This window comes from Lampetra fluviatilis, chromosome 5 (assembly GCF_964198595.1).
Source record: "Lampetra fluviatilis chromosome 5, kcLamFluv1.1, whole genome shotgun sequence".
NCBI classification, from domain to species: domain Eukaryota; kingdom Metazoa; phylum Chordata; class Hyperoartia; order Petromyzontiformes; family Petromyzontidae; genus Lampetra; species Lampetra fluviatilis.
Window position 1 is genome coordinate 5,016,927 of NC_136279.1, and position 121,896 is coordinate 5,138,822.

Genomic DNA, 121,896 nt, shown 5'->3' on the forward strand with positions numbered 1-121,896 from the left:
AAAAAAACAAGAATATGAATCCTTGCAGTCACGAAAGTTTTAAATCGAAACTGATATGGGCCTATCGATTTTCATGGAAAAATAACGGATAATAATACACTGTGACATGACAGCAAATGCATGTTAACAGCTACGAAATGTCGCCATCATTGTCAGCACATGCCTGGAATTTTCTCCAGGTAGTCTCCAGAGCATTGTGGTATTGTTGCAAATTCTCAGAAGTGTTAACAGTTTTTTTTAAAAGCCCCCTGTATATTGTGTTTTACCACCAGGGCTGTAAAGTCTCACCGGCAGCTGATCCTGTCACGTGTTTACAGGAGAAGAGGGGCAGCCCTTTTTTACCAAAGAGGGGCATCTCGCGTGGACCATGGCTCTCTTCCCGTGACATCGCTGATCTCGCCCAAGAAGCATAAACCATCACGCGAACTCACTCCGGTCATCCTTGCCGCAGCAGCAGCTGCAGCTGCTTTTGGCTCAGCCATCGAACAAAGGCGGTCACCGTATCACGCGCTTTCAGATGCGCTTCTGCGGCCGCCTGGAACGCTCCTCCTTCCGATTTTAGGAAGCCACTGGAGCTATGCACTTTTGAAACTGATTTATTCACAACAGCTTATTGTGTTTCATTTGTTGTCCTTCCCCGGCACGTCCGATGGCCGCGGTTAGCTATGTACGGTGCGAAAGAAGTTCAAAATGCATTGTTTATATAAAGATACCTATTGTCTGCCTATCTGTTGTGTTACTTATTTTATCCACAACGAGGCTGGTATGTGGTGTGTGTTGTATAATTTTGCGTTTTTACGAACACATACAAAAATGATTTTACAGTAAGAGGCCAGAGGCAATGCGTTATGCAGTAAAGAGCCCTAATGTGTGTACATTGGACAGTACGAAGTCACAGCAATACATGTGAACTTTTACAGGAATGGTCATGATAATGTCCAACTCGTAAATCTCAGTCACACTTTTACGGGAAAAAAAATGGATCGCTGTATGTCACAGAGAGTTGTAGGGCGAAACCCCATTTCCTCCGCAGAGAGATGTCTCAAATACTTCAGTGTAAGGATCCCATCCACAGTTCACAGCATCCCATGGCCTACACGGCCTTCTGGGAGCGCAATAGTTTTGGGCTTTTCGCAACATTCGTTCAAGCCGAAGCTAAACTCCGGACCGGTTTTCGACGGACGGAAAGCGCATCTTCTGTTTGGGCTGTAACGGGGAGCTTTGCCTTGTACGCGCGTGTATGTGTATGGGGAGCGGTGGCGCAGTGGTTAAGGCGCTGCGCTGCTAACCCGGCGAACCCGAGTTAAATTCCCGGCTCGCGGCCAACTACAATGACGACTATCTAAACCGGACCTGGGCCACCCCTAGGTCGACTCAGCCTCAAATGAGTACCTGGTGCGGTGTGTAAACATCGCCACTGGGGAGACAAAGGCCGTCGGGCGTGGTGTTGGCCATCCACCCCCTCGTGTGCGGTGCCGGCCTTCAAAGGTGCTTCTCGCTAACAGCACGTGCCCCAAAATGATGTAAAGGTTATACGGGGGGGTCTTTGTCTTGTACGTGAACTGTCTGCCTTCGTGGTATGTGCTTTCTTTAACATGCGGAGGGGTCTCCTGCTCTTCACTACTTTCCTCTCGGGAGGGATGAGCTCAGAGAGTCTCTCTGTTAACCATTGCGGAGTGTTTACCCTCACTGCCAATGCGATCAGTGGTCGGGTCATATAAAATATCTTAAGTGACACTTTCCCTTCACTTCGATTCCGGTGTAAAATCAGTGTGAATGAAGGGGTAATTTTACGCAACTTACCACGTGGCTAAATTTCAGCTGCATTGGTTTGTCCGGGTCAGCGGCCTGAAAAAAAAACTAAACCAGATCCGGCATACAACATCCAGTATACCTGTGGCTATGGCTATGGCTGGTCGTCACGTGCCACCTACACCAAACTAGCAGACAGCAGCAAAGTATTCAGTGACAAATTGAACCCCGCATGGGATCAGACAAGACTCGTTATTCGCTGGCATTGCCCGCATTGCCAAGGATGTCTGTATTAGAATCAGAATCTTCATTTACACTTGGAGGAATCCGATGAGCTTAGTTTCAGATATACCAATACAGGGCGGATCAGAAAGTAACACCAACAAACAATACGAATACACGATAGGAGTGCATAGTGTAGGAAAGGTGAGAAAATCACATTTAAAAAAATAAAATGTTTATTTCACCAGGTAAAGCCCACTGAGATATTAGCTTCTTTATCAGGGACGCATCTCTGGCCGATACTCAAGGCTGGTGCTGTTATGGCAGCCAAATGAGAGAAGATGCTTGAGAGGGTGGCCACCGTGGAGATGGAGCGACGAGATGGGTTCACGTGCAGGAGTGAGATTGTATTGTGGCAATCCTGTGAGGGGTGGTGACGGCACGGAAATGGTTTCATCCAGCAGTGGCTGCTGCTACTGATGATGAAGATGTACGCACGGTTGCGTGTATCCATGTCACTGTGTATGAGTGATGTTGCCGTCACACCGAGCCCGTTCGCTTGGCCCCCGAGGGTCGTGAGAACTTGGCAGCAGTGCAGAGGGACGCGTTAATGATTGCCGCATTCCAGGAGATGTCCAGACTGTGACACTTTGGAGGCTTGCGATTCATTCCGCCTGCATGCGGCTTATTAAAGTCGGCGGAGAGACCGAGAGAGGCACGGGGAGATCTGGAGACACGAGGAGACAGGAGAACGGCAAGCGAGAGACGCAAATGCGCCGTTAGATACAGCCCATTGTGCTGGAAAGCAGGAATACATTGCAATGGGATGGCAGACGTGAGTGCGAAGAGGAAGGGAGGGGCGCAAGGCTTGCGGGAGAACATGTTGCATGGTTTGTTATCGTAGCGTTCTGACCTGCCCCGACTGAACATCTGTGGAACAAAGAGCTCTATAACTCATCGGATTCCTCCCGTGTAAATATTCTGATTCGAATTACTGAAACACAATCGTGTTACGGCACGGGGTGCGAAAGCATTAGGTCCCTTAGTGAGACTTCTGAAAAGCTGAGAAAAGGACACACAGGGGGACGGGCTGTACGTGAAGACAGAGACAAGGCCGTGGAGGGAAGGGCTTGAAAACAGAGACAGGGCAGAGGCGTAGCTATCGAGTGTGCAGGCAGTGGAACTGCACCGGGAAACCCGTGGACCGGAGGAGCTCTCAGGTGGCCGTGCTACGAAGTGAGTGGTGGTGGGGGGGCATATGGACCGGGAGAGGCCTCATTCCCTTGCTTGCTCCAGGGCCGATGCCACCCACCTATGCTGGGCCACTGAGACGAACAGCGCCAGACGGAACAAAGAGGTGGGGGGGTTGCTGAGTGTGAGGGGGGGCTGGAGGCAGGAAGGAGGTCGCTGTGGAGAAGATCGGAGAGGGTTTAGGGAAGTTGTTATGGCCTTTGGAGGAAATGTTCCAGCCCGGGCCGCGGCGTCTGATCCACAGGTTCGCATCCTGAGCCGGGTCCACCGTACTGTGCTGAGCAGGGAGTCTTCTTTGCGGGTAAGGGACCTCTCCTTATCACACTTATCATCATCATCGTCGTCGTTCTCATCATCGGCCGTGGTCAATCCACTGCTCATGTTCACTGCTGGCATTCTCATCGTGGCTCACACTCATTGTCTTCTGAAGCCAGCCAGCAGCTGAAATTAGACATCAATTTATCGTTGTTGCTCAAGTCAAAACGTAAGCCAACCGTGCTAATCGGAGGTGCGAGGCTGTGTTTGTATCACCTGATGACGGTTGTTTGTGTCGCGATTGAAACGTCGTGATCTGTTAATTTTTTTTCTCCGTGACTTTACTGAAAGAACCAAAGAGTATGGATTCCTGCAGTCACGAAAGCTTCAAATCAAGATAGTACTAATTATTTTTGCTTTAATCAACCTTGTTCATCCCTTCACGTGTGTCCCGCTTTGTTTCTACCGCAGCCTCTCCCGAGCTACATGACCTTCGCGCAGAAGGCCACCCTGTGGGGTCAGGGTCCTTTCGCTACCACGGTGAGTGACGTACAGCGTGGAGCCCTCGCTTTCCAAAGTCTCGCGTCTGTGTTCCATAAAGTGTCTGTGAAACTCTTCGTAATGAAGGTTGTTTTTTGTTTATCTTTTTTTATTGGGGGGGGGAGGAGTTATATCACGTAAATATAAATGCGTCGTTAGTCCACAACCACCCTGCAACTTCGGGCTGGCGCAGCCTTGACGCAGCGCTGTGTCACTTCATCATTATCACCACCACCACCACCACCATCAGCAGCAGCAGCTACTGCTGGATGAAGGCCTCACCTCAAACCGTCGCCTCCCTTCACGGTCTTGCGATGGCGTAAATTAATCTCTTATCTGTTTATTCGCCGGTCTCATTGCCCCAACTCCACGGAGAGGGCTTGCCCCTAATTGCACATTTCACAATCTTGAGGCGTTCCAATAGCTCGAGGATCAGAGCGCTGAGATCCCGAGTTCGAATCCAGGTTTTAGCCGCCTGTCAGATAAACTAGAAATGTTTATTGTACCAGGTAAGGCCCACTGAGCTATAGGGAGGGCTCTTTTCCCAGAAGCGACCCTGGCCACACATGATGGCTGAACGAAGTGGCGTTATACCAGCAGCCAAATATTCTAAAGCTCCAACTCTGAGAATGAGCGTTAGGGTCGCGCGACAGATTTCGCCCTGCAGCTGGGACGGGTGGTGAAGTGCTGCCCCCTCGTGTAGTGTGCATCAGAAGTCACTTGAAATTATCTCAAAGGTAGTTCTGAGATATCCGCTTCTGCGGGCTAATTATTTCACCCGGGGTACGGTGGGCGGGGGGTTAATAGGGCGGGCGTTGGGCTTGACATGGACCGAGATCAATCGGGATGAGAAGAGGTTGATTTAAAAGCCAACTCCACAGCCAAGTCAAGACTGACACGCAGCAGCATGCGTTACTGAAGCGAAGCGCTGCAGGGGGCGCTACGTGACAATAATGTGCTGTAGTTTTATTTACAAAAAATGCAGTCAACTGCAGCGAATGAAACATAAATTAACCGCGAGTGGATGATTGAAGAGGCTTAAGCGACGGTGGCTTGTCAAGTTGGCCACAAGATAGATGAGAGAAAATAAAAAAAATCATTTAGAATCGGTTCGCTAAACAAAATAAAATACAAGTTCTGCAGGAGACACGTCGGGAAGACAGCCGAGAGAGTGAGCGTTTGTTGAAGGTGGAGTGGCAATTAATAAACAAATTAAATAAAGTTTGCCGAGAAAATTGCAGGTGCGGAGTGTTTTTTGGGTAATTGAAGTTGCATACCAATGTGCCCAGAGAGGCAATATTTCAACAATGGGAACATTGTGTGTTATGACACGAATGTGGAACACGTGGTTCAGAGAACAGACACAATCCGGACACGTAACATTGCCAATTAAACTGCAAACTAAATATTGTTTATTTTACCAGGTAAAGCCCACTGAGCTATATAGATATATTTTTAAAAACGGCCTGTTCACAAATGATAGTCCAACGAAATGGCTTATCATATGCACATTTATAGCAGCTAAATAATCTAAACGCGTGTTCATTCTAAATGTGGAGTGGAAAATCGGAGGACCTGGAGAAAAATCCACGCGACCACAGAGAGAGAGAAAGACACGCAGGCTCCAAATATACAGCAGGCGTCAGGGTCGGGCTCGAACCCACGACCTGCTGTATACCTGGCGAAGTAGTTAACATCTCGCCACCGTGGCGCCTCTTACTTAAGCAAAGTAAGTGGGGCATGGGCGCTGGCAGGACACGTCGCTAGAACAAGGGCCTCGTGGCTGATGGCCGAGACTGGCGACTGAATGGCAGCCAATGGAGGGAACGCACCCGAGGGGACGACCGTGACCGAGATGCAGCGATAAGATTGGCGCACGTGTCAGAGCGAGATGTCCCTGTGACATCATCGTAAGAGCGTGAAGGGATGGATGATGACACTTTACGATGATGATGATGATGATAATGATGGATGAAAAGTGTCAATAATTTAAACCTTGGAACCCACTTGCAAAGCGAGATGTTCCTTCCATCTCGAGGGTTTTTTCCAGGTTAACATTTAATGACCCGTACAAAAGTCTAGAAAAATCTCTCCACCGGTGCGACCACCTTACCTACCCGTTCGGATTTCCCGCAATGCAACAGTGCACGTTTGTCAGCCTCGAATGCGAGTGGTGAACAACAACAACAAAACCAGTCACAGGGAATTGCTGCCCCCCGTTGAATGTCTCTGATTGATGTCTCTCTCTCTCTCTCTGTGTCGGGGCCACGCTCTTTGGCTTGATAAAAGCGAGCCATATTTTACGCGGCAATCGAGGCGCTGGCTGGCTGCTGGCTCGCTCGACAGTGACGCGTTGCCCGCGTTTCCGAGCCAGCGCACCTGTGCTTTATGGCCCAGGTGTGTGCTCAGGTGTCACGGACGTGTGCGGGGAGTGGCACGTGCGGCGACGCTGCCAAAACCCGGGCCCCGCTCCGAATTCGATTCCGGCCCACGGCCACCAACACCAGTGACGAATATCTAAACCGGCCTCTCCTAGGTAGACTCAGCCTAAAATTTGTATAACTGGTGCGATGTGTGAACATCGTCACTTGGGAGACAAAGGCGGCCGGGCGTAGTGCTGCCCCCCCCCCCTCACTACCCCCCCCCACCTCATGTGCCGTTCAAGCCTTCATAGATTGCTCGCGAACAGCACTTTCTCCTAAAGTCCGTAAAGGATATACGGGGAATTACGGGGGGGGGGGGGGGTTTCGTCTTTGCGCTTGCGTACGTATTCCGCAAACTTACGGACAACTACGGCAGCTGACCTTTGCACCCATTGTTGCCGGAGCGATTCCACGAATGCCCGGGAACTTCAGATGCTGCGGACCCATCGGGATGCTTCGCTGACTGGGGCAGCACCGTGCGCGCGGTGCTTGCTGCCTGGCTTTGGGGCCACATTTTGCGTCGTGGAAGCCACATACGTTCGAGGAAAACAAGTAAACCCGTAAAAACAAAGTTTTTCACTATAAATCCTTTATATGCGTGGCATCGGGGCGGCTAGAGTCATCTCGTCCTCTGGCTTGAGATGGCTGCCACCTATGGGTCAGATGATTGTCTGGCAGCATTAAACAATTGGTAATTAAATATGTAAAAAAAAATCCCTAAGCAGTGTAAAATTTTGGGATTTTTTTTTCACGAAAATGCATTGTCACGCACAACGAGTCTGTGTGCAAAATGTCAGCTCGATTGGATAACGGGAAATGGGTTAAAAAACGACCGAAAGATTTGCACGGTCCTAAGCAAGCAAGCGAACTTAATATAAATGATTTAAAAACATGCACATCTTATGACTTCCACTTGGTGTCTCTCTTTGAGAGTGTTTAATTAGCAGTACGGTAACCCACGGGTAGCATGCGTATCTGCGAATAGGAATATTTTTAGATCTGTTTTTTTTGTCTCTTCGGAAGCGATCGAAAAACAGTGCACAAGCTGAACAAAAACTAAACTATTTTTTATTTTACCAGGTAAGGCCCACTGAGCTATATCGCTCTTTTTCAGAAGCGACCTGGCCACAAATAATAACTCAACGAAGTTGGCTTATCATATTTAAATGTATAGCAGCCAAAAATGCTATCAACGCATTTTTATTCTAAATGTGGAGGGAAAACCCGGAGCACGGGGAAAATCATCCACGTGACCACGGGGATAACATGCAAACTCCAAATATACAGGGGTCAAGGATCGAAACCACGACCTATTGTATACCAGGCGAGGTAGTTAACAGCTCGCCACCATGGTGCCAAATTCAAACATGAGACCCTGCTGGATATGGTTGTGGTATCATCATCATCATCACCAGCCATGATCTATCAACTGCTGTATGAAGGTTCCCCCCGAGCAGTAGTGTACGAGTTACACATGTACCTGCGTGTGTGTGTGTGTGCCTCTCTGTGTGCTGGGTGTTAGTGGGGAGCGGTCGTGTAGCGGTTAGCGCGCTGCGCTACGAACCTGGCGACCCGGGTTCGATTCCTGTCAACACCAGTGACGATTATTTGAACCGGTCCTGGGCCTCCCCTAAGTCGACTCAGCCTCAAGTGTGCTGTGCTGGCCTTTATAGGTGCTCGCTAACAGCACTTGCCCCTACAGTCTGTTAAGGCTATACGGGGGATCTTTGTCTTTTGTTGTTGCTGCAGCCTGCAGGTCGCTCAGCAGAGAGAGACGAGCCATGTCCACGCTACTTGGCTCACATGCTCCTGACCCCCAAGGCTCCCCCCTGCAGGTCGCACCGAGCACCCCACCGCCCCCGGTGTAGCGCCCCCAATCAGCCCCCGCGCGCTTCGAGGGGACCACCACGGACACGGGACCCCGGGTGCCCGGCTCCCTTCTGCAAGTGGCCCCCGCCCTGCGGTGAGTGACAGTGCAAGCATCTGGGAACCCTCGCCCGGTTACACGGTTGTGGTATCATCATCGTCATCGTCGTCATCAGCCGTGATCTATCTACTGCCGCACGAAGGCTCCCCTCTATCCGTCACAACCTCTCACGGCCTCGCGATGCAGCAACCCATCTCGGTTTTGCACGCAGCATAGGGAAGGCCTTCATCCAGCAGTGGATTGACAAAGGGATCTTCATTTTTGGAAATGATCATTCTCGGGTCGTGGTGTCTCGATGTTGGTGGGGGGAAGGGGGGTTATTCTTTTTTGCTATATATCTGCTTTTTTATCTCTCTCTCAATTCAACTTGCAGCATGGGCATCATGCCGTTCCGCACATTTTCGGCAATGTTTTTAAAATGCAGCGAGCGGTGCACCACCACGTGCCAGAGAGAACATCCCTCGGAAGACGACGTCACAGGGACTGCCTTCTGAGGTCACTTCAGTCGACCTCTTTGTCTAGAAGAGGGCATCCATTGTCAACGCCCTGTTCCTTGCGCGTCGGTCAAAAACTAAATGTTTAATTCTCAGAGCAGGAGTTTACTCAAATGAAGTGATACACCGTACGTAGTATGGTTGGCTACATACGGTGCAAAAGAAGTTCAACATAGATACAAATCAAATTTTATGTGATGGGTTTTTTTTGTGGCCAGTCATTGGTGACTGGCCGGCGACCCCCAATGTAATCACAGGGCGGCTGCCTGGATTCGAACCCAGGATTCTCAGCAGTGCCAGATCAGAGCTCAGACTCCTAACCCATCCGGCGAACTCTACGTTGGTGTTATTAAGGAAATGTTTTTTTTTACGATTTATTTACTGTTTTATGAGTTGACAAAGTGCCTTTATTGTTACAACTTGCAAGCCTACAAGCTTGTGTGGCGTTGCTTTAAAGGCTGTTAATTTTACAGGAGCCAGTGCGGAGAGATTTCTACTGAACATACTTTCCATCGGCAAATGGGAAAGTCATTCATTTGTATGTGTGTATGTGTGTATGTTGAACTTCTTTCGCACCGCACGTCGCTAACCGTACTAAACTAAGGTGCGGGGAAGGACAACAAACTACAGACAAAACAATTATTCACGTGAACAAATGTTCATGATTGTCATTTTTAAAATATGGAATTACCTTGACTTAAAGCTTTCGTGACTGCAGGAATTCATACTCTTTGGGTCTTTCGGTAAAGTCACGTAGATATAAAAATTATAAAATTATAAAAAAGTCACGACGTTTTGATCTGAAGACGATTGCTTGTGTTGTGATCGAAACGTCGTGATTTTGTTATTTTATTACTTTTCTATCTACGTGACTGATATTGCCTGATACGATGTGTAGGTTAGAAACTTCGACGAAGACACTAGAATGAAGGATGCATCGTGCGCAAAGAGCCGTGGAGAAGTGCACGCTTGCAATTACACCGAGGACGCGAAAGGGGAACACGTGGATCACGTAACGTGCATAAATGAGACGTAATTTTGATTGTTAAGAAAAGGAAGTGGACTTGAGCAGGACGTGTCGCGCGAAACGATGGCGGAAACTGGCAGAGATTACGACAAAATATCGGCCAAAGGAGAGAACACATCTCAGAATCTGAATTTTAAATAGTTATTTATACTGGCTGTCCTGTGTGGAGATGGAGCGACGAAATCAGTTCATGCGCTTGTACTCGGTGGTATTTTACATCTCGCGATTTGAAGATGGTGGCAGAATTGTATTAATGAATATCACCTGACCACGTGTAACAATACGAACGTAAATGCAACGTATGATGATTACATATTTTATATTTTAATTTAACGTGTCCTGCTCTCCCCCTTCATGAAGTTCACTGTTGCATCGTACATCCTGCCAAAAGCAATGGTGCAATACAAAACTATTATCATGTTTACGACCTCATGAATAGCATTCCTTCCAACTTTATGTGCAATTTGCCCACTAAAATATCATTTTAATGATTTCGTTGCCTAGAAAACACTGCGAATGTAAAAAAAAACACCTCAAAACTAAACTCTACATCGGATTGGTCGCCCCTATACAGTAGTTGTAGCTGTCGTTTAATAGGACCCCCCCGCCCCACCTCGCACCAAAACACCCCCCCCCCCCCACCACGATCTACCCAGCATGGCGAATTGATGCCAGTTGCAGTGTGAATGGATGCCATAGCCTCACTGAGTACCAGTTGCAGTGTGAATGGATGCCATGGCCTCACTGAGTACCAGTGGCAGTGTGAATGGATGCCATGGCCTCACTGAATGCCAGTTTCAGTGTTAATGGACGCCATGGCCTCAATGAGTACCAGTGGCAGTGTTAATGGACGCCATGGCCTCACTGAGTACCAGAGGAAGTGTTAATGGACGCCATGGCCTCACTGAGTACCAGAGGAAGTGTTAATGGACGCCATGGCCTCAATGAGTACCAGTGGCTGGGTTAATGGATGCCATAGCCTCACTGAGTACCAGAGGAAGTGTTAATGGACGCCATGGCCTCACTGAGTACCAGAGGAAGTGTTAATGGACGCCATGGCCTCACTGAGTACCAGAGGAAGTGTTAATGGACGCCATGGCCTCACTGAGTACCAGAGGAAGTGTTAATGGACGCCATGGCCTCACTGAGTACCAGAGGAAGTGTTAATGGACGCCATGGCCTCAATGAGTACCAGTGGCTGGGTTAATGGATGCCATGGCCTCACTAAGTGCCAGTGGCAGTGTTAATGGATGCCATGGCCTCACTGAGTACCAGAGGAAGTGTTAATGGATGCCATGGCCTCACTAAGTGCCAGTTGCAGTGTTAATGGATGCCATAGCCTCACTGAGTACCAGTGGCAGTGTTAATTGAGAACACCAGGGGTGCGCAACATGTCCAGTCCTCTGGGACCGCAGTGTCTTCTGACTCAATTACCAACCTAGCTCTGAATGACTTACTTTTACAAACAATTTGACATTAATTAGAATCCACTTTCATTGCTTTCAACTGCTAAGCAGATTATGATTTCAAGTTGTCTACCAAACCTCCACGCTCTGTTAATATGAAGAAGGGCCGTTGAATAATGCAGCATCTTTAGGCTAAGTGCAATTGACTAATGTGTTATGAAGCCTTCAAGATTGTAGTTCTCGAAGACTGGAATTCTCCCCCCCCACCCCCCACCCCACTGGACTTATACAAACTTCTAAATCCAGAAGCATAAACTCTCGTATGTGAATACAGCCTGGCTGGGTGCCTGAGGTGGGTTATGGTGACCCCTGCATCTTGCTGCTAAAACATAACTTTACATAACCCAAGGGTCAAGGCCCAGGCAGGGGCTGTGATACAACGGGCCTCTTAAAAAACAAACGGCCTCTTTCCTCCCCGTGTCGCTCTGTTTGCCTGTGCGCTTTACGCCCTTTATTATGTTTGGAGACGGTGGCAAACCTCAGCCGTGCAGAACTTGTGCACGGTGATGTTATACACAGTAGTGCGATGCCGAGTTCGGATTTTGTTCCCATTCCTCTTCGTGTTATCCATTCGTTTAAACACCAAACCTGTTCTTTTTCTTTTTACATTTAAACAATTTCTCCGCCTATCGGTTGGGGGCTCAGTCGTGCTCACAGTTCACGGTGCCGCGCTAGAGGGATGCCACCTTCCGCGGCACAACAAAAACAAACTGGGGCATCACAGGAATAATAAGAATATCTCACGATACTGGGGGAGAAGAAGGAGCAAGGAGGGAGGGTCTTGCGTGGTGTCTCGCAAACTGACAAAAATCGGGGCTTTTCGTGTTCCAGAAAATCTTCATATTTCCCAGGACAGCCCACCTCGATAAGAGGACGATCCTTGGAAGACAACGAATGGCAGTTGGCAACCCTCGCTGACGTCGTACTTCTGACCCAAAAGACAAAGATGCCCCATATAGCCTCAACAGATTGTTGGGGCAAGTGCTGTTGTTATTGAGCGAGCACTTATGAAGGCCGTCACGGCACACGAGGGGGATGAGATGGGTGGCCAGCACCATGCCAGGTTGCTTTAGTCTTCTTCATGGTGACGATTACGCACCGCATTCAGGTTCTCATTTGAGGCTGAGTCGACCTAGGGGAGGCCCAAAAGCAGTTCAGATAATCGTCATTGTAGTTGGCCGTGTGCGGGAATCGAATTATGGATGCCGGGTTCGCCGGGCAGCGTGCTTACCACTGCGCCACCGCTTCCCAGATCGCATGCACACACCCACACACGACTTGTAGAACATCACTATTATACCATCATCGCCAGCCACCAGTTATCCACCACTGGATGAAGGCCTCTCGAAGCCGTTGCCACCATCCCACAGGGTCTTGCAATGCAGCAATCCATCAAACCCCTGCACACGAGCTGACTGTATCGCTGCATCTCTGCGGCAGACCTATTCTCGGACGCATTCCCTCCTTGTAGAATAATATTACATTCATTATTTCTTTGAGTCAATATATATTTTTTGTAAAAAATTCCAGACTGTGCTGCCTTTAAACGTAAAACATTAGTCCACGATTGCTCTGTATGTTTATAACTAATGACCCTCCTATAGCTAAACCTGAGCAAATTAAACACGGCATGAATTACTTGTATTCATAAGAGAATTTCTTTGCTGTGCATAGGCCATAAAGTACGGGTGCACCAGAGTTGCACTGAGGTTCTGACTTCAATGAGGGTCTGGGGTTTGAACCCAGGATCTCAGCGGTCCCAATTCAGTACCCTGAACACAGACACAGTGTTACCTGGTCGTTTGTTGCGGTTTTTTTGATGTTAGTTGTTTATATATCGCCGACCAGCGCAGGTGTTGAATGAGCCCAGGTGAAAGCTGTATAGTTTTGTGATCGTGTGTGTGTGTGCGCGTGCTTCGGAGATTCTCGTTTTGTCACAGCTCGTAGCGGGGTAAAGATAACGCGAAACAGACTTTTCTTGTTGCCCTCAAACGTCACCAAAAGCCACACTCGCACCTCCTCATCATCGACGCAAAACGCCCCTAGTCCCCACTGGCGTCAGCCGAGCCTGAGCCAGCGTGAGGCCCTCCAGGTACGGGTGCTTTTCCACCGGCTGTTTAGGGTGCCGAGCCAGAACCAAACCGTGACACCTCCGTCTGGCCTCACGACAACATCGGAGTCTGGCTCAAGGCTCGGGTTCTGCAGTGAGAATGACAAAAAACAACAACAACCTGGCCCCGGTGTGGCTCAGGTTTGAAGTGGAAAAAAGAGCAAAAGCGCGGAATGCTTTCGTTTGATTTTCATCGTCAAATTTGGTCAACATTTTACTACGACGATCACGGTGGATAGCGCTGGCACAGAAGTTCGCCGCGCTGTGCTTTGAACCCAGCGACCTGAGTTCAAATTCCTGGCCACAGCTCACATCAGTGGTGACTCATATATACGTGTATAGATATATGCATTTCAAAGGAGGAGATCTAGGCAGTAAAGAGAGGGTGAAATATTTCAAGAACAAATGTTATCTCTCATGAGCAATGGTAGATAAAGAGCAGTGGAGGGCTAAAGTAAGAGAGAACGCAGAGCGAAGAGGAGCAAATATTGTTACTGCGGAGAGATAACGGAGACAGATTGTCGCGCACGGAAAGGTAAAGAAAGACCGATAACGAGAGATAAGGAAGCCACTGTTAATGACAGATAAGAAAATAGTCGGGAGAAATTTTCCATTTACCACCCAAAATTGTAACCCGATTGTGTCATCAGCATCACGCCATGAGAGATGCCCATTTGGAGATCTGGCAGAACGGTGCGACCTGACGTTGTTAGAGAGCAGCAACACTAAAACGTGGATAAAGTAGAATGCAGGAGAGACAAAATAGGCGAATGTGTTTCTCGTGAGCAAGGGAGTGAGAGGTTGTAAATGAACGGGGACCTGGCAATGCCCTCCTAAACAAAGGTAACTGTCTCCGCAGCGACCCTGCCGAATGGGAACCTGTGGCCACGGCTCTGGGGCAAGCAGCGCGTCTCCCACCCTCCTGCTCCCTGCCCACCGCAGGCCGAGGGGCCTGGGAGGCGAGCGGAACAAAAGAAAGGGTGCAAGGCGGAGAAGAAGACGCCTGAGGCAACGGGGAGCTGGACATCTCGAGGAGATAGGAAGCGGGCTGAACCTCTCCTGGATGTCCCGGAGGCCACGGGCAGAGCCGGGGTGGGTGCAGGGGACAGCTGCGGTGGGGCACAGCGGGAGGAAGACCATCGGGATGACCCCGTGGGTATATGGGGCATGGTGGCAGAGGAGGAGGAGGAGGAAGAGGGGGAGAAAGAGGTTGGTGCTGGAATGGAGCAGATAATGGAGACGCGTAGCCTTACATCTGAAAGGGAGTCGCTTCTGGAATCTGGTGAGCCATGCCCCGGCACAAGTGTGCACGACCTCACTTCTAATTCACGTGCGCGCACCTCGCACGCACGCGAGTATTATCGATACCGCGTGTCCCATGCAGCACCACGCCCGCATGCACCGAGGTCAACTTTCTACGGAGGTCAATCTTTCTACGGAGGTCAATCTTGCTTCTTTGCTAAGCTCCTCCCTCCCCCAGCTGGCCTGGAATGACCCCCTTCCCCCCCAGCCATCCGTGCAGTCGACTTCCTACCCCCGTTCAAGTCTGTAACCTCAAGAACCTTCCTCTCCTCTTCTCGGTCTCTCCTCATCTTCTTTGTTGCCACGAACGCGCTCGACAATTCCGCAACAGCGTCTCGTTGTGGCAGTTGCAGCTCCATGCTCCAGCAATCCGCACTGTACACTTGAGGTTGGTCCAGATGTCTTGTGATCCCCCCCCCCCCCGTTTAATTCTCTACAACTTACAAAAATGTGTAAGTAAGCTTTATTTAACACGCAAAAAATAATGTGCAAAGGTGAAAAAAATAATGTGCAAAGGTGAAAAAAATAATGCTAGGGGTCAATTAATTGGGGGTCACAAGACATCTGGAGCATGCTGTATTTTGTATAATATTGTGAGCTGTATACAGGGCCGGTGCTAAGGGGGTGCTGGGGTGGGCCCTGCACCACCAAATATCCCCTTTGGGCCACCCGAGGTCACTCTCCTTAGCGGTTCGTCACTGTTCTTGTGGCCCCCCACGAAACAGATCTACTGAGCCCCCCCCCGCCCCCCTATCTGGCCTGAGTTGGAGCCAGCCCTGGCTGGCTCCAACTTCAATTAAATGTCTTCCCAAAATATTTTCACGCATTTTTATGAAGATAAACAAAAAAGTGCGTCTCTCATCCGTCTCTGACATTTCTTATCAATCGTCCGTTCCTTAATCTTTCTGCATCACTTAATATATACGGTTGGATGTTATCACGGCGTTCATACATACGAGTTAAAGCATATTAGACCGGACTCCAGCTACAAGGTGCAGACATTTGCGTATCCTGTTCACTCCCCACGGACACCAAGGGCCATCGAAGCGTGACAACCGTAATTCGGATGCAGTTTCTTGCACAGCCAAACAACAGCCGCCACGGGTTTTAAGCAAATGTGTTTCGCTCAGGACTCCGAGTTGATGAACAGTCCTCATTGTTGAAGCCAAGCTGTGTTTCGACAATTGTCTCAGTTCCTCGAGGTTATTGTTTGGGGTTGGCAAGGTTTTTGTTTACCCAGAAATGTTCGAATGTCAGAGCCGCCTCGAGAAGGTAAATCGTGTCTCGTGGGAGAGGCGCTGTAGCCCAAGCCTGTGGCGTCGCGGTTAGCGCACCGCGCTACCAACCCCTTCACCCGAGCTCGATTCCCGCTCACGGCCAACACCAAGTGACGATTATCTGAACCGGTTATGGGCCTTCCCCTAAGTCGACTCAGCCTCAAATGAGTTCCTGGTGCGATGCGTAAACGTCGCCACTAGGGAGATAAAGGCGGCCGGGCGTGGTGCTGGCACAGCCACCCCCGCGTGTGCCGTGCCGTTTTTCATGAATTAGGTGTTACTCGCTCAGAGCACTTGCCCCAACAGTCTGTTCATAGACTATACGTGGGAGGGGGATCTTTGTCTTTGTAGCCGAGGCATAGACCACAAGGTGGCAGAGTTTGACACGTGGCCGAGGAACGTTGGTGCCACTCCCTGGCTCAGGTCACACGGTACGCACTGGCGATGCCAGTGGGGGGGTGGGGTGGCACGTGCCCCATAATTTCGATCGGATCATTGGGGTTTATTAGTAATACATCGGCATTTTGCCACCCCCACTGCCACGGCATGGGCCCCGGTTCAAGGAATTTAACGGGGAGTGGTGTCTTGTCCGCCTTCCCTACCTCTCGGAGTAGAAGGCGGATATAGGCACACACCTTGGCATCTAGGCGAGAGGGCCAGCATAGTGTTAGGGGTAGGCCCCGCCCGTGGTCTAATCCAACGTGAACACACGGAGCTTGCTGCATACAGCAAAGTTTAATCATGAGAACGTGAGATGGAAAATAGTTCGAGAGTAATAGCTACGCCGCTGCCCTCACCCCCTCTGCCCAGCATTGCTCCCCCATATTCCCAAACCCCGAATGCCCACGCCATCGTCTGCCACCACTTGCGTCCCCCCCCCCCCAACTGCGATTCCTCGCCGCCCTCCGCAGATGATGACCTCTCGGGACGCGTGACGCCGCTGAGTGGGCTCTGCTCCTCGCTGGAGTCGAGCCCCGGCGCGGGGAGCTTCTCCGGCCGCTCCTCTCTCTCCTCTGGCGTCCCCAGCGCGCGCGACAAGTGCCGGAGGTTCCTCGACGACTTCCCTGACGAGGTGGTGGTGGTGAACCGGTGTGACGTTCAGGTGCAAGGCGCTCAAGATGTATCGGCGCTGACCAGGTGAGTCGTCGCTGGCGGGGGCGGGGTGGGTGAATGTTCTTTATTGCGCCTACGAGCAACTCCACAGGGACGTCGCGCGCCCGGGCGGACGTGCGGATCGTAGAAGCTGAGCAGAGTCGAGAGCGCGGTTTGGTGTTTTGGATGGGCCACTCGCCGTGCACGGGAGACTGCAGGTGAGCTGTGGGCGTTGAGGCAGAAGGAGAGGGCCCATGCGGCATTGCTTCACATTCAGCATCCCGCACTGACCCGTGCGGTGAGGTATGGTCAAAATAATCCTCTATAATACAGGTTTTTTTGGGTTAGATCGCGTGAATATATAATGTGTCGTAAAACCCGCCACCACCCGACACAGCCAGCTAGTAAGGGTTGACACGTAAACAGAACGTGGCCAATTCCTCATTAGTACAGCACAATTTGAGTACGACGTTTCGCCAGTAATTGCAACTAGCTTCATCAGGCGACAGCCAGATTTGTGGAGAAGTCCTCCTGTTTCGTTCCTTATATAGAGGCGTAGATGTGGTGACCACGCTTGTGCGCTCTTCTTGCGCGAAGTGGGGGGGGGGATTAAAGACCCTCACGGCCACGCAAGGTGTGGGGGAGGCCCTCACTCATCCAGCAGTGGATTGACAATAACGGACTTCATCACGCTTACACATTACACGTTGCATTTGGCTGATTAGGATGGGGCAGTAGCGCGATGGTAAGTGTACAGCAGTACTGTGAAATGAACCCGACGGCCTGAGTTTGGTTCCCAGCGACGGCCAATGCCAGTGGTGAGTCAAATCTGGACGTCTGTGATATTGGGCATCTGTGATATTGGACATCTGCAATACTGACATCTGTGATACTGACATCTGTGATACTGACATCTGTGATACTGACATCTGTGATACTGACATCTGTGATATTGGACATCTGCAATACTGACATCTGTGATACTGACATCTGTGATACTGACATCTGTGATACTGACATCTGTGATACTGACATCTGTGATATTGGACATCTGCAATACTGACATCTGCGATACTGACATCTGTGATACTGACATCTGTGATACTGACATCTGTGATACTGACATCTGTGATACTGACATCTGTGATACTGACATCTGTGATACTGACATCTGTGATACTGACATCTGTGATATTGGACATCTGCAATACTGACATCTGTGATACTGACATCTGTGATACTGACATCTGTGATACTGACATCTGTGATAGTGGACATCTGTGATACTGGGCATCTGTGAAAAAGAGTTTCGTATCTAATCGGATTTATCCAGGATGAATACAGATTCTTATTCTTAAATCTCAACCGGTCCTCCGCCCTTCACCAGCCCACACTGCACGGGCGCCTTATCTGCCATTCTACCACTCATCGCATCCAGTCCACCCATACTGCCAGGCGCTGTCCCATTCACCACTCCACCGACATGATGGAGCAGTCAGCCTGGCACGAGCACCTGTTGGAGCATCACCGTCCCTTGGGAGTGATTAGCGGCTGTTATATGTTGTTGACACTTATGTGTGTGTGTGTGGATGCGCCATGTGTGTGTTTATATCAGCAGGAGCAGCTCAAACGGGATTGAGTGCGGATGTGGCACCTTGAGCCGGCGGAGATCTGGTGAAGCCAATCTGGGTGGTAGGGGAGCAGTGGCGTAGCGGTTAGCGCGCTGCGCTATGCACCCGGTGACCCAAATTTGATTCCCGGTCACGGCCAACACCAGTGACGATTACCTGAACCGGTTCTGGGCCTCCCCTAGGTCGACTCAGCCTCAAATGAGCACCTGGTGCGGTGTGTAAACATCGCCACTAGGGAGACAAAGGCGTGCGGGCGTGGTGCTGGCCACCCACCCCCTCGTGTGCCGTGCCGGCCTTCGTAGGTGCTCGCTAACAGCACTTGCCCCTACATTCTGTTATGGCTACACCGGAGATCATTGCATTTGCCTTTGTGTCTGCATCAGCAGGAGCAGCTCCAACTGGATTGAGTGCGGATCTGGCCCTTTGAGCCGGCGGAGATCTGGTGAAGCCGATGCGGTTGGATGCCCCTACCCTGTCTTACCACCCATCTCCCCGCGTGTCGGTGGGTCGACGGCCGCGCGCTTTCGAGACTGGTCGTCCAGTGCTCGAGGATGCACAGTCCCAGCTGCCGTGCTTGACCTTGACCTTGGCATTGCGGTGGGGGGGGGGGTGTGGCCTTGGTCCAGGAACTCGGCTCGTGTGTAAACCCCCATTACTGTTATAGCCACAGCCGGGAATTGAACTCGTCCGTAATGGAGTTTTATTTATTTAATTAGGGTTACCCGACACAGCCGATTAGTAAGGTTTGTCACATAAACGGAACGTGCCAATTACTTTCTAATTGCTAATGGGTTACTAATTGGCATGTGCTGTTTACGTGACAAAACTTGCTAATTGGCTCTGTTGAGTGTTGCCGGGTTTAACGACACATTTATATTCACGCGATCTTACACACAAAAAGCAACAACTCTATTATGGATAATATTGGTCGCGAAAGAGCTCGGCTCGCCAGGTCTAAAACGCAGTGCGATCACCACCACTGCGCCACCACGCTGGGCATGTGTTTTCGCGTCGCTGCGTGTCTCGGACAGGCTCAGCGTTTGCGTGTGTCAGCGACACGGTGGGGGACGAAGCAGCGGAGCGAGCATGCAAGGAGGAAGGCGACTCTGAGACTCCTCCTGATCCCGCAGCCCTGAGCCAGGAAGCAGGTAACACATGTTCACCCGGACGTTGACCGAAAACGTCAATATCTGCAACACGAATTCCAAAGGAAATGAGCGCGAACGTTTCCATTCTCTTGCACAGCAGTGGAGCCCTTCATGTTGGACAACAACCGAAAGAAGTGGATGTCACGGAGAATTCTCTTAGATCCTTTCAATTGACCTCTGGTCCGCAGAGCAGGGGGCAGCGCTACCCACTCACCCCACTCCCCCGTCGGCAAAGCGCTCCCCCTGGGCACATGCAAAGTCACACCTCTGCCTTGTTTCAGGAGACACCGCGGGCGAACTCCCAGCTGATTGCCAGGGGTCACCGGAGAAAACGAAACGCGCAGAGGGGCCACGAGCGGGAGAAACCGCAAACCCCGGGCAGGAGGGGTGGGGCATCCTCCTCGACCTGCTCCCGTCGGGGGACACGATGGACTTCTGGTTGGCGAGAGCCGACGAGTCCTGGGGCGAGACGCGGGAGCGGGAAGACGACGACGACGACGACGATGGGGAGGTGGTGATGGAAGAAGAGGAAGGGGAGAGGATGCCCGCTCGCAACGAGCGACACGACGAGGAGGGTGAGGCCCGGTTTGCGAACGACGTCCGTGACGCGAGTTGGGTGAGCGCACGCCCCCATATCCATCTCGTAGACAATCAGAATCTCAACGTAGACTGGGGAAATCCGATGAGCTGTGAAGCTCTTTTTCACAGATGTTCGGCGGGGAGGGGGGGAGTCAGTAAGTCACAGATAGGGCAAGAGGAGTTTGGCTGTTGGGTTCAACGCGGTGATGTCTGGGTCTCTGCTAGTCGCTCCCCCAATGTTTCACACGGCAATGTTGTTGTCCAATATCGACAACAACAGTGGTGAAGATAAAGGCTCAGCCCGGCAATTTCTTACTCGCGCTACTGCCGGCGGAAGGGCCTCCTCTAGACTGGACTCCCGATGATGATTTTAGCCTGGCTGTGGTGGATATGCACGCCTCTAATCCAGCACCACGTGGAGGTTAGGGTTGGTGGATCACGCAAATGTGGCAGAACTTCCTTCCTGTGGACATCGAGGTGTCACGCCCTGGGTTGCCAGAAGGCAGTTGAGCAAAAATGTGAACCCCACCTGTTCCGTCTGCATGGGATCAAGTGTTTCCCCCTCGCACACGTGGGGTTTTCTCGAGGGGCCCCGGTTTCCTTCCACGTGTAAACACTCATTAATTGGCCGATAACACCTTAATTCACAGAGGACTGCAGAGCCTGGGCAATTGTTGGCACGGGCTCATCACGTCGCTGCCTTGCCGCTGGCTCCTCCTGCTTCTTAAGCGTTCTCTCTCTCCTCTCCGAGAGTGAGCGGATACTGTGCTGCGAGTTACAGGTTGAAATTATTGTTTTTGTTAGTCTTATATTTTGCCCTACCTTTCCACACTGGCCAGACGTCTTGCAAGAGGTTAGAAGGTCACCCACGATTTACCCCACCACACGCGACCTTACACAGCTGGCTGGACCACACTGGCGGCCTCTGGATCGCAAGTCCAGCGAGCTGCCTGTTGCAGCCACGGCATCCGGAGTGAAAGGTGGCAGGCAGCCTTCACATGGCGCCAAGACGGAATTGCCATCCGCGCGGCGACCGAACATCCGATCGTCGATCTCCCCGTCCGCAGAGAAAGAGCGCGGTCTGAACTTACCCTGAAACGGGCGGTTTTTTGCTTCCGCAGCGAATGCACGTGATGGCGTGAAAACAACAACAACCACTCCTGACATGTGCCACTCATCACCACCGGCAACTCTCGTGCGGGCAAGTTTGTGCTCCTCATTATCCCTCGGGTCACCTTGGTGTCGCAGTCACGTGGTCAACACCCGCACGGTCATTTAGCCTCACCGAGCCCCATGACACTCACGTGATTGTTGTGCCTATTGAAAGGGCGGTAATTTGTCGGCTGAGTTTTAAAATGTGGCTTATGACGCCCGCACACAACGGCCTACCTACCTACTCTTGCGAATGACGTTGCGGGGTCTTAAACCTCCACCGTGCAGCAGGCAGCACGTAGAACAGTTAATACGCCTGCAGTATGAAACAAATCTGCGGTATTAACCAGGACGGTCGTTGGAGTCGAACCGTGAACCTCTGCAGCGAGCGGTGTGCCACGCCTTTGCTGGGCCACACCAATGACCCCACATCACGGCGTGGCCCCTGCATGCATTGTGTTGCGTCGTGCTGTGTTGTGCTGTGGTGTGCTGTGTTGTGCTGTGCTGTGTTGTGCTGTGGTGTGCTGTGTTGTTCTGCATCGTGTTGTGCTGTGCTGCGTCGTGCTGCGTCGTGCTGTGTTGTGCTGCGTCGTGCTGTGTTGTGCTGTGGTGTGCTGTGTTGTGCTGCGTCGCGCTGTGTTGTGCTGCGTTGTGTTGTGTTGTACTGCATCGTGCTGTATTGTGCTGTGCTGCGTCGTGCTGTGTTGTTCTGCATCGTGCTGTGGTGTGCTGTGGTGTGCTGTGTTGTGCTGCGGTGTGCTGCGTTGTGTTGTGTTGTGTTGTTCTGCATCGTGCTGTATTGTGCTGTGGTGTGCTGTGTTGTGCTGTGGTGTGCTGTGTTGTGTTGTGTTGTGTTGTGTTGTTCTGCATCGTGCTGTGTTGTGCTGTGGTGTGCTGTGTTGTGCTGTGGTGTGCTGTGTTGTGCTGCGTTGTGTTGTGTTGTTCTGCATCGTGCTGTGTTGTTCTGCATCGTGCTGTGTTGTGCTGTGGTGTGCTGTGTTGTGCTGTGGTGTGCTGTGTTGTTCTGCATCGTGCTGTGTTGTTCTGCATCGTGCTGTGTTGTGCTGTATTGTGCCGCGTTGTGCCGCGTTGTGCTGCGTCGTCCAGGCTGCATCCTCTGACGAGCGTGGAGACGTCCAGGCCTGCGACGTCCCCTGCCACTCCACGCGTCGCCCCTGCCGTGCCGCGACGTTCCGCTCGCACGGCACAGGTGCCCCTTGCGTGCGCGTAGCGGCTCTGTTCCGTCACATTCTGCCAGCGAGCACTCGACAGTTCACGTGACCCCACAGTGCACCGAGCGTGGCACAAGCGCTGCGGTCACGTCGCCGTCACTCGGCGGCGAACGTTGTCGTCATTGTGTAGCGAGCAGCGACGGTGGCGTCGTCGTAGTCGTCGTAGCGGCAGTTAGCGGACAAAAGCGATCGGATCCTGCTGACCCTGGTGCCTTGTCAGCGTGCGTCCGTGTGCGACTACTTACGAACGAGTTAGGTTCCAGATGTCTGTTCGTAAAGTCGATTTGTTCGTAGGTCGAACTTTACTCCTGTCGATTCCAAACACGTTGTACGGCGTGTACGCTAAACACGGGGAATGGCTTTAGAAGTCGTATAATCTCCTGTAGACGTAGGTGCCACTGGTTCTTCACGTTCTGCGGATGTAGATGCCACCACCGCCGTCTATTGCTCCGGCGGTTGAACTTACGACTCTCGGTCCGAACAGGCGATTAGATGTTCGTAAGTCGAATGTTCGTAAGTAGAGGAGTCCCTGAGTGTAGCAGCTGAACGCTGGATTGTGAATCGCAGTCCAGGTCCTCGGCGACCCACGCTCGCATTGTTGCACGATGCCAAACAAATTGTTAACGTTGGTATTGGTAGGTGTTGTACTGGATCTCCTTTAGGTGAACTCAGCCTAAAATGGCAACACGATGAGGAACCTTCTCACCCTGTTTTGCTTCCGTGCCTCAACGTCCGGTTCTCGTACCGTCCCCGCGTTGTCTCCCCGTCGCGTCACGTCGCCCTGAATGCCTTCATCCAGCAGCGGATCGATCCTGACTGATGATGATGCCGCCCCAACATTCCAGGTGAAGTGACGTCCAACGCGTCGTTAGTTCCCGCCGCTGAAGCCTCCGCCAGTGGCGAGGGACTCTCTCCCGGTGAGTTTCAGCACCTCGGCGAGCGCTCAGGTGATGTCGATCTGATTCTGCGGGTCTCCATGCGAGTCTGTGGGTCTCGATGCGAGTCTGCGGGTCTCTGTGCGAGTCTGCGGGTCTCCATGCGAGTCTGTGGGTCTCGATGCGAGTCTGCGGGTCTCTGTGCGAGTCTGCGGGTCTCCGTGCGAGTCTGCGGGTCTCTGTGCGAGTCTGCGGGTCTCCGTGCGAGTCTGCGGGTCTCTATACGAGTCTGCGGGTCTCTGTGCGAGTCTGCGGGTCTCCGTACGAGTCTGCGGGTCTCTATACGAGTCTGCGGGTCTCTGTGCGAGTCTGCGGGTCTCCGTGCGAGTCTGCGGGTCTCTGTGCGAGTCTGCGGGTCTCCGTGCGAGTCTGCGGGTCTCCGTGCGAGTCTGCGGGTCTCCGTGCGAGTCTGCGGGTCTCCGTGCGAGTCTGCGGGTCTCTATGCGAGTCTGCGGGTCTCTGTGCGAGTCTGCCGGTCTCTGTGCGAGTCTGCGGGTCTCTGTGCGAGTCTGCGGGTCTCCGTGCGAGTCTGCGGGTCTCTATGCGAGTCTGCGGGTCTCTGTGCGAGTCTGCGGGTCTCCGTGCGAGTCTGCGGGTCTCTATGCGAGTCTGCGGGTCTCTGTGCGAGTCTGCGGGTCTCTGTGCGAGTCTGCGGGTCTCCGTGCGAGTCTGCGGGTCTCCATGCGAGTCTGCGGGTCTCCGTGCGAGTCTGCGGGTCTCTGTGCGAGTCTGCGGGTCTCCGTGCGAGTCTGTGGGTCTCGCATCCAGGTCACCCAAAATCCTTTGTCACGTGAACGAAATCTGGTGGAGCCCAACACTGGTGCGGCATCCTCCCCATCCCACACTGCCTTTGGGACCCGTTGATCAGTGAATCCAGTTGCGTTCTCAACCCGGAAGGCGCGAACCGCCACGAAACAACAACAACAACAACATCCACTCTTAAATCTCAAAAATGTCAACGTTAAATCTCTCTTACCCTTCCACCACCACCCCACACCTTCCCCCTTCCACGCCTCAGGTGGGGAGAAGGTCTGCGCCCGGGAAGCGGTGCCCGAGGAGCGAGAGTGGCACGGGAGCGGGGAGAGGGCCGGGGTCGTGATGGAGGAAGGCCCCGAGCGGGGACGCGAGGAGTCGAGGGAGGCCCGGGAGCGACGGTTGGAGCGGGCCGAGGGCGTCGCGCGGGCCCAGGCCCTGCTGCAGCGACTGCGCGACGCCGAGCGGCCGGCGGTGGCCTCGATCCGTGGTGGCGGCGGGAGCCCCAACGTCTCCAACTTCGATGACTGTGCGACGACTTTTGATTGATTTGCCTCACTTCCCGTGGTCGCGTGGATTTTTCTCGAGGGTCCTCGGGGGGTTTTTCCCCGCCCTCCACGCTTAGAATCAACATCACGCCTTTAGAGTATTTGGCTGCTATGACTACCATCAACCATGATCTGTCCATTGCTAGATGAAGGCCTCCAAACCGCATTATTTAGGTTATTTGGCTGTATTAAATTTCCCACGTGATAGGCAACACCGTTGTGCTATCGTTTGTGGCCAGGTCGCTTCTGAAGAAGAGCTACTATAGCTCTGTGGGCATTACCTAGTAAAATACTAAAAACAGTTTTATTTTTAGTTTATGTTTTGGACTTTTCAGTGAAATATGCTGGCGGAGTAGAAAGCGGATATGGGCACACACCTTGGCATCTAGGCGAGAGGGCCGGCATAGTGTTAGGGTAGGCCCCGTGGTCTATCCAACGTGAACACACGGAGCTTGCTGCAGACAGCAAGGTTTTCTAATGGGAACGTGAGATGGAAAATTCAAGTTGACTGTTGTTTTGAGAAACTGGCAGCGTGAGTTACTGCTGCTGACCAAAGGACCAATTACCCTGGAGGACTTGTTTTAATTCTAGATTTGAAGCTTTCGTGACTGCAAGGATTCTTATTCTTAGGTTTTTTCGGTAAAGTCACGTAGGTAAAAATTTTTAAATTAATAAAAGTAAAATAAAATAAAAAATAAAATAAAAATCACGACGTTTCGGAGGCAACACAAGCTTCCGTCTTCAGGTGGAACCGTCACAGCACGCTTGCTGTATCAAGTAAATGAGAGATATATACGGGGTAGTATCTCTTATTTTACTTTTATTAATTTAAATTAAAAAAATTTTACCTACGTGACTTGTTTTAATGTTTATTCTGTACGTGGGCTGGCTGGCTGGGCGGCTCAAAACTCATAAGGCAACTGTCTCCTGGTGTTCTCAATTTCAGTCGATTTTCTGGCCAAGTACTGCATCTTCAACCAGCAGGCCCTGGGAGAATACCAGCGTGCGTTTTCTGCCGTGAGTACATGGACACGCGCACGCGTGCGCACTACGGTTGTGACGATGGATTGATTCATCGACGATTAAAATTGCTTTTCGCACTCGCAATACACGAAGGTGTACGAATCATTTAGAGGGCTTATTTTTGTATATATATGAAATTGATTCAATCCCTATCACAATTCTAAACATTCAGGATCAAACCGAGGGCCCTACATCAATACCAATGTTTGGGGTCACGATGGGGGATGGGGGGGGCGATCGGCCCTATTGCCCCGCCCCTCGGCTCCTCCAGTAGATTCACGATTCCATTCAAGTCAATTGTTTAACATCGTTAGTGGAGCGGCCTCTAGTGGTTGGCGAGGTCATCCGCCGTTCGTTGAGGTGAAATGTGCAACATTACGCGAGGGTCTACGGCGGCCCTCTTCTGTCGTGTGGTACCGCTGGTGTCGGTGCAGAGCAACGTATTTTACAACTTCACATTTCACGTTGTTCAAGCCAGACAACCGCGTCGGGAGCAGTAGCGGAGTGGTATCGCTGTGGTGTCTCCTTCGTATTTGTGGATCGGGCATTGCGTCATTCCGGATTACCACAATTCGCACGCTGGAGAGTTTTAACATCTTCCATTTGTGCATCAGGTATCCGCATCTGCTGCCATGGTTTGTGTGGATGCGGCTTAGGGTGGATCTATGGCAGCTATGAAGCCATTCCACAGCCTCTGTGGATGCTTGGTGGATCTCGGTGATATTGCCCGTGAATCGGCGGTGCGTCGGGGCGGTGTTGGCTTCTACGATCGATCGTCTGGCTGTGGTGGCCGCAGTCACATTCACATGCGGACCCACGACGTACAACAAGCATGAATAGACCAAATGTTAACTCTCACATGCGTGCAAATCCACACGAGGATTACAAAGCTCGGAGGTTCAATGAGGATCGATCGATGAATCGGTGCGTCGTTGCACCGCTCATGCTGCACGCGCACGTGTGTGCGTGTGTGCGTGTGTGGTAGTGTGTGCGTGTGTGGTAGTGTGTGCGTGTGTGGTAGTGTGTGCGTGTGTGCATGTGTGGTAGTGTGTGCGTGTGTGGTAGTGTGTGCGTGTGTGGTAGTGTGTGCGTGTGTGCATGTGTGGTAGTGTGTGCGTGTGTGGTAGTGTGTGCGTGTGTGGTAGTGTGTGCGTGTGTGCATGTGTGGTAGTGTGTGCGTGTGTGGTAGTGTGTGCGTGTGTGGTAGTGTGTGCGTGTGTGCATGTGTGGTAGTGTGTGCGTGTGTGGTAGTGTGTGCGTGTGTGGTAGTGTAGCGGTTAAGCTCACTCCGCTACGAAACCGGCCACCTGAGTTCGATTTCCACTCACGAACAACATTATTGGCGATTGTCTGAACCGGTTCTGGACCTCCCCTAGGTCGACTCGGCCTCAAATGAATACCTGATGCGGTGTGCAGTAAACATCGCCACTGGCAAGACAAAGGCGGCCGGGCATTGAGCTGGCCACTCGCTCCCCTCGTGCGCCATGCCGGCCTTCATAGGTGCCCGCTCGCTAACAGCGCTTGCCCCAACAGTGGGTTAAGGCTACACGGGGGGACCTTTGCCTTTGTGCGTGCAGGTGGATGAGAACGAGGACGGGTACCTGTCGGGAGCCGAGGTGTGCGTCGCCCTCAAGGCGGTGCTGCCCCCCGGCTCGCTGTCCGACGCCGAGGAGATGTACGTCTACCGTGTACGTCTCCCGCCGCGTGCGCGCGCGCTCACGTGCATGTACGCGCACGTCACACCAGCCGGTGGCCCAGCTGTCGAGTGCGTAAACATGTTCGCGTGCACGGCAGTATTTATATTCGCCTCGTTGGGCCCCTGCGTTGAACGCGCCCCCCACTGTTGGATGCAGCATCTTGAAAGTGAGGGCCACCAGGTTTCAAGTGTAAGTCGTTTGCAGCCCAATGTCAATCCGATACCGGACGAAGACCTCGCCAATAACGGCTGTGAGGAGTCGTTTCGCCACACTTCACCGCGCTTGCCAGCGCTCGCTAGTGGATGGGTCCAGACGTTCTCGCGCCCCTCTGCGCACCGATGCGCGGTGTGTCGCCGCAGGTTTTGGAGATCGTGGATTACCGCGTCGCCGACGGGCTCACCGACTTCCGCCTGTTCGCCGTCATCGCCAGCCTCGCTCGCCGCATAGCTGCCCTCGAGTGAGTGGGTGACGAGTGGGTGACGAGTGGGTGACGAGTGGGTGACGAGTGGGTGACGAGTGGGTGACGAGTGGGTGACGAGTGGGTGACGAGTGGGTGACGAGTGGCTCCGCTTACACGGACTCGCTCGCGCACACCTCTGTATTGGTTCTTGAAGTGATTCCAGTCGTGTTTTGTTTGCGACGCGTTATGAGATGATGAAGTGTCCATTCGGAAATCTCCTGGAGCAGCGAGTCCCACGTGTAAGAGGGTAGGTGCCTCCCTGAAACATATTTACCGGTCACACCTCTTTAAGATTTTTTTTTGCCCTTCCCCAAAATGTACGACTCGTGGAAGGGATTTGTCGCGGGGTTTGTCCAGGAAAATCTGTCAAGTGGATGTTTTTGTTTATCCTTCACACATTGAGGTGCCCAATTTCTCATGTACTATGCAATGATTGCATGACAGTCAACACGATATTTTTTCAATTGTCAAGGTAGGAATTCGGCCAAATCAAGTGCAAAATCAAACGTAATATTACGTTTTTTTTTTAATACAGCCATTGGTGACAGCTAAAACCGTGGCCCAGAATCAAACTCAGATTGTCAGGTGTGTAGCGCCGTGTGCTAACCACTGCATTGCTGCTCCGCACATACACATACAATGATTGCCCGTGTCGCCTTAAACAGATTGTTGGGGCAAGTGCTGTTAGCGAGCACCTATGAAGGCCGGCACGGCACACGAGGGGGGTGGGTGGCCAGCACTACGCCCGGCCGATTTTCTCTCCCTAGTTGAAATGTTTACACACCGCTCCAGGTACTCATTTGAGGCTGAGTCGACCGAGGTCCAGGACCGGTTCAGATGATCGTCACCGGTGTTGGCCGTGAGCCGGGAAACCGAACTCGTGTCGCCGGGTTCGTAGCGCGGCGTAGCGCTAACCGCTGCACCACCGCTCCCCGCCGCACAAGACAATACCCTCACACACAACCCCGCCCGCTTCTGACGCTCATGCTCTGATCATTATTTGTGTCAATATTAGTGATGAACGCCACCCACCACCCCCCCTTACGCCCGCCGTTATCCACACAAACGCGCAGGTGTCCGCCCACACCCCACCCGAGTTGTAAAACAGGTGAGAGGCGCGTGGCCGCGCACCTGTGCTTGCCGATCAGCACGCGCCTCCAGCTCTCGCATCGCACCTGCGCCGTAAGCGCTGTGGCAGGGCGGGCTGTAACTCACGAGAGAGAGAGAGAGAGGGACACACACACAGTGGTTTCAGTGTTTCTCGAGAGAGAGAGGAGAGAGAAAAAAAAACCCGCACACACCTCCAGGGTCGTGAGGTGGGCCTCCGGTGAGCTCGCCTGGGCTCGCGGTTGTTTGAGACTTTCGCTGGTTGACATCCCGTTCATGAATCAATCTAAGCTCTCCGGCTCGTTACTGTGATTCGGTAAGTAAATTTGAGAAAATTCCCGTTGGAGTGTTCGGGACTGCGTCGACCGATCGCAATGCGCACGTCGAGTGGCGGTTGTCTGGGCCACGTTCACCGTCGCGCCGCGTGTCGCTGAATAAGGGAAGGGATAGACACTGGAGCATAGATGCACACAGGACAATCATTTACTTTTCTGCCGTCTGTTAACATCGTACACTCGCAGCAGCTTCTCACACTTTTTTGTTTAATGAAGAATGGCCTACCCATCAAAGCACTATGCAGGTCAAAAACCTGCTTGGGTTCATAATAGCGCTGTTTTGGGTTAGATCGCGTCATTATAAAGGTGTCGTTAAAACCGCCACCACCCGACACAGCCAATTAGTCAGATTTGCCACGTAAACAGAACTTACCAATTAGTAACTAATTAGCAATTAGTAAGTAATTGCCATGTTATCTTTATGAGTACAGGACATCGGTGTGTTGGAAAGGAATTTTCAATTTCACGAGAATTCTAAATGTTGCGGGCACACCTCTGTTCAGGTTCCCAGATCGGATGAGACCACGTGCACCGTGGAGATTTGTTCACGTGACCAAATTAATTAGAGCACAAAGAAGGTCGGAATTGTAACGCTCCAGTGCCAGGGACCGGCAACCAAAATACCAAGAAGAGCCATTTGTTTGGAATTCTGTTGTAAAAAAAACAACAATCCTCAATATTGTTCATAATCAACGATTTTTGGGTTTAGATCGCGTTATTTATAAATGTGTCGTAACCCTCCACCACCCGACACGGCCAATCAGTAAAAAAGTGTCACGTTGACAAAAGACAAATAGTTCACTGCTTTAGCCCACCGGTGTGTTGAGGTTTACTGATTGGCCGTGTCGGGTGGTGGAGGGTTACGACACATTTATAAATAACGCGATCTAAACCCGAAAATCGTTGATTATGAACAATATTGGTCGCGAAAGCCTACGTGTTAAACTAACTCTCAATATATTAAGAGGCGCAATGCACTGTGTGGTGAATACGAGACCCCTGGTCCAGTGAGTTGATGAGTGGCTCGTGGCCAGACATGTTCTCCTGGGAGGCTGTATCGATTTCTGGGCAGACGGAGCTCGCTGCTTAACCTAAAGCCACACATCACGCCAGCGGAATCAATACCCGTCAACCCCTTATCAGTGCCCTACCTTATTACAGACCAATTCAGACCGTATTGGTCACCTCGTGCCCTTATGAATATCAACGTTCATCCTACAAAGCCCCATCTCAAGGGAGAAACACAAACAAATAGGCAAAAAATTATGTTTGACAAAACACAATAGCTGTTTTGTGTATTCATTTAGAAAATGTGTGTCAATGATGCGACGAATCATGCTACTGTCTGTGGTCGTGCATGTTGATGCTGCTGCTTGCTTGAAATGTGGATGCACAAATTCGTGTTGTAATTCCGGATCAAATTTGGCCGCTCCTATGTGGATCGCTGCTCTCCAGAGTAAACAAAAGAAGATGTCCCGTGACTATTTTTTTATTTGGCCGTATGATTATTATTTTTTTGCCCGTATTGAAACGGCTGTACGCCGTATGGACCTCAATTTCCCTCTACGAGAATACGGGGTCAATCGTATGGGTTGACTTGCATGGGAATCCCTCAATGATGCCACAGGAGAGACTTTGTTATTTGTTACGTTGTGTTTATATAACGCCGCTCAGAAATCGCAAGATCTCGTTGGTTTCTGGGCAGCGCCGTGCCGCGGTCAGAGAGCTAGACTCAACAATTGCGAGTTTTGTTGAGTTTATTTTGGGTTTACTCAGCTTATCAGCCCCCCCCCCCCGCCGCCGTGGGACTGATAAGATGAATAACGCTTTTTGTGCAGTCGACGGTGGCGATGACCACACCGGGAGACGGCTACCACTGGGACCTTCCAACGGAGATGGACGCTGTTCAATTTGCTTCTTTGAGCAGTGGAGACGCTTTGAAGAACGGGCGCAGACTGCGTGAGTGGTCGTGGTTGAGCGGTGAAGGCGATGGACTAGAAATCCGAGTGGGGAGGGTCTCCCCGTGCAAGTTCGAATCCTGCCGACTATGCAAGAGTCTTTTCTTTTAACAATCATTCATTTATACTCTGTAAACATTGGGGGTGAGAGCCGTATACACCAGGAGTCGGTGCACTGTGCTCTGAACCCATTGACTTGAGGTTGATTCCCGGCCATGGCTTGCATGAGTGGAGAGGCATATCTGAATTGGCTCTTGATCGACTTTTCACAACTTACACCACCCAGCAGAGTGAAGTATGGTCAAAACAACCCCCATGGGTGACATGGTGTGCGGAGGCATTCATCAAGCATTGCAATGACGACACGCTGTAAGTTCCGTTTTATAAAACCTGCAACATCACGGCCATCAATGAATTTAATGCCCCCTCGGTTTAGGTCTTGTAGCTCCTGTTTCTAAACTAGTGATGCTCTAAGCTGCATCACCTGGGTAGTCGTGGCCGAGCGGTTAAGGCGATGGACTTGAAATCCATTGGGGTCTCCCCGCGCAGGTTCGAATCCTGCCGACTACGCAAGAAACAATTATTTTAACAATCATCATTTTCCTTTGTGAACAATGAGAGCCGTATGCTCCTAGAGATTGGTGCACTGTGCCATGAACCCATTGACTTGAGGTTGATTCCCGGCCATGCCTTTCATGAGTGGCGAGGCATATCTGAATTGGTTCTTGCTCTACTTTTCACGACTCGCACTGCACAGCAGAGTGAAGGATGGTCTAAACAACCTCCATGGGTACACATTGTGTTCATCAAGCAGTGGATTGACAACACGCTGTAAGTTCTGTTTTCTAAAACCTGTAACGTCACGGCCATCAATGAGAGTCATGTCCCCTCGGTTTAGGTCTTGCAGCTCCTCTTTCTAAACGAGTGTGATGCTCTTACGTTACACAGCGTTTTGTATTCATGGTATTTAGAAAGATAAGTGAATGTGTTTTGTCACCAGGGGTTGGGGGGGCTGGTGATCCTGCTGAAATGTTTGCATCAGCTGAGTGATCCGCGGGCCAATAAAGTTCGCGACACACCGCACCATGATGATGTCGCCACAGTAGCAACGGTGGCGTTGTTTGTATATCTGCCAGTCATCTCAGCCAGTCAACCCACGGCACCTGCTGGGTTGCGTCCCGTGACCTCCTTGCCTGCGGGCGTTCGACACTTCACGTGGCTTTAAAGTGAATGGCGGCTGTTGTTGTTGTTTGTGTGTTGTCTGTGCGCAGTGACTTTATGCGAAATCTCATCAACCACATGGACTGCAAGGCCCTGGAGATGCGCATGAGTAAAGCCAGGGTGAGTGAGCCACCATCCTTCGCAATCGATGGGGGATGCCAATAAACACATCCCACACTCAAGCGAAGCTTTTAACAAATAATGCTAACCTCAGAAAGTGATGATTTGGTTTTTAAAAGGTTCCCCCAGTGGCAGCTGTCCCTGTGTGGCACAAAGTGTCTGTCACACCACCTCGCCCGCAGAAGGGCACCAGTCTGCCAGTAGGGGGAGGCTATGAATGCCGCGTATCATCAAAATGTTAGTAGTTTAGCAGACAAGTGAAACAAGGAGACACGCGTTTGCCAACGTTATTCACAGCCACATTAGAAGATGTTTTCCCATATTGAATTGGAGAAACCAAAGGTTACAACTCCACCGCAGCTTCAGGATTCAGGCTACAAAGAAAGGGGGGAGGGGGGGGGCGGGCGCCCAAGAACTTCTTTCGCACCGTACGCAACCAACCGTGCTAATCGGGGGTGAGCGCGGGGGTGAGGACAACCAAACCAAACCTCCCACGTTACGCCACTGACGGCGACGCCACGGGTAAGGAGGGTTTCATCTATCTGCTGCCTCTCTACCTCCCCGTGGTCGCGTGGACTTTGCTGCTCCGGGTCCTCCTCCTCCTCCTCCAGGTTTTATTCCCCCCCCACCACCCCCTCCACAATCAGAATCAACGTCACCGTTGCGTTTATTTGGTATTCGGCCGCTGCTATAAATTCCCACGCGGCGATGGGAAGCCGACCTCGTTGAAGCTGTCATTTGTGGTGGCCAGGTCGCTTCTGGAAACAACAAAACCGAGCTGTATTAGTGGCTCAGTTTCGGGCCCCTTATCTGGTCAAATAAAAAAAATGTGGCCAGTTTCGTTGACGAATTTGCACGTTCTGTTAACGTGACAACCCTTACTAGTTGGCTGTTGAGTCGGGTGGTGGCGGGTTCTAACGACACATTTATATATTTACGCGATCTAACCCAAAAAAACCGCCTCTATTATGGGTATTCTTTGGGTCTTTCGGTAAAGTCACGTAGAACAAAACAATTAACAAAAAACTACGTTTGATGACCGTCATCCTGATGATCGTCATCCGGATGACGATCATCAGGATGACGATTGCTTGTGTTGCGATCGAAACGTGACTTTACCGAAAGACCCAAAAGAATATGGATTCCTGCGGTCACGAAAGCTCTAAGTCTATTGTGGCTGTCTAATAATTGTTTTCTACCCTTTTATCTGGCAACAAAACTGACACCTTTTTTGTTGCCAAATAAAAGGGTAAAAAAAACAATTATCATATTTCTTACTGGCAAATAAGGTTCCAATGGTGTGGCTGTCTAGTTTCGTTTCGTTGTCGAAGATCACTACGACGACGAAGACGACAACGACCACGATTCGCTGCGCACGCTCGCCGCTATCCCGTGCGTCACGCAGGCCCTGTTCGAGTGCAACGTGGAGACGCACACGCGGCGCATCCAGCCGGCCCAACTCGCGCTGGAGCTCCGCGCGGGCGGCGTGAGCCCGCGGCACGAGCGCGCCGTGCGAGGCTACGGCGGCGGCGGCGGTCACCAGGATCGGTCGCTCGACCTCCTCGACTTCCTCTCCTTCCTGCCGCTCTTCGTGCGCATCCACGGCAGCGTGCTCGCTCGCCCGCTCGCCTCGCCGTGAACAGCCGGCGGTGGTGGCGTGGGCGCCGCCTCTACACCCACCCCCCTCCTCCTCCTCTACACCCACCCACCCCCCACCCCCCCCCTCCTCCTCCTCTACACCCACCCACCCCCCACCCCCTCTACACCCACCCACCCCCCACCCCCTCCTCCTCCTCAACACCCACCCACCCCCCACCCCCTCCTCCTCCTCAACACCCACCCACCCCCCACCCCCTCCTCCTCCTCTACACCCACCCACCCCCCACCCCCTCCTCCTCCTGGGGCCCCAACCTCGGAGCTGAACCGTTTTGGGGAAAATCTCAAAACTCTTCGGTAAAGTCACGTAGGTATAAAATACATGTACCCACGTGACTTTACCAAAAGAAGCAAAGAGTATGGATTCCTGCAGTCACGAAAGCTTCAAATCAAGAAAAATCTGTAATTGCGATTTTTCTGACAGATATTGCCAATGCGATTTGATTTGCGATGACATTTTTTTAAAGTCAAGCTTCAGTTCAATATTCACTGTGTAATAGATTTACAACACGTGATGGAGCATTACCACCTGATGGCATCAAAATATGAACTGCTCTATATATTCTAATCTAATGCAAGGGTGAGAACTTAAAATATATGAATTGCTTACAACATGTATTTTTTCAAACGTTTTAATTGAAATAGAACAATCAAACATAGAACAATTGTTATGTTAAATAAATAAAGTTATAATAATACTTTTTTTTTAACAATTCCAATAAGAAAGTAATAGGACTTTTCAAATCGCAGCTTTTGCGATTTGCTAATCGCATTATTTTAAATTGCGATATTGATTTAAAATCGATTAATCGTTCAGCCCTACCCCAACCTACGGACGTCTCCAGGGGTCTAACAGAGTTGGTCGAGGAGCGGCGGCAGCGGCGGCAATTTCGGAGCGGCCGCGTCATTAAACGAGACCCCCCAAACCACCCCTCCGCCACCCACCGTGTTGGTTTTACAGCAACGACAAACGCGAGTTTTAAAATTTACGTCCATCCGCCCGTGGTCAGAGGCAGGGTCAAGGCTCTCTCTCTCTCTGCTCCAGGGATACTCAGCAGAAGAAGGAAATGACACCACTCCCACCGCCCACCGCCCCCACCACACCCCCACACCCCCTTCTTGGACTTACAAAGACAAAGATCACACATTGAAGCCTGTAACAGACCGTTGGGATACGTGCTGTTAACGAGCACCTATGAAGGCCGGTACAGCACACGAGATTGGTGGCCAGCACCATGCCCGGCCGCCTTTGTCTCCCTAGTGACGATGTTTACACATCGCACCAGGTACTCATTTGAGGCTGAGTGGACCTAGGGGAGGCCCAGGACCGGTACAGAATAGTCACCGGTGTTAGCCGTGAGATGCCCTTTCTGGGAGTGCGAGACGTAGCCGGATTTTTTTAGAAGGTAAACCATCGAAAACACAAATTAAGTACGGGCACGTCAGTAACAACTACTTTGTTGTCATCAAACCCGATGTATTTGTTAACATTACACGTGTTTTTACGATTGAGAACCAAATGGATTCAAGTCTGCAGTAAAAAGGTGAAGAACCGCTGGTCGAGTCTGTGTCCTGCTCAGTGTTGGGTTAGAGAGGCCGATTGAAAGGGCGTTATGTGATGCCATCTTCCGTGGCTGTGCTGTCATGTTTAAAAAGTCCCGGGCTAACGTGAGAGGTCAAACTAAAACGATATCTGAGAAGTTTCTGGCATTCCCCGTTATAACCCGCATTGACCAGCGTAATGAAGAATGGTGAAACTAATCCCGTGACTTGAAACGGAGTGACAACGCCTTCATCCAGCAGCGGAGTGATAAAGGCCCGCGAATGATTGTAGACATGCAGACGGTGTGACCATATTGTATCTCCCTGGAAAACTATTTTACGAATTATTGTGAATTCTCAGGATGAGGGCGCTCATCCAGCAGTGGATCGCCAAAAGAGGGCCGCACAATGTACATGTGCGCATCAGAGAGGTGGCAAAACGCATTATCTGGAAACGGCTACCCCCCCCCCCACATCGCTACAGATAAGATGCACTCCACTGCAGATTTATTGACGGTGCACTCCGTCTTATCCGTCGATGTTTAATCTGGAACCTCTCCTAAACAGCAGGTGCTGGTCATTTTATGGCTCTTGTGAATTGTGAGGACCCGAACGAGATCCGGGTCGACATTGTGCCACCGCTGTAATCTAAACCCTAGCGGGTGGCTTTTAGCAAACGAGGGAAGTTGAATTGTGGGGGAGAGTGGGGTGGGGGTGGGGGGCATTGTTGCCCAATTATCGCCTGTCGTCCGGCGCGTGGATTTATTTGCCATTCAAAGCGACAGTGGCTGTGGCTTGGGCGAACAGGTGCGAAGCGGGTGGGTGGGGGATGACGGGGTGGAGGCAGGTGCGGTGGCGCGTGGCGGTCACACTGGCGTTTTTGTATTTCCCCTCCGGCTGAGAGGCGGTGGTGTAACGGTACCCCCAAGTGTAAACACGCGACAGCTTTAAGGGCACACGCGCGCCTGCGTAGACACAATAAACACCCCAGCCTATCAGATAAGCCCGATAGCCAATGAATTGATTGGTCTGTAAAGGTATCTCTTGTAATACATTGTATTGTGGCGGTGTTTCAACAAATAAGAGATGTTTAATCCTCAACCCTCCGGGGTATTGCCGGTTTCAGTAAAAACAAAATAAATTGGTTCAGAGCACGGAGCGCCGAGCTGGCAAACGCGGAGAGCCTGGGTTTGAATCCAGGCAGGCAAGCTGCCTGTGATTGAACTGGGCTCTCAATGTGAAGCAGGTTTGGGAGGGTGCAGGGCTATCTGAGAGATCCAAATGGATTGTTGGCTGGGCACCAAAAGCACAATTAATATAAGATTGGCAGAAAAGACAAAATATATATTTTAAAATAATAAAACATCGAAATAAGTGGTCACAACAATGTTTAGTAATTGGGGCATTGCCCTGGTGCTGAGTTGATATTGTTGATCAACTCAGTGATAAACAATATCAACTGATATTGTTCATCAACTAAGTAATAGAAATGCCTGCTTGGGCATCTTGATTCAGGCATTCTTCGGAGGAGCTGTCCAGCCTGCTGAATCAAGGCCGAGAACAGGGGTGGGTGGGTGGGTATGAGACCTTTCTACGGCCCGCGATATCGTTTCATAGGGCCTGTGATTTCATTTGACACGGCCCAACCCTTGCTCTTGAAGGATGGATATTCGGAACACAAGTTAAGCGAGAAAAAGTAAAGTGCTGATTGACAACGTGAGGATTGGAGGCCTAGATGATGGAGTGAAGCGTTAAGGCGCAAGCGTGGATAGGATGGTCTCATATCATGGGACCTTTTTGCCAGTGTCTATTCGGTTTTTGAACATCTCAACACTTGTTTTATTGCCAGAAAGGGTAAGACTCGTATTCTTTTTTTTCATAGGATGGAGGATATTTCAGATAACGAGGTACTCTCGCTTAGGCAGAGAACGCGACCAAGAGAATGAACTGTTTGGTTGTAATAAATGGCAATGTTTGTTCTATGAGTCAATGACAGTACGTTATAGGGGCCTGGGTGGTGTAACCTCCCTATGTGAGGCTCGCATTAGGAAGGTTGTGAGTTCAATCCCTTGTCGCCGGTTGACTCGGCCTCTCATTTCTCCGGGGCACAATGAAACGAGTACAATTGTGTGGGGAAGTCGACATTATTTGTCCTCTTGAGAGAATTGCCCCAGTCATGGGAATGAGGAATGTCCACCACTGGCTGCAGGCTGGAAACGTTTGGCCAGTGGGGAGAAATGTGGCCAACAGACCCTCAAGTTTGGGGCCCTTCTCCCAGGTGTGGCGTGGACCATAAATGGTGATTAAAGACCAAATGTACAGAGCCTGGGACTGAACACAACCCGTGCCCATTTCTGACCGGAAAACAAAACAGAGGTTGGTCGTGTGAATCAAGAACAAATGTGGGGGGTGATTTATCTCCCCCAAAAATAGTGTTATTTCTGCATTAAACTTGCGATAAACCCTAAACTGAAACGATTTGTATTTTGATAATAGGTTTTTCCACTGTTTTAACATCTTAACAGGTGTTAAGATGTTAAAACACCAAACTGAAAACCTTTACAAGGAATGATGTCTGCATTAACCACAATGCTTGTGGTCAGAATGCAAACAAAAAACATACTCTGATAATATATGCATTGTCCTTGAAATTGATTGGTCCACACCAGAGACACATTTCTTTTGAGCCTCATATTAAACCAGAGGACGCCAAAAGGCGTACATCTTAACACCTGTTTTGCCAGAAAAAAGGGGAAAACCCTATTATATTTTGGTACTGGCAAAGGAGGTCCTATGATTTTTTTTATTTCACCAGGTAAGGCCCACTGACCTATATTAGTTTTATCAGAAGCGACCTGGCTATCACAAATGATAGCTCAACGAAGTGGCTTTTTATCGTGTGGACATTTACAGCAGCCAAAGACTCTAAACGCGTGACGTTGATTCTAAATGCGGAGGGGAAAACCGGAGTACCCGCAGAAGAAATCCATGCGAGCACGGGGAGAGAGCGAACATGCAAACTCCAAATAATACACAACAGGCATCGTTAGGGTCGGGCTCGAACCCAAGACCTCCTGTATACCAGGCGATGTTGTTAACATCTCCCCACCGCGTATTGACGCGGACAGGAGCACGTGGCAAGGCGTGATGATCGTCAGTGGTCGAAATTGGGACAAGACTACAACCACCACGACTGTCACTTTCTCCTCCTTCAGTCGCCCCCTCCCCCACACACACCGACAACGTTGCCCGCACAGATATTCGGGTCACCTCAAAGCCTGCCGATTCTTTACAATATCAGCGCACCTGTGCACACCTGGGTCGTGAGTTGGAGAGGAGGAGATTGGGTGTGGAGGGGTTAGATAGCTGGGGGGGGGGGGAGCTTGGTGATTTGAGTGGATGCCTGGTGATGGTGGGGAGTGTGTGTATGGGGTATAGGGGGTGGCTTGTGGTCCGTGCTGAATCGTGCGATAGTGTGAGTGCACCTGTGTTTACCTGCACGGGGCGGGCGGTCTACTCCCTCGGGCAGGTGTGCTATGAGCTGAGCAAATAAAGGGTGTGTGGATTTGGAGGGGGGGAGGGAATTGCATGAATCTGTGTTTGTTTGTGTCCGTGTATATGTTCGTTTCGTTGTATTTAATTTACAGCCCCTGCACGCCCTCGTCGGTCATGGAGGTTGTTTGGCCATACTTCACCACGCTGGTCACTGTGGCTTTGCGGCCAGGATTGGTCTTACGTGTAACTTGCCGCTGATGTTATCCGTGGCCGGAATTGAGCTCATGATACCCATAGCACTAACATGGCAACCTAAATGTGACACTCCGGTATACGTTGACTACGTATGTATGTTGAACTTTGTTTGCACCATACGTAGCGCCCCGTGCTAACCGGAGGCGTGGTTGTCTACTGGACATCTGTGAAGACTACTGGACATCTGTGAAAAAAGAGCTTTATAGTTCATCGGATTCCTCCAGTGTAAATTAGTGTTCTGATTATGATATTCGCATACATTGAAAACGATTTATTCTAAAGCTCGCAATTCGGTATCGTGACCCTTAAGAGTCCAAATTAATTTGTGCATCCATGCATCGTTGCGCCCCCAGTTGATTGTAGATAATACGAATCCTGTCCTGATGCCTCCCCAGATTACAGCGCCCCACTTAGAGCCCGCAGGCTGCTTGCTGTCTGTCGTCGATGAGGATTGATACATCTCACTGATTTTACTTTGCTGTTTTGCAACAATTAAAGGCGTTTTCAGGCAAAATTAGATCATAATAATCATACAATGACTTCGCTTTTCCACCCAGGGAAAGCCTTGTTGAGTCTCACAACTCCTTTTCGGAAGGGCGCTGCCGAGGTTTCGCAGTAGGGGGCGATGTTGCTACGGATGTATGGTTGTATGTCGAACTTCTTTCGCACCGTACGTAGCCAACCGTGCAAATCGGAGGTGCGGGGGAAGGCCGACAAACTAAACACAAAAAGCGGTCCTAAACAAATGAGTTTTCAATCTTGATGATTTGAAAGTGCATAGCTCCAGTGGCTTCCTAATATAGGAAGGAAGAACGTTCCAGACGGCCGCAGAAGCGCATCTGAAAGGGCCGCGATGCGGTGACCGTCTTTGCTCGATGGGCAGCAGCCAAAATCCGCTGCTGTGAGGATAACTGGAGTTCGCGTGATGATGTATGCTCCTTGACAAGATCAGCGAGGTGATTGTGGTTTATTCCACTTGAAGAAATGTGTGGGTCATATTAACTCTTGCGAATGATGTCAGAGGATTGTTAACGTCCACTGTAAAACAGAAGGCACGTGCTTTTTTCCGGTTAATACAACCGCAGTATTAATTAGGGTGGCCGATGGTTAGAACCGTGAACCAGTTGCAACAAGCGACGAAGGCGCTGCCAATTAGGCCTCGTCACCACTATGAAACTATAAACTAAAACTATTATTTTTATTTTACCGGTAAGGGCCACTGAGCTATACACAGCTCTTTTTCAGAAGCGGCCTGGCCACAAATGATAGCTCAACGAAGTGGCTTATCATCAACGTGGACATTTATTTATACTCTAAACGCATGTCGATTCTAAACGTGGAGGGGAAGATCCGGACGAGCTGGAGAAACATCCACACGACCAAGGGGAGAGAGACCATGAAAACTCCAAATATTCAGGCGTCGGGATCGGGATCGGGATCGAACCCACGACCTCCTGTATACAAGGCGAGGTAGTAAACATCTCATAGCCACCGTGGCACCCACGGCGAGTGCTCCACTCGGCTGTGAGCCGTGAGCGAGGCTGAACGTAGAAATGAATAGGACGGATCAACGTGTGACAGCGACCTTATCATTCCACGAAGATGTCGTAAACGTTTTATTATTGATTTGTTTGTTACATCTTTATCTTATAAACTCGCGAAATAAAGCTACTTGCAACAATTCCTGAACAAGGGGTCATATATACGAGGGTCATGGAGAAGGTGAAACCTGCACTCTCAGTTAGAATTCTGAACGTGAATTGAAGTGAACGAAACTCGCCCAATATCCTCTCCCCCCCCCTCGAAACGCGTTCACATTTGTCACGTGGGGTGCTGTGATGTCTTCATGGCAGAGCCATGGAGTTGGGTTTTTTTTAGAGCACACGCGCGCACAGCCATTTCAGGACATCTGCCTGTGTTCAGTTCATTGTCCTTTCCCAGACATCTGATAAGCGCGGCTGGCCACGTGCGGTGCGACATGAGTTCAATATGCAACACGCATACAACTCGTCCATTTGTTTCGCTCTTTGCATCGCTCCAACACGCGAGAGGCACGCGGACCACCCAAACTGCTTCGATATCCTCCCGTACATTTCAGCTTCCTTGGGCATTTTTCTTCTCCGGAGACCTCGTCAAACGACGCTGATGCTGTCTCACAGCGCAGGGCACAATTAATTATGCCCCCCATAAATTGTGAATACCCAGGCTGCGTTGCGCCGCTGTGTGTACGTTGAACTTCTTTCACACCGTACGTAGCCAACCGTGCTAAAAATAAAAGGCGGTCGGGCGTGGTGCGGGCCTCGTGTACCGTTCCGGCCTTCATAGGTGCACGCTAACAGCACTTGCCCCTACAGCATGTTAAGGCTATACGGGGAATCTTTGTCTTTGTTGTGTTGAACTTCTTTCGCACCGTACGTAGCCCACCGCGCAGAGTTGCCGGATTGTGCCACTGCCACCCCACAAAGTTGCAGCAGAGGTCTGCCATTGTTTTGACAAATTAAACGAGAATCATGCAAAGTGCAAGGAACCATCGAAGGGTTCCTCATGCGAGAGCAATTTCATAACGGTCGTGAAATAATGGGCACATGCGGGCGTTATATCGGCGAATGCATATACTGCAACACAAGTCTGGCAGTGTCATTTTAATACCATCGTTATTAACATCAACACAGCTGTTACCAACAGAGTTATTCATCTTCCTCCTACATCACATGCAAGTGAATACAAATAGTGGGTTGTCCAGGACACATATATATACACAACTGTTAACCAAGTTAGAGTCCAATTGGTGATATATTTAAAAGTTGCAATGTTTTTTTGTACATTACCAGTCACGAATATTGAAAAAACTAAAATTAACACCAGGGCACATTGGTCTATACTCGTTGGTTCTTTCGGTAAAGTCACGTAGGTGAAAATAATAAAATAAAATAAAAAAAGTGAAAACAACTAAATTAAATCACGACGTTTCGGGCGCAACACAAGCGTCCGTCATCGGGTGGGGACAACCACAGCCCGTGTAGCCTTTCACCTACGTGACTTTACCGAAAGAACCAAAGAGTATGGATCCTTGCAGTCACGAAAACTTCACGTTGGGTCTACTCTCGACTCGAATGACGCCAGAAGGACCGTTAGAAGATATTTAAACGAGGAAGCCGCGGATGGCTCGCGAGTTCAGAGCACTGAGTCGGCATCGGTTCGAATCCGGGGATTTTCACGTCCGTAGTCTCAGCCCAAGCCACCAACGGCTCGCACACAGAAAGAGAAAAAGAAAACTCCCGATGTAAAATCCACTCCGTGAAGCGGGACCAATGATCATCAGAACCTCGAATGCATGAAATAAATAACCCTGCTTTCGTTCCATATGTGCACATAAATATATATATATTTTTTTAACCATATCTGTTTGTCTTCTCATGGGAAATGCATTTCCCATGAATATGCTAAATTCCTCTTGATATGCACATTCTTTTGTTAAGGCGCTCTTCTTCCACCTCCAACCCAGCTTATATATAAGCTCCTAGCTTGGCAGTGTCTCATTCTTCACCTGAAAACGGCTGCTTGCGTTGTAGCCGAAACGTCGTGAGAATGATTTTATTGTGTTTTATTTTTATTCTTTTATTATTTCCCTTCTACGTGACTTTACCGAAAGAACCAAGAAGATGAATCCCTGCAGTCACGAAAGCTTTAAATGGAAACATATCTGTTTGCTGACTTAAACAAAAAAACCTCACGATAGCCAGCGTATATTTATGCAAGCAAACTCTCGACTGGTTTCCACATTTTTGGTCTCATCAGCAGTCAGACTCGCTAAACAAATCGTGGTTATCCAAGGCTTTATTTATTTTTGTCCAAGGAATTCAGTTTTTGTTCATTGTTCACCTCGGCTCTTTCCCATTACAAACAAGCACAATCATTTTAAAGTCACTTAGACAACATTGTAGAAATGTGGCCATTTGGCTCGCTGATGAGTTCAAAGTGTATTGCATTCCACAGTTACCCGTGACAACACATTTGATCTTTGACGGATACCAACAGCAACGATGATAACTCCTTTCAGAGAGGACATATTTCGTAAAATAAAGTCATTATTCACAAATTCACATGAACATTAGGCAGTTAAAACGGCGTGTTTCTGTTAATATTCCTAAGGCAGTGGTGGAAATTCCACATTCTACTGACGGGGACCAGTTCATCAATGCAACACGAATCGAACACGATGTGCCTTTCGTGCTGCGTGCTAAACCATTGCGTAATCATCATCATCATCATCGGATGCATTTATCAATGCAAAGCCACGCACGTCGTGCAGCCTAGATAACTGGAGGAGATGTAATTCAATTTAAAACTGCATTTTACGATAACTGATGACTGAGAACACACGCAAGTCAGGTGCGTCGTAGCGACTGCCAAGTGAAGAAAGTGAGGCTTGGGCAGCACGCGTCGCTGGCAGGGATGGGGGACCCGTGGTCGAGACTAACGACGGAGTGGCAGTCAATGGAGGAGAAACACCGCCCCGATGGAACGCCCTCCGTGCAGTTGTAGCGATGTACGGCGGCCAGATGAGTTACTGCATCGCGAGAAGGCGATCGATGGCGGTGACCCCGAGGGGAGTGGGGTGTGGGGGGGGGGTGGTTCGTCATCATCCCTCGCAGCAAGAGGACGGTGACCGGCGGTAGAGATCCGACGCCTTGGCGCCTCGTTACGCACGGAAGCGCAAGGTCAGAGACAACGGAGGAACCTCGCGCCACGGAACCCGTGCCCTCAGTACGAGTAGGAAGACGACGCCGACGATATTGAAAGTCCGAACGTGCGCTGGCTTCCCCAAGTGTCCATGGCGAGGGGGGGCGCAGGAACTGCCCCGTGCCCGACGGAACGGGGCTCTGCGGGGGCCCAGCCCAGACCCGGCTCCTGGGAGGTTTGAAGAAAGGAGCCTCCCCCGCTCTCCGCGTGGCCCGCTCCCGTCCAGAACTCGTGGCCCGTCCAAGCTGGAGAGGCTTCGTGCGGCTGCTCGTGCGTGTCGAACAACGGATGGCACTTCGCGTCCAAGCCAAACCAGCTGGCCAGATGGCAGGGCTCGGCTGCTCTACTACCAGCGCAGCCCGTCGTGGAGGAGGTGATGGTGGATGGGGAGGAGGAGGCGGCGGCGGCGGTGGTGGTGCTGATGTTGACGGGGCTGGCGGTGACCTCTGGAAAATAACGGGGCGACTCGGAGAGCATCAGCAGACGCTGGAGAGCGCGGATGTATTCGGCGGCGGCTCGGAGTGTCTCCACCTTGCTGAGCCGAGTCGGCCCCGATGACCCGGCGCCTTCGCCCGACGACCCCGGCGAGAGCGGCCCCCCGGGGCAGGGGTCTTGCTGCGGGGTCCAACTGGGGCCCAGGGCCGCGGGGACGCGGTCTCGCAGCGCGGCGAAGCCTCTGTTCACCAGCGCCACGCGGTTGCGTTCTCGCGCGTTGCGGCGCGCCGTGCCGGGTCTCCTGCTGCTGCTGCTGCTGATGCCGCCCGTGGCTCCAGCCGAGGTCCCCTTCCCTGGTCGCTCTCGCGCCGGGAGCAGTAGCCGGGCCCCCGCACCGCGACGTTGGGTCCCCACTTTTTGACGAAACGCAAGGCGCCTCTCGCAGCTTCGCAAAAGGCCACAACCGTCGTCATCGTCGCCATCGCCGCCACCGTCGCCACGATCATCGTCACCATCATCATCATCTTCTGCGGCGCCGGTGTCTTCTCGGGTCGCGGGCGGAGGTCGACGGCGAGTAGCGGCGGTGCAGCGAGGGACTTGCGGGCTGGTTTGGGGGGCCTCCCACGGATGGGGGCGCGTGCCGGGTGCAGCCCCCCCAGGCGACATCGCCGTCCCGCGAGAGTTGTCGTGCGCGCTTGGCGCGCTGGTCTGTAGCATCATCATCATCGTCGTCGTCTTAGTCGTCGTGGTCGCTTGCGCGCGCGTGCCCGCGTGCTTCTCTCTTGACGGTGGAAGTCGCGTCCGGGCTATTTGGTAGCAAAGTCGCGAGGTAGACGCTGTCCGGGACTATTCTTCCTCGCTGCAAGCGCACGGGTTTGACTCCCAGCAGCGACGGCAGACGCGGCCTTTTGAGAGGTGGGGACGCGCGGTCGAGGGGGTAGTAGAGACTCGTGGTGGGTGGGGGGTGCGGAGAGGAATTACCTGCAGGGTCAAGGGTTCTGCGGTTGTAAATAAACTTCAGGCAGCGGGTGTCGATATTTGAGTGCGCAGGCGGTGCAACTGCGTGGCCCATGCCAACCGTGGCTGAGCCACGGTTATCTTCCCCAGCCAGGCAGCGATGTACAACATCTTTATTATTTCAGAATCGGAATCTTTATTGTCCTGAAGAAATCCGATGGGCTATGAAGCTAATTTCTTTGTTTCAAAGATGTCCGGTACAACGCACGTCCCATCACACTCAGTGGCGTAGCTTTCGAGTGCGCAGGCGGTGCAACTGCGTCGGAGCTTACGGGGTGCTGGTCGAGGTGGCCCATGCCAGCGTGGTGAAGTATGGTCCAGCAACCTCCAGGACCAACACGGTGTGTTCAAGACTTCATCTCGCAGTGGATTGACAATACAATTTGATACATTTCATTGCATGAATCGTCTGTGTGAATTAAAGCTTCAACTTTCTTTAACGCTATTAAAAGTAATAACCGTAAAAAAATATTACGCATTCATATTTAATTGGTTAAAAGTATACACTGTGCATACCGCACCTCCGATTAGCACGGTTGGCTACGTACGGTGCGAAAGAAGTTCAACATGCTTGCAATATTAAACTAAAAGGACTTCTTCTGATGTCACTCGCCACTGACATTAGCGACGGTCGGGACTTGAGCTCAGAGAGGGTCCGGGGTTCGCACGTTAGCGCGCAAACCACTGCGCCACCGCTCCACCGCAGGGGTTGAAAAACAACCAGCCCACACATTTTTCCCAAATGCAAACACATAACAGATTTATAGGCTGTTGGGCAACTTTCTGCAGGATGTATGTTGGGGTCAAGATTGCCACACGAGGTGCGCTGTGGAGGCCTTTGTCTCGCCGGTGTTGCGGTGCACTGACTGCCAATCACCGGAGAATCTGGAGGAAATCCATGTAGAGCATGCAAACTCCACTCACTCTCAGTCCCACTCTGTAGAACAGGGAGAGATCATACAAACTCCACTCACACTCTGTAGAACAGGGAGAGAACATGCAAACTCCACTCACTCTCACACTATGGAGGACAGGGAGAGAACATACAAACTCTACTCACTCACACTCTGTAGAACAGGGAGAGAACATGCAAACTCTACTCACTCACACTCTGTAGAACACAGGGAGAGAACATACAAACTCCACTCACTCACACTGTAGAACACAGGGAGAGAACATTCAAACTCCACTCACTCACACTCTGTAGAACAGGGAGAGAACATTCAAACTCCACTCACTCACACTCTGTAGAACAGGGAGAGAACATTCAAACTCCACTCACTCACACTCTGTAGAACACAGGGAGAGAACATTCAAACTCCACTCACTCACACTGTAGAACAGGGAGAGAACATTCAAACTCCACTCACTCACACTGTAGAACAGGGAGAAAACATTCAAACTCCACTCACTCACACTGTAGAACAGGGAGAGAACATTCAAACTCCACTCACTCACACTGTAGAACAGGGAGAGAACATGCAAACTCCACTCACTCACACTGTAGAACAGGGAGAGAACATGCAAACTCCACTCACTCACACTGTAGAACAGGGAGAGAACATACAAACTCCACTCACTCACACTGTAGAACAGGGAGAGAACATGCAAACTCCACTCACTCACACTGTAGAACAGGGAGAGAACATTCAAACTCCACTCACTCACACTCTGTAGAACACAGGGAGAGAACATGCAAACTCCACTCTCACACTCTGTAGAACAGGGAGAGAACATTCAAACTCCACTCACTCACACTGTAGAACACAGGGAGAGAACATGCAAACTCCACTCTCACACTCTGTAGAACAGGGAGAGAACATTCAAACTCCACTCACTCACACTGTAGAACAGGGAGAGAACATACAAACTCCACTCACTCACACTCTGTAGAACAGGGAGAGAACATACAAACTCCACTCACTCACACTCTGTAGAACAGGGAGAGAACATGCAAACTCCACTCTCACACTCTGTAGAACAGGGAGAGAACATTCAAACTCCACTCACTCTCACACTCTGTAGAACAGGGAGAGAACATACAAACTCCACTCACTCACACTCTGTAGAACAGGGAGAGAACATACAAACTCCACTCACTCACACTCTGTAGAACAGGGAGAGAACATTCAAACTCCACTCACTCTCACACTCTGTAGAACAGGGAGAGAACATACAAACTCCACTCACTCTCACACTCTGTAGAACAGGGAGAGAACATGCAAACTCCACTCTCACACTCTGTAGAACAGGGAGAGAACATGCAAACTCCACTCACTCACACTGTAGAACAGGGAGAGAACATACAAACTCCACTCACTCACACTCTGTAGAACAGGGAGAGAACATGCAAACTCCACTCTCACACTCTGTAGAACAGGGAGAGAACATTCAAACTCCACTCACTCTCACACTCTGTAGAACAGGGAGAGAACATACAAACTCCACTCACTCACACTCTGTAGAACAGGGAGAGAACATGCAAACTCCACTCACTCACACTGTAGAACAGGGAGAGAACATACAAACTCCACTCACTCACACTCTGTAGAACAGGGAGAGAACATGCAAACTCCACTCTCACACTCTGTAGAACAGGGAGAGAACATTCAAACTCCACTCACTCTCACACTCTGTAGAACAGGGAGAGAACATACAAACTCCACTCACTCACACTCTGTAGAACAGGGAGAGAACATTCAAACTCCACTCACTCACACTCTCACACTCTGTAGAACAGGGAGAGAACATATCAACTCCACCCAGATAGGCGTCCGAGTCAGGAATTGAACCATTGGCAGAGTTTGACTTCAATATTTGGATGGGCAGGCGTTCGCTTTGTCCCTCACATTAAGAATCACGGGTGCATATAATTTCATATTTTTTTTTCCTTAATTGTAGACTCCTGAAAATAAATTAATACAGGCGTCCAGTTTGGAGGAGCGTTGCTTCCCCTCCCTCGTGCCCCCCTCCCCTAAATTCCGCCCATGACATTGAACCGATGGCCCCTCTTGCTGAAAGGCCGCACGGTTTCCACTGCGCCACGCTAATTGGGTGGAGCTCAGCTCGGAGTGATTTTGCTCAGGAGGAGGCGGCACGGACCCAGTGGCCGGATTAAGCGCGTGCGGGGCCTGTACAATATGGTATAAAGGGGCCCTAAATAAAAAAAACACGTAAATATTAAAGCACAAAATTTTCACTTGCATAGTGAAATAATTGTATTTCTTTTCATTTGCTACACAGCCAGATATTACGACAAATCGCTAACCTTAAACACCCAGTCGTTCATAAACGTTGAAGGCAGTATAGTACTATAGTAATAGAGCAAGTGCAGAATCACTGAACCTGAATTGATAGCTTACACGCATTTAGCGCGGGGCCCTTGAGAGTGCGGGGCCCGTAGCACGTGTAGCTACTTTTGCTACGAGGATCATCCGGCACTGCACGGATCGCTCCACACGGCTGTGGAAAGCGGCCCCGAGCCGTACTGCTGAGGACGCCTTCACAGGTGGTGGTTCGTGAGCCCCGCGCCGGACATTTCACTTTGTCGGCACCAGGCGAGCGTGGGGGGGAGGGTAGCGGTATCGTTCCCCCACTCGCTCTGCGTGAGGCCAATAACGGCGAATTACGTGATAGCCATTTGCAATGAGCGGGCTAATCAATACGTTCACTCGTATGAGCCGTACAATAAATACATTTGCACCTCAACTGCGAAATATGGACGGCACCACCCGGTGGGCTCGATCGGCGCGCTCATTCATTCATTTCCAGCATTCCGCAGGAAACTTTTTGCTTTTGCGGGTCCTAACTTTCTGGCAACGGCACACCGATGTAACTAATACGAACGGTGACCGGTTAACCGATTGCCGTTTGGCCAGCTTGCTTTTTTTTTAATAGGGCACCTATACGTTCAATCTTGATTTGAAGCTTTCGTGACTGCAGGAATCCATACTCTTTGGTTCTTTCGGTCGCAACACAAGCATCCGTCATCAGGTGGGAAGCATGATGACGGACGCTTGTGTTGCGCCCGAAACGTCGTGATTTATTTTATTTTATACCTACGTGACTTTACCGAAAGAACCAAAGAGTATACACCTATACGTTATGCTGTATACATATGACATTAAATGTCCTGCATCACCTTTGATCTACCACTAGATCGAGCACAACGCTTGGACGCTATCGCGTCTAATAACAATCATCCATGGGCCAGAGCAGGGCAGGAATCAGTGCCCTACCAAAGATGGAAAAAACAAAACTTGATCAGGAACCGATTTATATCCACGGCCAATCAGGGTCAATTACTCGATAACCACGCTCATGTTCAAGTGATTGTCACTAAAAGGCCACTGGCGTTGGCCACGTAAAGACATTGGAACCGGTAAAGTTACTCCACCTCAGGCGCTACCAACAAGTGGATTGTCAGGTCAAGGCTCAATGCCAACAGAAAGAGTGTGGGAAGAGCTCACCTTCGTTATCTTAATCGAGCCTTGTGCTAATCAGGAAAACGCATCTCCGATTAGCACGGTTGGATACGTACGGTGCGAAAGAAGTTCAACATACATATATACACACAATGTGGTTGAGAAACGTTGACTACCACGATACTCCAAATGCCGCGCGCGAGTTTGAGTTCACTGAGCTCCCAGTGCCCTCTTGTGGGCGACTCGTCAAGACACTCCCGATCGGTTTGACGGTGGAAAAGAATAAAAAATGCCGTGCACACGGGGGAGGCTTTATCTGTAACGACGGAAGCGGTGGTATCGTGGTTAGTGCACTGCGCTATTAACGTTAAGTTCGATTCCCGGCCACGGCTATCATCGGTGCCAGGTGATATCTAAACCAGGCCCGGGTCCACCTTGCACCATCCCAGTGGGTACACACACACACACATCTATATAAAATGGCAACATTTCACAGCTGAGATTTCATGGAGACAGTGGCAACATACCAAGCGTAAGGAGGAGTCAAACAAGGAGATACATACTCTGAACAAAGTCACTCGTGGCAACTTTATACTACGTAACATATCTTACACATGGCGAATCACGAGAACGTGGAGTCGAGCGAATGATATTAATGTATGGAAAGAAAAAGATGATCGAGAAGAGAGAAGATACGTGCACAGCCAGGACGAGGGGACAGGAAAGGGGAAATTATTCCGGGACGGAAATCCCTAAAGCACTCATTCATTGTAATGATTTACTCTTTTTACCAAGCAAGGCCCACTGAGCTACATAGCTCTTTCGCAAAAGCGACCTGCTCACAACTAAAAGCTAAAATTAAGAGGCTCATCGTGTGGAAATGTTTAGTCGCCAAACACTCTAAACGCATGATTCTAAATGTGGAGGTAAACGTCGGAGGACCAGAAGAAACAATCCACGTGACCACGGGGAGAACATGCAAACTCCAAGTATACAGCAGGCGTCAGGGTGAGGATGGAACCCACAACAACCTGTATACCAGGCGAGGTAGTTAACATCTCGCCACCGTGGAGCCCCAGACAAAGAGGGCACGGCTCAAGATGAGCAGCAGAAACGAGGAGGAGCGCCGGGCAGGAAGGGGAGGAGGGGGGGAAGGAATAACCGGGCCAAGATGCTGGGGAATGAGAGGTGATGCTGAGAGGGGGTGGGGGAGGGGGAGGAAAGAGCGAGGTTGAGAGAGAAGGAAGGAGCGAGCAGAAATGAGCTGCGCGGAGCAGCTTCCGTTTTCGCAGTGGGCGGGGAGAGGGGAGGGACTCACAGTGGGGGGTGGCCACGTGTGAGTCACGTGACTTACGGGAGGCTGAGCCGATTTAGAGATTTACTCTTAAAGATAGATTCTCGAAACTGGATTGGAGAAACAGAGGCATGAATACAGACGGTGGTAGTGTTAACCAGCTCAGATTTTCTGATTACGTAAATATGTTTAAAATTACGGATATACATTCACCTGGATACTGTAATCTTTTGAGATGGAACTTATTTTTTGCAAGGGGGGGGGGGGGGTCCAGATATATTAAGCTCATGAAAATAAACTACAGGACAATGCGAGAAGGTCTGATGAAGACTGCAGCGTTGGACTTCAGATAAATACGAGAACAAAGCGACACATCTGCCCAAGCGAAGAGAGTTGTTATTGGGGGGACGCAACAGCAAAGAACGCAACAGAAACATCGGACAATTATTGAGACGCTCACATGGATCAATTGTGAATTCAGAACCTTGTACTCGCACACACGTTTACAGACTAAGGTATAGAGCGTACTTGTACTGCATCAGCAGATCTTGCTGTGTGCCTGCGTTTAGTTTTTTTTGTGAATTCCCTCAAGTGACCTCCTGTAGCTGGCAGTCTGTGAGTAACGGCCACGAATTTCGGCTGAAACTGAGGAAAATAAATCACGGCCGATTGCATCAAAGGCGACGCATCTCGCGGGCAAGAGCAGCAGCAGCAGCAGCACGCTCTGTCAGTCGGACCTGACAATTTTCTGGAGCGGAAATGCTTTTAAAGAATTAATTAATTAATAAACCCCACGATCACCACGCTGCAATTAACGGGCAAATGTCGACGCCACGTGGCTGGCGCGTGCTCTTAGTGCCAGCTGCTCACGCGCGCGCGTGCACAGACGGAATTTCAGCATTGACGACATATGCCGATGAGCCCCCGACAAAGGAAAGCGAAAACCGGTCCAGAGTTTGCGTTTTTATGAAGCTGACGATGCTGGTTTAACACACGTCCAATAAATGCATAGGCTAAACTCGAATTTATTTTCTATGCGGAGGTACAGCAACGGATTATTTAATCGCACCGTCTCCACGGTGCAGGAGCGAGATGGATTGTCAATCCGCAAAGACCGTGAGAAATTGCTACGGCTTAGGGAGGACTTCAGCCAGCAGTGGATAGACCATGGCCGACGATGCTCAACCGAAGATGATTTTGTTTAATCATCGCTGATGCGTAATGCAATGGGGAGGTGGTGGATTGAAAACCGTGAAGTACCCAGTTTAAATCGCTGGGTGGACAGAGAGGCAAGGACAATGTAGGAAACTTGCCCCATTATTCCAAACTGCCGCGCCTGGAGGTCTAACGGACGGGCGAGCTGCGGATGGCAAATCCAGTAGTGCTGACCATCGGGTCACGATACATGGGGCCCAATGGAAGTCAACCGAGACATGGCCACGCCACGTCAACCCAATACGTGCACACACAGAGATGCCAATGAAAGTGCTCGCACTCTCGCGGTGACTCGTCCACTGTGAGTGTGCCAGATCTCGTCTAACCTCGTAAGCTTAGCAGGGTATTTTTATTGGCAGCCTGCTCAGCGCTTAGATGGGTGTCCACTCGAGCTTGACGGGTGTTGTAGGTGTGCCGCCTAGGCAAAGTGTGGACAGGAGTATGGTAGTGATGAGTGTCATCATCATCAGCAGCAGCAGCAGCAGCTATTTTCTATCCACTGCTGAATGGAGGCATCAGCAAGCAGTCGACATCACTCGCGTTCCAGCGATCATCTCACCGCTGCACGCGAGCTGAACTCACGAAGCGCCGCTCCCTCGTGTAGCGCCACGTGCATTGTTTTTATTCTCCGCCGGGTTCTTCGTTTTTTCTAATCACACGAAGCCAAACACTCATTGATACATTCGGCCCAGCATCCCGATATAAGCAGGACCCCTCCTGACAAAGAGGGTTGAGACTCAGCGAAGCTTTCCTGGAAAATGTATCGGCCGAAGACGTGAGGATTGACCAATAACACACCAGGTATTTTATCTTGCGTGCAAGTCGACCTCCAAAGAGCGCGTAGAGCATCAGCGTCTTCAATACACCGATTGAGCCATTGATGCTGGCGAGCTGTGGAGTGTGCAGGCGGTTCAACTGCACCGGGACCCACAGGCAGGCCGAATGGGGCTAGGACATCGGTCTATGAAGGAGGGGGACAGGTGACGGATGGAATCTTGACACGGGGCCCAATTTCAATCCTTGCCCCAGGGCCCATACCAACCATGCTCCGCCATTAACTTCAGGTATAAGGGGCACGCACATGGCACATGGAGCCAATTGTCATCATCGGTGACGATGGTCACCTGACCGGCACCTGAGGTTCAAAACAAGTTCATTTTCTTGCGCGTGACCAGGTGTACCTGGGCCGCTGGGATCGCTAACCGCTCGCCCACTAACAAGCACACACAAACAAACACACAAACGCACCCCGCGTGCGAGGCCATACAGACGATGTTGGTCAAAGTGTTGTTAGCGAGGGCCTATTAAGGCCGGTGTGGTACGCGAGGAGGTGATGTGAACACTAACAACACCATCCCGGGACTCCTCCGTCTCCCACCGCGGCTGATGTGCACGCACGGCACACACGCGCATGCACTGCACCCACACCTGTCCATCCCTGCTCATGGCATAGACAACACTTTAACGCTCTACCAACTTCCATTTGCCAAGCGCTTGCTAATGGCAATCAAGCAATTAGGCTAAAAGCAGTGGACACCACTCGCGTTTGGCTTCGAGTTGAGAATGTTCCGTGGCACGCGGCGAGCGCGTGCGGCTAACGGCTGATCCGTGATCGTAATTCTGACAACGACTGCAAAAAAACATTTTTTTGAGCGAAAAAAAAAAGTTGGGTGGACGCTCCGAACGGGGTATATAAGCAGGTGCGAAGATCTCCATCAGCCGCACAACTTTGTCAGTCGACCAGGACAGAAGTTTCACCTCCCAACAGCTTCCGTCAGCACCCACCGGCCTCTCCGTCTCTACGCAGGTAAGGTGACAGGTAGCCCCACCGCGTGGTCGCTCGGCCACACTCGCTCTGGTGCAAGCCTCACCTGGGTCGTGTGCCCCATGGCAGTGTCTTTGTCTCGAACGCCCTCAAATCCTCTCCGATCTTGAGCTCTCTTCTTCGTTTCGCTCTCGTCGCAACGTTCTTCAAGTCACCGAGCAGCATTTGCCGAATCCGTATCGTTTTCACTTTCTTGTATTGTTCGTAAGTGGGGGTTTATCTCCTCCTCGTCTGCTCTAGAACTCTCTCATTACTCGTTTTCTCCAACTTCATGTCTCCATCGGACGCCACAATCCATAACTCTGACACAGGTCTTGTCTCCCATTCCGGGAGTGCAACCTTCTGCACTTTACACTCGGCTCTTCTTAAACCATCTGTTGAAACTCTCTGCCGCGGTAGCGAGGGGCATCACGGTGTCGAGGAGATGTTAACTACCTCGCCTGGTGTACAGGAGGTCGTGGGTTCGATGCCGACCCTGACTATGCCTGCTGTATAGGTGTATGGGTGTTTGGGTCTCTGTAGGTCCATAGGTCTCTCTGGATTTATAGGTCTGTATGAGATGTTAACTACCTCGCCTAGTATACAGGAGGTCGTGGGTTGGATCCCGAGCCTGCTGTATATTTGGAGTTTGCACGTTCTCCCCGTGGCCACATGGATTTTTCTATGGGTCTTCCGGCTAATCCCTCCATATTAATGCGACTGCAATAAATTTCCACGCGACAATCCACTTCGCTGAGCTATCATATGTGGTCAGGTCGCTTCTGAAAAAAAAGAGCTATGAAGCTCAGTGGGTCTTACCTGGTAAAATAAAAAAGTGTATAGTTTCATTCGTCTTTGTCAGCAGCATCCTTCCGAAATGCCGCTATTACTTCCCCCATGGCGATCCTGGCTCCAATCTCCGTCGAGTTGCCGCGATCTGTTTCTTCAATCCACTGCTAGATGAGGGCCCTTCTCCCCCCTTCCCCCCGCTTGGCGGGGCAGCCAAGTGGAGAGCCCAGGACCGGTTCGGAGACGCCACTCGCCGCACTGCGCGTCGGTGTTTTCCGACCGCGTCAAACGTTCTCCGGGCTCGTCGTGCCCGCCGCGTTCGTCAAACCCTCCCTTGGGGAAACGTGGTGCCGGTGCGAAAAGACCTGCAATTGTGACGTCATATACAATTCTTATTACGGCCTGTAGCATATGTTATAAAGGGGCGCTAAAAAAATAAAAAAAAACACAAATACTAAAACACAGATTTTTAACTTGCATAGTAAAGTAATTGTATTTTTTCATTTGCAATAGAGCCAGATAATACGACAAATCGCTCACCTTAAATACCCAGTCGTTCATACAAGTTGAAGGCGGTATAGTACTATAGTAATAGAGCAAGTGCAGAATCACTGAACCGGAATATGATAGCTTGAAAGCATTTAGCGCGGGGCCCGTAGCTTCTACACATGTAGCTACTACACATGTAGCTACTACACATGCAGCTACTACACATGCAGCTACTACACATGCAGCTACTACACATGCAGCTACTACACATGCAGCTACTGCACATGCAGCTACTACACATGTAGCTTCTACACATGTAGCTACTACACATGCAGCTACTACACATGTAGCTACTACACATGCAGCTACTACACATGCAGCTACTACACATGCAGCTACTACACATGCAGCTACTACACATGCAGCTACTACACATGTAGCTTCTACACATGTAGCTACTACACATGTAGCTACTACACATGCAGCTACTACACATGCAGCTACTACACATGCAGCTACTACACATGCAGCTACTACACATGCAGCTACTACACATGTAGCAGCTACATATGTGGCTGATGTCTGAAGGGGTCTTGGGCCACCTTTTTATTTGTTTCACCAACACGTACTGACCATCGCCCCTCCCGCCCCCCACGACCAACTCGGCGTGGGGGAGGTCTTCATGCAGCAGTGGGAATGGTCAAAAGAAAAGGCTGACGTGCGAATGGCTCTGCATCTTATCCCTCGGTGGAAACCCGCTCAACGCGACAGCGTGACAAACGACGTCGTGATGCTTTTATCGATTTATTCGTTTGCGATGTTGCCCTGCACGGATCTGTTCCGACGATGCTCTTGGCGAAAGTGTAAATGTCTCGCGTTAAGGAACGGCCCGCAGAAACAGCTACCACAGAGCTACCTCCGAGATCCCCTTCCCAAGTGCGCCGCTCTTTCGCACAGGAGGCGATACCGCGATCCAAAGGACGTGAAGAACCGAATCGACGTTGGGTGACGATCGGACTCGGAACCATCGACGCACTTGCACTCTGCGCGCTCGTGATGACCGAACGCTTGTGGGTTTTCCCGTTCAGGAATCATCTTGCGCCGGACAAACCCCGGTTTAAGTCACGGGCGGCGGCTGAATCCCGCGTTCGGAATCAGAAGCTGTATCTACACTGGAGGAATCCGAAGAGCGATAAAGCTCTTTACCACACAATGCCAAATGTATCTCTGCGATACCGGCTCCCAGCCACCCACATGGGCGACCTCTCTAACGCCGCAATATCCCCCCACGCCTGTCCTCTGCAGCCTCTCCACCCCCAACCACCACCCACGATGTCACCACGTTCTCCGAGGGCGCCGTCGGCCATGCTCTCTCTGCTGCTGCTGCTGCCCGCGCTGCTCCTGCTGCTGCTCTCGCTGATGAGTCCGGTGCCCGCCCACGCGTCGGCGCTGACAGGCGCCGGCGGTACCCATCTGTGCGGATCGCACCTCGTGGAGGCGCTCTACGTGGTGTGCGGCGACCGCGGCTTCTTCTACACGCCCAGCAAGACGCGCAGGGAGCTGCCTGACGGTGCGCGACCCCCCCCCTCCCCGAGTGCCTCTGCGCCGATTGTGTGTGTGTGCGTGTCTACCTGTGTGTGTCTACCTGTGTGTGTCTACCTGTGTGTGTGTGTCTACCTGTGTGTGTCTACCTGTGTGTGTGTCTACCTGTGTGTGTCTACCTGTGTGTGTCTACCTGTGTGTGTGTGTCTACCTGTGTGTGTCTACCTGTGTGTGTGTCTACCTGTGTGTGTCTACCTGTGTGTGTGTGTCTACCTGTGTGTGTCTACCTGTGTGTGTCTACCTGTGTGTGTGTGTGTCTACCTGTGTGTGTCTACCTGTGTGTGTGTCTACCTGTGTGTGCCTACCTGTGTGTGTGTGTCTACCTGTGTGTGTCTACCTGTGTGTGTCTACCTGTGTGTGTGTCTACCTGTGTGTGTCTACCTGTGTGTGTGTGTCTACCTGTGTGTGTCTACCTGTGTGTGTCTACCTGTGTGTGTGTGTCTACCTGTGTGTGTCTACCTGTGTGTGTCTACCTGTGTACCTGTGTGTGTACCTGTGTGTGTCTACCTGTGTGTGTCGACCTGTGTGTGTGTCTACCTGTGTGTGTCTACCTGTGCGTCTGTGTACCTGTGTGTGTGTCTACCTGTGTGTGTCTACCTGTGTGTGCTTCATCAGGCAACAGCTGTTGTGGCTTTGCTCTCTCGGCACGTTCTGTTAACGTTACAAAACTTAACAAATTGGCCGTGTTTGGTGGTGGCGGGTTTAACAACACTTTTATACATTTACGCGATCTCACCCCTAAACAACAAAAAAACCCTCTATTATGGATGATACTTGGGTCTCGAAAGCCTTACCACGTGTTAAACCGACCAACGTGTTGCCTTTATTTTTTTTACCTTGCACCCAGTGCCGAATTAAGCGAGTGCGGGGCCTGTAGCATATGTTATAAAGAGCCCCTAAATAAATAAAACACACAAATATTAAAACACTAATTTTTCACTTGCATGGTAAAGTAGTTGTATTTTTTCATTTGCTATACAGCCAGATAATACGACAAATCGCTAACCTTAATACACCCAATTGTCCGTAAAAGTTAAAGGCGGTATAGTACTATAGTAATAGAGCAAGTGCAGAATCACTTATCCGGAATTGATAGTTCTAGATTTGAAGCTTTCGTGATTGCAAGGATTCATATTCTTAGGTTTTTTTCGGGAAAGTCACGTAGGTAAAAAATTAAAATTGATAAAAGTAAAATAAAAATAAAATTAAAATCACGGAATTGATAGCTTGAAAGCATTTAGCGCGGGGCCCTTGAAAGTGCGGGGCCCGTAGCAGATATAGCTACTACATATGTTGCTAATTTTCAGAGGTGGGACAAAGTCATTGTTATGCAAGTCCAAGTCGAGTCGCAAGTCATCAAATTCATGACTCGAGTCTGACTCGAGTCCAAGTCACATGACTCGAGTCCACATCTCATAGGTGGGACAAAGTCATTGTTATGCAAGTCCAAGTCGAGTCGCAAGTCATCAAATTCATGACTCGAGTCTGACTCGAGTCCAAGTCACATGACTCGAGTCCACACCTCTGGTAATTTTGATAGCAGGATAATCAGGTAATGCGTGCTGACCCCACCCACCCAACCCCCTCGTTCGCTCGCAGTCATCCGGACCGAGACCGACGCCGGCGAGCAGCAGGGGGGGGTGGTGTCGGAGGGCGAGGGCGAGCTGTGGGGAGGAGTCGCTGCTCCGGGCGCCCGAGGAGAGAGCCCGAGAACGCGACGCGGCATCGTGGAGCAGTGCTGCCACCGCAAGTGCTCCATCTACGACATGGAGAACTACTGCAACTGACCGAGAACGCCGAACGCCCGGCCACAAATCCACACCCCTAACCTCCCCCCCCCTAACCTCCCCCCCTAACTTCTTAGTACCTAACACCCCCCCACCAACCTCCTTACTACCCCAAAAGCTGTGATCACCCAATAAAAGAAGATGGTTAATTGATTTCGCTCGGCTTGTTGTCACGTGTGTGTGTATGTGTGGGGAGCGGTGGTGTAGCAGTTAGCGCACAGCGCTATGAACCCGGCGACCCGGGTTCGATTCCCGCTCACGGCCAACACCCAGTGACGATTATCAGAACCGGTCCTGGGCCTCCCCTAGGTCGACTCAGCCTCAAATGAATACCTGGTGCGATGTGTAAACATCACCACTGGGAGACAAAGGCGGTCGGGCGTGGTGCTGGCCAACCACCCCCTCGTGTACCGTTCCGGCCTTCATAGGTGCTCGCTAACAGCACTTGCCCCTTCAGTCTGTTAAGTCTATACGGGAGGGTATTTGTCTTTGCGTTTGTTTACGTTTGCTGAGTACAGCTCTAAAGACCCAAATCGCGAATCGAATTGAAGTTTGGGAATAGATGACAATGTATACGTTTCTGAAATTGGGGGGAAGGTTGTGAGATCTTGGTGGGGGCGGGGAATTCCGGAGTGCGAGGGAAGAAGCAGAAAGAGAAGCGAGGTAACCGGGTGGGTGTGAGGGTGGCTGAGTGCGTGAATGAGTGGGCAAGTGAGTGGCTGATTGGGTTATTGGATGGGTGAGCGGGTGGATGTGAGGGTGGCTGAGTGCGTGAGTGAGTGGGCAGATGAGTGGATGAGTGGATGGGTGAGCGGGTGGGTGTGAGAGTGGCTGAGTGGGCAAGTGAGTGGCTGATTGGGTTAGTGGATGGGTGAGCGGGTGGGTGGATGGGTGAGCGGGTGGGTGGATGGGTGAGCGGGTGGGTGGATGGGTGAGCGGGTGGGTGGATGGGTGAGCGGGTGGGTGGATGGGTGAGCGGGTGGGTGGATGGGTGAGCGGGTGGGTGGATGGGTGAGCGGGTGGGTGAGCGGGTGGGTGAGCGGGTGAGCGGGTGGGTGGATGGGTGGGTGGATGGGTGAGTGGGTGTGAATGTTTTTGTGATCTGCAGTATGGTGGTTGAACAGTCAGTCTGTGAGATCGAGTTCTCAAGCTGGGAGAAGGAATAATTTGAGTAAAGTGTTCACGGGAACTGCAAACTATGGTAGCAGCCATAGGAAAGTGACAGTGTTTGCGCTTTATCATGAATCGACCTCTGGCTGCCTTACAGGTTGCATGAGTTAGTGTAAAAAATGCCGAGTTTCTGGGAGGCTCAACTCGGTCACACGTGTCAGTTGGAAGCAGCTCCCATTTGAGAGTTCAGCCCGCCTTTATCCATGAGCAGCTCTTCCTCCCTTACGTTGGTAAATCAAATTGTAATATGGCAATCCACTATTGCACGAGGGCCATCCGATGAAAGGGGATCGTGAGGTTAGCGGACCCCACCTCACCACGCTCATCGATCCGGTTGCTCAAGGTAGAGAGAGGGCTCAGGATTCAGGAGACTCACGATTCCACTCACGGCTGATGGAAAACCTCACTGAGTTCCAATATGTATTTCCTTCTTTGCAAGAGGGTCCTGCATTGGAACGTTGGACCAAATAGTCGCGTGATCAAAACGTCTCATCAGATGGCGCATGGACGGATGAGGGCCGACTGTGTGGCGGCCAAAAGGTGGATGAAACGCCAGAGAGTACGTCCACCGTGGAGATGGAGCGATGAAATCAACTCGTAGGCAGCAGCTAGGAGAGATCGTCGCCTCGCGTGACAGTGTGGCGACGGCTCGGGGAGGGATTCATCCAGCGGTAGACAGATCATGGCTGACGTTGATGATGATGACGATGATGATCCCATTCACAGTTTTGCTAAACAACAACAATCACTCCCGAAGTCTGTGTGGCCTAATGAGATGAGTTAACAACAAAAACAACAAGATAATGCCTCTTCCCTTTGTTACGTCGAGGCACAGAGCGTGGAATTGAGTCCGCCTGCTCATTTATTTACATTCCTTGGGGTGGCAGGGTGGGGAGGCCTTCATGGAGCAGTGGATAGATCATGGCTGCCGATGATGACGACGATGATGACAACGTGAACACAACGCGGTGACAGCCGCAGCCGCTGCAGGTCGACTGCGCCCCGCGCCACGCCCTCCACCACCCAGCATTGCGATCACTACCCAGGGGCTCGGCCAATCAGACGGCGTGCAGACCCCCACCCCCACCACCCCCCATCCCTTTAATTACACGCGGGTGACCCGGCCTCTCACCTGTGCTCAGACGTCAGGTGAGCTGAGGCGTCAGGTGTGCGCGTGCGGTCGGCTCGTCAGGATCGGGGGTTGTAGATAGCCGGCAAGGGCTAGCGGGCTGTGTATAAGAAGTTAGAGGTTATCTGTAGAGTACACGACTAGTGTGTGTGTGTAATGATACTCTAGTACAGGTGTGTGTGTGTGTTCAAGACTAGAGGAGTGTGTGCAAAGAGCAAGGTGTGTACAGAGCTAGAGTGTGTGTGCGTGTGTGTAGGGCGAGCAGTCTATTGGTGTGTGTGTGAGTACGCTTCTTCCAAGTCTGTAAACGGTTGTTAGCTCAGTACCTACACACACGCGCGCGATCTTACCTACAGCAGACGCGTGTAGACTGGACTCCAGGTGTGCGTTCGGGACTCCAGGTGTGGTGTTGTTGAGGAACCCAGGTGTCCGCCTGTAAAGCGACGACTGAAGCAGCTGCAGAAATGGCCCTGAGTGACGCGGACGTGCAGAAGCAGGTAAGCGCAGCACGTCGCGACAAACACACACACAAGAACAGCGGCTCAGGTGCGGCCGGGTGGTATAGAGTTCATAGTTCTATTGCCCTTACCTGCAGCGTCATCATTCTCATCATCGGCAGCCGTATCCCGCTAAGCACCGATGTCATGACTAAGCTACACACGAGATGATTTCATGTCGTCACCTTTCACCCCGGTGGACGTAAAGTCATCCCGGGTGCGTTCCGTCCTTTGGCTGATAGCTAGTCCGTCCTTATTCTCGACCGTCGGACATCATGTATGGGTGGCCACGTATGCACGTTGAACTTCTTTCGCACCGCACGTAGCCAACCGCGCTAGTCGGAGGTGCGTGAAGAATGACAACGAACTAAACACAGAAAATCAGCTCTAATGAAATGCGGTTTCACTCGAGGTGGTTTAAAGTGCCATAGCCCCGCGGCGGATTCCTAAAATCGGAAGGAAGAACATTCCAGACGGCCGCAGAAGCGCGTCTGAAAGCGCCGAGCGATGCCGGTGACCGCCGCCTTTGCTCGATGGCATAGCAGCCGAAAGCCGCCGCTGCGAGGGTAACCGGAGTTGTCGTGATGGTTTATACTCCTTGACGAGATCGGCGAGGTGATTGTGGATCATTTGTGGCGAGCTCTTCGTTGTGCAATGAGCCGTGACGTGACCTGCCCAAGCCCACTGACTTTGCTTAACAGTTTGGATGATGTCCCCAGCCTGCACGATGTCTTCTAGTTCACGGGTCGATGTGAGGAAGCCATTGGGAGCTGTGCACTTTGAAATCTAAATTGATAACGAATTTCTCTTAGAACTGCTTTTTTTGCTGTCCTTCCCCCGCACCTCCGATTGACACGGTCGCTTACGTACGGCGCGAACGAAGTTCAACATCCATTGACCTCCCCGCGATTCATCCTTAGCCTGCGCTCCCCACCCTCACCGGCCCCGCAGCGACCGAGCGAATGGCCCAAATCAGCCCAAGCGTGGCGAGGAGGCCCTCGTCCAGCAGTGGAGTGGCAAAAAAACGGGGGTCCGTCGCATGTGCAACGCGTGGTGACTTCTCTCTATCGCGTAGCCGAGGGGGGGGGGGGGGGGCGCTGTTGTCTTTGTCGCGGACTGGCCCCAGCCGGTGCCATCAGACGGCAGCCAGCAAAGTCAGAGAGGAGGAGAGGAGACGCGCTGACTCCGCGCGGTGTTGACACAACACGGCGGCGTTGTGCCAGCACCCAGCCAAGCAACGTTACCGCAGCGATAGTCATCATCGGGTGAATTACGTTGAAGGTTTCAGACCTTTGAAAATTGCTTGCCACGCTGAGACTGCTGGAGGAAGGGCCCCCTGCACCTGATGAAGCTGTTAGAGGGCCAATGTCGAGGATCTTGTCGGCCTGTGCTGCTTTCACGCTGGCCAAGACGTCTTGGAAGAGGGGTTGGAGTTACCCACGCCTTTACCCCACCAGCGCACGTGACCTCGCGATAAGAAAACTGCGGTGCACTGCCCATTAATACTGCTGGGTGGATAAGAGGCGTTTTGAGTGATTTCAAATAAACTGCCCCATTACTTCGGACGCCGCGTGCCGGGAGATCGAACCGACGACCTGCGTGCAATTGAATAATTCGTGAAACGTCGCGTGTTTAGGAGTCATCAACCACGAGGTGTCATGGGCGTCGGTAAGGCACGTTTAGGATTCAGTGACAATGCCAATGACTCAACGCCAAAGTTGATGCCACCAAACCGAGAGTCTTTTGGGCCAGTGTCAGGTTAGTGCGAGACGGCTGCCAATAATGAGAATGATGACGATGCAGGTAACGGGAGTCGAACTATGAACTCTGCACCACCCGGCCCCACGTGATGCGCTGTTCTTTCTTTGTGTGCTCGACTGAAAGGCCCCCACGGGTGCCACTGGCGGCCCCCGGTGGCCTCTAGTGCCCCCCCCCCCAACAAATACACACCACGTGACAACACTCACTCCCAGCGTGCAGCCAAACCCCTCCAACGGTGTCAAATGTAAAGTAGGCAGGCCCCCCTCCCCCTCTCTCTGAAGATGAGTGAAGAACAACTGCCCTGGGCTCGCGAGGGCAATGCTGGGGCTGTCGAGGTGCTGCTCACGAGCTCAGCGACCTCCTTGTTCAGGCCAACGCGCAAGTGGACGCGTTGTTAGAGGCCAGCGGACCGCTCTCTCCATGCCATTTTTTAAAATTGAAATTCAACAAGAGCCCGGTGCAGAGCATAACCCGTAGCAAAGGGAGGGAGGGGGGAGCCACAAAATCTCCACCTGACAAGAATCCTCGCTAGCTCAGTGCTCCTGGGTTTAGAGGAGGGGGGGGGGGGGGTAAACGGTGGGGGCTTACTGCCCTCCCACACAGGTGGGAGGACTGAGCGGAAGCATGGATTTTTTTTTGTATATGGGGAAGGAAAGATGAGGGGAGGAAGGAGGGCAAAAGTAAGGGGAATAGAAGGGACGGGGATGGTGGGAGGAGTGGGGGGGGGGCTCTCCAGGCCATTTAACAAATGCTCACTGCCAGAGTTGTTTTTGTTTGAGAGGACGTTACATGGCAGGCCCCCAGGTGTTTTGCGTGCAGTGGCGAGGACCCAATGATCGGAGGTCATGGGACGGTGCTCTGGAGTGATTAAGGTGCAATGATAGGTCAGGTGACGTTGCTGTCGAGTGGTGAAGGCCCAGTGACAGGAGGTCATGTGGCAGTGCTGTCGAGTGGTGAAGGCCCAGTGAAAGGTCATGTGGCAGTGCTGTCGAGTGGTGAAGGCCCAGTGAAAGGTCATGTGGCAGTGCTGTCGAGTGGTGAAGGCCCACTGGTAGTAGGTCACGGGGCAGCTGTTTCGAGTAGAGGTGATTTCTTTCTGAGGAGGAGGAGGATGCGAGACAGATCCAGGTGTTTCGAGCAGAAAGATCGAAGGCTCGACGTGAGGTCATGGGACTGAAGTGACGAAGGCTCTCAATGAAGGGGGAGGTCAACGGTAGAACGGTGGTCTCGACGGAGACGTCACGGGAACCGGGATTGGGCTGATCCATTCGGCGTCCGTCAGATTGTCTCTGCAAAAGCCGTCGAGTGTTTTGGCGTTCGCTGTTTACACGACAACTACCGCGGCGATAGCATCACCCGGCCTCTCTCAGGGCTCAATAGACCCCACCCTTGTCCCTCCCGTGCCCCCCCAACCCCCCCTCTATCTACACCATCGCTTGTAACATTACACGTCGCTTTACGATGCATGTATGTACGTACGTGTACGTTGAACTTCTTTCGCACCGCACGTAGCCAACAGTGCTAATCGGAGGTGCGGGGGAAGGACAACGAACTAAATACAAAATAAATCAGACTTAAAGCTTTCGTGGCTGCAGGAATTCATATTCTTGGGGTCTTTCGGTAAAGTCACGTAGATAGGTTAAAAGAAAGTGACAAAAACTACGACGTTTCGATCGCAATACCAGCGGTCGTCATCAGGAAAGGGGGGGGGGGGGCATAGCTCCGGTGGCTTCTTAAAATCTGATGGAAGAGCGTTCCAGACGGCCGCAGGAGCCACATCTGAAAGCGCGGCGCGATGGTTATAGCCACAAGCCGCTGCCGTTGCAAGGAGGAACGCAGGTCGCGCGGTGGTTTATGCTCCTGGACACATGTGATGACACGTGGACTTGTGCAGCTCTTTTCGTCGATGCACCGCAGGATGACAGAGCCTCCCCACACCGAGCAGATCGTGGGAGTTGTTTGACCATACTTCACCCACATTGATCAGTGCAGGCTGGTGAAGGGCCCCTCCCGCCAGGACCAGCTGTGACATCTCTCATCAACGATGTCAGATTCATGGCCGGGCTATTTGATTATTACCCGACTTATAATTGTTTTTTTACCCTTCTATCTGGCAACAAAACTGACACATTTTTTTTGTGTCAGTTTTGTTGCCAGATAGAAGGGTTAAAAAACAATTATCATATTTTTTACTGGCAAATGAGGTTCCAATGGTATTACCCGACTGTTTATCCGTTCCATCAACTAATCGGATCATACGAAGATAGCGGATGATTATAAAACTGTCACCTCTCTTCCCACGTGTACCCCTGCACGGGAGGCAATGGGTGGGGCTTAGTGACGCCATCAGCACCATCGGCCACAGCACGCTAGGGGTGGCTTTTATAGGGGGTTTCCCGCCTTCCAGAGATCCAAAAAATATTATTATAAAAAAAAAAGTATTCCATTACAAATGTAAGCCGATTCATTGACTAATCGTCCCAGCACCCGTTACGCGTGGCCGGGGTTTGAAGCAGGCCACCGGGTTCAGAGCGTGGTGGCGCCACCACTCCACCGCGGATGCCGACGAGCGGAGTGCCATCGTCATTGTGGTGTTTTATTGCTCTGCTCGCAGATAAAGCAGATGATGGCATTCATCGAACAAGAGGCGAATGAGAAGGCCGAGGAAGTCGAGGCCAAGGTAAGGGGTACAGCACTGACCGCTGTCCCAGCACAACCATTTACTCATCATCATCATCAGCTGTGATCAATCCACTACTGGATGACGGCTTCCCCAAGCCACTGCCACCTCTCACGATCCGGCGACGCAACAATCGACCCAGCACCCGCACACGAACCAATCTCATCGCTCCATCTCCTCGGTGGAGATCCTCTCGGATGCATCTGTTCCTTGGCTGCCACTCTGATATTATTTTTGACCTTCGTCCATCATATCCCTTCTAGCGACGTGCGCTGCCTAACGCCCACTGCTCTAAAACCTCTCTTAACACATTCCTGCGGAGGGAGCTGGTAGGAACGTTGGGGTGCTCGGTCAATGGCCAGGGTCAACGGTGGCGTGGTGTATTCCGCAAATATGCCCGACTGTAAGGGCGGGCACAAGCCGGCGTGAGTAGGTTAAACGTTGAGTTTTATAAGGGCACCACGGGGTGACCAGCCCCTCCCCACCAGCCCCACCCAACCCCACCGTCCCCACCCAGCCCCTCTCCACCCAACCCCTCCCCACCCAGCCCCTCCTCACCCATGAGGTGGCGAGATGTTAACTACCTCGCCTGGTATACAGGAGGCTGTGGGTTCGTGGGTTCAATCTTCGACCCTAACGCCTGTATATTTGGAGTTTGCGTGTCTCTCTCCCCGTGGTTACGTGTTTTTTTTTCCTCTGGGTCCTCTGGGTTTTCCTTCTACATTTAGAAACATACGTATCGAATATTTGGCTGCTCTAAATTTTCCACGCGATAAGCCACTTCGTTGAGCTATCATTTGTGGCCAAGTCGCTTCTCAAAAAAAGAGATTTGTAGCTCAATGGGCCTTACCTGGTAAAATAACAAAAAAATGATTTAATAGTTTAGACTGCGTGGGCTGAGGTGTGCACAACGCGATCCGGTGAATAGCGAGGGAACGATGTCAAGTCAGCCCCAACCACCACCCACCCACCGCCTATGATGTAACAGCGGTCTCTGAAGCATACCATCTCTTTATTACGTGTTGTTTACCCAGCAACTATTGCACATTCAAACTACCACCAATCACTTTTCTAATATCCACTACCAGCCACCCGCCTTTGGGACGTTTGCAAAGTTCAAAGGTCACTCCTGCAGGGCCAATCAAATAATGGACTGGTCCCTGTCATGGGAACGCGGAATTACCATCACTAGCTCAACATTTTTCGATTTAAAGCTTTCGTGACTGCAGAGATTCATATTCTTGGTTCTTTCGGTAAAGTCACGTAGAAGGGAAATCATAAAATAATAAAAAAATGTTTTTAAATAAAGCAATACAATTTTTATTGTGACATTTTTTTTATTTTACTATTTCCCTTCTACGTAGCTCAGCATTGACAATTAGGACAATGTACCCAACGCGTATTTCAGCATGGAGATGGACTCTTGCCACTCCGCCTAAAGACAAACCAAACTAAACTTGTTTTCATTCTACCAGATAAAGCCCACTCAGTTGTACAGCTCTTTTTCAGAAGCGACCTTGCCACAAATTGTTGCTCAACGAAAGTGGCTTATCGCGTGCAAATTTATAGCAGCCAAATACTCTAAACGCGTGATGTGGATTCTAAATGCGGAGCGGAAAAAAACCGACAGGTCTTGTGCTCGCAAACTAATCAAGGCCCATTTGAACTGCCGCGCTGGGAAATCGAATTGGCCACGTCCGTGTTGCACGACCACCACCCCACTGTGTGAGCATCCTCGAAGGAATGAGTGCAAATGAATGCATGTAATATTACTCGTGCAAATGAATTAATGTAATATTACTCGTGCAAATGAATTAGTGTGATATTACTCGTGCCAATGAATACATTTAATATTACGCGTGCAAATGAATGAATGTAATATTACTCGTGCAAATGCAGGCCGAAGAGGAATTTAATATCGAGAAGGGAAGACTCCTTCAGACGCAGCGCCTCAAGATCATAGACCACTTTGAGAAGAAGGAAAAGCAGATCGATATGCAGAAGAAGATGTAAGTGGCTTTACCCGTGTCTGTCCGATGTCTCTCTCTCCGTTCGTCAGTGTGCAAGCTTCTGCTTGTGCCGAGGTTGAATGAACATTGACAAACGGAGTCCGATTGAAGCCAGAGCAACGTGTCTGGAAAGTTGTAGGACAATGGCATTTGTTGGTGAGCCCTTAGAACGTCGAAAAATATCAATGCTCACCAGGATGCACGGCGTTAGCCAACTTACAAACACTACAGCAAATATATTTATGACCCCCTTACAGCAACACTGTTGAGTTAATCAGTTGATTAACTGTGGTTTGTTGTTGTTCGTAGTTAATAGTATTTCCCCTCGGGTGTCATTCTTGAATGCAGAGGTATTAGGAATGAGACAAACTCGTAGCATTCGGGCAAATCCACAATTGTGCCATTATTTTAAATCCAGACACAAATCTGGTCAGTTCTTAATCTACCCTTCATACACTATACAGTATATTAAATACTTACAGCATTTGAACAAAGATGGTAACTGCATCGTGCGCTTTCAGTTGTGCTTCTGAGGCCGTCTGGAACGCTCTTCCGATATTAAGAAGCCACTGGAGCTATGCAATTTAAATTCTAGATTGAAAACTAATTTCATTAGAAACTGCTTTTCGTGTTTAGTTTGTTGTCCTTCCCGCGCACCTCCGATTAGCACGGTTGGCTACGTACGCTGCAAAAAAAGTTAAACATCCGTCCATAATACAAATGTGAAGATTCTATTCTTGGAGTAGACAATTGAGCGAAGTCCCATGGGCGAGTGCGAACCACAACTGCAACGGAACGACCGGCAGGCTTAACAGATTATGATCGTTAACACCCATCCATATCTCAGCGGTGTGCGACGGCGATGTGTTTTTTTTAATGGAAATGCGGCAACATTCGATTCACAAACGCCACCACCGCGGCATTGGTGCCTAACGAGACTGAAAGGACATTGGCACATGCGGTGGGGGGCTGTGAATGTGTCTTCGTGCTTTGCAACTTGGCTCTTCCGTGTGCTTTTTGCGTGTGCACGTGTGTGTGCACGATAACGTGTTTCACATTTATTGTGTCTATGTGTGTGTGTGCACGCGCGCGGGGAAACATTACCCCCGTGCGCGCGTTTCCACACCAGCCCAAGCTGTCCCTGGTGCCATTCTTGATGGCCGACGCCTGGAGCAGGCGATTTACCGAGCCGAGCTCACAGACCCTCGCTGCAGATCACGGGCAACTTAAAGAAGGAACATTTTGTGAAACGACGGCGCCTCACGCTGCCAGTTCTCTCGCCCCATTTCAGCCGGGGCTCTTTGATGCCACGTTGTTAAATAATTACAGTAGCCGTTGCGTTTGCAATAACCGTTGTGGGATGTGTATAACCAATGACGTACCGCATAAAGTATTAGCATGATGATGATGATAATAATAATTGATGTGGTTATAGTGATGACCGTTGTGGCTTGTGCATGCGTGCCACGTGTACCACTCACAGTCAGGTGTCAAACCTGATGAACCATGCCAGGCTGAAGGTGCTCAAGGCTCGTGAAGACCTCATCCAGGTGAACTCATCTAGTGACCTGAAGCCACCCACCGTACCCACACCTAAACCTGCCAGCGGTGGCATCATCACACACACAAGACACCGATGTATCAGGACCTCCCCTGACAACGAGTCTTGAGACTGAGTGAGGCTTTCCTGGCTCAATAATTGTTAGGAGAAAACGGGTAAAGGTGCAGCCCTGCAATTGATTGCTCACGCCACTGAGGGGCCTCCACTAGACGGAGCTCTAGGGAGCCATCTTGAAAGAGACGAGAGTACCCATACTTTACCCCACAACACACGCGACCTACCGATCGAGTGTGGTGCGCCCATTTATACTGCTGGGTGGACAGAGGCAAGGGGATTTAAGACACCTGATCTTTTTATATTGAACTGCTGCGCAGGAAGATCAAATCGAACCGTCGCCCTCTGGATTGCAAGCTCAGTGTGCTAACGAAACTAAAGCGAAACTATTTTATTTACCAGATAAAGCTCACGGGAGCTATATCGCTCTTTATTTTCAGAAGCGACCCGGCTATCACAAATGACAGCTCAACGAAGTTGCTTATCACGTGGACATTTAGAGCAGCCAATGTGGAGGCAAAAACAGGAAGACCCGGAGAAAAATCCACGCGAACACCACGATACCGCAGCAGCAGCAGCAGTAGCAGCAATACTTGCTACCATTATATTATTAGTCTGCATTTCGTTGCCACTATCCTGTCACATCTCAGTAAAAAATGTAACGTTGGGCCAATGTTGGCACGTGGTTGGCCGGACGTTCCATGTTGACCGGGATGCGCCCGATCCCCTGTGCGACGCGCCGCGTGTCCTCGCCCAGGACCTGCTCGCAGATGCGAGGAAGCGACTCGCGATGGAAGCCCGGGAGCCAGCCCGGTACCGGTCGCTCATCGAGGGCCTTCTCATGCAGGTGCTCGCCCAGGCTGGGAGTTCCGTGAAAAAACTAAAAGAGGATTTTTTGCGCCTCTGGATGTGGCGTCTGGCTCGCGTTTCTCAGAAGCGGTTCAGTGAAACAAACGTCTCTCGTGCAGCCGTAATGAAGACAGCACGGGGTCGCATTTGCTCTCTAAAAGATTTCCGAATGGATTCTTCTCTGAGCGACTAAGACGTCAAAAGCACAACATGTGATGCAATTGGGAAAACGTCGTTTTTAAATAAATAAATAAGTTCTGAAATAAGTATGCAAAATGATGGTTACTCTTTGGTTCTTTCGGTAAAGTCACGTAGGTAGAAAAATAAGACAAAAAATAAAATATCACGAAGTTTCGATCGCAACACAAGCGGTCGTCCTTAGGCGGAAAAAAATATCCAGCACTGCTAGATTATTTTTTCCGTGATATATTTTTTTAGATGATATATATTTTTTTCTACCCACGTGACTTTACCGAAAGATTCCTGCAGTCACGAAAGCTTCAAATCAAGATTAAAATGATGGTTCCCTGGCTCGAGCTAAGGGCAGGCATGGTCGAACCGCGGTTTCACGAAACGCGTGCGGCTCCCGGCCGGTCCACGTGTGGCCTCAAGAGACGCGACTAATTTGTGACTTTTCACGACAACTTAATTTGAAACGGGAACAAACACACAAAAAAATCTGTGGAAGCGCGAGCGACCTGGGGCGGCACTCGCTTGTGTCAGGCCCGACACGAGTACTCCCCGGGGTGCTCCCGCAGATTTCTAAATTCGCAAACTCCACAGCCAAATTAGAATCAATCACAATAAGCAAAGCCCATTGAGCTAAGCTCTTTTTGTTCAAGGGCGAGCACAAGGGCTTGCGTGACCACCCGTGTGACCTGCTCAGCACCTCTCGGCCGTATACCAAAGGTTGTGGCGTGCGGCTCGCAGGGTCAGGACGCTTTTGGTCTCGGCCACACCTTTGCTCCTCGTGTTGTTGACCACACGTGCTTATTACATGACTCCTCACCGCTTCCCATCCTCGGCCACCCCAGGGATTGTTCCAGCTGCTGGAGCCACAGGTGGTGATTCGGTGCCGGCAGCAGGACGTGACACTGGTGAAGGTGGGCGTCTTGCGCACACACACACACACACGTGCGTGTGTGCGTGTTGGCTTTTCCTCGCCTGCCCACCGGCACCACAATAACACAAAGATCCCCCCGTGTAGCCCTTTTAACAGGCTGCTGGGGCAAGTGCCGTTAGCGAGCACCGATGACGGCTGGCACGGCACACGAGCGGGTGGTGCGATGTCTAAACTTGCCCTCGGGACCTCCTCGAGATTGACTCAGCCTTAAACGGGTGTCTCGGTGCGGGGCGTCAAAAATCAGCACTTGGGAGACAAAAGGCGGTAAAAGGGAGCGTGGTTCTGGCCACCCACCCGTCCCTCTCCTCCTCGGGTGCCGCGCCAGGATTCATAGCTGCTCGCAAACAGCACTTGCATCCACAACCGACGGTCGTGTGTTTATTTTCGGTTCTTCCTCTCTGTGCGCGCGGGGCGCGTGCGCGTGCAGGAAGCCATGGAGAAGGGGAAGGTGGAGTACAAGGCGAGCGTCAAGCGGGACATTCACATCCGCATCGATGAGAACGACTGCCTGCCCCCTGACGTGTAACGCTGCCCACACTCAACCTGCCACACTCGCACACACCCTGCCCCCATCTCAGTACGAGAAGGAACACCAGAGACTGCTATTTTGTGAAACTATTTTTTATTTTACCAGATAAGGCGCACTGAGCTATATATCTCTTTCAGAAGTAACCTAATAGCTCAACAAAGTGGCTTATCGTCACGCGGAAATGTATAGCAGCGAAATACTCATAAGCGCATGTCGTTTCTAAATGTGAAGGGGAAAACCCGGAGGACTCGGAGAAAACTCCACGCCACCAGGGGGAGAGAGAGAGACACGCAAACTCCAAATATACAGCAGGCATCAAGGGTTGGGATCAAACCCATTACCTCTTGCATACCAGACGAGGGCGATAACATCTCACCACTGTAGCAGTATAAGGCCATGAACCACCAATCGAGAGATGTGCCAGGTGGGGCTCGTGGTTCGCGTGCTCGGCTAAGCACCACGTGACCCGAGTTCAATGCCCCGGCCGCAACTAACACCAGTGGTAAGTTGTTCAGAATCTATCCTGGCCCTCTCCTAGGTTGCCTCAGCCTTATAGCAGGGCAATGCCATAGCCATGGAGTCTACATTGGGAGGGGGACCAAATATTCCAGGGGTCTGGGGGTCCCCCCCCCCAGAAAAAAAATCTAAATTTTAAAACTAATTTCCTGCCTAAAAGACATGGGATGGACTTTTTATTTATTTTTTACAATAATGTTTAATAGTGTATTGAATTACATTGCTGTGTTTTTACTTTTTTACCATTTCTTGTTTCATTGTATGTAATGGCAGAAATTAGGGATTAATAAAGTACAACCATGACCACAATCATATTAACATAAATCTATGCATTGATTTATATGAAGACAAGTCCAGATATTGTGGCCAAGGTTTAGCAAATTGTTGTTTTTATTTGCATAGCATCGCAATTTTTATTTTTAAAAATATTTTTTATAGCACTATATTGGGGGGACATTTTGAGCATATTTGAATATTATAATTACGGCCTTGTAGCAGGGAGCACAGCGGGGTAAGACGAGGGGGGGCGGCGTCGTTGGGCGAAGTGCCGGCCACATCGCTGCCCTCGTGTGCCGTGACGGCCTCAATAGGTGCTCGCTAACGGAACCTGCTTCAACAGTAGGTCCGTGTGCTGTGTTCTGCGTGCGCGCAGGGCGGGTGGGCTGGAGATGTACAGCGGGGACGGCAGGATCAAGGTGGAGAACACCCTGGAGAAACGACTGGAGCTCATCGCGGAGCAGGTGCGATCCGCTACGTGCAGCCCCTTTGTCAGTCAGCCCACTGGCGGACGTGAGCCTCCTCGCCACGTGTGGGTCGTGGGGGTTATTTGACCAAACTTTAGCGCTCTGGTACCAGAGCGTGCTGGCGAAGGCGGGCAGCGTAGGCGTGGCAGCACGATGGCTGTTGCTGCGCTGTTGCCATCCATGTAACCCCGCAGCAGCCTAAAGTAAACCTTCTAGAATCTTGATTTGAAGCTGTCGTGACTGCAGGAATCCATACTCTTTGGTTCTTTCGGTCAAGTCACGTCGGTAGAAAAATAACAGATCACGACGTTTCGATCGCAACACAAGCAATCGTCGTCAGGTGGGACAGCCACAGCAAGAAAAAAAACTGCTGAAGTAGGCAGCCAACGCGCTTGCTGAAGTCGGCAGCAGTTTTTCTTGCTGTGGTTCTCCCACCTGATGACGATTGCTTGTGTTGCGATCGAAACGTCGTGATTTATTATTTTTCTACCTACGTGACTTTACCGAAAGAACCCAAGGGTAACCTTCTCTACTTAAGTTATCGTCCATCCAAACTCTGCCCAGGCTGCATCTTCAGAGATACAGGATCGGGCGCAACCTGGCCGAGTTGGTCATTGTTGGGAGTGCTGGCACCCAAATCTACGTAACCGCCTGAGCACGCATTCAAAGCGTTAGGATTGAGATTCGGCGAGGAATTTCTCGATACATAAACCATTAAAAGCCGAATCGATCACCTATCGGCGACGATGTCTATGTTAATTAACCAAACTGGTTTATAATTCGCATGGCTCCAGGAGTGAAGGTCGAGTGACGGTGACACAATAACACCCGGCCACGGGTTAGTCTCGTATCAACATGGGCCACCGAGACCAACAAGCAAAGTTGAAAAGCCACGAGACATGAGCGTGCCGCGTTTTCACCATCAACCTTTCAATTCACCGTGAACCCAACGCGCTTGCGTTGTTAATTGAGATTTAAATGCCGACATCAGTACAAAAAGCCAGTTTTTTTACTGATAATTGGTGACACCTTTAAAAGAGACTCGCCACCAAATTATGTTTTGCTGTTAAACAATTTGAATTTTAGCAGGTAAGGTCCACTGAGTTATATAGCTGTTTTTCAGAAGCGACCTGGCCACGAACGATAGCTCAACGAAGTGGCTTATCATGTGGAAATGGAAAACAGCCAAACACCCTGAAGAGCATGTCGATTCTAAAATGTGGAAGGAAAAACCAGAGGACCCAGAAAAAGAGACGCAAACTCCAAACAAACAGGTGTCAGGGTCGAACCCACAACCTCATGTAGACCAGGCGAGGTAGTTAACATCTCGCGGCCGTGGCGCCGTTGCCATGCCAATTACACTCCCAGCCCGATGGCCTGCGAGATGGCTGTAGAGAAAACGTATTCCTGACCTACGCAGGAGATTCCTCCAATTGGATGTATTCGAGTCCCTCCGAGTAAACAGCGTGTGGAAAGAAACCGAATTGTAATTACGTCAATGTTTGCACGCCGCGCAGTTTCCGTTCACTCGGGAAGGAGGTGCCAGATTGCCCCCCACCCCCCCAAGCTCTGCGGTTCCCGATATACGAAGGTGTTATTCGCCAATTAATGGGTGCTTAATGTGGGAGGAAACCGGAGCACCTGGAAAGATGGTTGTAAGTTCAAATTCTGATTTGGGGGGGTGGGGGGGGTGAGTGTTGACTCAACACATTCCTCCAGGGTCGATAAAATTGATAACATTTTATGGGGTAGGTCTGCAGTGGCTGTCTGATGGGTCAGATTCACGCCTGTCATAGGAAGGTGGAACTTACACCACTGGCTTAAGGCTGTAAATAGATTAGCACCACCTCGATGGTCATTTGAGTAATGGTTTTCACTTGCGAGAAGACAACTTAATGGTGCTTACATTATCACTCTTGTTCTCTCTCTTCCCATTTACTTGATCCACCTGGAACTGTCCCTGCAGCTGCTCCCAGACGTGCGTGTCATGCTCTTCAAAGTTAACCCCAATCGACGCTTCCTCGACTGAACACAGCTCGGCACATGGCACGATATCACCCACAAACCACACACCAAGCACACATCAATACACGATGCATGTATCATCCTCTCCACACAACATACACAACGTGCATTGCATCACACCATCACCGCACAATACACACACCATCTCTATAACATACATACATCCCACATCATGCATGCATCATCTCAACACACATACATCACATCATACATATCCCTTCATTATATACACACCACCTTCCACACCCATCACACGGTCATCCAGGCATAACACACACACCATGACCACCATGTCGTCAACACAACACACCTATTACACAACATACATTGCAATCGACTATAGCTTGTGAACACGTTTGTTGTTACATTATTCAATAAACATTTCAATGTCTGAACCAATGTTTAGGGTTTGCAAATCAAATCTGTTTTTCCGGAACTTTTAACTTTGTCAATTAAAATTTTGATTGAAAGCTTTCGTGACTGCAGGGATTCATATTCTTGGTTCTTTTTACTGAAAGAACCAATAATATTTGTCAATTTAATTAACCACCTTCCTATGCATTGTAAATGTTGGGTATCAAAAGACCATGCACGACTGGTGGTTAAGTCACCGTTACCGTCAAGCATAAATAAACCCTATTGAAGTTGGGGTTCTGATTAAAGTCACAAAACTAATTTACACAATTCGTATTGAGAGCTGCAGCTGTCAGAAAATTAACACTGTAGGAGTGCAAGCATCTGGTTTTAACCGAAACTGGGAACTGCAAAACATTTCTAAATTCTGGACCATGGCTAGTTTGAGATCGACAACACCTGCATTAATTCCAAGACACACGAGCCAATATTCTTTACCAAGCTTTTAGAAATGCAACTTGTATCCACCTTGCACGGTCAAGAAAAATCAGAAGACACGTACCATAGAAAGTCACTGTTAAAAACGTAATTTACGGATGTTTTATTTTTAAATGAATCTTTGCAATTGATCACAAATTGATTAAATCCATCATATTTAAACATACGAGCCCATTGAGATTTAGCATCTCTATTGAAAGAGAGTTGTTACATTATAAGGAAAAAAACATTGCTGTAATTGATTTGCGTATGCACTTTTTCATAGTTTTATTTGGACTAAGACATTGCACAATGATTTACCCTTTCTATTGAAATACAATGGTCGATTCTTACCTATTATATTCCAATTGTGCTTTTGACATTTACGCACAGAGCGAAGGATCCGACATTTCCAGTTCCACCATCTCATGCATCTGGCCACATTTCACTCGGCAACATTCCAGAAGCCAGCATTAACATCAAGGGTGGTGCCAATATTTGCCAAGTACGGAGTTCCCCGATTTCAAAGAACAGGGGGAGCAGGTGGCATGGGTGCGACGGCCCCTTCTTTCTCAGCGATGTTTAGTCAAACAGATACTGCAATTCGGAGGAAGAAGATGCTGTAGCCAAGAGGATGGGACAATTAGGCAGGCTCACGTGACACACAGAAGGGAAAAATGCTTATTACTGTTTAGCAGTTTAATAAATATGTTCAGGTTAATGAAGGCACGTGGATAGAGTACGTGAACATGTTTTTAACATTAAGAAAACCGAAATCGGTACCATAACCATAGGCCGAATCTCTATCCTTCACATGGTTACAAGAAGATCGCTGTCACAATCCTCCAACTACAACATCTTCTAACGGAGCGACACATTTTGAATTTTTTTCAAAAGTGGATTGAATAAAAGAAATTCGACAACAGATAAAAGTGCAGGTAAAGTTTGATTGAATGGCAAAATAAGTCAATTGGTTCCTGCACACCTGTCCCATAATCACCCATAAGTTCAGTGAGTGGCGGGGGTAAATTATTTCCCCCCCCCCACCCAAGTTAGTCAGGATGTGGTCAACAGCCCCACTGCCTCCTGCGTGCCACCGTCCGTGTGCCACCGTCCATGTCAAAGACTTTGGCCTGAGATGGACGAAGGTCCCATTTTCACACAGCCAAGACACAGTGTACTTCCTTCATCTGCACGATAAACGAGGCGTTCGCTCTGTGCCTAAAGCTGCCAAACGATGAGCCCTGGCATCTTGGCATGTTGGTCAAATTAAGTCCTGCCACCAAATTTCGATTGTTTTTTACTCGTTCTTTTTTTTTCTGCTGCAGTCATTCTGTGCTGCAGCCGAAACCATCGAGCTTACTACACACGCGCAAGAACTCAACCTCACTTTGGGTTGGGGGAGCCTGGGATTCAAACGCAGGATACCTCAGTGGTTGGTCCTAAGTGCTCCGACATCAGCGTCTCACGAGGCACAACCCTGAGCCACTTCTCGTGTTGATGTTTTACAAGTGTAGGAGGCAGAATGAGGTTTTGCAGTCAAATCTCAGAACTGAATCAATTCTGGAACAAAGTATTTTAATGTTTACACGCTCGGTGAAGGCAATGGGGGGAGGGAGGGGGGTCTGCTCTTAACTTTATCAACGTGGCCATTGATGAGCTACTAATGCCCTCTGCACAATGAGTGCCCAATGAAGGGCGGAATGAAATGCAAAACGCAATGGATTCCATGGATTGAATATCATTTGAGTCCAATCAAGGGGCATTATTATTGTCATCAATTGGCTGCTTATGCCTGTTAAGGGATACCTATGCAAACATTTAATCATTGAGGGACTTGAAAACTACGTGTCAGATTACCAGAAGTTATTCAGGAGAGACTCATGGCCTCATCTGATCCAATGGGAATTGGGAGGCTTCCAGTGTTAACATACGCACGGATCATGGCGAGCGACGTTTAGCAATGGGTTCACATTGCGCGAACCACCCACAAAACCTGCAGCTTTTACACAATTTGGCAAACTTGTGGAATAAAACACGATGCACTTCTCACGCCAGCCAATTCGATATCGTTCAGCGTTATATATAATAATTACGTGCGCAAGGCTGCATTGTCCAGATTGTATGATATATATATAAGAATGTATTCTTATTTCATATTCACAGGACAATGTGTCCTTTGTATTGTTACAAAAAGATTTTGCTTCGATCAACGCAAGATGTGCACCGTCGTTCAGCTGGAAATAAACATCAACCCACCACGATCCGAATTAAAAAGTGGCCCCAAGGTTTCAGAATTCGAGTGTTTAAAATTCAAATTATGAAGGTGGGGCTCATGTCAATTTGAGACTGCAGTGCTGTAAATGTTTTCAATGGTTTAAAACCCCACGTCACCATGCGCTAAGGCGACAAAGCAAACACACTTTTGAGGTCACGCTTGCCGGCCGCAGTTCTAGTTTTGCAGTTGAGATTTCCATTTCCACAGCGTATTACACGTGCTAAACACAATAACAATGTTTCCCGTAAAGAAGATGTTAAAATACCATGTGACATCATTTGCAAGGGTAGACCACGTGTCCATGTTAGAGCCCAGAGCTCAACAATTGAAATTACATTAAAATTACAAAAATTAAGTTTACAAATGAGAAAAGATATACTCTTATCAATGGGCTTTCGCCTTGTTTTAAGGGTAAATGGTTTTAAAATGTTGGTCCCAAGTGGTTTTTAGGCAGAGATATTAATATTTCCATGCCAGACATACAAAGCTCATATGTTATATATATTTCATAGAGATGTGCATATCTCACACTACACTTTTCATTCGTAAAAATAACCACACTTGTGAACAATTAAAAGACTTGGGCAAAGACGGTGGAACCCAACCACATACCCTTGTAAATGAAATCACAGGCTCCTAAACCTTTGCCGTGCTGTGGGTGGAAATCCCATCAAATGGCTGCAGGAATCATGACCATGCGCGTACTATCCAGCCACTCTGAACACAATCGATCTCACACAGAGACGTAGGTGGGGGATGGATGTTCGTAGACACGTTGTAAAACACCACAACAGGGAGAACTGGCCATCCTTGAGGATTCTAATCCACCGATACGCAGTTGCTCACCCAGTGTGTACACGTTGTGACGGGCACGTGAACCACAAACCCAACTTTTCCCACAGCAAGACCCCCAGTGCTAAGAGGTCATACCCACACACTACTTCAGTGTCGCAAAATCAATGGCTTTAGCTATATTGGGTACAGATGGCGCAAGCCTGAAACACTCTTAAATCTACAGCAATGCCTAGGTTCGATACGAATGCCTTGTTAAACTGGGCTCCACAAGCTGATGTATTTGCAGGTTGAGCAGAATCAGAATATTTATTTATACTGTCGGAATCCAATGAGCTTATAAAACTATTTTTTGTAGACGTCCAGCAGAGCATCAGAACCGGCCACTATGTTGTCCGATGAAAACTTGAACGGTGGCACACCACCGCAGTGTACGCTACTCGATGGGATATCTTGCCATCCAGAGAAAGTAATGCCCAGCCCAAAGCCATGGAAGAAGCGTGTCACGACTACATGGGGAAGATGTGGGGGGGGGGGGGGGTTGCCACAAGGTTGTTTGAAATTTTCTAAAAATGGAAAAAAAAAATATTTATGAAAATTACATTTTGTAAAATTAGACCCAAAAATCGCCCCAATGGTTCCGATTTTGTCGACACCTTTGAAAACGTTTGTGCATCATATGATGTATCAATGATGTGATTGGCTTAAGATTACAGCCACACCAACCAGCACGGTGAAGCATGATCAAATCAGCCCCATGACTGAGACACCGCATGGGCAGGCTTTCATCCAGGAGTGGATTGACAAAGGGCTGAAAATTACATTTTCCGGGAGCGGTCATCTGTATACCACGAGCAACCTGCAATGTTTTCATAGGTGAACAACAAAGTGGGCACCCAATACTGCTCATTGAAATCTCGATGCTACCAAACAGCTACAATGCAGCCTTGTGTAACTAGGCATTCTTATATCTTCAGAACGTTAGGCTACATGCGTCCCCCGTAAGCATATCCCTTGCCAAACACACTGCTGGGTTTTTTCGTCCGAAAAACTTGGAATTTCTAATTCGGGGTATTTTATTTTCTCAATAAACCACACACATGCAATCCAGATCTCATTTGTGGAGAGGTCGCAGGCTCACGAATGCCTGCTTGTGGCCAGATAATAAGATTTCTCACAATCTTAAAATTTAATTCAGTTCCAATTTAATTTTAAAAATACATCTCTTACACGGGCTGTTTTTCACTGATGTGTTTTGTAGACCACCGTCTGGTCTGCCATGGCTGCTGTATGTTCTGTAACTCCCGGCTTTTACATCCATGTTATGTAGTAAGAAAGTGAGCTTTTGGACACTGTGAACAAATATTCTTAACGCCTTTAAACTGTAATGCACATACTTTCCTCTCGAAGCCTAGCACTGCGCTTTAACCTGGGTTCACACTTCAGCCATTAGTTGACCAATGAGGTTGCATGCAACCGAATCATGTAGACGTCTATGCAATCCAGTCGTGAGCACTTGTGCAATTGGTTCCTGACAGCAGAGACTGCTTTCAAGCAGTCTGAAGCTGTGTATTTCATCGTACGCTGCACATTTGGAACTTCTTGATGTTACAATCCTGTAAAAATGTCCTTTTTGCTCAATCGCTTTGCTCAGATGTGGACAAAACGTTTGCAGGCGATAGAGTCGTGCAATTTCAACATCGATTTGTTCGCACAACCTATGGCTTGAGGTGTGCACTCCTTTTTTAGACTGCCTCTTGGGGTTGGGTTGGGGTAGATGGGCTGGAGATGTCTGTATAACCTCCCAGCAAGTATCTCAAGACACCAGGCCTTCACAAAACACAGAAGCCAGACAGAGATGGGGAACACCGGCCAGCCTGCCACGGTAAATCACACATCAGATGTAAACCAAACAAAGAAATGTAATCGTAAAATCTCAAGTGGCACTGATAAACCAGTCTCAACTACTGAATTCAGGTAGACAGCAAACATCTTAATAGCTGGCTAGCCAAATCATGAGCCAGCGAGATTATCAACCGGCCAATCAGACAGCAAGCAGGTGGTTAGCTAACCAACCAGTCAGCCAAACAATCCAGACAAGCTTCCAACTGCCAAACCAACCAGCGATCCAACGAGTGAACGAGCCAAAGCCAGCACATGCAGCCAGCCGGGGAACAATCCAACCTGCCAAGTTCAAGAGGCAATCCATCCATCCCAAGCCCGAGCGCGAACGACAACTCCGTAAGGTTGCTCCGTCATCTTCTGCTGCCGACCACAAACACTTTAATATAAGCCACTCAAGCCAAGTGTGCACAGGCACCACTAATCGTACACATACAGGCACACCTCCTTAACGACTTCGCATGACTGTACCTTTCCAAACGAGCACAAACACAACTCTCTCAACGACCCAGCTTGGAGCATACTTTCTGAATGCATTATCCAAAAAAACCCACTTATTCTGATGCTATCCTGAACACCCCCTTCCCCCCGTCCCATTGACGCAAATCCATTGAAGCTAGCCACCCGGACAGATGTCTATGTGAACACAGCTATCGAAAAAAACCTCTCCACCTGAACCACTAGTTTGCTATGCCACTCCTCCACGAAATCACATTTTGCTACGAGCCTATTCTCAACACGGCTACTTTTGAACGCACCTTCATGTGAACAGATCGTGCTGTGACTATCTCTCCTCGTTAAAACATCTCCCCATAACACTAGTGTCAGCACACCTAGCTATGAGCACACCACCTTTATGAGAACAAACCTATGAATACCATCTATGCGAACACACCTCTCAATACTAGCCTGAGCACACCTAACTATGGACACACCATCATGTCAATATATCATCAAGACACCTCCGTATGAACACCCGTTCAACCAGACTCCCCACGACGATGTCAACAGTTGCTGCGTTCTGAAATAATAGTGCCCACCGTCCATCCAAGGCTTGCCCTACTAGCTCAATACAGGCCAACGTGAACGTTTATCACGCAACAATACTGCTCACATCGTGTCCCCCGCATTACCCCCCCCCCCCCCACGATGGGAAAGGCTTCATGGGATAAATCCCACGAGATTTCTGGAAGCCGCCTACTTCCACCGAGTCCCGAGACAGCCTCATCCTTGGTTTCCAACCGCAACACTACCCACAACCCTACTCCACCAACACCACGAATGGGCATTTCATCCTGATTATTGTCGAAAAAGATTAACCGTGTTCATGAACACACGCGCGCGCACGCACACACTCACACGGCAGGTCAAAATAATCGTATCCTTATGCTCAAAATGGCTAAAAGAGATGCTCATCTCGAGTGGGAGACCTGAGCTAGAAGTGTCAATTACACATTAATATGGTAGGGGACAAGTTTTTTTTTTCCTAATATATATGTACGAGATGGGCACAAAATTCTGCTGGTCAGAGTAAAGTGTGGTGCCGATGTATAGCGCCAATCCCTGTTATCACAAGTGTATAAAATCTGCAGATATCCGCCCAGCGGATTTTTTTTTCTTAACCAATAAAAATTTGCATGATTGTTGTTGTTGTTGAAAATGAATGCACGCGACTCCACGTTGACGTGCATGGGGGAGGGGGGAGTGTGTAACACCCCATCCGGGTGTGTACATAGATAGTCGGGGGGGGGGCATGCCTGTGTCACAATGTGCATGCGGCTGCAGTGTCGACCTGAATGTACCCTGAATGTGCAGAAAGGGTGGGGTGGGGGGAGGAATATCTGCCAACATATGTGTTGGTCTCGGGTGTAATGCACGTCAAGGTCTGCGGGTACGTGTCTTGCACACGTCAGCATGCGTGCAATTCTAATGAAACACCGGTGTATGCCTTTGTTTTTTTAAAGAACAACCCGCTGTGTTTCAGTAGATAATGAGCGTACACAATATTTAGCATGTAAATAAAATGTGAAACCTAAAGATTATAACACCGGCAAACAGAAATTCGGTATTCCGCATTCTGATCACGTCAAGATTTATGGTTTTGCAAAGTTTGCAATTCCATGCCCATCCCCTACATAAACATGCACATATACAAAAGTAGGTAACCACACACACTTATGTATACACACAAATATAGAAATGGTATGTATATATATACCAACATATGTAGAGAATATGCCGCATATATATACGGGTATATACTGCTGTAGAAAAGGGACAAATCCAATTTTGAATTGGGAGACGATAAAAACCACAGCGCCCAGTGCACGTGTTTCAATATACAGGGACTCCTCGATTTAAGAACGAGTTAGGTTCCAGAGGTCTGTTCGTAAGTCGATTTGTTCGTAAGTCCAACTTTACTCCTGTCGATTCCAAACATGTTGTACGGCGTGTACACTATACACGGGGCATGGCTTTAAAAGTTGTATAATCTCCTCTAGACGTAAATGCCACTGGTTCTTCATGTTCTGCAGATGCCACCACCGCCATCTATTGCGCAGCGGTTAAACTTACGACTCTCAGTCCGAACAGGCAACTGGACATACGGACAGGTTTGTCCGTATCTCTGAAAGCTCATAAGTCAAATGTTCGTAAGTAGAGGAGTCCCTGCATCGAACTAAAGTATCATCACAAGGAGGCAGCGTAAAAGGAACAGGAAATGCCCACGTTGCCCAAGATTTTGAGAACGTAACACATTGCTCTCCAAGTCTGTTATTGTTAGCAATTCATAATGTGGCCAAAAACCTCAAGGGAATTACATGGTCAAGATGAAATAAAATCCTCGAAACATGGGAATCCTGCAAGATGTTGCAGATTTCCTGGGTACGATCCAAACACACACATGTCTCTCGTACAAATTTAACCCTCACCTCTCGTGACCCGTGGATAAGCTCGGCTGTACAGGGCCAAATGCGAAAGAGCAACGGGAGGATTCATCCCCTTTCTAACATTTTCGAAAAAATGATACAGTATACATAGCACGCGCGCACACACACACACGCATTAATACATTACATGTATATGCATATACTCCCGACATCTAACATCATGAATAATAAAATATACGTAATGTAAAATGGCATTAACTTCACGTTGTATTATTCTCGCTAATGCAGCATTATCTTAAAATCATGCCTAATATCCCAAGAAATATATTCTATATGTGCACACTACAAACTGTACATTACAATGAGCAGAGCTGAGCCTGGGAGACGAGTGGCGTGGCCAACACAGGGACTTTCACACGAAGCAAGGAGAAAACGCGCGTGTGTGAGTGAGTCTCAGTGCACAAGGGGGGGGGGGGGTTTCCACCTTTTTGGTTGACCAAAGCCAGAACCCACAAGGTGCAAGCTGCGCAAACACAGGTCCAGCTGCGTAGCACGGTTGACGACGTACGGCGAGAAAGAAGTTCTCACACACATGTACGAGGCACTGCGGCCAGCAATGCAATTTGGTTAGAGACGCATTATCAGACCCATCATGCCGGTGCCGCATCAAATCTGCAAGGGTCGAGATTGTGAACTGGCCAGATTCAAAACCAGAGAGATGGAAACTATTGTGCACCGATCACTCAAACCTGTAAGAGTTTTGAAAAAATTATTTTCAATTCCAGTTTTTTATATAAAACTTTTCTTTCTAAACACCGGGGCAAACAATGACATCTACCTTCACCTTTCTGAACAACGGATACAGTAGTAAGCATGAAACGATTCACACTTGGCCCCCTCTCTCTCTCCATACCACTTCAATTGTATGACTTGTGGAGGCATCATCAAAAAGGTCTTGGCTTCACAAAAGAAAATTCATTATCTTGTACTGTCCATGTCTTTTGTACTGTCGTTTGTATCATTTCATTTGTACCGCGTCTACATTGTCTCCATTGCAGTTTGTATATTAATACTACAAACAAGAAAGAACAATCGAGACCTTGCCAAAGCACTAAAGCAGACCGCCCGTCTCCGTGGTTCCATCGTTACGGTTTGTACGGTACTATTAATCTCATTTACAAAATCTGAACTGTCTGTTGTCATTTTAAACTTGTGGCTTATTTGTTCTATTAGCTATAAATGAAACTTGGATGAACTGCGGGCTACGAATCGAACGTAAAAAATATCCCAAAATGCACAAGTCAATGCACGTATCGCAAACTTAAGAATTCGAATCGACGAATCTATGAAATGTTACATCCATTCCAGGAGCCTACTTCCCCAATTGTGCCACCCCCTCACCGCAAAACAATTTTCCTTTATCCTCACATATCTCTTCCCCTGACAGCAGGCCAGACAGAACCCCAGACAGACGGCCATAGAGAGAACCCGAGCAAGACAATGGGCATAAAAGGACACTCCCCCTATACACCAAGTGAAAGAGGACGACACACAATCCTGGCACAAACACTACGTCTAACACACGACCCTCCCAGATGCCAGGCGAAACAATGCAGCCCTCCGAGACACCAGGTCTAAAGGGAATCTTCTCGAAACACAAGGCCAGACGAGCAGTCACAGTACACGAGGCCACACATTGACCCCCATCTCACTGGACATCAGGCCAACTCAGGTCCTATGGAACACCAGGCCAGACATCATGCACGTTTACAAGGACACACACGGCCACAATGGGTTTTCCTCGAGCCACTTAGAAAGGGGACTTCTAAGACACCAAAGACAGAGCAGCCTGTCCTAGACATGCACACTGCAGGAACTGTGGTTGGCAGGCTGGCAAGTAGAATCGCAGAGCAGCAGCAGCACTCCATCCATTAGACACAGGACACAGTGTTACAGCAAGACAAATAACTATTTATATATAATATATAGTGTGTGTGTATATATAAGGCACTGGGACTGAACATTAACTCCACCTCTTGAGTGAGAAGGTGAGAGTGAGGAGGAGAAAAGGGAACGAGTAGGGAGGGGGTTGGAGAGACGCGAGTGCAATGGGGGGTTGGGGGGGGGTTGCGTGGAGAGGGGGGGTGGGCAATTTTCCCCACCGCCCCTGCATTCAACAGTTGCCCCCGGTCAAAACATTTGCAAGGACCCCCCCCCGCCCACCCCAAAACCCCCCACAACTCCATTCTCCCCTCACCACTATAAGTGCGCTTTTGCATTCCGCGCAAGTGAGCTAAAACGAGCTAACACGGGTTTACACAACTGCGTACACAAAACCAACGCATTACGACCATACCCAAGCTATGATTCTGCAACACCAGTATATATACTAGGTCATGTTTTTTCTTCCAAAAATCAAAAAACAGCACGCACGCACACACACGCGGACGCATATAATAACGTCAATAATGATAAACCAAACGGCACTATTTTTGTGTAAGAGTGTACGCGCACTCGTACACACACTTCAAGCATAATAAACATGATCGGATCGCCTACAAAAAAATGCACGGCACACCACCACCAAAAACACACCGGTAAAACCTAGAGCCGACACAGTGACACCGAGTAATACACGATTAGCACACCACACCGGGTGACGACAAACACATACACACGCGAGGGCTTCATAAAAACCAGCCCCGTGTAAAACTTAATTACAATTAAGATTTAGTTAATTAGTAAAACGATCACGTGAAGACAATAGTAAAAGTTTTAAAAAACGTAACAAATAAAATACAGGCCACAATCGCTGGCCTCCGCAGCTCCCACACGCATAGTAACTAGCCCACAGCACAACTGGACATGTTAACACAGAACGGTCGGCTCCAGCCATGATTAAGCATAACCTCTGCAACCTCTAACACCTAAGCAAAAACTTCGGACTCCTAAATGCTATACGAATACATTTCAGCCTCTTTAATTATTGACGTCTACACCTTAAGGCCTATAAAGCAGCTCTAAGTTTTTGTTAAATCTTTACTGTATAGCCACCCGTACTGAAAACTTTAAATGTATAACGTCCAAACTTAACACCGGTCCTGTAACCCCAAGCTTACCTGACTATGCTCACAGCCGACACAAACAGAACTGGCCTTCGTTATTTTATGCAACACGCGCGTAAAGTACAGGGGAGGGGGGTCGGCCAGGGGATCGATGACTCTCTTAAAATTCTCTACCCGGGTCGGGTGTCACATGTACAACTCGGTTTCATATAGCGTCGAAATACAAAAAAGGGGGTCGCAATCCGTACGCTGCACCCAATTGCGCGCGGGCGCGCATCGCGGGAAGGCACCGCTGGCCGAGTGAAATCAGCTCACGCGCCATTCCGATCGGCGACGCCCACCATGCCTTACCACACTTTAGTCTATTGCCTGTCACGTAGTCTCGATGCATGTAACAAATGCCTATTGCTCTCTTACCACCACATGGGTCGCTTAATACGTACATACATACAAACACGCACGCACTCACTCACACACGCAGACAAACACTTACAGCAGTTAAGTTGTTCTTCCAGACACACACTGCGTGCAATAGAGAACAAAACGGCACGTAACGTCTAACATGATAGAACGTGTACTTTGAGTATTGAGAAGGGTATGGTTGGACCAACCCCCCAAACACTTAATCAACGGAGAGTTTTGTTGAACATTTTTGAAATTAAAAACTAGTAAAAGCCATTAGGTTTTAAATAACAATTATCACCAATACAGAGTAAATCCATCAACGCTCTTTAAAGTAAAAGGAAGTCACCAATCAAAACAGAATTTCAGTATCTACACGAGCATAGACAGTGGACACACAACAAAACATCCCTTTACAGCCTAAGTAGACCTTGGAACGAGTGCTATGAGGGAGGTTCTATTGAGGCCAGCATGGCATATAAATCGGTGGTGTTGGTGGTGTTCAGAACCACACATCCGCTTATAATAGTTCCCAGAGTGCTGGTGTTGGCCAATATACACTGGCTGATTCAATTATGTTTAAGCGGACCAATTGTAGACCAGGGTTAGGTATCGCACCCTTTGTCGTTCCCCCGCACCTCCGATTAGCACGGTCGGCTACGTACGGTGCGAAAGAAGTTCAACATACATACACACATGCACACAAGCAACAGACAATAGTAACGACACACACTCAAAACACAATCAACCTCCCTAAACTTTAAAAAACACAAATACCGCACACACTTGACACACAAATTCGTAACGGAACAGCGAAGTACAAAGCATTGCCATGGCACTGCTTTAAGAAGGCCAACCATGGCAAGTTAGCTTCGATATAAAAACAAACAAAAATTTGTTCAAGCACATACAATACACACCACATCTAGAGATAAATGTGTATTTTGACGCTATAAAAAATTGTATTGCATACATAGAGTTCTGCATTTTTGTCATTGTTATAAAATTTTTGTCGTTAAATGCTTACTCTGATGAAAAAGATAAAAATGCAGTCTTGAATGGGGTTGCATTAATGATCAAATTTGTTCAATACAATTTTCATTCACGACAGAAAGTGCACATTGGCAGCGGCTTGCACGTTGAGTGTGAAAAATTATTTTCACTTTTCACGAAATTACAAAGTTCGTGAAAGCACGACTCATAAGTCAATATTGTAAAATATCAGCTCGTAAAACGTTGCATTACGTTTAAAAGTACATACATGATTAAAACCTGTTAAAGTCAGAGTTGAAAATACATATTTCTTATTTGAATTCCCCCAAAAATATTTTCTTGGGAGAAACATTTGGTAAATATTACTGCGTGGCCTTAAGGTCAATGCGTCCACAAAGGTTACTTTTTTTTTAAACCAAAACAGAGCCCAGTTCCATTCTTTGGCAGTTTCTTAGGGAGCATTACTCAGAAGCTCTGCTGTAAACCTATTCGTACCAAGTGGGCACTGGGTGCTACTGCAATAGTGTAAATAAAAAATGTGAAAAACACCCTCTGGTAATCACGAGCCACGGCTACAAAGCAGGAAAATTAAATTAATGGAAAAGGTCTCTCATGGGCCTTAATAAGTTATATTAAAATACATATCTTTTGACAATGCAGAACTCTAGGTAAACAAATGTACATTCCCAGATGTAAACCTCATTCTGTATCACGGAGGAACAGATCATTCAATCCTAGTTGAATGTTGAATTTCGATGGGATCCAGCATCTTCGTACCCCGACCCCTACCCCCCTCCCCCCTCCCCACAAACCTCCGTAATAAAAATTCGGAGACGCCACTCGCTCAGCCCCACAAGATCATCACATGTAGGTGAACGTGCCGATCTTGCCGGGGCTGAGCGGGTAGCCCGTGTAGATTGCCGAGCCCTGCGATGCGCCTAGGTACGGGGCCCTCACTGGCAAAGCGGCAAAGTGCGGCGAGGGCAGAACGCGGTGACCGATGGCCACCAGGGCCCCCGGGAAACCACCGCCAGGGCCAGCGCAGCCACGACCCTGGGGGGGTGCAGCAGGGCCCCCGGCGGAAGGATGCGGGGGCCCCACCAGGTGGGCCGCGTAGGTGTAGAGGTGCGTCTGTGCGGGCGGCGGCGGGGGAGGTGCTGCCAGGTGGGTGTGCAGCGCGTGCGGGGGGCTCGCGTGCGGGAAGCAGTAGGGAGCGATGTACGCCTGCTGGCGACGGGCGCTTATGCCCGACGGGGGCTAAGAAGGAACACACACGCACATGTACGTACACAGTCAAATACACGGGGACAGAGATAAGCATTAACAACAGCAGCAGCAGCAACGAGAGCCACCATTCACAACAGCACCTTGTGCCAAGTTTGGTGTACTATGTATTTCACAATTAAAAACTAAAGCAAGGATGCAAAAAACACACACGCACGCACAGCCATGCGCAAGAACAAAGCTCATTATGCATTGGACAAGAGTCCAGGGTTCCCCGAGCCACCAGGGAACTTCTCTTTGTTACAGCTCTCACCTGGCTGAGGTTCAAGGGCTGCTGCTGGTGCTGATTGTGGCTTCCCCGGTGAGGAAGGCCATGCTGCCCAGCCCCCGGCAAACCTAACCTGACTCCCCGGCCCCCAACACCACATGCATCTGTTGGCACGCACACACACACACACATATACAATGACACCCAATTTAGTCTTAGACTAAGGCGCTTCAAATGTATCTTTTGGCAGGCAACATAATAAAATAAGCGTGTTCTGGTGAGCCACGCGATGTCATGTCAGGTGTATAGATGTTATCACTTAACACGGCACCATGATGTCACAACATCTGTGCATGTGACCAATCATCTGGATCGCTTATCTACAGATGACTGTTTCATCTCTGACTCTTGGTGTTATCTTTCATCTCACTCATCATAATCTCTTTACGTGTAGGCGAGCTAAGACCGATCATAGCTCGGTGGGTCCATTCCGGGAGCTCTCACGAGCCACATCTTAGAAGCGGGTCACCACTTGAAGAAGGTTGGGGGCAAGTGCTGTTGGCAAGGCACTATTACAAATAGCCCAGTTGGATACCAAGCATGAGCCAAACGCAACATGCGTCGGCCAAGCTTGTCTCCGCGGAAGTGGTGCTGATGCACAGCACCGACTGCGCACTTTACGTAACACAGAGCTGTATAACTTATTAGCCATGCGAGAGGACATCAGGACAGTAAAACGTGTTTGCAAGGCAGACCTGGGATGCAAAGTTCATACGTAACATGAATGTCAATTCAGAAAAAAAGAAAACAATCTTCCTCGGCATAGAAAATAATTTCACGATAAAACATTAACTGCTTGAAAACAATCGGTATAATCCTATTGATGTATTGGAAGAGGTTTGTAATTGCATTTATAACTTGAGAACTTACACGCCAAAAGAATGGCATACAATTACTATTTTTACACTGAGTTTGTTCTTTGAAAGGGCAAATGTAACCTCACCTGGAAAATGGGCACATTTAATATGGAGTGATGGTGGAATAACATAAACAATTGTAATCGGTCATTCCGTCAATAATGTTTTGAAAAACAAACGTCTTTCATTATTTCAACAATAGAATGATGATTGTTTGTAATTAATTTCCTCGTTTAAGCTAACATAAGCTAACCAGCAATTCCATTTTATTGACGATACATTTCACATTTTAGATTTGGGCGATGATGACATCACACAAAGGCCCCCTTTACTCTTGCAAATAACGTCACAATGATCTCTTTCATCCACTTCACACCCTACGGGTGATTGTAGATATTGAACCGTTTTTTTCTTTGACAGGTAAGGCCCACTGAGATATAAATCTCTTTTTTCGAAGCGACCTGGCGACAAATGATAGCTCAGCGAAGTGAATTATCGCGAGGAAATATATCACAGCCAAATAATCTCAACGCATTTTGATTACAAATGTGGAGGGAAAACCCGAGGGCACGCGATCACGGGGAGAGAGAAGATGCAAAATTCCAAATATACCAGGCGAGGTAGTTAACAGCTCACCACCCTGGCGCCTGTACATGGTGCAGCACCGTACGTACCGAGAGTGATCTTGTCTGTGTGCTGGTGCTGCAGGGGTTGCACCATGGCTGAGGGGGGCGCTAGCTTCCTGTACCCCCAGTCCCCTGCGGGCGACGGACGGCCAGCGGGTGATGGGGAGCCACTCTCGGGGGAGTCGCACACCGTCACACAGCCGATAGGGGTCTGCTGGTGGCCGTTGGCTTGGCTGCAGACAGATTAAAGGGAACGAGTGCACAACACACGTGTCCACGCCATGAGTACAAGTGCATTGACAAAGATCCCCTTACAGACTGTTGGGGCAAGTGCTGTTAGCGTGCACCTATGAAGGCTGTCATGGCACACAAGGGGGTGGTGGTCTCCAGCACCAGTGACGATGTTTACACATTGTGCCAGGTACTCAATTGAGACCGAGTCGACATAGGGGAGAAGCCCAGGACCAGTTCAGGTATTCATCACTGGTGTTGGCCGTGAGCGGGAATCGAACAACTGTACGTTTAAACAACAACAGCTCAGGCGCTGGTCCGACAGCCCGCACCTGCACGTGCGCTCCTCCCTTTCCGTGTCCGTGTCGCTGCTGATGGTGATGACGCTGGTGCTGGGGCTGGGCGTGTCCGTGATGACGATGGTGTGGGCGCCCCGGTGGGCCCCGGGCGGGGCGCACCACACTGCGCCAGAGCTGCTGCCCTGGGACGGGGGGCTCCCGCGCACCACCGTGCAGTGCGGGAGGAGCGCGGTGGCGGAGGATCCCGAGGGGGCCAGAGGGGGCGTCGGCGGGGAGCAGTTCTCCTTGTTGCTTCGCTTGTGCTCCCCCCCGGTTTGGCTGCAGGCAGCACTGCGCACGCGCAGAACGCAGAGTGCAGAACGGAAGGCACGTGAACGCAGAAACGCAATACGATTTTACTTCGTGTCTCAAGAAGCAATGTTAAAGTTGCACACAGGGCTTGGGAATCTATCGGCCGTGGGCTCTATCCGATCCACAACTTCATGTCACCCAGTCTTGCCGCCACACGACACGCTAGTTTGAAACAGCCCGCAAATGGTATTTGTCTGTCAATGCATCTTAGCCGCACTAATTGGGTAACAGAGGGGAATATTTCTGACCTGACAAACTCGTGTTTGTAATTTTAGCATGCTCAGGTCACTTCCGTCACTGCCAGGGCCTTGTGTTAGTAAATGAAAGTGCGAATTAGCCACGGGAAAGAAAATGTTCCCCAGCAGCCCTGTTTATAGATAAGCAGTCAGTCATAGTCAGAGAAAACGAGGTCCTATTCTTCTCTTCCTAAACACACATGGACGTGTGTCGGTGCAGCTGAGTGCAACCTGTACGTATATTCAGTACGTTGTCCACGTGCACACACGTGTGCACGTGTAACAGTACATGTCAACTTTTCAGGGAGAGAGTTCTTGCATGCTTGCTTTTCACGCACTTGTAGACACCTGCTTGCTATTGCGTGCACCTGTGTATGTGTACCTGTGCGGTTCTGCATGTGCTACCTGTAAGTAAGGTACATGTTAACGTATACAAATGCTAGTGTACTTGCATATACATATGCTGAATATCGGGCGTACAAGCTTGTGTACATTCACGTGTGTGCACTCACCGGCAAGACTTGGGCTTATGCTTGCGTGTGCCGTGAACCAGCGATGGGGGCTGCTGGTGCTGCTGGTGGTGGTGCTGCTGTTGGTGCCGCTGTTGCTGGTGCTGATGCTGCTGCTGTTGGTGCTGATGCTGCTGCTGCTGTTGGTGCTGATGCTGCTGCTGCTGCTGGTGTTGATGCTGCTGCTGTTGCTGCTGCATCACGTGTGGCCCTGCCACGCCCCCGACCGCCACACCGAGGGGGGGTCCTCCAGGGAGCGTGACGCGCCCTGCCAGGATCGGTGGCTGCTGCACCAGCGCCCCGTACGACGCGCGGTGCGGGTGAGGTGCCCTGTACAGAACATGCAGCAGTAGGAAGTCAAGTTGAGACTGGAAGTGTGTTTACTTGCCGAATGCAACAATATTTCTTGCCAGCCAATTTGCCTTTCATAATTTGGATGCTGTTTTTTTCCCTCCTGAGAAATCTCCTATTTGATAACCAGTCTCTCCCACTGAAAGGCAATGGGTGAATGATTGGCTAATCATAGTCTTGTGGTCAAGCAATACGACCACAATATCTGGAAGTACATCGTTTTGAAAATATATTGTTTTTTGGTTGCTTGAAACAAAACTTTACAACATTGATACGAGTGAAAATACAGCAAGTTTGCAACCAGTAGGATCAGATTAGATTAGAACTCTAGAGATCAAGTTAGCCTCATTTGCAAGAGTGAACCGAGGTATCTGGCTGCAGCAGGAGCAAAACACAATTATCAAATAAAAGTGACCTCACATTCGTCAATAGTACTGCCTTATTAAAAGGGAAAAAGAGATCAATATTAAGTATTCTTTATACGTAATATAGTATAATATTACACGTGATGAATAACGCAGACACTCAGTGATACAAGAAGCAGAAAGGATAAATATAAATTCAACGAAATAAGAAATAAAAGACAGAATTCCAAGATAGAGCTAAGAATCTAGAGACAATGACCACTCTATTAAGTATCTACTCTACAGCTTTTTAACATGAAATTATTTTTAGATAACAGCTTCAAAAGCGGATGTAGGATAGGCTGCACTTGGGAATGTTTAAAATGAAATTTCTTTCTGCAATAAAAAATGTGCTACAAATTGAGTGTTTTACAACTTTATAGCCTATTTAGGTTTTTACACTAATCTGGAGCATTGAACTCTTGCTGCCCAGTGATACATGTAGAGATAAATATGACGCAAGCGCCCAAGCAGCGGGCTAAGGGAATGCGATGATATGCGGCCGTTAGGGGTCACTGTTGTCTGTGTTGAAAGTTCCCCTCCGCAGGTGCAAAGAAAGAAATGCTGTGAATGATGACCGACGCATGCGCCAAAGCGACATTCAGAAAAAAAAAATGCAAACCGCTTTGTGGAAAGTGAGCAGTAATGTATATAAGGAATGGCTAACACTGTCGAAAAATGTGGATTTCCATCACTGCAGCAAGACAATTTCTCATGGAGATGAGAAGTTTCCAATGACTGCTTCTGCAAAGGGACACCAACATTCTTGAGTTTGGCACGACGTAGTAGTACAGAATATTGGTACAGTATGGTTTTGTGCAGTGGCAAATGATACACATGCTGTTGTAGTGTGTAGGGTTGTGTGATATGTTAATGCTATGGTATAGACGATATGAAAACCGTGATAATTGTATCGTTAGTTTTGTTAAAATACCGTCATATCGTTAAAATTCATACCAAATAGTTTTGTTAAAAATGACATCGCGGCAATACTAGGGGTGTGGCATGATGTGTGAAGTGACGTAATGAGGTGAGGTTACCTCCAGTCGGTGAGGGACTCGGCGAGAACCGGAGGAGGTGGGGGAGCGGCCAACTGCTGCCAGGTTGGCAGGAGAATCTGCTGGGCTCCGCTGGGCCATGCCTGCACAGCATCCAAATACAACACGACCACAATAACACACATCACCACAGTCAGATAGACATTCAAATTCCAATCACAATTGCACACATAGCCAGAATGACAATAACAGTCATACCTACATTCACAACTACAAAAACACAATGACAACTACACAAATGACCAATGTACACACCTAAAAAGATATACACAATCAACATTACACAAGTACTCGCACTTATATACATGGCCACAATTAAACACTCAATTATGAATGCACATAACCACAATACTGGTGCACAAATCGACACAAACGACAACTAAGCATAACCACACATAATATCAATCATCCACATTTAAATGCTTGACGACATAAGAGATTGATGCCGTCAAGAATGGATTGACCACATCAGAGATTGGTGCCAGAAATATGTGCACCACTTGACCATATTGGTACAAGACAGAGGAAAGTGGAAACGAAATCTACAGTGGAGACCTCTGGGCCATCTGCCCACAGACTGTGATGATGATGATGACATTCAAATGCACCATCGCAATTGCACACACCACTTCAAAAAATAATCACATGCAAGACTGTGCGAGCGTGCGTGCTGGTGTCCTCACTGTGCCAGTGTGCAGCGTGGCGCGGGGAGGCGGGTACGCAGGAAGCACCAGGGTGCCGCCGACCTGTGCCAACAGCCCTCCCTGGGCCAAGAGGCCCCCTCCCTGAGGCGCCAGCGTAAGCGGCTGGGCTTGGCTCACGACCGAGAAGCCGGGCGGCTTGCTGGGGGAGGCCTGCAGGCCTGCGTGCACACACACAAAGATCCCCGTATAGCCTGAACAGACTGTTGGGGCAAGTGCTGTTAGCGAGCACCAATCAAGGCTGGCACGGCACACGAGGGGGTTGATGGCCAGCACCACGCCCGGCCGCCTTTGTCTCCCTAGTGGCGATGTTTACACACTGCACCAGGTACTAATTTTGAGGCCGAGTCGAACAAGGGGAGGCCCACGAATTGTTCTGATAATCGTCACTGGAGTTGGCCGTGAGCAAACTCGTACCACAGCGCGACAACCACTCCACCCCCAAACACACTAAATCAAAAGGCCCACATGTTCGGTAATTTTAATTTCATAGCTAAAAAGCATTATTTTATCATTTATAACAGTCATACAATATTTTTCAGCCTTACACATACACAAAAACAATACTGAAACCTACTCTTCCACTACCTGTCATCAGATCACCTATAATTTGCCTGAAGTCATCAGATCTCAGAAGCTGTATGTATGTTGGAGCGTCTTTAGCACTGTACATAGCCAACCGTGCTAATTGGAGGTGCGGGAAGCTAAGCAGGGATTTGGGCCCGGTTACTGGTTGGAAGGGTGGATATACGTTGTGGGCAACAGAGGCCGGTGTAGCAAAAGCCATTATTGTACTAGACTTATTTTCCCACATCTATGCTCCCCATCTTCACCAATCCATACTGGCCAGCATGGTTAAGCCCTGTTGAATAACTCCCATGACCTGCACTGTTTGGGGGGAGGCCCCCCATAACAAAGGGCTGCTGGGAGGCCTTCATCCGGCAGCCCTTTGTCAATCTCCTGCTGGATGGGGGCCTCCTCAATGCCATGTCAGTCACGGACGTTGTTTGACCATACTGGTCCGTAGAAGTTGGTGAGAAGGCGGAGGGTACACAACCAGTTCAAGTGTAACTCACCCCTGCTGTTAGCCATGGGCAGGAATCCAACTCAGGTTAAAGGGTTAAAAGTGCAGTGCATGAACCATTGCGACACCCCTTGTTCAATTACTCCAGCATAAAAAAACAAAATAAACTACTTCGCAGTAATTTAAATAATCTTTACGGCAATAATGACGACTTGTGCCGCAAGTCAGAAAATTAGTACAGAATGACAGTGGTGGTGGCAACGCTCACCGGTGAAGGTAGGAGGCGGACACACAATGAGTGTCTGCTGGTAGGTGTCGTGGCGCGGTGGGTACTGAGGGGGGCCTGCGGGGCCCAGCGTCACACCGCCCCGCGCCACCGGCTGATAGAGGGCGGACGGGTAGCCCAGCAGGGAGCCGACCTCCGGGCTCAGCAAGGACAACGTGGCCCCACCAGCTGACTGAGGCCCGGCCGCCTACATGCAACACACGGGCGCACCATATAAAACCCGTCACAAACCACGTGTAGAAACTCGTTTAAACCACACGGCACGGCACAATTGTCAAAATGATGGCTTTAACTTGTGCATGTTCTCTAATACGTGCTCCTCTTTCTGTCTCCCCGTGTAATGCCAAGAATACATCTCTCAGTTTAACACCTAGGCTTTCGCGACCAATATTATCCGAAGAGGTTTTTGGGTTAGATCGCGTAAATATAATGAAATTCTCCATGCTACTTTTTTTAGTTTTGAGATTTTGTTCCATTCTCTTTGTCAAGCGTCCATCTTTCTGATCCATGTGATAGCAGGTAATACACACCGACTACAAACATTCCTATTTAACACATTGGTAGGTTCCTTTGGTTTATTATCAAGTTCGGGTTTATCAAAGCACTCAAACCTGCTCTCATCTGCTTTTGGCAAGTGTCCCGAGTTATATTAAAAAAGGCCAGTTAAGAGTTAAAAAGCATGCAGGTAAAGAAAAACATTCATAACACATATTAAGATAAACGAAAAACATGCATGAAATTAATTGAAAAATTCTTAAGAATCAAGTATAACATAAGGATAAACGTTTAATGCAGTTGCATTTAGGAAACCTAATCATTTAGAATCAAAATTAGCTTCACCGTGAACTGCTTTTGAGACGCAATTGGAATTCAAAGTTATTCCAAAAAATGTATCAGACATGAAAATATCTATTGACCAAAACTGTTATAAACCCTTGGAACGGAACGTTGTGGAACATCTCAACGTTGCGTACATACGAGTGTAATGTGAGGATATATCCGGGTCGCTGACGGATCACAACTCGTCACGATGATTGGCTCTGCCAGTCCTGGTCCATAGCCAATGGGAGGAAGCCTAAGGGCGTGGCCCTGACGTAATGGGAAGGTGACAGCTATAAGTAGAGAATTGGTTCTGCTGGCTTTAGCCACAGCCAATGGGGAGACGAGTCAGGGGCGTGGTCCCGGGAGCCTACGATGGAGTCTGGAAGATTCCGTAGAGGCTAACCAGGATTGGTGGAAAGGTAACCACGTGACCCAGGTATTAAATAGGAGTGGAGACGAACAACACGTGGTCAGAACTGGAACGAACGGAGGGAGAGTCCACGCGAGAGCGGGGGTCCAGGCTGCCACGTGGCTGCGCGCGTCTCTCTCTCTATCCCTCTCACGCTGTCTGTCAGCAGCGTGAAGGAGTGTTGTAAAGAAAGACAACTAAAGACCGGATTCCAGAAGTCGCTTCCACGACCTTTATTACACAAGCGGGAAGGCGTGGCCAGTCGGTGCGGTCTGCAAGGTAACTTGGCGTTGACCTTGTGGCATGCGCTCACCTGTGTGTGCATGGTATTGAAGGTGACCGTGAGGTTTGTTGACGGTCCCTGTGCCACCTGCGCGAGGAATGGGGCCTTGCTGGGCCCCAGCTCGTACAGTTGCAGCCGCCGCTTACACACCTCCATGTTCTGAAAGCACGACTTGATGCTGCGCACGGGGTGAAACGGCAATAACAACAAAAACAAACACATCGTCATTTCACCCCTATGTATTTAAGTGTATTTTGATTTAAAGCTTACGTGACTGCAGGGATTCATATTCTTGGTTCTTTCGGTAAAGTCACGTAGAAGGGAAATAGTAAAATAGAAATATAAAATAATAAAAATTCTCACGACGTATCGACTGCAACACAAGCAATCATCACCTGATCATCACCTGATGATGATTGCTTGTGTTGCAGTCAAAACGTCGTGAGAATTTGTATTGTTGAATATTTTTATTATTTTATTATTTCCCTTCTACGTGACTTTACCGAAAGAACCAAGAATACATATTTAAGTGTACTTTATTGTTTAAACGTTATTTTACGTTTGTTTTCTGAAGGGTTCTCTTTAGAGTCTCCTGCAGGAAGGTACTGTCAGATTTTGTCATAAGCATATATTGCATGCGTGCATATGTCATTTCTACGTCTACAGGCAACACAAGAAAAATACTTATTGCTATAAACCTGGGATCAATATCAGCATTGGAAATACTCCTCCAACAAATGAAGTTTCACTCTGCAAACTTTAGCATTTGAAAAAACAATCGAAATGTCAAGTAATTTTTTTTTTTAAGAATTGAAAACGTGCAGACGGTTTCATACATAATGAATCAAGTCACAAATCAATTATTCATGATCGTTCACCAGCTATTCAGGTCTATGTATGCCTAAAGGGTAGTTGGGTGTGTAACAATGACAGCATTATACAAGCATTACAAAAATAGGCTCGACACAAAAAGACCGGCTGGCTTAGGCGTCCGGTGCACTGAACTGGCTTCGCCGGTCCTCAGTTCAAATTCAGGTAGCGAGTTGACCCAGTGATTAAACTGCGTTGTCATTGTGCAGTAAGTTTCCAGTTCCACCCCACTCCCCGATGACTGCATATATACATCCACTACCACACTGAAATTTGAATTTTTGCTTAATTTAGCTCGTCTAGCTCTGACAGTTACGAACATCCATTTGGCAGCAATGTGACAAACATTTAGGGTAAAAGGTAACTTGAACAGCACTCAAGAGGAGTTCTGTTATGATCTGCTTCCGTGAGCAATTTCTTAATGCATGAAGTTGCAAGGCTCTGCAAAAGTTACGAATGGATTCCACATCTCGTGCCATGACGAATATAGCACAGTGAGAATACAACTGGGAAAACACAATAAACCCTTTGACAGCACCTATGTGCTCATTATGTGAGCATGGTATCGTGAATAATAAAATTATGAGTATTACTATATTTCTTTTGCCATGTTATACTGCTGTGTTATGTTAAAATTACTTCACTGTATATATGTGTAGTTCACATAATTTCATTATGCCAACACATTATATCATTACCCCTTTACGTAAATAATTATATGACACTTATTTACTCAGGAATCTTAGGTTTCAGTGGAAGCACCCGAGGCTCATTCGACCAAGTGAAAACATTCAGGATTCCTAAGGCTTTTATGAAAACGGGATCATATTTAGTCTGAATGGGATCGGATTGCATCCAAGAGTGGCAGCACCATGAATCACGGTGTCGCTATACGACTCCTCCTTTGTTACGGGTGCTGTGTAGGGAGCCGTGGGTGATGGGAGGTCGTATTGCACTGTTGTTGATAGCTTTGAGTATACCGACAGGGGAATTTGGTGGTGGTTGTCCTATTGTACGAAGGACGGCATTGCATCGTTCAAAGGACAGGTATGAAGTAGCGTCATAACGTGTGTAAATTAATTAACTCCTAACACTGGATGGCAAATGGTTGGCATAAATGATTCCTAAATAAGTGGATCAAAAGTGGCACCTGCGCAACCCTGTAACCTGAAACTCTGTTACCTGGTTGCATAATCGGACCATGGAAACATTCGACGAGCACCTAAAAAGCATTTGATTAATTTCTAAAATCCCAAAAAAACTAATCATTAAGATCACGTAGATAGGTTCCAATCTACGTGACTTCACCGAAAGACCCAAGAATACGAATTCCTGCAGTCACGAAAGCTTTAAGTAAAAAAAACTGTTAAGAAAAAACAGATGCACCACCATCCAGGAATCTTATATTTACAGATATTAACAGAGGGCAGAGTCTTGCACATCATGCCAATGACAGCACCAAGACTGACTGATTTTAACTCGGGAAAATGTGCGACTTATATAAGAGAGTTAGACCAAAGCCAGAACCAATCCAAGTTTATTCTGTGGACAAACTCCCATATAAACTGTGTATCTGCTGTTAGCAAGCCTATTAAATGCTAGCACGGTGCATGATGGGGTCGTTGTGGCTGAGATGACAACCTTGCTACCTTTGTCTCGCCAGAGCTGATGTTTACACACCGCACTAGGTACTCATTTATGTATGTTATGCATGTTGAACTTCATTCGCACCGTACGCAGCCTAGCCAACCGTGCTAATTGGAGGTGCTGGGTAAAGGCCGAGTCGAGTCTGGGATCGCTCGCATGGTCACTGCGTACTGGTTGGTGCGGGGGAAGTCGACAAGGTGGGTCATGGTGACGAAGGGATGCGCCAGTGTCTCCAGCGGCGATATGCGCTTGTCGGCGTCCATCGTCAGCATGCGGCGCAGCAGCTCGATGAACTGACGCCGGTCGGCTTTCTCCGCCAGCACGTCGCTGCCCTCCAGGTCCGACGCTGGGTTCACCTGCAGGCACAACATCGGCCCATTCGGATGCATGAGCACAACAGCTGCCATTCACCACGAAGCGGCAGCGACGTCACCGCAGCACGTGTGCAAGGCTAGGTGCATGTTTGGACCACAAGATGTATCGAAGGGTCATTCGCAAGTTCCAGCGTTGAGACTAATGATGGTGTGGCAGCCAGAGGAGTGAACACACGAGAGAATATCCACTGCGGAGATGAAAGCATGAAATAAGCTCATGTTTTACGACAAGACCTTGAGAAGATTGTGGCAGCTTGTGGAGGCCTTCATCCAGCAGCGGATTGATCATGGCTGATAATGAAGACGAAGGACCTGCCGGCTAATGATGATGTGAAAGAATATCAGCCTATGCCTTACTTAGGCACGAATGTGAAAGCACACAGTTCCCTGTTCCACGTACCACCACACTTCCCCCAAAACCAAACACCTTTTCCACTCACCTGGCCCATGTCCTCCAGGCAGTTAAACATGTACTTCCTTGCCTCTTTAGATTTGATTCCCGTTTCTGCCTCGTGCTCCTCTGGGGACTGTACAGACAAACACCCATGCACGCCCGTCAAACAGATATTTGCATCTCCGAGTTCATTATGTGCGTGCGATCAGGGGTGAGTGAGCCAAGTGAAGCCGTGTGCGGTTGCAGTTGTAGGCATATAATTAAAAAAAGCTGATATGATGTTTCAAACTATAACAGATGTACTTGTAACTTTCAAGCCAGTCTGCCTGTGCTCAAACCTTGTTTAAGCCAGGTTGGATTGCATAAGGAGCTCACCAATGCTAGGAAAACAAACCAAAAAGTTTAACTTCTGGAAAAAACGATTCTCAAAGCTTGGCGATACCAACTACTTACTTGTCCAAAACGTTATTTTTGCCAAACAGAAAACACCATATGAAAACAGCAGTGGCATTACGCTACTTTTTTTCCATCACCATTTCATATCGGACCTGAACATTCCTGTACCGGCCCAGCAACAAATATAAACCTGCCGACACAAGCTGCCGGTTCTCCTATGCCCAAAACAAACGAAGACCCTGTGGCCTTGGCCTGCTCCAGCTCCTTCCCATCCTCCCCGTTCTAATGCCCCCCCCACCCCACTCACTCTTTAACGCCATGGGGTCTGGTGACAGACACAGGGAGAACTGTCCCTTCAGTGGGCAGTAATCCAGGTTGTGATTGAGGGAGGGGTGGATTATACACATTGCTTTTATAAATTATTTTGTGCGACTGTATTGGCAGCGGTGCACATGCACAAATAGCCGAATACATGTCAATAACACTGCCTTAAAATAAAAATATCAAATGAAAAAGAGATATTAGGCAGCAAGTTATAATAGGCAACATTTCAGGCAATTGTCCTTCATAGCACAGGCGTGCCAAGAAGGTTAATTGCCGAAGCTTGTTATGTAGTTTGATCATGGGACCTCCCTTTCCAGTGTCAAAATAGAAGAATAGGTTTTACCCTTGCTGGCAATAAAACAGAAAGAACCAAAGAATATAAATAAAACAGGTGTTAAGATGTTAAAACACCAAACAGAAACCCCTTTGCAAGGAATCATGTCTGCATTAACCACATGTACTTGTGGTGAACATGCAAACAAAAAAACATGCTCTGGTTGTATGTGATACATTGTCTTTGAAACAGTTTGGTCCAACACTGTTTGAGACTATAATCTAAAGAAATCTGTCTAGTGTGGACCAATTACTTTCAAAGACAACGCATCATAATAATATGGTCCCAAACACAGTTGGACCCACAACCTGGATGATCTGCTCACGGATAAATGGGAATGTAACTGTATCTGTACAACTAAGTCGTTGCGCACGCACCTTGATCCTCCACAGAGGGTATCCTGCTCCCGTCTCGCGCTGGAAGAACCGCCCCGTCTTGGTGCCGGCACTGAGCAACTGCTCCGGTGGGAGGCCTTGAGTTGCAGAAATGTAGCGGATCTGTGAGGTTGCAAGCACATTACCATCAATCATCAGCAGCAGGCGTGGACCAATCCACTCATGGATGAAGGCTTTCATCCATCATCGCAATCCCTCCTGGTAGTTAGTGGTCCAGGTGGAAGTTCTGGTGATCAAGCCCCAATACCAGCCAGCAGGCATTGGCAAAAACCTCCACCGTAACATATTACATAGATATTGGCCAATGCGTTTCAATGGTGATTCTACAAGGTTGGACAGGCCCCACCTGCCCTTAATTCTGACGTGACAATGGCAACAGCATCACATCCCTCCGCTCACCCCACGATTTCACAAATCCTGAAATCCAATGAAGAACAGTATTTGATGTTAAGAATGGAATTGTGATTCCAGGCAAGGAATCGTTGCTAACCACCCAGCTATAAAAGCCCCCCCCCCCCAAGTGAATTATCCCAACTGACATTAAGCGATCCAAGGGTCTAGTCACTTCAGCACCCAGCCATTCACTTACCAGTCACCCATGGATCCAGTCACCCAGGTAACGGCCATCTATAGACCCAGCCATCTTTGGACATACCACCGTATAGCCAGACACCCAAGTACTCTACTGCAAGAACTCGACCACCCAAAGAGCAAGCTTTCAAGGACCCGGCCACTCAGGGACGATCTACTCAAGGTGCTCAGGAGAGGCTGACCTGGTCATACTCAGAGGCGCCAGGGTAGAGAGGCCAGCCGAGGAAAAGCTCCGCTATGACACAGCCGAGTGACCACATGTCGATGGCTTCGCAGAATGGCAGACCCAGAATGATTTCCGGAGCCCTGAGGACATATAGATGTAGTTCGCAAGAGATCACACACCTGCATATTATCCAATACTAAATATGCATCAGGAGCAGGGGCTGTCATTATGCTTTTTTCTAATCAATCGTCTAGATAGACATTTTACATTTGTAGAAATATGTAAAAAAACCACACAAAGCACTCACCACCCCTTAGCTAAAGAAACGTACACTAACTTACTAAGATTAAGACTCATGTACAAAAGGACCCTTTCTCACCTGTAGACTTCCCCAATCTCTCCTAAGCCTAACCCCCACCTCGCCCCGTTCCCTCCTTTCCCCACCTGTAGTAACGAGACTGCAGGTAGGTGGAACACACGGCCTTGGAGACGTGGCTGGCCGAGCCGAAGTCAATGACCTTGACGCGGTAGGGCTGACGCACGGGGTCCACCAGCATGATGTTCTCCGGCTTCAGGTCAGCGTGAATGAGACCCAGGCTCTTGAGCTTCATGAGTGCGCTGGCCACCTGCTGCAGCACGGGTCGGATGTACTTGAGGGGCAGCGGGCTGAAGTTGTTCTGCTTCAGGAAGTCGTAGAGGTTCTGCTCCAGCATCTCGAAGACGAGGCACGTGTGGCTCTTATGCTGGAAACACTCGTGCGCGCGCACAAAGTTGTAGTCATCGGCGCTTTCCGAGCTCAGGCGCGCGAGGATGCCCACCTCCACCTGGGCACGGGGAGCACATTGGGAACATAGAGGGAGGCAGTTATATAGTCTCTGTGAAAGACAAACTTACATCTGAAGTCAAATACCCCCCTCTGCAGTAACCAGGATTCTTCAACTGTATTTTTCAGTTGACCACATAATACATTTAGTGTGCGTTGGTGGGTCACCTGACATATCATTCACACAATGACATTGTGATGCCATACATCATCATGACATCACAACATCTGTACCTTTGTCTTAAAAGTCTGTTATTGTTCGCATTTTTTCTTGCTTTTATCCAAATCTCTTGTCTACAACTCTCTCATCTCTATTTCCTGCTTATTGCTCTTTCATCTCTCTGTATCTTTGTAATCACTTAACGTTGGACACGGTGGAAGCAAAAGCCGATATGAGGGGAAAAGAGGGCAGCCAGGCTCACCTGGCCCTGTCGAGCGTAAGACGGGTGGTTCTTCAGGATCTTGATGGCCACGATCTCGCTGGTGCCGCGCTTCCAGCATTTCACCACCTGGCCGAACGTACCGCGCCCCAGAAACTCCAGCACCTGCACGGGGAGGGGTGGGAACACGTCACGTGAACGGTCCTCATTACCATAAGCATTACACGCCAGTCGACATGCCCCCCATCTCAAATAAGCACGACACGGTTCCCATCTCTGTGAGCGGTCGAGGCAGTGGTAGAACCGACACGTTTGCATGGTGGAAACAATTCCTTACTTTTGGCAACCCAATGTCTATCAAGTCAGCAATGTCATCATGAGCCAGGATCAATCCACTGCTGGATGAAGGCCTCCTCAAGCCTTTGCCATCTCTCATATTGTACCAACGAACATATTTATCTTTACTCTTGCACACCGACCACGTTCCCTTCCTGTGACATGATATGCGCAATCTAATTTATGTAAATACTCAGTTTATAACCCAAGGAGTTATAATGATGCATCTGGGATGGCCCTGGATGAGATTTAAACTCACATGCTACATTTCCACCAGTGGTAACCAGCTTCACAACCGAGATGCAGCCAAAGGAAATTACTTCACACCAAAAATATATATCGTGCACGTTCACTTCTAACTGAAATGTTACGCGGTCTAACCACGTCTCAACCAGGGCCCTTATTTTTACATTAGAGCGATGATGACCTAAGGAAGTCTTCTCTATTGGGCAATCATTGAATATTACGCAAACAGTGGTCCAACACTTGTTCTCAGACCACTGAGCCATACCTCATAGCTGTTGGTCATGGAGCGCAGGACCTCGTGCTGCACCAGTGTGTAGTCCCCATCCGCGGCTGGCCCCCCGGCCTTCCCTCCGCCACCCCCGGGCACCGTTCCACCTCCACCTGCATTGCTCTGCAGCAGCGGTGGCGCTGCATGCAGGGGTGGCTCCTCGCCGACCATCAGCACGCTGCTGCCACCTCCTCTCCCGCCACCTGTGCAACCACTGCCGCCCCCCATTGCGCCACCACCACCACCGCCGGCGGTGGTGGCAGCAGCAGCAGCAGCGGCGGCAGCGGCACAAGCGTCCAGCTCCTCGCTCTTACGCTTGAGCCCGCAGCGCGTGTAGGTGTCCAGCAGGCTGACTGTGCTGCGCCGCATCAGGCTGTGTGTGGGGCCCCCACCCGCAGCTCCCGGCACAGCTGCCCCACCTGGTAAGGCCCCTGCCCCTCCGACTGGTGGGCCTGGTCCACCGATGCTGCCCGCGAGTGGCCCCGAGCCTCCGCCGTCGTGTGGAAGGAGCGACGAGCCGGGGTTGCTGGCAGTGGCGGCAGCAGCAGCAGCAGCACCAACGGGCCGGAAGGCCGGGTGTCCGTGGTGCTGGTGCTGGTACTTACGGCGGTACGCGGCGGCGCCGTCATGGCAGCCGTAACCGCTGGACTCCACCTTGAGCTTCTTGGCGCTGAAGAAGGCTCCCAAGTGTGGGGAGAACACCTGCACCTGGGAAGCCATGCCTTGGGAGTGGGGATCCACAGTGTAGAGGCAAATATCAGTCACATGGCACTACGATTGTGAAGCATCAGAAATAACAAACATGCTTTCAACAATAACTCTCTTCTGATATGAAAGATTCCCAGATAAACCACATTCTCATTCAGCCACATGCCCGATGGGCTGCACGCATGCAGAATTTATTTTTTTGGGGTGAGGCTTGCGGCAAACATGCCATGCCTCCAACAATGTGCAACGCTTGCTCCAGTGCAATTACCCCTCTTGGCCCATTCTTCTCCATGCACTCTCCCACTCTACTCCTACGTTCCCCTTTTCCACAATTGATTTGTTTGTTCGCGTTGGTCCATTTATATAGCATGAACTGTTTATTCCCAGATTGGTCCAACCCACCCAGTTAGTGTAGATTCAAGTCTGGTATATAATCCAATGGTGAAATATGAGTGCATATATACAGCATAACACTTCGAATTTCATAATGCTCTTTGAGTAAGCGGATAAGAAATTATAATTGTTTATCAGCAGCCTAAGGTTTTGAAAATGAAATTGACAGTATAAAATAAAGTACATTTTGATAATGATGTTGTTGCTGCAGCTAAGTTCCCAAGTTTCTGAGCGTAACGCCCACTCCATGCGATACGCTATGAGGTACAGGGCTTCCATACTTGAAGCTTAAGGAACCCAAGTGACTTTGGCCAAATATAGGCGGGGGATCGATAGGCTTGACAGATAACTCTTCTATTATGGCACTTTGTTCATCCACAACAACGGTGAATAATTATATGGCGCATGTTTCACGATGCTGTACGATAAATAAATGGTGTTATGGCCTCTGCAAAAGAGGGCAGTCGGGAAATTTTTTTTCTGGACCGTACCACACTCCAATGTCTATGCTCCCTCCTCAATCAACCTCCAAAAAACTCAAAAAGAAGTAGTAATCATGCCCCACATAAAATACCACAAACAGCTGAGATTATTGCGATATAATTCACCGTTTAAACCGTCCATCAGTGGACAACTAATAACAGGTTTCCAACCAAAAAATATAGTAATTACATCTTTGGAAAATTATTTAATTACCTACACGTGTCATGACCAGTTGTTTATAATCTGTTTATTGGTTTATTTTAACAACACGCAAAGATGTGCATTGCATGCACAAAAGCTCCCACCATGTGTTTATCAGCAATTTAATGTAAATATCGTATTATCAATCCAGCATTCCAACATCAAACCCTACCGTTTAGCCCCTGAAACTCACCCTCTATCAATAATCAACTGTGCTTTCATCAGCGATAGTCATTGCTAGCTTATGAGCCAAGAATGTGCAGGGAGAGATGTTGTGTGGTGGCGTCTCTGGCGGGGTTATTCCTGTCTTGGAACAGAAGCTGCCCCCCTCAGAGATGCCGCATTTAAGCCTTGGGGATAAATCTCTCTCTCTCTCAAGGGACTCGGCGCTGCTGTTGGGGGCAGTTATCCAAAACCTGTGATTATACAGACTTCAAAGGCAGTAGAGCTAAGTGATTTCCAGTCCGATAATATTCCTCCAACACCGTTGGCTGCAACCCATATTTTGGGCATTTCTCAACTGTTGTCAAATGTTGATACCCACATGAAAATGTTTAACCAGGTAACCTTTGGCAAATGCCGAGTTAAAGAGAGTAGACTGGCAATGCTAGCTAATTCTACAGAACTCAAAAACGCGAGGCTCGCTACGTTATGTATAAAGCAAAGATATTATGGTCGGTGCTGCTGCCATGAAGCACTGACACCAAGGCACACACTAACACTATGGTTTTACATACATGTTAGTTTAAAATTTGTACGTGACAAACAATAGAACCCAAGGTGACATTTTCTAACGTTGTGCAGCATTATGCGATTTTACCGACAATACCTTGCATGTGTGCAGGACAGCCTAATATTATTGTGCAAATTATTACAAAAAAATATTCTTTCAAAATCATGTTGTAATTGTTTATTGGACTATTTATCCTTAACATAAGCAATGTTAAGAGTAAATAGTCCTGTGGATGCCAGCAACGACTACCAAACATGTTTTTTTTTATCAAGGTACAAACCGTTATTTTCAAATTGAATGGCATAAAAGCGTATTTAAAATATCTAACATTCATAATGGAGACATGATGTTCAGACAGAATGTCAACTCGTTAAAAAAATTCCATTTCTAATAAGAATGAATACTTATACCGTTACCTTCATGTTTAAACGTACTATATAACCACACACGCACACATACACACACGTATAGATCCCAAAGCCACTGACATCGACACATACATATACAAGATGAAGATCATCTGATACAGGGAAGTGCAATTAGTGTGTAGCTGTTGAGACTGACAGAGCACTTAAGGCATTGGCATAATGAGCACCACTCTCCGATGTCTTTGTGTGCCCCACCTGCACCAATATTTACATACCAGAGCATGTACTCAATTTGGCAAAACAAACAAGAGATAGACCAGATGCGGAGTGGTGGCAGAGTAATTAGTACACTGCGCTAATAACCCGTAGCCGAGCTGAGTGTTGACACCCAGCCACGGCTAACATCAGTGAGGAGTGATATCTGAAATGGAATTGGGTTCTTCCCTTCACAACACTGCAACAATGACCAGCGAGGTGAAGTATGGCCAAACAACCACCATCACTGACCAAGCATTGTGAGGCCTTCATCCAGCAGAGATTCGACAAAGAGTTGTAAATTATTATTTAAATAAAAAGGGAAATTTGTGAATCTGTGTGTCTGTTCAAAATGTTTTGCATACTTCCCGACATGCAAACTTGAAATTTGCCATGTGAGTACTTTCCAGACTGTACACCATGCAAAAATTATAAAAATAGACTTTTGTATTTTTGGAGGGGGGGGGGCAATAATGGATATATTTTGCACGCAAATGAGCGGTGACGTCACATCTCTGTCATGTCACCCGCATGCGGCAGCGTGACGCAGTGTGTCTATTAAAGTCACGCATCCCCAACCCTCCGCGTAGGCCGTGTATCCCAGCACAAATGCGCGGCTGGGGGGGGGGGGAATAGGTAGCACACTTTTAATTTGCCACGTGGCTATCTCCCATACCGTACACAATGTAAAACGTATAAAAATAGACTTTTGTATTTTGGAAGGGGGGGGGAATGACCATGATGTGTGTGGCGACAATCGATATCTGGTGAGCGTTTGTGGTATCGATTAAACGGGAATAGGTCGATTCTAAAGAAATCTACAACCTTCGATTCCTTTGCGCGATCTAAAGAATCGAATCTTGGCGCGCGAGAATAAGTTTTTATTTCCACCGCGCGTGGTTTTTATTTTTATTAATGCGGTAATGATCAAAGTTTTTTTTTCATTTGTGTCTGTTATGTTTTTAAGTTTTGAGAAGTTTTTCAATATTTTTTTCCCCAGGGCAACGCCAGGTGCTTCCCGCTAGTTATTTATAAACCAAGTTCAGATCACTGCCACTGCCAATGTGCATGGTGTGAAAGCAAACCCTGGTCGTTAGGGATCCCAGCACAATGCAAAAACCACCATGTATACCCGAGGAGGGAGCCATCGTCCTTACATCACACGTACATACATTATAAAGATACCCATTATAGCCTTAACAAACTTTTTGGGGCAAGTGATGAAAGCGAGCATCTATGAAGGCCGGCACGGCACATGAGGGGGTGGTGAGTGCCCAGCACCATGCCCGACCGCCTTTGCCTCCCTAGTAGGCGATGTTGACACACCACACCAGGAACTAATTTGAGCAGACGTAGGGAAGGCCCAGGACCAGTTCAAATAAGTTGGCCATAAGCACAAATCGAACTCTGGTCACCGGGTATGTAGCGCAGCGTGCTAACCGCTACACTACCACTGCCCAAACCCACACACACATTATGCAACCTTGTGATATTCCATGCCAGGACTTAACCATCACATGGCAGGGTTGTCAATTTCAAGGACAGTACCATTCATTATTTTGGGATTATTCGGACGGGACAGGCTACTGAATTCCCACGAGACAGCTGCTGTTACATTCGACCAAATTACTGATTTTACACTAAAGAACACCATTGCAAGCTGGTACCCTATAAACACTCAGAGCTCCTGCTATTATATTATAGCAGATGCTACTACACTAGAGATTATCTTAAGGTCACAACTAAAGCAGGTTAAGTTACATTTTATTTTACACTTGTTGGTACCACTGGAGGTGGAAAACCTTAACTGTTTTTGGAAAATCCCTATAATAGACAATCCTCTTCTTTCCTATAGCAGGGTGTTATGTGCAATGCTGATATGTTCATGTCAAGGTTGGTGAGACAGAAGACAGCTTCAAGAGTAGCCTGCTGCATATCTAAAATGCTGCCAGTAAATAAAACAAGTGGGCAGTGGTTGAAAAAAACTTAGCATTCAACTATCACACGTTTCAAAACTCTTGCTTTTCCATCCTGTCATATGAAAAAAGAAAAATTGCGCTATTATGCTCGAAACAGGCTACTGATATTATACTTGAGATAGCCATAATAAGCTTAACAGTTATTGCCCAACTGCTAAATAATTGAGAGGATCGCAACCACATACGCGACACAAAAATAACACAAATAATTTATTACGTAAGATTAGAATCAAATGCATTCATTTAGCTAAACTCCAGCACTGAGAATAAAACATTGACTTGACTTTCATGACAAACATTGCTATCTGTGGCAGGGTGGGTAGAAAGGTGCTGCTCCCTACTGTGTGGAACAGAGGTCATTTGAAGGAATTTCATAGTGAGCTCTGTGATATCCACTTCCGTCCCATCATTCTCTAACATTTAGGGTTACAATGCTCTGTGAGAGGTCTGAATGGATGCTTCATCTCGTGGCAGGTTGCCGACAGCGCAATGAGAATACCATTTGGGGATAAGATAAAAAGAAAATTATATGAAAATAAAACGCACAATTAAGAGGCATTCAGTGGAGAAAAAGTAAACAAATGTGTAGGCCATGCAATCAGATGCAATAAAAACCAATGGCATTTAGTAAAACCCTAAAATGTGATGTAGATTTGGAAGTAGATGCCTAGTAGAAGATTATTATAGACAATAGGTGGAGTAGACGGGAAGGAGCTCAACAATGGTTGAGATGTAGTTTTCAGAAATGTGGGACATGAGATCTACAAGATTAAATGGAGTGAGAATATGCATCGAAGACAATGAGACACTGCTGAATTGAATGCACTAGTGAATGGTTAGTCCGTGCGTAGCCTTGGGGACAGTTGTATTGTGGACACTTTTACAAGCATTACAAAGGAGTCTGCAAGCAGCTTTCCGAATTATGTGTACAACCATCTAAGCCCTGGGACAGCTGGACAGCCTTGTCGTTAGCAAGTGCTGCCTCAAAGCCAGTTTTGAAACATTTCCAGCACTGCTGAATACAAAATACAGAAGCAGATTTCATTAGAACAATGTTCAGGCCACTCAAAGGGAGACAATTCCACAGTGGTGAGATGTTCACTACCTCGCCTGTTATACAGGAGGTTGTGAGTTTAATCCCGACCCTCACGCCTGCATATTTGGAGTTTGCGTGTTCTCCCCGTGGTTGTGTGGATTTTTCTCCAGAGCCCCCAGCTGTTCGCTTGAAATTTAGAAACACTTCGCCGAGCTATAATTTGTGGCCAGGTCGCTTCTGAAGACGAGCAATATAGCTCAGTGGGCCTTACCTGGTAAAATATAAAAGTGTCGATTAAAGTTGTTTAGTTTGAATTCTAAATTCCCATTGCATGAGCTATTTTCTCAATATTAAGATCACTTTGAATTCCCACACAGTGGTACTCAATTTATGACCCAGTAGTTATGATTGAATGTAAGATGACAATGCCCAAGTCAAACTAGTTTTGAGTCATTAAAGTGATGTAAACCCCAATTTCCTGCGTTCAGAATGCACTTAAAATGAATTGTGCTGTCCCTGTGCGCATAGAAATAAACTCTTTTCCCTGTCACCTGTCAAAACATTTAGCCCTAAATATAATATGCTGGACTATATATCAGATACACATGGGTTATGTAACCATCTGCTACCACCGGATTGTAACTTTCATGGTCTAAGAAAACTAAAAGTTGGCCAAATTTCAAACGACTTCGTAGAAAGCTTTCAAGGCTTTGAAAACAAATTTGAACGTGTTTAACCCTCTGCCAATGCCACTGCTGGATGAGCACCTCCCCACGCCACGTCGTTCATGGGGATTATAGACGTACACGTTGTTCATGAGGATTATAGGCATACAAAATGCCCAATTTTGCCACACTTCCAGCTGCTGCCCGCCACATGACTCATTATTGATTTATCGCACATAATTGCATCTCCAGAATGCACAGTCAGCTACTAAGCTGGTACTAAAGATGCGATATTATTTGTAAGCGCAGGTTAATATATAATAGAGTTTGAATAAAATTATTAATAAACCACAACCACTATTTTGTCTCATGAACCATAATGACTTTGTAGGATAGGGTTTGGATGGGCCAGCCACCATTTATGACATCAATGCACCTCCTTACTAAGTTATGGAAACAAATGGTTACAGCAATGACCTGGCTCACTTAAACTGGGAATCTAAATTATAAGCGTGTCTTGGTATTCTTGTAGCTTAACACTGCTACAGGTCACCCTGCATTGTATGCCAAGTTAGCCACACAAAGTAACAAACTCTTGACACTTTACCTCAGTACTTTTAACATTTTATTGTAGTGACGTTCACTCAAGCATAAATTGTCCTAGCTTTAAATGACAACACATCTTTGTATTAATGTAGATTTTAGCTTATTTATGAGTAATAAAGGGTGAAGAGTTCACGAAACCGTTTAAGGTATCATGGCAATATGAAACCAAGTTCACTTTCATAACAATCTCCAGTTCAAGAAACGTCCTGTTTACTTCCACAAAAATAACTGTGTAAAGCGACCTCCAAAGTACCATATTGTAATTGTTTTCATATTTTAAACCTTGCGGTTAGTGGTAATACTGCTGTCGTGTTTCTATGTGAAAATGACTTTTTATTGAAAAGTGAACGGAAATAACAGAAACAGCCCTGGGGAAAGTGTAGAGGTTGACATCACCACACATTCACAATAACCTCTTCATCAGTTCAAAACAAATTTGCCCATCATTTTATGAGTATCTGTCATTTTCAAGGAATAGCAGAGAAGCCCGTTTTGTTTGTGTGTACTGTATATATAGTCATCTCAATCAGTCAACCCACGGCACCTGGGTCTGTCTCGTGACCTCCTGGTCGACACTTCATGTGGCCTCAAGGTGCACATGGCCTGGCACAGGTGCCATGGTGATGTCACCGCCACTTAGTTGTGAATGGCGGTTGTTGTTATACATTTTTAATGTTGTAAATTTTAAATTAAAGCTTCGTGCCCTCCTTGATAAATAGGGTAATCCAATGTAACATTAATATACAGACATATCAGTTACTTAGCAGTACACATCTTTGTTGTAGCATTGTAAACACTGAAATATATAAGATGGCCTTTCAAGTAAATCTGCCCAACACAAACTTGCAAACGATTAAGCCAAAAAGGTTTTGATAGAAAAACCCAAGTGTCTAAGAATAGCAACGTCTCCCCTTATTTCAATTGTATTTACTCACCTCCGTTTTGGACTTAAGACATATCACCAGCCCGTGATAGTTTAACACATCGAAGTGTTTTCATCCTGAAAGGTGCACTGGATAAAGCTTATCTAATGTTGGCAGACCTGGCACAGTGGTGAAAATCACACATTCCTATTGTCAGGGGCCAATCTACATAGAGAACCAACATTGCTATATTATTGTGCATTAACCTTCACTCATCAGTGGACACATCTTGGCTGATGATGATTACATATAGCATTTCATATTTGCACTTTGTATGATCACGCCAGCCTTGAAAAAGATCAATACACGCACCCACACATATACTTTATGCTGGGGCCGGGCCGCGTATGCTTTAGTACTTTTCACAACCGCACATACTAAACATACCAGCATTTACCACTAAAAAGTGGGCGACGTCACTTTTGCTGCTTTGCCAAGTTTGATGCACAGCAAGGCCACATAGCGAGGCGAAGGGGCAGTTAACCAGGAAGCCATCGCACGGTACAGTAGTGGGGGAGCTGACAAACGGGTATAGCTAAAACCCAAATACTGGGTGTCTTACCATAGCCGTGTGCTGTGTTTCAGCTGCCTGATTTGCTGCTATATAAACACGCACTCGTATATACACAACAACATTGTATATTCATTATTTTTTTCAAGAAAAAAATACATTCGTATTCACATACCGTGTAAAGTAAGTTCACTGCAAGGTACAGGATAACAAAGGCAAACAATAAACTAAAGAAATTATAAGGAAATACATGAAAGACCGGTTGAGGTTGGGTTCACACAGGATACAAAAGAGGGAATATTAGACGAAGGCAAGACAGGATACTGCTCATGGATGATGGGAGAAAATCTTGGTTCACGTTTGGAATAATACTGCAGTATGATGCCTGCTGATTTGACATCCAAGATTCGTATGTTCCTTTGGGGACAAAGAAGAATAAAATACGATCTCACATCGCTGAGAATGTAGATCAATTCAATAGTTGTTGCTGGAATAAATTAGTGTGATGTGTGAACCTAACAAATGTCACAGGTCACGCTTGCAAGGTATGCTGTGAAGGCATAAAGAGCCATAACCATGAGTTAATTAGTCTGCTGGTGCAGCAAGAGGACCGTCATCTGCACATATGAACTCGCAGGTGCATCATCTCGCAAGTTTGTATAAGCAGATGACAGTCCTTATTGCACAGGGCACAAACCTTGAGAATATTGCCCAATACTCTAACATCAGATCTAATGAATTTGGAGGGATATTTCCATCACTGGAGACTCTGTCCAAATCTCTCCAAAATTACCACAAGTGTGCTTTCCACCTGAACAATCATGCAGCAAATGCTGCTCTTCTTGTGTCCTGTTGTGGTAGCCAAGTGGGCGATGACCCCACTCCAAGATATCTAGGGGTTATATCTCAGCTGACGCCCAATCACTAATCGACTCGGTGATAGAGTACTGCACTACAGCCTGGTTTGGCAGCTCTTACACAACACTGTTAGATGCGCAGGTAAATAACACAATGCACATCATAACAAGAACACTGACACCAACACCAATTGTCTGGCTTCCTGTTCTGGCAAACATTCTACCACCAAATATCCACATAGACATGCGATATGCAAGGGAGCCGACACGTTTTCTTGCAACAACAACTACCACCTACACATTAACCGAGACCTCAACAATGTACTTTCGCTGCCAACTCAAGTTCCAATCGCCCCTTCTGGAATCGTGCTGTCAGCATTCTAGAATCTGACCCAGATCCAGAAGAATGCTGGCGAAAGGAGTGGAACACGGACATCCAGAATAAGCACCCAATTCGAGACACAAATATTGCACCTCCTGGATTTAAAATTGGTCGAAGACACCAGTGCACCATCCACAGTATCATATCATCAACAAGCTGATGTGCAAATCTCCTTCATAAATAGAAAACTAATGGCCAGCCACAGTGATATTGTGGATATGCAACCAAGGACCATATAGTAAACCACTGTAGTCTGCACCCATTAACTGTAGAAATAGCAAAAACATTTTTTTTTGCATTCTGACCACAAGCATTATGGTTAATGCAGACATGATTTCTTGTAAAAGGTTTCAGTTTGGTGTTTCAACATCTTAACACCTGTTTTGTTGCCAAAAAAAAGGGGAAACATCTATTATCATGTCCACATACTCTTCTCCATTGGTGGCTCTGAAGTCAATGATGGAAAATCCACAATACCACAGCATAGAAAATCTGTCAACAATATTTTAACTTTGAAACTTCCCATTGTGGTCATGCACTAACTAGAATCACCCAGCGAGATGTACTTTATATACATGTATGCCTTTTGGTCAATCCACTGCTAGATGAAGTGCCTCCCATACTGTGAACATTATGCTGGTTGACCGTACCTCACTACGCTGGTCAGTGTGGGGTGGTAAAGGCAGGGAGCATAGGCATTGTAGCACAGTACAGTAACAATGGATTTTTCTACACTGCCCTTTGATGATAATGTATTCCTGTAACAGTCTAGAACACCTCAAACTGTTTGTTGCATGACAGTCGGCCGTTCAATCACTTGCCAGGCTCAACCCTGTTTAGCTTCTGATGTCTGACGGGATCGCACAAATTCCAAGTAAAATTTATACAACTTTGATTATTTTAAAAAATACCATAAAGTGTCGAAAAGACTTCCTCTTCTCCACGTTAAGCTATTCTTTATCCCGGGTGATTTTATTTATTAAAAGCCTTCCACTCCCATCACTCCTCCACACACATCTCTTTGGACATATTCTGCCGGTTGTATATATAAATATCAACCCTCTTTAATGAACTTCCTGGGAACAACCCTGAAAACCCCTGATGAATATGTTCTTCCGCTGTTGTCGATGGTTGCATAACCTTCCCCCAATTTTGTATAACAAAGTTCAGCCTTTGGGTAATGCATAAATAGACGGCCACCCTACAACACCACATCAGACATGGAAGCTGTATGACCACACAGTTCACCGTGCTGGTCAGGGCGGGTTGTTGAAGAAAGCATCGCCGAGTCCTGGACTGATTCAGAGTTTGCTCGCCACTGATGTTAGCCCGAGCCAGGAATCAAACTTTTGTGGTAGGGATTATAGCGCAGTGCGCTAACCATTACGCCATTTCTCCCCTGCCACCCAATATTGCGTAGCATCTTTAAAAAGTTAGGTATTAAAATATATTGAGTACAGTAACTAAATATGAATGCATCTCAAGACGTGGAAAAACCATATGGATTTAAATAGCCGACGTAATCCCTCACGATCCTACGAGGCAACGATCCACCTAGCAACCCACACACAGTATAATTTTGTCGCTCCATCTCTCTATCTGGTGGACGTTAACTCGGCTGCATTTTATCCACTGGCCGTCACTACCCTTGCTAATCTTAAACATCAGTCGGCATCCCTTGGAGCGATGTCCTACCCCTAAGCCCACTTTTCTTAACAATATGAATTATATCTTTACATCTGAGGATGTTCTCTAATCCATGTGTTCGTCATCACTTCTCCAAATGCTATTCGAAGCATGCATCCCTCCATGCTTCTTTACGATATTCTGCAAAGTTTGCTGTAGGCGTAAGCTTCATATACAAAAGTTGACACTGCATGCAACGTGAAAGAAAACATTGGCCACAAAGGGGAGTGAGCAGAGTCAGAGGCACGCACGAAATCATCACCACAAACCCCGTTGGGCGGGAGCATTGAATTGGCTTGGATGTTGGGACATCTATAAATAACGTGGTACCGTTGTTTGTATACACGTCATGTCGTCATCAGATACAATTCGATGGGCTATGGAAAATATGGATTTCCTCCACATTAATTCAGCTAGGCTGTTTTGTTATACCCCCCAATAGAATTTCACATTAACACCTGCGAAAGTGCCCAGTCTTACACACTTTTCGCGTTAACGTTAGTTTTTGCCCCAAATATCATTGCGAACGATACAAATAATACATTATACAACGCGTTCTCATCAACTACAAACACATATACAACCGAATAACGTTAACATGCTACTGGTCTCACACGATGCTACTGTTGACATTTTACTGCGTTCATTGTTGGAGATGCTTACTAGTCATGTGCTTCTTTCGCTCTTAAGAACTCTCAATTTCTAAAATTTCGAACAGATTTTTAATTACTACACATTACTTTTCTTTGTGTCCCAGAGTCCCCTTTCGTAATTGTTTTCAAGACGTGTGCTTTAATTAAAAACTGGCTCTTGATCTCAATGGCTTCTCACCTGGTCCCACAATAAATGCCCTCTCAGCTGCTCTGCACATGATACACAAAATACAGTCTCACAGCGCGAGTAGCACACATCCTTACCCCACGTATACCCACACAAAGTAGATAGAGTGTGCACGTTTCGAGATCTGCATTTTGGAAATCATCGTTAAAAGCTGCCCAAGAGTTCATGAAATCACCGCGAAGCCGCCTTTGTCGAGCCCGAGATGGTGCGGCCTTGAGTCACCCGGGGCCCACGCGGCTCCGCGCCGGGCGGGGAAACCAGGCAAGACCGGGGATGAGGCGTGGGTAACTCGAGCTGGTGGAGACCCGAGAACGTGGGACCCCACCCCCCCAACCGAACACGTAGAACCCAACTCGAGCACATAGGAACCTGTTCCGAGCCCTTTAAACCCATCCTGTTGGACAAAGGGAGCCCTCAGGACAGGCGGTGTTGTGACCGGAACACCGGGTCCTTACTCCGAGACCGGGTGCCTGCCTCCACCGAGGCCTCCGCCGTGAGAACGGTGGTGGGTGGAGTGATGAGGTGGAGAGAGAGAGAGATGATGGGAGTAATCACCTTCGTAGATGGGGGCCATGGGAAGAGGAGCCCGCGGAACGGACGAGATGCGCCCCGATCATTGCGCGCTCGGGCCCGGCCGCGCTGCTCCTGCTGCTGCTGCCATCTTGGCTCCGCGTCCCTCAAGCGTCTCCCTCCTCCTCCTCGTCTCTCTCTCTCTCGTCTCGTTCCCTTCACCCTCTTGTCTCGCTCTGTCTCAGTGTCCCCCTCCTTGTGTCTCGCTTTTGGGAACAATCTCACCGCGTCCCTCGCCGCGAGCGCTTTCGCTTCTCTCTCTTCTCGTCGACTCGAGCCCGGCGGCGCTCCGCCTCCGTCCGCCTATCCCCTTTCTCCCTCGGCGTTTTGTCTCGCTCTCGTTATCTCTCAATCTCTCCTCCTCCTAACTCTGCCACCCTATCCGAACTCTCCCCGTTTCACTTTCTCTCCTTTTCCTTTCTCCGTCGTCTCTCCCACCACCCCACCAACCACCGCCAACGCCGTCGTCTCCTCCTCCTCCACCCCCACCCCCCGCACGGCTCCGCGCTCTCACTGCTCGGGACGTCAACAACTCTCCTCCGCTCCCCACAGCCCCGCCCCTCATCACCCGCCCCTCCCCCTCTCCTCACTCCCCCTCACCTCACTCCCCCTCACCTCCTCCCCCCACAGCCCCGCCCCTCATCGCCCCCCACCCCCTCTTCTCCTCCCCCACAGCCCCGCCCCTCATTGCCCCGCCCCTCATCGCCCCCTTCTCCCTCTCCTCCACCCCCCACAGCCCCGCCCCTCATCACCCACCCCCTCACCTCTTCCCCCCACAACCCCGCCCTTCATCACCCCCCCGCAAAGCACCGCCCCTCTTCCCCCACAGCCCCCACTCCTCATCCCTCTCAGCCCCTCCCCTCACCACCCCCCTCTCATTGTCCCCCCCCCGAGCCCCTCCCAACACCCTCCACCCCCTCTCTGTCATCGCAGGCAGAGACAAAGACCCACCCCCCCAGTACAGCCTCAACAGACTTCTAGGACAAGTGCTGTTAGCACGTCACACGAGGGGGTGGGTGGTCAGCACCACGCCCGGCCGCATTTGACTCTCGATTGGTGATGCTTACACAACGCACCAGGTGCTCATTTGAGGCTGAGTCGACCATCACCACACACACCACACACACCACTCCCTCGTCACACGCCTTGCCGTGTGTGAGCACATATAGATACTGTATACACCTGAACAGCAGCAGCCACTCCTACCTACCGCACAACACACGACACGTATTTTTACTGCACAATGCACTGTGTACACACACACACCAACTACATCCTACCACACCCTGCGTTGTGTACACACACACCACACATACATGCATGTGTGTGTACATACACGTATGTGTGGCGGGGAGCCAATCTCACAATTGTATACTTTTTTTTTAAAAGAGAGAAGTACATTAATGAAAAAAACACATTCAATGTATGTTTTTCAGTGGGGGAGGAGGCAATGCCCACCATGGCACTCTCCCCACCCCTGGTTACGCCACAGTGCCAGCCCTCTACCAGCCCTTTTCTGGCTCAAGTTCAGTATCCACAGTTGATGTTCCCATGATCAATGAGTCATGAGACTCTGTGGGCTTTGGCTCTTCCAATTATGTCCCCTCCCCACATCAGCCAAAGGTGTTTGACCATACTTCGCCGTGCCGGTCAGTGCAGGTTGGTGAAGGGGTGGCAGGATCGGTTCATATATCACTTGCCACTTTTAGTCGTGGCCAAGAATCAAACGAAGGTTGTTAGGTTCAAATCACAATACGTACTTCATTATGAAGGGCA

General features: G+C 48.9%; 3 protein-coding genes, 1 long non-coding RNA gene and 1 other non-coding gene across 5 annotated transcripts; 4 read left to right on the forward strand and 1 right to left on the reverse strand.

The window, feature by feature from the left end:
• Positions 1 to 28,215: 28,215 nt before the first annotated feature.
• LOC144932192 (uncharacterized) lies at positions 28,216 to 34,462 on the forward strand. The gene is made up of 3 exons (XR_013636858.1): positions 28,216 to 28,293; positions 32,968 to 33,037; positions 34,443 to 34,462. It is a non-coding gene; the product is annotated as an uncharacterized LOC144932192 (long non-coding RNA).
• On the forward strand, positions 32,185 to 32,266 carry TRNAS-UGA (transfer RNA serine (anticodon UGA)). Its single transcript has one exon. It is a non-coding gene; the product is annotated as a tRNA-Ser (tRNA).
• A 23,065-nt stretch (positions 34,463 to 57,527) lies between the features above and the next one.
• INS (insulin) lies at positions 57,528 to 59,584 on the forward strand. Its single transcript, XM_078856143.1, has 2 exons — positions 57,528 to 57,765; positions 59,397 to 59,584. The coding sequence occupies exons 1-2, from the start codon at positions 57,528 to 57,530 to the stop codon at positions 59,582 to 59,584; spliced, it is 426 nt and encodes a 141-aa protein (XP_078712269.1).
• A 2,371-nt stretch (positions 59,585 to 61,955) lies between these two features.
• LOC144932194 (V-type proton ATPase subunit E 1-like) lies at positions 61,956 to 76,296 on the forward strand. Its single transcript, XM_078856144.1, has 9 exons — positions 61,956 to 62,380; positions 66,756 to 66,821; positions 68,721 to 68,830; positions 70,314 to 70,380; positions 71,203 to 71,292; positions 72,329 to 72,397; positions 72,845 to 72,939; positions 74,115 to 74,202; positions 76,172 to 76,296. Exons 1-9 carry the CDS (start codon positions 62,348 to 62,350, stop codon positions 76,232 to 76,234), a joined length of 681 nt encoding a protein of 226 aa, XP_078712270.1. The 5' UTR covers positions 61,956 to 62,347; the 3' UTR covers positions 76,235 to 76,296.
• A 1,802-nt stretch (positions 76,297 to 78,098) lies between these two features.
• LOC144932453 (homeodomain-interacting protein kinase 2-like) lies at positions 78,099 to 120,606 on the reverse strand. Its single transcript, XM_078856522.1, has 17 exons — positions 120,106 to 120,606; positions 106,922 to 107,646; positions 106,117 to 106,239; positions 105,316 to 105,695; positions 104,888 to 105,011; positions 104,097 to 104,216; positions 102,712 to 102,798; positions 102,069 to 102,253; positions 99,411 to 99,558; positions 97,849 to 98,053; positions 96,539 to 96,717; positions 95,838 to 95,938; positions 94,046 to 94,372; positions 92,980 to 93,276; positions 92,465 to 92,649; positions 90,919 to 91,037; positions 78,099 to 90,638 (listed from the first exon to the last, which is right to left on the reverse strand). Exons 1-17 carry the CDS (start codon positions 120,122 to 120,124, stop codon positions 90,243 to 90,245), a joined length of 3,720 nt encoding a protein of 1,239 aa, XP_078712648.1. The 5' UTR covers positions 120,125 to 120,606; the 3' UTR covers positions 78,099 to 90,242.
• Between the last annotated feature and the right edge of the window lie 1,290 nt (positions 120,607 to 121,896).

Coding starts and splice junctions, on each gene's coding strand:
- LOC144932194 (XM_078856144.1), top strand. CDS start 62,348: ATGGCCCTGAGTGACGCGGACGTGCAGAAGCAG. Junction 72,940..74,114: donor GACTGCCTGCCCCCTGACGT/GTAACGCTGCCC, acceptor GCGTGCGCGCAG/GGCGGGTGGGCTGGAGATGT. Junction 74,203..76,171: donor TGGAGCTCATCGCGGAGCAG/GTGCGATCCGCT, acceptor CTGTCCCTGCAG/CTGCTCCCAGACGTGCGTGT.
- LOC144932453 (XM_078856522.1), bottom strand. Junction 91,038..92,464: donor CACAGACAAGATCACTCTCG/GTACGTACGGTG, acceptor GCGTGCCAACAG/ATGCATGTGGTGTTGGGGGC. Junction 90,639..90,918: donor AGCCCTTGAACCTCAGCCAG/GTGAGAGCTGTA, acceptor GTTCCTTCTTAG/CCCCCGTCGGGCATAAGCGC.
- INS (XM_078856143.1), top strand. CDS start 57,528: ATGTCACCACGTTCTCCGAGGGCGCCGTCGGCCATGCTCTCTCTGCTG. Junction 57,766..59,396: donor GCGCAGGGAGCTGCCTGACG/GTGCGCGACCCC, acceptor GTTCGCTCGCAG/TCATCCGGACCGAGACCGAC.